At 44.9% G+C, this 144,179-nt stretch overlaps 1 protein-coding gene and 3 long non-coding RNA genes across 11 annotated transcripts; 3 read left to right on the forward strand and 1 right to left on the reverse strand.

Moving 5' to 3' along the window:
• Positions 1-11,735: 11,735 nt before the first annotated feature.
• LOC147359062 (uncharacterized) lies at positions 11,736-14,053 on the forward strand. Its single transcript, XR_015140500.1, has 2 exons — positions 11,736-12,318; positions 13,591-14,053. It is a non-coding gene; the product is annotated as an uncharacterized LOC147359062 (long non-coding RNA).
• Positions 14,054-36,997: 22,944 nt separating this feature from the next.
• PLEKHF2 (pleckstrin homology and FYVE domain containing 2) lies at positions 36,998-57,501 on the forward strand. 2 transcript variants are annotated; one of them, XM_086335999.1, is made up of 3 exons: positions 36,998-37,265; positions 51,703-51,843; positions 54,945-57,501. In XM_086335999.1, the coding sequence occupies exon 3, from the start codon at positions 54,959-54,961 to the stop codon at positions 55,706-55,708; it is 750 nt and encodes a 249-aa protein (XP_086192125.1). In that variant the 5' UTR covers positions 36,998-37,265; positions 51,703-51,843; positions 54,945-54,958; the 3' UTR covers positions 55,709-57,501. The 2 variants fall into 2 exon arrangements, with proteins under 2 accessions (XP_086192125.1, XP_086192124.1); XM_086335998.1 differs by lacking the exon at positions 51,703-51,843.
• Positions 57,502-70,936: 13,435 nt separating this feature from the next.
• Positions 70,937-101,516, forward strand: LOC147359064 (uncharacterized). 6 transcript variants are annotated; one of them, XR_015140505.1, is made up of 5 exons: positions 70,937-73,990; positions 89,902-95,996; positions 96,885-97,072; positions 97,179-97,300; positions 100,191-101,516. It is a non-coding gene; the product is annotated as an uncharacterized LOC147359064 (long non-coding RNA). The 6 variants fall into 6 exon arrangements; XR_015140507.1 differs by lacking the exons at positions 70,937-73,990; positions 89,902-95,996 and having other exon boundaries at positions 96,006-97,085; XR_015140503.1 differs by lacking the exons at positions 70,937-73,990; positions 89,902-95,996 and having other exon boundaries at positions 96,006-97,072.
• Positions 101,517-111,300: 9,784 nt separating this feature from the next.
• On the reverse strand, positions 111,301-131,820 carry LOC147359065 (uncharacterized). 2 transcript variants are annotated; one of them, XR_015140502.1, is made up of 3 exons: positions 131,662-131,820; positions 131,328-131,423; positions 111,301-120,379 (listed from the first exon to the last, which is right to left on the reverse strand). It is a non-coding gene; the product is annotated as an uncharacterized LOC147359065 (long non-coding RNA). The 2 variants fall into 2 exon arrangements; XR_015140501.1 differs by having other exon boundaries at positions 111,301-131,423.
• Between the last annotated feature and the right edge of the window lie 12,359 nt (positions 131,821-144,179).

The raw sequence follows: 144,179 nt of genomic DNA on the forward strand, positions 1-144,179 counted from the left end.
CCACTGTCTCTAAATGGAGTTGTCTGGCATGTGGTTAACCCCAAGTTCCCCTTTGACATAATTTGATTCCATGCTAATCATCTGCAGGCCAGACCCCAAACTGGTCAGCATCTTTTACTAGGGTTATTTAATACCTCAGGAAGTCTTTTAAGTAAATAACAAAATCTCCTGTATCCATCCTTACATGTAGAAACAGTATCCAGAATTAAATCCATTTTCTCTGCTGATCTGCAATTTCGTGAGAACATTTGCTCCTAAAGCATCTGAATTATAGAAAACATATGTTGAGTTTACTGAGTTTGTTCTAACCAAATCCATGGCCACAGTGCCCACCTTGTGCTGCTCAGTGGGTAGCTTTCCTTTTCTCTGGAACCATCAAGTAGGAAGCCTAGGGAAGGGGGAAATAGGGAGGGCAGCTGATGCTTAGGTTCTAGGTAGCTACGGTAGGCTTGTGTCCTGGCCCCGCCCCAGCAGGGACCGTGAACAACTCACTTCATCTATGCCCCCATCAGCAACACTCTGCACCCCCCACCCCCACCGCCCACCAAAGAACCTACCTTTCGGGGTTGTCAGAAGGCTTAAACAAGATAAGATGCAATGTCCTTAAAACGAGTTCTTAACACAGAGGAAGTGTTCAGTAAATGTTAGCTAGAATTTTTAGTGCCAAGCATCTTCCCCTCAGAGTCCACTCATGGTTCTTCCCTCACTAAATTAGCTATTCTCTTTTGTTTTCCCTTTCTCAAATCTTTCTTTAAAAAAAAAAAGAAATGATTGGTTGATTGATTTTTGCTGGGTCTTCATCACTGAGCAGGCTCTCCCTAGTTGCCGTGAGTCGGGGCCATTCTTTGTCGCCGTGAGCGGACTTCTCACCGAGCTGGTTTCTGTGGGCTCCAGGGGTTGTGGCTGCCAGGTTCCACGGCTGTGGCAGACGGGCTTAGTTGCTTCTCGGCGTGTAGAATCTTCCTGGACTGGGGATTGAACCCATGTCTCCTGCATTGGCAGGCGGATTCTTTACCTCTGAGCCACCAGGGAAGCTCCCCCGCCAGGGTCTTCTTTAGACCTTAAAGAAATATCCCTTTTCTCCCTTTCCCCCTCCACTTCCTTCTGAGCACCCTGTCCCTACTTTTTCCACAACTTTCTATAACTCCTAAGTTTGTTTGTACCGGACAGGTGACAACTACCATCCAGTTAGAGTTGAGGGTGGGGAATAAACAAAAAAATATGTGGGACTTCCCTGGGGCTCCAGTGGTTAAGATGGCACTTACATTGCAGGGGGTCAGGGTTCGATCCCTCATCTCATAACTAAGAACCCACAAATCCCACAAGCCTCCCGCCGCCACCAGGTCGCTTCAGTCGTGTCCGACTCTGTGCGGCCCCATAGACGGCAGCCCAACAGGCTCCCCCGTCCCTGGGATTCTCCAGGCAAGAATACTGGAGTGGGTTGCCATTTCCTTCTCCAGTCACGAAAGTGAAAAGTAAAAGTGAAATCGCTCAGTCGTGTCTGACTCTTAGCGACCCCATGGACTGCAGCCCACCAGGCTCCTCCGTCCATGGGATTTTCCAGGCAAGAGTACAGGAGTGGGGTACCATTGCCTTCTCCGACAAGCCTCCCAGCATGGCAAAAAAAAAAAAAGTGACTTTACATGTCTAAGTTTGACCCATGATTGTAGAAGATACTGTCTGTCTTGCATGCAGGCATCTAGGCTTAATTTGCAAACTATGCCTCAGTGGGTGAAAGAGGAGAATCAGGTGATCTGGGCAAACCCAGCGACCCATGGGAAGACTGTCACCTTTGTGCTGTCAGAGGAAGAAGGATATTGGGATTGGGACATGGGACATCTTAATGGAGAAGGGGCAGAGGGTCAGTCACCCCCAGCCACTCCCTGTGGCCCCATTCTCTTAACAAAGTGACAATCTAAAGGCAATTGACCTTTGAGCTCCAGGGTGGGGTGCCAAGGCAGGCAGGGCATGGAAGGGCCAATCCATCAAGACTGTCCTAGGCTCCAGCCCAAGGCAGGTAATCCCTGGTGGCTGGCTGCTCCTCAGTGCCTCTCACTTTTCTTACAAGTCCTGTGTGATCCGTGCCCTCCTCCGCCCAGCTCAGTCAACGTCAGGGCTTCTTGAGTGTCTGTAAAAAGCCCATTTAGTCTTTAAATTTAAAATGGATATTCTGTTTATAACTTTTATTATAAATAACACCTTTTTGTATTATATTTTTGTATTTTTGTAACTTTTTGTATTTTTGTATTATAAAAAACAACTTAAAAAATTTTTTTAAATGTATTAATTTTTTAGTTGAAGGATAATTGCTTTACAGAATTTTGATGTTTTCTGTCAAACATCAACATGAGTCAGTCACAGGTATACACATGTCCCCTCCCTCCTGAACCTCCCTTCCATCTCCCTCTCCATCCCTCCTCTCTAGGTTGATACGGAGGCCCTGTTTGAGTTTCCTGAGTCATACAACAAATTCCCATCGGCTATCTATTTTACATATGGTAATGTAAGTTTCTGTGTTACTCTCTCCATACATCTCACCCTCTCCTCCCGCCTCCCTGTGTCCGTAAGTTTGTTCTCTATGTCTGTTTCTCCATTGCTGCCCTGCAAATAATTTGATCAGTACCATCCTTCTAGATCCTAGCTTCAACTTAAGTTTTTTAAGTTCAGCTTATGAATCTTTGTAAATGTAGCAGGTTTGAACAATTATTTTTAAGAGGTGTTTGATCAGCCAGTCAGTTCAGTCACTCAGTCGTGTCTGACTCTTTGCGACCCCATGGACTGCAGCACGCCAGGCCTCCCTGTCCATCAACTCCTGGAGCCTACACAAACTCATGTCCATCGTGTTGGTGATGCCATCCAGCCATCTCATCCTCTGTCATCCCCTTCTCCTCCTGCCTTCGATCTTTCCCAGCATCAGGGTCTTTTCCAATGAGTTGGCTCTTTGCATCAGGTAGCCAAAGTATTGGAGTTTCAGCTTCAACATCAGTCCTTCCAATGAACACCCAGGACTGATCTCCTTTAGGATGGACTGGTTGGATCTCCTTGCAGTCCAAGGGACTCTCAGGAGTCCTTTCCAACACCACAGTTCAAAAGCATCAATTCTTCGGCACTCAGCTTTCTTTATAGTCCAACTCTCACATCCATACACGACCACTGGAAAAACCATAGCTTTGACTAGACAGACCTTTGTTGGCAAAGTAATGTCTCTGCCTTTTAATATGCTGTCTAGGTTGGTCATAACTTTTCTTCCAAGGAGCAAGGATCTTTTATTTTCATGGCTGCAGTCACCATCTACAGTGACCATATGCCATGATCTTAGTTTTCTGAATGTTGAGTTTTAAGCCAGCTTTTTCACTCTCCTCTTTCACTTTCATCAAGAGGCTCTTTAGTTCTTCTTCACTTTCTGCCATAAGGGTGTTGTCATCTGCATATCTGAGGTTATTGACATTTCTCCCGGCAATCTTGATTCCAACTTGTTCTTCATCCAGCCCAGCATTTCTCAAGATATACTCTGCATATAAGTTAAATAAGCAGGGTGACAATATACAGCCTTGACATACTCCTTTCCCGATTTGGAACCAGTCTGTTTTTCCATGTCCAGTTGTAACTGTTGCTTCTTGACCTGCATACAGATTTCTCAGGAGACAGGTCAAGTGGTCTAGTATTCCCATCTCTTGAAGAATTTTCCAGTTTGCTGTGACCCATACAGTCAAAGGATTTAGCATAGTCAATGAAGCATAAGTAGATATTTTTCTGGAACTCTCTTGCTTTTTTGATGATCCAACGGATGGTGGCAATTTGATCTCTGGTTCCTCTGCCTTTTCTAAATTCAGCTGGAACATCTGGAATTTCATGGGTCATAAACTGTGGCTTGGAGAATTTTGAGCATTACTTTGCTAGTGTGTGAGAAGAGTGCAATTGTGTGGTAGTTTGAACATTCTTTGACATTGCCTTTCTTTAGGATCAGAATGAAAACTGACCTTTTTCAGTCCTGTGGCCACTGCTGAGTTTTCCAAATTTGTGGCATGTTGAGTGCAGCACTTTCACAGCATCATCTTTTAGGATTTGAAATAGCTCAACTGGAATTCCATCACCTCCACTAGCTTTGTTTGTAGTGATGTTTCCTAAGGCCCACTTGACTTCACATGTCTGGCTCTAGGTGAGTGATCACACCATCGTGGTTATCTGGGTCATGAAGATCTTTTTTGTATAGTTCTTCTGTGTATTGTTGCCACTTCTTAATATCTTCTGCTTCCGTTAGGTCCACACAGTTTCTGTCATTTATTGTGCTCATTTTTGTATGAAATGTTCCCTTGGTATCTCTAATATTCTTGAAGAGATATCTAGTCTTTCCCATTCTATTGTTTCCCTCTATTTCTTTGCATTGATCGCTGAGGAAGACTTTCTTACGTCTCCTTGCTATTCTTTGGAGTTCTGCTTTCAAATGGGTATATCTTTCCTTTTCTCTTTTGCTTTTAGCTTCTCTTCTTTTCTCAGCTATTTATAAGGCCTCCTCAGACAACCATTTTGCCTTTTTTGCATTTCTTTTTCTTGGGATGGTCTTGATCTCTGCCTCCGTCCATAGTTCTTCAGGTACTCTGTCTATCAGATCTAATCGCTTGAATCTATTTGTAACTTCCACTGCCAGGGACCAGCCCCGGCTGATCCAGGGTATTCGAAGCGGGGACGGCGTCGGTGACCTATTTATTTAAATATTTTATCAAAGATATAAAGAGTAATAGGATGAGGATAGCTCAGTAGGAAAATTCAGTGGAGAAAAGAGGCTGAGTAGCTTGGTTTACGCGGGAGACCAATAAAACTTCAAGACAAGAAGTTTGCACCACTTACATAGGCTGCAGGCGTCCTTCTGTTCTCCCGAAGGAGAGGAGACTCTGAGGCCTCCCCGGTCGGATCTTAGAAGCCCAGGCGTAATTAGCAAGCATGGCGGGTTCCACGCTCCAGATGGAGACTCAGCCAGAATTTGGGAGAGAGAGCGACATGGGGAGACCAAGTTTCGGTGAACAAGGCCCGCACTTTATTTTCCAAAGTAGTTTTTATACCTTAAGTTATGCATAGAGGATAATGGGGGAAGGGGTAGAGTCAGGCGGCAAGCCAGGCTTTCTTCCTGCAAACTTATCATATGCAAAAGCTTAGGTGATTTGCATCATCTTCTGGCCCGGAGGCCTGTTAACATTTTAAGACCCTTTCTTCAGAAAACTTATTTTTCTCTAAAGGTGATTGGTCAGGAGCCACCCTCCAAAAGCATTAGTTAAAGTTGCATTCCTACAGAGCAAAGGTGTGGTGGGCTATAACAAGAAAAAGAATTAACTCAAGGGTCCCAGGTTACAAACATTAAAGCTACTACTTACACCAATTATATTAATCAATACACTGCCAGGGACACAGCAGGTAAGGGATATGGAAACTTAGCAGCAAACATTGGCCCAACAAGTGAAAATCCCTTCACCAATACAATTTCTAATCAATCTTTTAACTACTCAAAAGAATCTGTGTTTAGACAGTTTAGAACATCTCCTGCCTCTCACAGTTGGGAGGCTCTGAACAATCACATGTGGCCAGAAAAACCTATTCAGGCAGGACTTCCAAAGGAGTTTGTAGGTTGAAACACTGTCACACCCAGGAATTATTAACTGGAGCTGTAAGCTAACTCTTTTTTTCAGAGAGAGGTAGTGGGGGACAGCCCCCTGTAAAGTCAGAGGTGTAGGTGAAAGCACAAAGCAGAAAGTAGGCAGACTCTGGTTTTGGGGGTAGATGCTCGAGAATTTCCAGGGAGACCCCTGAGGCTTGATCCCGCCTTTGCAAACGCCGAGCCTCCTTCCTCATGACCTTTGTCATGGGCGGAGTTCCTCACGCTGGCTCCCGGCAGTGATAGAATTCCAGTTGAGCTATTCCAGATCCTGAAAGATGATGCTGTGGAAAGTGCTGCACTCAATATGCACTCAATATGCAATATGCCGGCTCCCGGCATTCCACTGTATAATCATAAGGGATTTGATTTAGGTCATACCTGAATGACCTAGTGGTTTTCCCTACTTTCTTCAATTTAAGTCTGAATTTGGCAATAAGGAGTTCATGATCTGAGCCACAGTCAGCTCCTGGTCTTGTTTTTGCTGACTGTAGGTGTTTGATACTTCACCCAATGTACCGATAGTTTAATCACCGATTTGGGTCAAACCAAGAGGCAAGTGCTCCTATTTAGAAGTGTGTGCACATTTGGGAGCTGTGGGCAGTGGGGACAGAAACTTGGGGTGGGAGAGGGTCAGAAGGTGAAGAATGCGAAGGGGAGGGACATCACAGCCGGGACTTAGAAGAAATTACTGGGCCTTGCAGGAGGTCAGGCTGACAAGGTGTGTTTCTCTGCAAATTTATGAACAATTTAAGTAATCAAAATGAATAGGGATGAAAAGGGGTCCTTGGTTAATAGACTAAGAACAACAGCTGATAAAAGAAAGAATTAATATTATTAAGCAGACATTACTCATTAGGCTTCTCTATAACCTTAAGAGGCCAGCATTATTCTTCCCATTTTATGGATGTGGAAACTGCAGAGCTAGTAAGTAGTGGAGACTATAGTCATCCAGTAAATTTTAAGATACATGTCTTAATAATAACTATAAGTATAAACATCTTGCCAAAGTATTGGAACTATCTAACCCAAACTGGATCATGTTGTGACCTTTTCACCTTTATCATCTTCTCTGAGCCCCTGGTCCACATTGATCTTTTTGTTTTTCCCCAAAGCTTCCATCTCAGTCAGTATCTGAGACTCCACGGACCAAAAGCAGGCAACTCTAATTCTGAGGATTTCATGTGAGGAAAGCTGCAGGACGGAGCTGGTTCTGCTATTACTGTTATTGCAGTTGCCAAAGTGGAAGCCGAGATATTGCACACTTGGAGATGGAGTAGTCTCTGGCGGCATTGTTCATCAGTAGCAATGCTGGTGGGATCCCATCTAAAAAGGCCTGACAGGGAGGTAGAGTGAGTGAGTGAGTGGAGTCGCTCAGTCGTGTCTGACTCTTTGTGACCCCGTGGACTGTAGCCTACCAGGCTTCTCCGTCCATGGGATTCTCCAGGCAAGAATACTGGAGTGGGTTACCATTTCCTTCTCCAGACAGGGAGGTAAGAGTCACCTAAACTTTGCAGATCGTAGAGCCCTTGGGTCCAGGAACAAACTCATTTTCCCATTTTTACATGTGGCTGGATATGTTTTCCCTTTTCAAAGCACCTTATAGACTCAGAGAGAATCTTCTTTACAAGGATTCATGGGAAATGACCAAAATATATGATGCATTATTTCCCAAATTTCCAAATGGAAAATTGCCTCTGCCACAGTCCTTGACTGCATATGAAATGAAGTTAAGAACGCATAACAAAGATTAAATCACGACATCTCGATTTGAGAATTTGAAAGTACTTCCCTTATTAGTAATGGCATAATTACCATTACCATAAAAGGAAAAAGTTAGGAACAATGGAAATGTTCAACAATAGATGTAGAATGCTATGCAGTTGTTAAAATAATGTTTCATATTTTTATCTTTTAATAGTTTTACGACAATAATGTTTATATTATTGATGCTGAGATGAAAATTAAACTTTTGGAAGTTGATGTGCTCACAAAAGAACTTCCTTCCAAGATTCATTTATTGAAATGGTAGTCCTTTATTTCCGACAACTCCTTGCTTGCAAAGAGTTTCAGGTGAGAGCAGTTTGTGCTTTAGCAATGATATGCTGATCAGGACTGTTCTGCTTTCCCAAAGTAAATTTTCTTAACAGATTAAAAAAGGAAAAAAAGAATGTCTATTATTACAGCTTGAGTGCTCAGAATTGAGGAGAGATGTGTAGAGCACAGTATAATGACTCAGTGAACTGACGGCAGTCATGGCGAAAGGTGTGAAACCTCATCTGTCGCCGTGATTCTTAAACCACAGAGGGAGGAGATGGGAGAAAATGCAGAGAAAATTAGGTGGGCAAAGGCCATGGAGAAGCTGGAAAACTTTATGGGTATAGTGACCACACCCTCTGAATTAAAAATTGACATGATGACTATAAGGATGGAACTGAAATCTCTTGGACTATTTGGGAGATCGGTTTTTCTAATTCTATGAAATCTGAATGGGAAATTCTACAGATTGTGTCCCAAGAAGAAGAAGGCCTAGTAGCTGTGCTTGGGGAAATCTTGAAGAAGTTGCTAAGTAGACTGATGATTTGAGAAATCTAAGAAAGCTGGAGTTTGAAGAGAGGTGTTTTAAATTATGTTTTTATTAAAACATATTTGCTGTGGAAAATCATAAAGAAAATGAACCATCTATAATTCCACCACTCTGAAATAATGACTTCTGGAGTTTTATTGTATTTTTGTCTAGACTTTTAATTTGGATATATAATTTTTAAAATTATAGTAAAATGTACATAACATAAAATTTAGGGACTTTGCTGGTGGTCCAGTGGCTAAGACTCTGTGTTCCCAGTACAAGGGGCCTGGGTTCAATCCCTGGTCAGAAAATTAGATCCCACTAAAAGTTTGCATGCCACGACTAAAGGTCCACATTTCACCATGAAGATTAAAGATCCTGTGTGCCCCACCTAAGACCTAGCACAGCCAAAAAAAAAAAAAATATATATATATATATAAAATTATAATTTTACCCACTGTTAAGTGTCCAGTTCAGGGCATTAGGTAGTTTCACATCCTTGTGCAGACCTCGCCACCAATCATCTCTAAAACTCTTTCATTTTGTGCAACTGAAACAAACTCTATACCTGTTCATCACTAACACCTCATTCTCCCCTCCCCCCAGCCGCTGACAACTACCATTCTATTTTCCACCCTTATGATTTTTAATTAAGCACATAATATTTATTTAAAATTAAAATCACACTGCATATTATAGAGGTTTGTGCACCGCTCTCTTTAATTAATATTAGATCTCTCATATCAATACATAGTCTCACCAGCATCATTTTGCAATATGTTCTGTATGTTTTTTCATTTTTTTTAATTTTAAAATTGTCCATAAACATACTTACATATAAAGTCTTATGAGTAAGCAACATTCTGTAGAATATTTTAAATAACCCCATAAAATTAACAATTGTTGAAACTTGTTTGACAAAATAAGGTGAATACGATCATATGGTTTCTCACTTTTCTATTTTGGTAGAGAAGCTACACTTGTTAGAATAGAAACAAAAGAAAAATGGTTGACTACTCTATTGTTTAGCCAATTTTCTGAGAGCACCTAATAATGATAAACGTGTGCACCATCAGTCTACATTTTTTCCAAGTGTGATAAAACACAAAAGAACCTACCACCGTTAATGCATGTTTGTTGCTCAGACTCTTTGCAACCACATGGACTGTAGCCTACAGGCTTCCCTTTCATGGAATTCTCCAGACAAGAATACTGGAGCGGGTAGCCTTTCCCTTCTCCAGGGGATCTCCCCAACCCAGGGATTGAACCCGGGTTTCCCGCATTGCAGGCAGATGCTTTACCATCTGAGCTACCAGGGAAACCAAAAGAACCCACAGGTATGAAAAATACTATCTTTCCTAAGAGAGTTATAAGATTTCTGGCTTCACTGTCACCATTTCTTGTTTGGGCCAATTTAGACTGAGTGAGTGAGCAGAGTGAAAGTCGTTCAGTCGTATCCAACTGTGTGCGACCCTGTGGACTACACAGTCCCTGGAATTTTCCAGGCCACAATGCTGAAGTGGGTAGACTTTTCCTTCTTCAGGGGATCTTCCCAACCCAGGGATCAAACCCAGGTCTCCCGCATTGCAGGCTCATTCTTTACCAGCTGAGCCAATTTAGACTAAATGTAAGGAAACCTGGGTGTGGGTTGCTTTTAACCTGAAAGCACCCACTGAGAGGAATACTTTTCACTTTGTGACTTGAGAACAGAAGCCGGCCGATCTTCCTTCAGAGGCTCTGGTAACAAGGCAGAGACCTGGTTTTGTCTCCTCCCATCCCCTTCAACTCTTGACTCATCTGTTCAGGGGTTAACATGACTTCTGTGTGCTGTGATCTCTGCAGCAGGCACTGAACTACGTGGTACCTGGACCTGGTCATGCTCTTCTTTGGGACTGGAGTGCACCCCCATCCTCGCCCACTAGAAGGAAAGAGCCAAACTTCTAGTTGTGGTGAAGGGGGGCGGGGAGGGGTTGTTGTTGTTGTTCAGTCACTCAGTCACATCCAGTGTTTTTGCAACCCCATGGACCATAGCCCTCCAGGCTCCTCTGTCCATGGAATTCTCCAGGCAAGAATACTGGAGTGGGTTGCCATTTCCTTCTCCAGGGGATCTTCCCCACCCAGGGATGGAACCTGCAGCTCCTGCATTGGCGGGTGGATTCTTTACCACTGAGAAGGTGGGGTAGAATCCCTGAATCCTAAAATCCTATTTCCTCCCAGGGCCTCATTTTCCAGTAAGCCCTTCCTTAGGACTGTGTGCTAAGAAAGGAGCAACGTGTCTCTGTCCTCGAAACCTTTGAAGATACATGCTCATGTTTAATGTCTTGTTCTGAGCATGTGACAAGAGGCCAGTGCTGATGTTAAACTGCAGCGTGAGCCATCCCCAATGCGGTGACCTCAAACCTTGAGGCCTCTCTTCATGTCTATGCCACAATACTGCCAACGTTGTGAGGGCAACTCTCTAATCCAGAGAGACCCATTTCCCCTGAAAGTGGCTTCCCTCTCAAGGCGTGTTCCTATGGGACCCCGCCAGCCCGACCAGTTCTCCTGGGTTTCTGTGTTGGCCGACAAAGATGGCCGTGCTCGTGGTGATTGCCGTTACATTCTCTGCACGCCTTCCCTTCCACTGCCTGGCCAAAACTTCCATGGTTTATGCAAGGTGTGGCCTAGGAAGGCTTCCTAGTACTTTCCCTGCACTAACCAGAGAGGAGAGCTCCTCTTAGGTGTTCTGCCCCTCCTGTCTCTTCACCTCAGGTTACAGAGCCCAAGCCTTCTCACTGGGATTTGCTAGAGGCACACCCCACCTGTTCTCTTCATTCCTAGCCACTTGCTCTGTCTCCTTGCCTCTAAAGCATTACCTATACTAGAGCGTCTGCAAGTGCCTATTAAATAAACTATTAGTGGAAGTTTGGCCTCTAATGCTTCCTCTGGTACCTCTTTCATTGCTCCAGGCTTCAGGAGAATCTCTGCAACTGTGCTGTCCCAGACCGTTTTCCTCTAGGACAGAGGGTGTTGAGGCTCTGCTGTGTTGGTCTGGGCTGCAGATAACAATCCCTAAGTCATACACGGGGCTTTGGAGTGAACTAAATATGGGTGGGTCCACCTGACCTAGAAATTGATTTTAATTGATCAGGGAAGTCAATTGTAAAGGTTCAATCCAGGGGCAGTCCCTACCTTTCCTGGCTCCTAATCAATTCCTGCCTTCCCTCAGTCTGTGTAAATAAATCAAATGTCCTTGAAATGGGGATATCTGTAAGAATTAGGTTTTAAAATGATTTCCTGCTCAGGATGCGGTCTGCATGCAAAGAATAAATAGAAGAAACAATAGTAAATCGAAGGACAAATTAAGTAATTAAACTTGAAAGCAAGTTTTGCTCCATAAAACCTGTGATGGAGCTGTGGTTGGAATTCTTTTTTTCCTCTTAAAGAAAAGGGAAAAAAAAAAAGGTCGATAGTGAAAAGGAAATGATCTGATTTGCTGAAATGTTTGGTCTAGGGGACTATTCCGTATATAGTCAGATGCAACATTGCCTCTGACTTCCTGAATATATTATGTCTTTGAGTACACTGTGTTTCTGATTTTTTTTTAATATGCTTTAGTTTCACTTTCTTTCTTTCTTTTTTTAGGTATATGTTAAACCAACTTGTCCTACATGCTAGAACTGGCTAGTTTTGATTGAGATAACTTTAGAAGTTATATTAATTCAGAAGGTGTTGGGAAATATTGGCTGAATAATGCAGCTTTCAGTGTAATTTATTCCCAGAAACCTCTGCATTGAAAGATTCTGACTCAAAATATCTATTATGTTCATAGACAAATACATTGTTTTCTATTTTTGCAGGCATTTCCTGTTTAACTTTCACATACTCTGCGATGTAGGTGTGACTACTGTTTTGTTGATTCTTGTACTTAGACAAGCCAAACCTCAGCAAAATCAAGTTCTTTTCCTTCTTTCTCTTCCCTTCCCCCTTGCCCCAAGCTCACTATAAAAAGCAGGAATAGAGTCAATGTTGGCTGCCTCCCAGCTTAATGTTCCATACCTTGGGTGAAGCCGGATCTTGGAGTACTTTTCATTTACCTTCTCATTCAAGCAATCTGAATCAGGTAAATATGCTTGAACCAAATTAAAACCAAGGTTTTAATATGTTTATTTTTAGAATGATTTTATTTACAGTAATTGCTTTCCTGTTTTTCATGCAAGACATTGTGTTCTCAGCAGGGCAAAGAAATCTATTTAAACACCCCTATCTGGTGACTTAGTCCCTTTTCTTTGCATCTGATGATAACATCTGGCAGTACTGAAGTTCCAATCCCAAGTGGTTCACATAACGCACAATGTTGCCCTTGTCTGGTTTTTCTCTTAACTGGGACTGACTAATAGGATTTGGGCTAAGGAATTTCCACAATCTCACAGTAGAATCTTAGACTTGGGAAAGACTTTACAGGTCATTTAGTTGCATATCTTACCCAATGCAAGCATCCTTTCCATAGCATACTTGAGAGTGACTCACCCACCTCTTATACCCCAACCCCTCCAGGGACAGAGCCCTCCCAAAGGACAAGGCAGTTCATTCCACTTTTGAATACTGAATTGCTGAAAAGTTTCCCTTATGCTGTCATGGTGAACTGAGATTTTGTCTCTCTGTAACTACTACCCATTGGTTCTAATTTGGTCATCGGATGACAAATTATGTTAGTTAGTGTTAGTCGCTCCGTCGTGTGGTCATCAGGTGACAAATTATATTATGGTCATATAATTCAAACTGATCATAATATGCAAATTGTTTCACACAATGGAAATGGAAATGATTCTCATACTGCCTTCTAGGAAGGTGACTTTTTTCCCAGGTAAAAATTTCTTGTTCCTTTAATTGTTCCTTCTCCTTTTGTGGCTTATGTAATCGAGATTCTTTAATTTGCCAGAAGCAGAAAACCTAGTTCAACAGGGATCCATTAAGGAAAAAAAATGTATTGGCCTACAAAACTGAAAAGTCCAGAGGAAGAGCAGGCTCTAGCCCAGCCAGTGTCGTCAGGGCCTAATCCCCGCCAACCCGCCCTCCGCACCCCCCAGCCCAAACTGTGTCATTCAGGGTCCCACCAGGAGAGAGAAGTCACAAGATCATTTGAACAGGTTAAAGTTCAGTCTACAGAATTCTTCACTTTGCTGTCCATCTAAAACCAACTGCATCTCAATAAGAATTTTAAAAAAGTGAAAAAAAAATTATTAACTATAGCAGGGTATGTTAAACATCAGATTGGCTAGGGAAAAGTAGAGTCCTAAAGAATGCAGGGAGAGTGGGTATATGGAGCAATCCTGCCCCAGGGCTGACAGAGCATCTGAGAAAGACCGAAGCATTTCCATCTCCTTACCTACAGCTGGATCCAGACCTTGTTGGAAAGGGCACAGCTGTGTCTCTCTGATGGAGGAACAAGTCATTGTCATGCTATTTCAATGGAACTTGCTGGAAATCTTGCCCTGCAACTTACTGGAAATTTATTCCGATGGTGCTGGGGAAAGCTGTTCATGAGGAAGTGTACCTGATTGATGCCTACCCTGTCATTCCAGGTAGCCTGGTTCAACCACACTTATCTGTACTCTTTTAGGTGGAGCTGGTAAATACTTACCAAGTACAGCCTAGAAAGGTCCAGGCAAAGACTGGTCTATTTCTAAAACTCTCAAAAGAATAAAATGACAATAGGTGTCTTACCTTTGCATTTAAGCATTGCTGCAGTGGTCCATTATAATCACCATGCAAAAAGATTTTAGAATGTCCACTTTTATGTTTATGAACATCAGATTATAGCACACACAATAAAGCCCTATGGTCCTCATAGTTCAGTTCAGTCTCTCAGTCGTGTCCAACTCCTTGCGACCCCACGGATTGCAGCCCACCAGGCCTCCCTGTCCATCACCAACTCCCGGAGTTTACTTGAACTCATGTCCATTGAGCTGGGGATGCCATCCAACCATCTCACCCTCTGTTGTCCCCTTCTCCTCCCGCCTTCAATCTTTCCCAGCATCAGGGTATTTATACAAAAAGGTTAGAAAGTGGAATTTGCTAGTAATTTTTGTGTGTGTGCTCAGTCACTCAGTCGTGTCTGACTTTTTGAGACTCCATAGCTTGCCAAGCTCCTCTGTCTATGGAATTTTCCAGGCAAGAATATTGGAGTGGGTTGCCATTTCCTACTCCAGGGGATCTTCCTGACCCAAGGATGGAACCTGTGTCTCCTGCATTGGCAGGCAGATTCTTTACCACTCGGCCCCCATGGAGTAAGTGTCTTTTAATTTCATGGCTGCAATCACCATCTGCAGTGATTTTGGAGACCAAGAAAATAAAGTCTGACACTGTTTCCCCATCTGTTTGCCATGAAGTGATGGCACCAGATGCCATGATCTTAGTTTTCTGAATGTTGAGCTTTAAGCCAACTTTTTCACTCTCCTCTTTCACTTTCATCAAGAGGCTTTTTAGTTCCTCTTCACTTTCTGCCATAAGGGTGGTGTCATCTGCATATCTGAGGTTATTGATATTTCTCCTGGCAATCTTGATTCCAGCTTGTGCTTCATCCAGCCAGGCATTTTGCATGATATATTCTGCATACAAGTTATATAAGCAGGGTGACAATACACAGCCTTGACGAATTCCTTTCCCAATTTTGAACCAGCTCGTTGTTCCGTGTCTGGTTCTTACTGTTGCTTCTTACCTGCATACAGTTCGAAAGCATCAATTCTTCAGCGCTCAGCTTTCTTCACAGTCAAACTCTCACATCCATACATGACCACTGGAAAAACCATAGCCTTGTGAACACTAGCAAAAAATTTTGTGAAATTTGAAAAAAATCTGTACTTTAGTTAATAATACTGTATCACATGTTAATTTCTTATGGTTGTTTTTTTTCTCTACAGCATAGTATTTCTTTATATTCTCAGAATTGGATTAGAAGTTTCAGGGGGCAGAGTAAATGGGATACTTCTTATTACAGATCTTCTAAGATAGTCTTTCTAATAATGTGCTATGTGAGATTCTGGGTGTTTCACATAAGAAAGCATTTGGTCTTCCAGTAGGCTGATCTAGGTCACCATCTACACCTCCACCTCTTGGTTAGTAAGGAAACCGAAACTGGTAAAATGAAAAGTGACTTATCCAAGATTATGCATGTTTGTCTGTCTCTGCCTCTTTTTATGTGATATTTTGTCTCAGTTCCAAGCAATTCAAAGTTGTGTATCAACATGTTCTTATATGGATTCTTTTCCTATTTTCTTTGAATTATCCTTATCCAATCCCCTGGGTGGTGGTAAAATGCATTCTTATGTGTTCAGGAATGGGATCCTAAAGACCTAACATGTTGACTATGGCTGTGTAATTTCCCCAATAAGGAGATCAATAGTCCAATAATACTCAGTAATGGTCACCAGATGTGCTTCGGGCCAGTGGCTTATGCTTGAGAGATGGTTGGAGACTTCACTCTTCTGCCCTGTGATCTCATTAGCATCTTGCTGCACCAACAAACCATGCGCCAGACAGAGCATGCTTCAGTCCAGCTACCGTCAAGATGCCTTCGTGGAGCTTATATCAGGAGATAAAACTGCAGTGCTCTGTGAGCTTTGGTTCATGGGCGCCACTTATTTGAGAAGCCAGATAGGTTATCTAAGCAGTTTTCCATGTCAGTGATGTACAGTGTTGGATGTATTTCAGTAAAAATAATAATGGCTAACACACATTGAGTTCTTGCTACATTCCAGGTACTGTTCTGAGTGCTTTTATATATTTACTCATTTAATCTTCAAAACAACCCAATAAAGTAAGGTACTATTATTATCCAGACTGAGAAGGTATAGAAACTAAGATAAAGAGTGGTTAAATCACTTGTGCAAAAGCATCAGTGGCAGAGCTGGAGCTGGAGCTCAGAAAATCTGAGTTCAGGATGCTTGCGTTTTTGAATCTTTACCCTATTCTGCCCTGCCCCCCAGTGCCAGGCTGTATGGTGTGATGCAATGGACAACTGTACATCACAACCATATTGTTGTCCTGTCTCCTGAAGGACATTTTGGGCTTCTTGATGTTTGTTTCATTTTCCTCATCAAGGTGTCATCGGATAATATCCTTTCGGGATCCCAATATTCAGTGTCAGCTCTAAGATTTGTGTTGCTATGAAAAATTTCTCACTGAGCACAATTTTTCTTATACTAGTTGGTAAATAACTTGTAACTTTTCCAGGCAATGTGTTTCTGGAAAGGAATTATTATCTTGTCTCTCTGATCCCTACTTGGAGTTGAAACCTGCTGGCTGGCCTGGCTGGTCTGACTTTGAGTGACACAGGCAGGGAGCCTGCTCACCTGTATCTGTGAAGGGCGAGCCAGGATTCCTGGACCAGACAGTGGGCTCAGGAGCTTTATTCTAACAGATCATCTAAATGAGGTAGTAGGGAGGCTGTAAAGAGAGTGGAAGCAGGGAGAAATGGGATCAGAAACCAATGAAGAGAGGAGCAGGGAAAGCCGACCCTAAAGGAGTCTCTGGAAGGCATTCTGAGCAATTCTGAGCAAGATCAGAGACAGGAAGCTGTTGCCAGAAGCCCAGGTGTGTTGGAATGAACTTCCCAAACTTTAGAGAGAAGTTAAACCTTTATTAAAATTTTTAGTGATTTACATATTCTTTAAACACACATGTAATCCATACAAACAGTTCTGTGTACTCTTTGTACTTAGTGTTAATAAAGCATTTCTGGCAATCAACGTGATCCACACTTCTGGATTTCTGAAAGTTTCACAGCATTCCTTGCAATGGCTGTTTGACCATTTCCTTGTTCCTGAATTGGTTTCCGTATCTTTCTCTCCGGGACAACACTTGGACAGGAACTGTGTCTACTAAAACAGCATTACCCCCAGGCACACATACACCTGGCCTCCTCATCATGGGCGTAGAATCTTGACCCGAATAGTCATCTGGTCCACCTGTAATAATAACCAAAGGCATCCTGGGACTCGGGGCTTCACAAAAACTTCCAAGGACCCAAACCAGTTTTTCTACACATGGCCAGCTAGCTTATAAGTTTAAATGTGTTGTATAAGTTGCTTTTAAACTTTAAAACCCTCTGGTCATGGCTAGTCCTTTTGTCTCTGCTATTTAGTATGATTCTTCTGCTTGTATCATAGACTAGTTCTGCTGGTTTCAATCCCTTCCTTGAAACCCATTGGGTCCTGTTGCTCTTAGAATGAAACCCAAGTTCCCAACTCTGGTCAACAGAACAATAACCCCTCAAAATGTTCACATTCTAATCCCTGGAACCCAACTGTACAGAAAAGAAGCTTTGCAAATAAGATTAAATGAAGGATCTTGTGGTAGGATGATTATCCTGGACTATCTGGGTGAGAATCCTTATCAAAGGGAGGCAGGAAGGTCAGAGTGAGAGAGAGAAGATGTGATGGTAAGTGGAGGAGGGAGTGATGTGAGGCCAAGAGCCAAGGAATGTGGGTGGCTTCCAGAAGCTGGAAAAGATGAGGAGACAGATTCCCTGCTACAGCAGAGCAGCAGAATGCTTCTGGGGAGCATTTCTGGGTAGGCACCAAGGCTTCCACCTCACATTCTTCCATGTCATAGAATTACAGTCTTCTGAAAATTATCAACCACAATGAAGATATGTATCAGCTACAGTGTTTATTAAGTGCCATCTATGTGCAAAGGCTTCTGCTTTTGTGTATAATTGCAGTGGGGTGATAGTAGAGAATAGTGCCCCCCCCAAAGATATGTCCAAGTTTTCACCCCCAGAACCTGTGAATTGAACTTATCTTGATAAAAGGTCTTTGCAGATATAATTAAGGCTCTCAAAATGAGATCATCCTGGTTTAACTCCAGTGACAGATGTCCTTCCAAGAGAAAGGCCAAGGGAGATTTGAGACATAGAAACTCACTGAGCAAAGCCATGTGAAGAGGAAGGCAGAGATTGGTGTGATGCTGCCACAAGCCAATGAATACTTGCAGCCACCGGAGGTTGGAAGAGGCAAGAAAGGATGCTCTTCTAGAATCTTCAGAGGGAGCATGGCCCTGCCAAGACTTGCAGAGGCAGTTTGGACTTCTGGCTTCCTAAACTGTAAGAGAATAAATTTCTTTTGTTTTTAAGCCCAGTTCATGGTCATTCATTATGGGTAGCCACAGATACAACAGTCTTCCTGAGCTTCTGTATTAGGCTGCAAGCCATTAAATCCTGTTTGCCTATCATGGTACAGACAAAAGCCACATTACCATCTGCTCCCTCCCATCCCATCCCATCCCTTCTGCTTGCGATTCCTGTCTCACCTTGCCCACACTTTAAAGACCCATTAGCACATACTTCTCTAGGTGACTAAGCTTTCAGTACTTACAGTACAACCAGCATGAAGACTGAAAATGTTTGGCAACCATGGATGGTTGCCAACTGGTGGATGGTTGCCAAGGTGCCAACTGGTCAGAACAGTCACCAGCTGCAATGATGGAGCAAAATCCAGGAGGCTCCTGCCATGCCAGGCATTATTCCTCTACGTGTGGGAGTGTGGCTACCAGATATTGGCAAGAGTTCTGGTGTTAATTCTTTTTTTTTTTTTAATTTTTACTGAAGTATGGTTTCTTTACAATGTTGCGTTAGTTTCCGCTGTGCAGCAAAGTGAATCAGTTGTTCATACACATATACCTCCCCCCACCCCTCTTTTAAAAGATGTCCTTCCCATTTAGGTCATCACAGAGCACTGAGTAGAGCTCTTTGCTGGTGTTAATTCTTCAGTTCAGTTCAGTCGCTCAGTCGTGTCTGACTCTTTGCAACCCCATGAACCACAGCATGCCAGGCCTCCTGGCATGTCCATCACCAACTCCTGGAGTCCACCCAGATTCATGTCTATTGAGTTGGTGATGCCATCCAGCCATCTCATCCTCTGTTGCCCCTTTCTCCTCCTGGCCTCAATCCTTCCCAGCATCAGGGTCTTTTCAAATGAGTCAGCTCTTCACATCAGGTGGCCACAGTATTGGAGTTTCAGCTTCAGCGTCAATTCCAATGAACACCCAGGACTGATCTCCTTTAGGATGGACTGGTCGGATCTCCTTGCAGTCCAAGGGACTTTCAAGAGTCTTCTCCAACACCACAGTTCAAAAGCATCAATTCTTCGGCGCTCAGCTTTCTTTATAATCGTGTTCCAAAATGAGTGCTATGTGGACTATCTCTTTGAGACCTTACCACAGTTCCATGGGCGAGGAAACCGAGGCTTAAAGGGGTTCCATGGTGTGCCCGAGAGCACGCAGGGAGCAAACCAGTGACGGAGTAAGGTCTGAAGACAGACCGCCCGACTGTGCTCTACTGTGAGCTGTGTGAGGAAAGGCCTGCAGAGAGTTGTTTTTCTATGGAGTAGGGAGTACATAGGAAGATGTGTCCTTGGTCTGAGGACACCTCGGAAAAGTGAATTTTCAACTTCAGAAAATGATGTCAGAGGGGATACCAGTTGATTCCGTCATTCGGTCCTGACTGGAACTGCAGGCCCAGGAATGCATCGGCCTTGGGGGAGAGGAGGCAGGAATGTGGGGCTCTCAGCCGTCCCCCGCCCCACACCAGAGAGAGGTGAGCCCTGTCCTCCTGGCACTGGTCAGTGCCAAGGACTCAGGGTGTGCAGAGGCCGAGGGATGTCTGGGGGAGCCAGGACTCCAGAGATGGGGCCCTGGGAAGTTTTCCTGAGCCCTGAGGCGTCCCCACACTTGCTGTTCTTTCCCCGTGTGCTCTCTTGAACCAGTCCTCCGTGAAGCCTTGACTTGGAAAGGACGCATGTGCTTCTGTGAGTGAGGAGCAGAGACCGGGTGAAACAAGCGGATGTGGATCCTCAGCCTCAACGGAGCCAAATGGAGCCAGAGATGAAACACGCGGGGCTGGCTGGAAAGAGGAAAGGGCCGGGCATGCAGGAGAGGGAAGGAGAGCCCAGGGGGCCACCCTCAGCCTCAGCAGGGGCCCTGGGGCTCCGCCTCTGAACGCCTGGTGCTCGCCAGACGGGTAGGTGGAAGGCAAAGTGAGGGGGACCTCATTAAAGCAAGGGCAGCTGGTGCCCTGGCATTGACCAGTGGGTGACCGCCCTGCCGCTCCCCCACCCTCCCACCCCCTCAGACTGATAGCCATTTTTGCTGAAAGTCAGAGGCAGGAACTACATACGTAGGTGCACTGGACAGGAGCTGCTAAACAAATCTAGGCCCAAGTGATTCAGTATTCTGTGACATTAGTTAGTTGTTGGCGGACGTGTCACACCACATACAAAAGCTGAGCTATTTCAGTGCCTGTACTTATGAGTCATCTTGCCCACTTTCTGTGTATATTTTCCTCCACTGTTCTAGAATCGCCTTCTTTCATTCTGTGTATACAGGTGAGGATTATGCTCTTACCTTCACCTACATTCTTTTCTTGCTGTGAGATCAAAATAGCAACGACAACAAAAAAGGCAGATACGGCTTTCTTTGATAGTTCATGGAGATTTATAAAACTAACCTTGAGACTAGGGCTTCTGACATTACCCAAAAGTTAACATAAAGGCCCTTCTGAGATTTGCAGTAAGCAAAAGTGTATATCAAGATAGGCCTGCATTTGAAGGACCTATCAAATCATGTGCCCATCTTGCAAACTGCTAAGTCTTTAAAAATTCTTTTTTTGCATTTAATGGATCTCCTTAACCCATCATTACCACAGAAGCCTAGAAAGTTCTTCTTTTAATGTCTTAGTATTTGTTAACACCAAGTAGAGAGGAAAAAAGAAAATATGGTGACCCAAGAGAAGATGGGTTTGTATGATAGAGAAGACCACAAACCACGTGTTTCATTCACTCCATAATCTCTGGAAGTTCTCCCTTGACATTTTATGTTGTTACATCATCCTATCTTGGAGGCTTCTCCAGTTGCTCAAATGTGGTAAGAGGACAGGAGAATTAGAAATATGAATGAAAGGGAGAATATGACTCCCTGGATTTAAAAATGTTCCTCCATTTCCCCTTTTTATGTTACCTTGAAGCCTCTAGGTTGACTCAGTCACGCTGTTTGGAGCTGCATAGCACATACTCGGACTTCCCCATTCAAACCACACGGCAAGAAGTTAGAAGCCTCTGACTCCACACGAGTTTTTCTGTCTGCCTGCTCTCCATTCAGGGGTGGTCAGGCCTTGGATGAGGTTTTCACAAGACACCAAGGTTTCTTTTCAGTGGCGTCCAACCCGATTGCTTGGCAGATGGTTTTGAGAAAAGCTTGGAGTGCAGAGAGCTGCCCATGGTCATTTGTCCTGGCAGATGCCAACCAGTCAACACTTGAGGAATGACACTCCTCAGCAGCTGGAAATCTGGAGTGTTCTCAATTGTGAAAATGTTTTCTAGATGCTGCAGATGTTGATTTTGCTCAACTGCCAGCTGGGTTGTTCTTTTTATGGTGATTATGCTCTATACATTTTGAATTCAGTTTAACTATATTTTGAAGTAAAAAATGTGTGTATTTTTCACTCGAGGTGGCTGGGTCATTGTGTTCGTATTATTAATTAGGAGTCTTTTGGTTGAATGCAACAGAAAACCCAGCTTCACTGACCTAAACACTGAAGGGAATTCATTAACTCACCTAAAGAGGCCAGAGGTGGTTCAGGCTGTAGATGAGGCTTGTCAGTATCAAGGTCTCATTTCTTTTCCTCTCTCTGGCTTCCACTATGTGATCTGCGTCCCAGGGAGACATCCTTCATGGTCCTTCGATAGATACCAAAAGTCCTGAGGTTATGTGATTCCTTGTTCATGTTCCCAGGAGAAAGTACATCACTTTTTCAATTATCAAATAAAATTCCTGGGCTTCATTCTTTTGTTGTTGTTCAGTTGCTAAGTCTTGTCTGACTCTTGGCAACTCCAGGGACTGCAGCATGCCAGGCTTCCCTGTCCTTCACTATCTCCCAGAGTTTGCTTAAACTCATGTCCACTGAGTTGGTGATACCATCCAACCATCTCATCCTCTGTTGTCCCCTTCTTCTGCCCTCAGTCTTTCCCAATATCAGGGTCTTTTCCAAAGAGTCGGCTCTCTGCATCAGTTAGCCAAAGTACTGGAGCTACAGCTTCAATACCAGTCCTTCCAATGAATATTCAGGGTTCATTTCCTTTAGGACTGACTGGTTTGATGTCCTTGTTGTCCAAGGGACTCAAGAATCTTCTCCAGCACCACAGTTTGAAAGCATCAGTTCTTCAGTGCTCAACTTTCTTTAGGGTCCAACTCTTACATCCACACATGACTACTGGAAAAACTATGAAAGTTGAAAATGTTAGTTGCTCAGTCCTGTCTGACTCTTTGTGACCCCTTAGACTGTAGCCTGCCAGGCTCTTTTGTCCATGGAATTCTCCAGGCAAGGAAACTAGAGTAGGTTAGGCAAGGATACTAGAGTGGGTTGCCACTTCCTTCTTCAGAGGATCTTCCCAACCCAGGGATTGAACCCGGGTCTCCCGCATTGCGGGCAGATTCTTTACCATCTGATCCACCAGGGAAGCTTTGACTATGTCACCTTTGTTGACAAAGTGATGTCTCTGCTTTTTAACACACTGCTGTCTAGGTTTGTCATAGCTTTCTTTCCAAGAAACAAGTTTTTTTAATTTCATGGCTGCAGTTGCTGTCTGCAGTGATTTTGGAGCCCAAGAAAATAAAATCTTCTACTGTTTCCACTGTTTCCCCATCTGTATGCAGGTCAAGAAGCAACAGTTAGAACCGGATGTAGAACAATGGATTGGTTCCAAATTGGGAAAGGAGTGTGTTAAGGCTGTATATTGTCACCCTAATTATTTAACTTCCATGCAGAGTACATCCTGCAAAATGCTGGATTGGATGAATCACAAGCTGGAATCAAGATTGCCAGGAGAAATATCAATAACCTTAGATATGCAGATGTCACTGTTCTAATGGCAGAAAGCAAAGAGGAACTAAAGAGCCTCCTGATGAAGGTGAAAGAGGAGAGTGCAAGTTCAGTTCAGTTGAGTTTAGTTGCTCAGTCATGTCTGACTCTTTGCGACCCCATGGACTGCAGCACTCCAGGCCTCTCCATCCATCACCAACTCCTGGAGTTTACTCACACTCATGTCCATTGAGTCAGTGATGCCATCCAACATCTCATCCTCTGTCGTCCCCTTCTCCTCCTGCCTTCAATCCTTCCCAACCTCAGGGTCTTTTCAAATGAGTCAGCTTTTCGCATCAGGTGGCCAAAGTATTGGAGCTTCAGTTTCAGCATCAGTCCTTCCAATGAATATTCAGGATTGATTTCCTTTAGGATGGACTGGTTGGATCTCCTTGCAGTTCAAGGGACTCTCAAGAGTCTTTTCCAACATCACAGTTGAAAAGCATCAATTCTTTGTTGCTCAGCCTTCTTTCTAGTCCAACTCTCACATCCATACATGACTACTGGAAAAACCGTATCTTTGACTAGACAGACCTTTGTTGGCAAAGTAATGTCTCTGCCTTTTAATATGCTATCTAGGTTGGTCATAACTTTTCTTCCAAGGAGTAAGTGTCTTTTAATTTCATGACTGCAGTCACCATCTGCAGTGACTATGGAGCCACCCAAAATAAAGTCTCTCACTGTTTCTACTGTTCCCTCATCTATTTGCCATGAAGTGATGGGACCAGATGCCATGATCTTCGTTTCTGAATGTTGAGCTTTAAGCCAACTTTTTCACTCTCCTCTTTCACTTTCATCAAGAGGTTCTTTAATTCTTCTTCACTTTCTGCCATAAGGGGTGTCATCTGTATATCTGAGGTTATTGATATTTCTCCTGGCAATCTTGATTCCAGCTTGTGCTTCATCCACCCCAGCGTTTCTCATAATACACTCTGCATATAAGTTAAATAAGCAGAGTGACAATATACAGCCTTGACGTGCTCCTTTCCCATTTTGGAACCAGTCTGTGGTTCCATGTCCAGTTCTACTGTTGCTTCTTGACCTGCATACAGATTTCTCAAGAGGCAGGTCAGGTGGTCTGTTTTTTCCATCTCTTTAAGAATTTTCCAGTTTGTTGTGATCCACACAGTCAAAGGTTTTGGCATAGTCAATAAAGCAGAAATAGATGTTTTTCTGGAAAATGCAAAAGCTAGTTTAAAACTCAGCATTAAAAAAACCAAGATCATGGCACCCTGTCCCATCACTTCCTGGCAAATAGATGGGAAAAAAATGGAAACTGGCAGATTTTCTTTTCCTGGGCTCCAAAATGACTGTGGATGTTGAGTGCAGCAATGAAATTAAAAGAAATTTGCTCCATAGGAGGAAAGCTATGACGAACCTAGACAATGTATTAAAAAGCAGAGATAATGGGACTTCCCTGGTGGTCTGGTGGATAAGATGCCAAACTCCCAGGAAGGGGACCTGGGTTTGATCCCTGGTCAGGGAACTAGATCCCACATGCTGCAAAGAAAGCCCATTTAATAAATAAAAAGCAGCCAAATAAATAAATATTAAAAAAATAAAAAGAAAAAAGCAGAGACCCCACTTTGCTGACAAAGGTGCATATTGTCAAAGCTATGGTTTTTACAGTACTCAAGTACATATGTGAGAGTTTGACAATAAAGAAGGCTGAGCGCCGAACAATTGATGCTTTCCAACTGTGGTGCTGAAAAAGACTCTTGAGAGTCCCTTTGATAGCAAGAAGATCAAACCAGTTCAATCCTAAAGGAAATCAACCCTGAGTATTCATTGCAAGGACTGGTGCTGAAGCTGAAGTTCCAAAACTGTCCACTTGATATGAAGAGCCAACTCTTTGGAGAAGAGCCTGATGCTGGGAAAGGAGAAGAAGAGGATGGCAGAGAATGAGATGGTTGGATGGCATCACTGACTCAATGGACATGAGTTTGAGCAAACTCTGGGACATAGTGAAGGACAGGGAAGCCTGGTGTGCTGCAGTCCATGGGGTTTCAAAGAGTTGTACATGACTTAGTGACTAAACAACAGCAATAAAGCTAATTAAAAGAATAGGAATTGCAGGAAGTATTAGAAAGATTAAAGTAGAACAACAATTAACCTTTCATAAATTTCCTTATTGTCTTCTGTTCCTGATTTTATATAGTTATCATGCCATATAAACAAATTTAGTGTCTTCCTCACATTGTAATAGATAGCTACAGTCCATGGGGTACCAAAAGAGTCAGATGTGATGTAGCAACTAAACAACAACAACACACTCTTCTGCTTTTCACCTTCAGTTCGAGCCCTTCTGGTTCAGGTAAGAACTCTTAGGGCCTTTGTCTACCTCACTAAGCTTGATACGTCTGCTTCTCCCTGAGCTATACTGGGCTTCCCAGGTGGCGCTAGTGGTAAAGAACCTGTCTGCCAATGCAGGAGACTCGAGAGACAGGTTCTATCCCTGGGTTGGGAAGATCCCCTGGAGGAGGAAATGGCAACCCGCTCCAGTAGTCTTGCCTGGGAAATCCCATAGACAGAGGAGCCTGGCAGGCTACCGTCCTTGGGGTTGCAAAGAGTTGGACATGACTGAGCACACACATGTATTTGCCACACTGATCTTTTTTCTAGCTCTTTCAAGAGCTACCTCTTTCTCATCCTTCAGTGCAATTGTCATCTCCTTAGCAAGGCTGAATGAATCATCCTTTCTAAAATAGCCAATTATTTTCCATTGAAAACTCTGTAGATGGCTCCAAAATTTTTATAGAAGATTAGTTTAGGGGCAGTAATCTGGTTGAGAGTATGCGATGGTGGGAGGAGTTGGTGGTGGCTTTCATCTAAGAAACTCGTTTTAAAGATGTTTGCACAGTGACTTACATAATATTGAGAAGCTACCAACTGTCCTTTGCAAGGAAGAGTAATGGTGGTGGGGTTGATGAATATTATGACGTTAAAGTATCCCTCACTGGGTTTCCCTGGTGGCTCAGTGGTAAAGAATGTCTGCCAATGGAGGAGACATGGGTTCAATCCCTAGGTTGGGAAGATCCCTTGGAGGAGGAAATGGTAACCCAATCTGGTATTCCTGCCTTAGAAATCCCATGGACAGAGGAACCTGGCGGGCTACAGTTCATGGGGTTGCAAAAGAGTTAGACACAACTTAGTGACTTAACAACAAGAACAACACTGTAAATAGTCCTGGGTGATGTCATGGTACTTCCCATGTGTATTTCTTTTACTGCGTTCTATCCCTGTCTGCAATTGTCATGTTTATTACCTGTCTTTTCTCCCCTTGCTGGAATGTACATGGTCCTTGTTTGTCTTCCCTATATACCCTATGCCATCTTCCACCCTAAGAACAATTCCTCGCTTATAGCAGTCAAGAGTAGTTTTTGAGTAAACGAGTGAATTGCCGTTTAAGTAAATAAGGCTAATTCACTTCCCACCTGGACCATTTCCTCAAGTGGAAGATGTCTGTGGATTATTTTGGTCTTCAAATCCATGATGATGTACATATTTGTATTTCTATACATAGACATGACTTCCCACATAGCTCAGTTGGTAAAGCATCTGCCTGCAGTGCAGGAGACCTGAGTTCACTTCCTGGGTAGAGAAGTTCCCCTGGAGAAGGAAATGGCAACCCATCTCAGTATTCTTTTCTGGAGAATCCCATGGACAGAGGAGCCGAGAAGGCTACCGTTCATGGGATCGCAAGAGTCAGACATGACGTAGGGCTTCCCTGGTGGCTTAGAGGGTAAAGCGTCTGCCTGCAATGCAGGAGACCGGGGTTCAATCCCTGGGTCGGGAAGATCCCCTGGAGAAGGAAATGGCAACCCACTCCAGTACTCTTGCCTGGAAAATCCCATTGACGGAAGAGCCTTGTAGGCTACAGTCCATGGGGTCACAAAGAGTCAGACACGACTGAGCGACGACACATGCATAGACACAGGTGGCGCTAGTGGTACAGAATCTGCCTGCCCAGGCAGGAGACCTAAGAGATGAGGGTTCTATCCCTAGGTTGGGAAGATCCCTTGGAGGAGGGCATGGCAACCCACTCCAGTATTCTTGCCTGGAGAATCCCATGGCTAGAGAAGCCTGGCGATCTACAATCCATGGGGTCACAAACAGTCGGACACTACTGTAGTGATTAAGCACGCATGTGTACATAGACAGTACTCCATTTCTAGGAAAGGAGACTGTGTATCAGGATCCTCCTACAGAAAAGTAGAGGCTGGGAGAAAATAAAAAGATATGCTGGAGATGCTATGGAGGAAAAGTAAGCGGAAAAAAGTTCAGCACTTGGAGGAAGGTACTGCGTGATGGGATGAGGCCATTCATAACTTTGCATTACCATCAAAAAGCTCTGCAGTGTTTTCCAGATCAAAACATCCTTTCCAAGCCTTAGGAGTTCTGACCTCTGCACCAAGTCCTGCTGTGAGCCTGTATCTCTTGCTCTGTTCCCTGCTCCTTGGAAGCCTTGGCTCCCTTGCCACTCAGTTTCACTGCCAAATTTGGACTCCTTATGCGTGAGTCATAACGAAATGGGCACTGACTGTGTGTGCTGAGGCCCGGTTGCAGTGGAGCAAGGCAACTGTGCTGCAAGGAGTTTGGACCTTTTCTCTTGGTCCAGCCACCTTGCCTCTCTTCTAGAACCTGTTCTATCTGTCCTGCCTGTCCTGGTGCCTACCAGGCCTGGTGGCTGGAAGTAAAGAAAGAAAGATAAAAAGTAAGAAGTAAAGAAACCTGTGGGTGGCGTGGGCAGTAGAGGCTGCAGAAGAGTGTTGGGGGTGACTTCACACAGAGTCCGAGGGAGACCAGGTGAGAAGCATAGTCTGGTGACTGCAGCTGAAGGACCACTTGTCACTTAAGATGTATGCTGCTTGTGAGCTTTCCTTGTTTGTTCTCAGTTGTAAGTGTACAGAGAAGCACAAATATGGAGGAGGTCTCTTTGCATGTATTGGCCAGGGATCTGTGAATCAGGCACAACAAGGTTTAATATACTACTTCCTGCCTTTTCATGTAAGTGGTAAAATTTTGACTTTGTTAATAATTTCAATAACAACAACTTGGAAGTTCCCTTGCTGTCCTCGGTGCTCTCACTGCCAAGGGCCTGGGTTCCATCCCTGGTTGGGGAACTAAAATCCAACAAGCCACGTGGTAAGGTCCAAAAAAAAAAGGGAAAACATTTACTATTACAACTATTAACACCACATCCACTGTGTACTGAGCACCTGTTATTTGCTAAGTGCTTTACTCACATTACCCCTAATCTTTATAGTCCTAGGGAGCAGGGATTATTGTTCATATTTTACAAATTTTACTAATAAGAAAATTGAGGTGCAGAATAGTTAACCCATTTACACAAGGTTATTTAGTCAATATGTTGCAGTATCAGAATCTGAACCCAGGTCTGTCTGGCTCCAAATTGTAAAAGTTTTAATTTTTATTTGAAAATGAATTTTTAACGAATCATGCTTAAATTTTTTCTCTTTATATAAACTTATTGTAAACTATGTTCATGTAAACTATGAGCCATCTATTTATATAAGTATTCTAGAAAAAATATGTTGCTCTTTAAAGTAGATTCCCTTGATAATACATGGATTTAAAGTTTCGGATGAATTTTTTGTTCCAACTTTGCACATTCTATACTTATTTTGAGCTAGTTCTATAAATGGTAAGCTTACTTGATAACTGTGTGTTGAAATTAATGTTTTATTTGCCATTTACAGATGTTAATGTTGAGAAATAAGGCATTTGTTATATAATTTCCTACCACTGGCAGAGAAGGTAATATGTAAATCATTTAGGAATTTTTCTATCAAAGAAAGCAGCCATTGTGTCTTTTTGTGTACAAGTATTTGAATATGATTCATACTTCATTCAAATACTTATCCACGACTATGCCGTGAGTGTTTTTTACAAAAATAAAACAATATGTACTTATTATAGAAGATTGGTAAATTACAGAGAAGGAAGAGAATCATGCATAATCCTGCCAAGGACAGTTAAGCATTTTATATGGCTTTTTTTTTTTTATATGGCTTTGTAATTAAAAAGTTTCAGTGTTTTACATTGTAAGCCACCTTGTACATGATAGGTCATTTCCCATAGCCAAGGAGCTATGTCTTTTTCTTTCCTTGTCTTCTTCAAGGAAAGTAAATTTACTTTTTGTTCACTGGTGAATTACTAATAGAAAAAAAAAGTATAAAATGCATTGTTTTTTAATTGTAGCTGTCAGTCTGGGCCTATTTTGAGATCTGATATTTAAGACAATTATTCTAGTTTGTCTTGCATTAATCAGTTTCAGTTTGGTTCAGTTCAGTTCAGTCTCAGGCGTGTCCGACTCTTTGCGACCCCATGAATCGCAGCACGCCAGGCCTTCCTGTCCATCACCAACACCAGGAGTTCACTCAGACTCACATCCATCGAGTCAGTGATGCCATCCAGCCATCTCATCCTCTGTCGTCCCCTTCTCCTACTGCCCACAATCCCTCCCAACATCAGAGTCTTTTCCAATGAGTCAACTCTTCGCATCAGATGGCCAAAGTACTGGAGTTTCAGCTTTAGCATCATTCCTTCCAAAGAATACCCAGGACTGATCTCCTTTAGAATGGACTGGTTTAGTTTATTTAATACTTCATCATATAGATATTTTAACTATTGTTTTTTTGGGGAATAACTTCAAATTTACATTTTGCAAGAATAGAAATCATACCTATATATGCATATACTCTACACAAATTCACCTGCTAATATTTTACTCCATTTACTTTATCACTTACATAGGTGATTTCTCTTATATTTAACCTCTAAGTTATATATATTAAATTTTTTTCTGAATTATTTGCAGATAAGTTATACATATCATAGTCCTTTACCCCTAAATATTTCAGCATGTATATCCTAAAAGTAGGGATATTCTCTGGTTATTATTCTTAGCCCAGAACAATAAATTTAACTCTGATATAACACTTTTTACCTAGTTTTCTGTTCACATTCCAATTTTGTCAGTTGACCCAATGATATCCTCTGTAGCATTCTCCCCTTTCAGTATCAGTTCAGGACCCAGCACATGGTCAGATACAGTCATATCTCCTTATCCGCAGGGGGCATTGGTTCCAGGAAGCCCTCCCTCCCCGACCATGCCGTGTGCAGATACTGAAATCCGCAGGTGCTCAAGTCCCTTGTATAAAATGGCATAATAGTCAGACCCCTGTATCCTCAGACTTGGCATCTGCAGATCTAGAGGGCTGACTGTATTGCATTTAGTTATTTAGTTATGTCTCTTTTGCCTCTTTTAATCTGGAACATTTCTACTGCCCTTTTTCAGAATTTGGCCCCCTCCCCCGCCTTTAGAAAATAGAATGGCCTTTTTTTTCAGGTTTGTCTCATATTTTTCCACGAGTCTAGGAAAACAGTCTCCTGTTATCTGAGCTGCCTGAAGCTATACTGGAGAGAAATGATTTCTCCTTTTCTTCTGCCTTTCAGATCTCACATATGTGTCTCCAATGGCAGAATTCAACCTGGAACCATTCAGGGAAAAGTCCTCGGGGAAAACAGAGTTCTAGGTTTTCTCCCCATCTGCAGAGCAGAGTGTAGAAAGGGGTGGCAACGATGCTAAAATGAACAATCGCTGACCTCCTGTCCTGTTAGGACCTGGGGACAGAAGGAGAACAAGACAGTGAGCGCCCTGCCTTTAGGAGCTTACAGTTTCCAGACAGACCTCCGGGTACTGAGAGGGAAACACATACAGGGCGCTCTCTCAGGGCTCAGAGGCCTGACAGAAAACAGAGGGCTGCAGCTCTGTGAAGGGTAGGGTGGGGTGGACTTGGGATTGTCTAGGTAGAGAAATGTTCATTGGAAGGACCGATGCTGAAGCTAAAACTCCAATACTTTGGCCATCTCATGCAAAGAGTTGACTCATTTGAAGAGACCCTGATGCTGGGAGGGATTGGAGGCAGGAGGAGAAGGGGACGACAGAGGATGAGATGGCTGGATGGCATCACCGACTCAATGGACATGAGTTTGAGTAAACTTGGGGAGTTGGTGATGGACAGGGAGGCCTGGAGTGCTGCAGTCCACGGGGTTGCAGAGAGTCGGACATGACTGAGTGACTGAACTGAACTGAGACTGAACTGAGGTAGAGAAATGGCTCAGGCAGTGGACCCCACAGAACAAGATCTATTTTCAAAACAACAGAAGGTCAACATCACTGGAATTTGGTGGAGAGGGGCATTGTTTTAAGAGAGACAGACTAGTAGAGGCTGGGTTGTGCTAGGCTTTGTAGGACCTGGTGATGAGCTGGCATTTTGTCCTAAGTGAAAGAGAAATGTTATACCCCATATGGCACCTTTGGGCAAATTAGAAGAGGCATCTACTTCTCAAGACATTTTCATCTTGTTGAAAAACTGTGGTAAAATACTTTTATTAGAAGAAGACACTTTACTGCCAGCTGCCAGAGGACATCGGTGACGAATATAAAATTTACACTGCCTCAGAGGGAAAGGTGCTCTTCCACAAGGCTGTTCTACTACTATAACCTATACCCAGTACATGGCCACCCGGGCCAGGCTTGATACAGCCTGTATGGTCTCTGTGCGGAGGGGACGCAAAGAGAGGGGAAGAGATCAGATAAAGTGTTTTGGAAGCAGATCCTACAATATTTTGGAGGCAAAAGGATTGGCTAGAGAAGATGGGAAAGGGAATGGTGTAGTGACGACTCATCAGGTTTGTGGGTGGCGGTGCCATTAGTGAAATGGGTACCACTGGGAAAAGACCAGGAACAAAGAAATCCAGGAGTGGGCTTCCCGGGTGGCTCAGTGGTAAAGAACCCACCTGCCAACGCAGGGGGCATGGGTTTAATCCCCGGTCTGGGAGGATCCCACACATGCTGCGGAGAAACGAGGCCCGTGTGCCACAACTACTGAGCTGAAATGCTGCAACTACTGAAGCCCATGTGCCTGGAGCCCGCGCTCCAAAACAAGAGAAGACATTGCAATGAGAAGCCCGTGCACCGCAACGAAGAGTAGCCCCTGCGCGCCACAGCTGGAGAAAAGCCCTCACAGCAGTGAAGACCCAATGCAGCCAAAAGTTTTTTAAAAAGTAAAAAAGAAAGAAGTGAAAGTCGCTCAGTCGTGTCCGACTGTCTGCGACCCCATGAACTATACAGTCCATGGAATTCTCCAGGCCAGAATACTAGAGTGGGTAGCCTTTCCCTTCTCCAGGGGATCTTCCCAACCCAGGGATCGAACCCAGGTCTCCCACATTGCAGGTGGATTCTTTACCAAAAAAAAAAGAAATCCAATAGTAATTAAAATCCAGGTATTTGTCATCGTCCTCTGAATGTTCTGTTTTCAACTAAAAGTTAACCAAACTCTTGTCTTTTCCAAAATACATATCCTTGAAAAACTTAGGAGTCAAGGATAATATCTTTGCCCTTCAGGCTTGTAGAATTGGGTTAAACTCAAATTTTACTAGCATTTCCAAGTTCCTCCTAGGTACTCTGCCAGACTTTACACACCCTATCTCATTTTCTCTGTGTGGCAATCCATGAGGTAGTTCCTATTTTTATTTTCATTTTATAGAGATGTGAGGCTCAGAGAGAGATCTTATCACTCGATTTGAACAGGGTGCCCCAGTTACAAGTTCAAATCAAGAGTTGATCATACTGCCTGAGTCGCTTGCTTTTTTCAGTGTTATCCAATAGGAGTCTCTGCAGTGATGGAAATATATCTGCACTGTTCAGTAGTTATGTGATCTTTAAGCACTTGAAGGCTGATATGATGGAGGAACTAATTTTTTAATGAAGTGATTTTATTTACTTATTTATTTATTTTTCGGCCAAGTTGTGCAGCATGCAGATCTTAGTTCCCCAATTAGGGACTGAACCCAAGCTTCCTGCATTGGAAGACGGAGTCGCAACCACTGGACTGCCAGGAAAGTCCCAGGCACTAAATTTTTTATTTCTTTTTCGTTCGCTGGGTTCTTCTGTCGCTGCACTCGGGCTTTCTTTAGCTATGGTGAGCAGAGGCTACTGTTGGTTGTGGTGCCAGGACTTCTCCTTGCAGTGGCTTCTCTTTTTGCAGAGCACAGACTCCAGGGGCATGGGCTTCAGTAGTTGACGTTACATGGCTCTAGAGTGTGGGCTTGGTAGTTGCCATGCATGGGCTTGAGTTACTTCGAGGCAAGGGGTATCTTCCCAGATCAGGGATCCAACCTGTGTCCCCTGCACTGTATCACCAGGGAAATCCCCCCAGGAACGAACATTTTAATTTAAATAACTACACTTGGCTAAAGCGTGAGTCACTCAGTCGTGTCAGACTCTTTTCAACCCCATAGACTGTAGCCCGCCAGGCTCCTCCATGGAATTCTCTAGGCAAGAAAACTGGAGTCGGTAGCCATTCCCTTCTCCAGGAAATCTACTTGACCCAGGGATTGAACTCAGGTCTCCTGCATTGCAGGCAAATTCTTTACTGTCTGAGCCACCAGAGAAGCCCCCTGTCCATGTGTGCATGTATTATATATATTATTTTATACATAATTAATTATATATATAAATTTACATTTATAGCCCTTCCCATGTACCAGGCACTATGCTTTACAAATGTTAACTCAATATCTTCATATGACGCTGTGAGGTAGATAATTTAAATATCCTAATGTTACAAGTGAAGAAACTAAGGCAAAATTTGGGTGTGGCCAAGGACATGGGTTGTTGTTCAGTTGCTGTTCGTGTCTGACTCTGCGACTCCATGGACTGCAGCATGCCAGGATTCCCTGTCCTTCACCATCTCCCGGAGCTTGCTCAAACTCATGTCCATTGAGTTGGTGATATCATCCAAACATCTCATCCTCTGCCATCCCCTTCTCCTTCTGCCCTCAATCTTTCCCAGCATCAGGATCTTCTCCAATGAGTTGGCTCTTCGAATCAAGTGGCCAAAGTATTGGAGCTTCAGCTTTAGCATCAGTCCTTCCAGTGAATATTCAGGACTGATTTCCTTTAAGATGGACTGGTTGGATCTCCTTGCAGTCCGAGGGATTCTCAAGAGTTCTCCAGCACCACAGTTTGAAAGCATCAATTCTTTGGTGCTCAGCCTTCTTTATGGTACAACTCTCACATCCATACATGACTACTGGAAAAACCATCACTTTGACTAGACGGAACTTTGTGGGTAAAGTGATGTCTCTGCTTTTTAATATGCTGTCTAGGTTTGTCATAGATTTTCTTCCAAAGAGCAAGGGTCTTAATTTCATTAAGCTTCAGTCACTATCTGCAGTGATTTTGGAGTCCAAGAGAATAGCATCTGTCACTGTTTCCATTTTTTTTCCTATTTGCTGTGAAGTGATGGGACTGGATGCCCTGATCTTGGTTTTTTGAATGTTGAGTTTTAAATCAGCTTTTCCACTCTCCTCTTTCACCCTCATCAAGAGGCTCTTTAGTTCCTCTTTGCTTTCTGGCATTAGAATGGTGACATCTGCATATCTGAGGTTGTTGGTATTTCTCCTGGCTATCTTGATTCCAACCTGTGAGTCATCCAGCTTGGCATTTCACATGATGTACTCTCTGCATGTAAGTTAAATAAGCAGGGTGACAATATACAACCTTGACATACTCCTTTCCCAATTTGGAACCAGTTCATTCCATGTCCGGTTCTAACTGTTGCTTCTTGAAGTACTGCATTTTGAACTCTTTTTGTTAACTATAAGGGCTATTCCATTTCTTCTAAGGGATTCCTGCCCACAGTTGTAGATATAATGCTCATCTGAATTAAATCTGCTCATTCCCATCTATTTTAATTCACTGATTCCTAAAATATTGATGTTCACTCTTGCCCTCTCCTGCTTGACCACATCCAACTTACCTTGATTCATGGATTTAACATTCCAGGTTCCTATGCAATAGTGTTTTCTACAACATTGGACCTTACTTTAACCATCAGACACATCCACATCTGAGTGTCATTTCTGCTTTGGCCCAGCCTCTTCATTCTTTCTGGAGCTATTTCTCCGCTCTTCCCCAGTAGCATATTGAGCACCTACCAATCTGGGAGGCGGTGGGGTGGGGGTGGGGGGGTGGTGCTCATCTTCCTATGTCATATCTTTTTACCTTTTCATATTGTGTAGCTGGTGGTAAAGCCAAACTTTGAGTAGTCCTTTTGGCTGCTAAGTCCATGCCTTTTGTTGTTGTTTACTCACAAAGTCATGTGACTTTTGCAACTCCATGGACTGTAGCCCACCAGACTCCCCTGTCCATGGAATTTCCCAGGCAAGAATACTGGAGTGGATTGCCATTTCCTTCTCCAGGGAATATTTCTGACCCAGTGATTAAACCCATGTCTCCTATATTGACAGACAGAGTCTACCACTTAGCCAGGAGGGAAGTCCCCATGACATTTATGGTAAGATAAATAAATATAATGGGAGGTGAGAGAGGGCAAACATTTTTACTAATAGGTGAGTGATTAACAATGTTTCCTATCACTTTAGACTAGACCTTAGACAACTGATCTGACATAGCAATTCCTAATCTCAAACTTTAAAGGAATTTTGGAGGTAAATCCATCCTTCTGTCCACTGACAGAGGCTATTCTGTATGCAGAGGGGGAATGAGGCAAAATGAAGTTGGGGTATGGTGATGGTTGAGAGGAAAGTTCTAGGAACATTTGTACTTGTCTACAGATAACTACATCTAACACTTGTAAAGGTTTCTGTGATGGTGATTTCTTGTTTTCCTATTTAAAAAATTCACCATTGCCATTTGCTTTAGTTTAGTTTTTTTTTTTGGTTTCTGATATATTCAAACAGAAGAGGATGGGAGGTGGAAGATCTGGAGAGGACAAATCCCAGACCAAAAGAAAGTTGGTTGGAACCAAGACCTGCTTTATGTTCCCTAGGTGGGTGCTCTTTTATGTGGCCTGGGTTCTGGTGGCTACAAAGGCTAAAAAAAAAAAAAGTTACTATTTCAAAGAAAAGAAAAAACATAAATGAAGAAAACAAAAATATAAAAGAAAAAGAGAGGTATTTTTTCAAAATCTTGATATAATAGATCAACAGAAGAGGTAAACTTTACTCAAATCTAATTTCTGCCTATTCACTTTTTGTTTGAAGTGAATATGCAGTCTTCCCCCCCTCACCAGGCCCGCAGTCCTTGTCTATCTTAGGCATATTTTACGTCTCCACGGACCCACCAGCACACTTAGCTGTGGTATAAATGAAGGGCACGTTCAACCTTATATACCATCATCACTGTTTCCAGGTGTGTGAAGTACGTTTGTGGTATCACAGAAAATTTTGGGAAAGACCAGAATTCTAAGTCAGGGAATAAAGGCATCATTTAAAAGGCTGTGCGGAGTATGTGGGGTATGTTTTGCCGCCGTCGTTTCCTGTGTTTCCAGCGGTAGGATTTTTAGGGCAAGCAAGTGGAACACGTGAGGGGGCAGGAACGGGCGCGCTAGGGGGATGTAGCAAACAGATATCTAGCCGGACGCCTTGGGCAGCTAAATCCAAAGCTTTCATTTCCCGGTTGCGGAAAGTTCCTGAATTCCCCGCAGAGGCCCGCTCAGGGTGACAGAAAAGGGGCCCAGCCCTCCTTCCATTTTTATAGCGTCGTTAAGCACTTCGCGAGGAGGTGAACCGTCTTTTCCGAGGGCTCGCCTGCGCCCGGCAGCCCAGGTAAAAGACGTCGCACGTGCAGCCAATCCGCGTCAGGGCGCGCGCCCTCGACTCCGAGCAGAGGAGCCAATCCCGAGCCCCAGCCGCCCAGGCGGGTGTGGCCTCCGCGCTGGCTCCGCCCCCTCGGCCCCGGCGCGCGGGACTGCCAGGGCGGGGCGGAGGAGCAGGCCAGAAAGGGCGGGGAGCGAGCGCTGGGGGTGTGATCGTGCCCGCGCCCGCGCCCGGCGTGTGGGTGGCGGCGCGCTTGTGCGCGCGCGCGCAGGGGAGAGGCCAGCCCCGCCGGCCGTTGTGGGCTTCGACTGGAGGGGCGGGAGGGTCACCTGCGAGCGTCTGCGACGCCCGCCCGCCCGCCGCGTCCGGAGCGCGCCGGCTGCGCAGGGCCGCTGGCTGCACACCCTGCGAAGCTGGGGCGGGAGGCAAGGAGAGTCCGCGCGCGGCGCCCGGGACGAGGAGAAGTCGGACCTTCGCCTCTGCGGCCGTCCGCGCCCGGCTGGGTAGGTGAAGCCTGGGCTTGGTCGTCGGGCGGCCCCCCGGAGGGCCGGGAGAAGAGAAGCGAAACTTTCCGGGCGCTTCCCCCCCGCGGTCCCTGGACCGTCGGCGGCGCGGGGAGGTGTCTCGGGCGGCGGCGGCGGCGGCGGCCGACGCCATGTTGGGGTCTGTGAGAAACGGGGCGCTCCCAGGCGGCTCCCCGCGCCCTAAGGGGGCCGCGGCCGCCCGCCGGAGGGCTCGCGGGCCGCAGGGAGGGCCGCGCCGGTGCTCGTCCGGCCCGCGGGGAGGGGGACCCCGAGGTCCGGCGAGAAGTTGTGAGGGCGTGAAGACGGGTGTCCGTCGTGGCCACTGGCGTCTTGGGGTGCCAGCGTCTTTCTGTCCAGAAAGTTTGCAGGGTCTGGGCGTCAGGGACCTTGCAACTTGAACAGCGTCTTTTTACGGAATTTGAGAACTTAAACAGCGTCTTTTTATGTGATTTGAGGCCAAAAAAAAAAAAAAAAAAAAAAATGGCACCGCATAATTTGCCCTGATAGAAGTGCTGGCTCCGACGCCTTTCTTATTTGGAGTCTTTTAAAGTCGTATGCCAAAGTTTTTCTTTAAAATTTTTGTTGGGAGGCCGACAGCTTGCTGTTCATGCGGCTTGAATACCCCGTGCGCTCTTACTACGTTGTAATAGTAACTTGCGTGTGCGGTGAAAAGAACGAGTAGTATGAAGGTTACAGCTAACCAAGCCCTTCTCTGTAATTCATAGACTCAAGGTTGGTTGTTTTTTTAGTGCGTTACTGAAGAAATTCAGCAAAGAAAGCCAGGACCGTTCACTGAAAGAAAGGCGTGTGTTGTTCCCTTAAGAGTAAGGTGAAGTGATCTTGACATTGTGAAGTTTTCCCCCTCCGTTTGGTTCTATAAAGGTGCATGCCTACCGTGTTCTGAGTATTTACATTTTTCTGTACTCTGGTAGCTCGTGGGATCTTCAGGTTAATTCAGTATTAAGGAAGGCTTCTGTTTTTAATCTCTTCGGGTCGTCACAGCATTGGAGGTGAATGGTATTAAGTTACTTATTTGGAAAGCACATGTAATCGCCTCAAAAAATAAAACTGGTGCACTGACCAAGGCATCAGAAAAGATTCAGCTTGAATCAGCCCAGTAAATGAATGTCAATTACTAGTTTTAATAAAGGCATCTGGGCTTCCAGATTTTTGTTGATTGTGTTGAGAGCATTCTTAATCACAAATAAGATAAATCCTTCGACATGTCTTGGAGAATTTCTCTTCTTAATCTGTAGGTTAAAATAGAACTTCTGCTCAGGTTTGATGTTAATATTCCTAGTTTTTGTTTTGTTTTTTCATTGTCAGGTGATTGCCATTATACATATGTGTTTTTCTGGCTGAAAAGGTACCTGGAATTGAGGTGATTTAACTGTCACAGATCTAGCGGACAACTTGGTATTTAACTGAGGTCTTATAACTGAAGCCTTCTCAGTTTTCTTACAGCGTAACTTTGCAGGATACTTAACTCATTCCCTTGGAGCAGTTTCTGTCCATTTTGTGTTCTCTGTCCTAGCTGCTCTTTCTGATTTTAATTTAGTTCCTTAGTGTGTGTGTATTTCCTAGGAATTTCCCTCATTTCCAAGGTTTTATGTATTGAAATTTTTCCTCTTAAAAATACTCAGCCTATGCTCTTTAAAACTTTTTTGCACAGTTCTCCTTATCCCACCCCCTCTTCTCCCCAAGAATAAGTCACTTATCTATTCAGATGCATCCCAGTAAATATTACATTTTTTCTGCCATGGCACTTCCTTAACAGCAAGGGTTACATGAGCTTTGACTTGCCTCTTCATCCTCAGGGTACTGAGAACATGATGCTCAGAAAAGGTTTGAATGGATGAATACACATACACTTTTTGTAAATATACTTCATGAATTTCTTGTTAAGTTGCACTTTCCAAGAGTGAAAGTAGTTAGATCTTTTCTAATTGCCCCCCCCCTTTTTTTTTTTGAGATTTTATCTTAGTAACTCAACTAATTTTGGACTGGGGGTACAGAACTTGAATGTTTATGAAATTTCCAAGTAGATAATGTACTGAAGTATAATCAAAGAAGTAGCAACAGTGGATCAGCAAAAAGATAGTAATCATACTTTTAAAGTGCAACTGTATTTAGTGTTTGCACTGGGTAGAAATAGTTAATGCCTTAAAATTTTGAAGATCATGTTTATACATTTAAGTTATTTGATAGAACACCCTCATTTCTCTTGTCACTTATTGTTTTTTTAGAATTGTCTTAGAATTTTGTTTTAGAACATCTTGCTTATTGGAAAACATAAACATTGCTTTTCTGTTTATGAATTTATTTTTGGAACCAGCTTTGTACACCAGCTGTGTGCTTAATAGCAAGGTGTATGTTGGCTTAAGTGAATAAAATGTGCTCCGTGGATACACTGTCACAGTGCTGTTTTAAATTGCAAACCCTCCTTAGGTGGTGTTCTGTAATTCTGTAATAAAATTACTGTAAAATTTGGGGTTAATTCCTTGTTTCCATAATTTTCTCTCCAGTCAACCCGTAAATCACAAAGTTTGTGCTTCGCTTAGGGGTGGGAGGAGGGGGGGTCCTGGGAAGAGAACAGAAGGCATTCAAGTAGTTGCTGTGAGTGCTAGAGAAAGCAAGGCTCCATTCTAGCTTGTGACTCTTGAATCTTGAACAGGTCACTTCATTTCTTTAACCTTCATTGAACTTGTTTGTAAAATGGACACAGAAACTTTGCCTTCCAGTGTTTACTAAGATGTTTGTGGAAGTGCTTGGTGCAGGATGTTCAGTAGGTTAATCAGCAAATGAGCACAGTGGCAGTGAGTTATAAAGTTTTAAAAGGGAAGGAACCTGTAGAAATACCTAGTTCAGTTCTCAACTTTGGCTGCACATTAGCATTCCCCGAGTAGCTTCTTAAAAATACTTGATGCCTGAACCCCACCCTTCAACAAATTAATTACAGTTACTGGCTTTGGAATCAAAGTATAGGTAGCTTTGCCAGTTTTTTTTTTTCTTTGTTTTAATATGCAGTCAGGGTTAAGAACCATTCATTTAATTCAGTCTCTTATGTCCTTATTCTGTTCATTTTGTGGTTGAATAAAGTGCAGAGAGAGGTTAAGTACCAGCCAAATTTCTGTCAGGTTAGAAAGAATGAATTTGGAAGAAAGTGAAGTGCACAGAGATTAAAGTAATAGTTACCTTTATTTCAGGCCAGAAACGCCACATTCAGAGCTACACTTCACTAGAAAAGTCCAGTGACCTTCATCTCCATTTTACATTAATGACCTACATGAGTGACTGTGTTCTTTAACCTTGTCATCATTTAGACCTCAGGTCTCAAACTGTGGCCAGAGATTGGCATTCCAGGGCCTGTCTTTGTATTTTTCCATCCTAACCAGTGAACCAACTTTTTGTCCTCATGGTCACCTGCAATCCTTCCTAGGCTGTTAGTTTTCTTCCTTTTTCCCAATCTTGAATTGTGTAGTTCATATACTATGAACCCACTAGTCCCACACAGTCCTCCTCTCCTCGACCTTATATTACTGGTCAGTTCTCAACTTGTAAATATCACCTTTTACTTTTTCTTTTGTCCCTGCCTGCTGCTGCTGCTGCTAAGTCGCTTCAGTCGTGTCTGACTCTGTGCGACCCCAGAGACGGCAGCCCACCAGGCTTCCCTGTCCCTGGGATTCTCCAGGCGAGAACACTGAAGTGGGTTGCCATTTCCTTCTCCATTGTCCCTGCCTAGCACCCCTGAAAAAAGCACATCTATCATGACTTAAATATTTGTGTTCCAGCTGACTGTGTGTTAGTTCATTTCTAATCTTTTTTCATCCCAAAGTTGATTCATTTTCTTTATTGCCTTTTCACTCCTAACTCAGGTTGCTAAACCCAGTTTTGAAACACTTGACTCTTAACAGATGACCTTGCTTCCTTCTGTGGATTTTATGATGTGAATTTTCTGTTTTCTTCTTTGCATCAACTCTTTCATCTTTTTTTCTTTACATTTACATTTAATTCTTTATACTTTGTTTCGTTTAAACAGTAATTGAAGAAAAAAAACTTCTTGTATTCTTCTTCTGCATTGGCAGGTGGATTCTTTACCTACTGAGCCACCTGGGAAGCCCCTAATTATACCCATAATTTTGTGTTCATTTTTCTAAATATTCTTTGTATTTTGTTAATTTAAAACCCATTTCTTTGTTTATGAGAATATGTTCAATATAAAATAATTAGGCAGTATCAAAATATTTCACCCTAGTATCAATACTTAGAGATAACCAGTAGTACTGAATTTTTGGTGGGTGTCTTTCCAGACTTTAAAGAAAAAGAGTTATATTGTATGTGCTGTTTAGAAGCTTTTATTTCATAAACTGCCATATTTAACAATTTTCCACATTAAATATTAATCTGTATTCTCTGAAGAGCTATCTAAAAATCTGTTGTATGGATTTGCCATAATTTTTTTTGTTGAATGTTTAGGTTGTTTCTGACTTTTCAGCATTATAGACAAAGCTACAGTGAATATCTTCATGTGAACAGCTTTGTACACTGGTCTAATTATTTTTTGCATTTTTCTTGGAAGTAGAATTGTGAAACTTTTTAAAGTGCTTACATTGCCAAAAATGGCATTTTGAAAAGCTTTTCCAGTACACTCTGAAGACTATGCATGTTCATTTTCTCCACATCTTAGGTGAGTAATACATCATTTAAATTTTTAATTCATTGATTAGCACTGAGAGCCAATGTTTTTTCCATTTACTGGTTGTTTTCATTTGTTCCCTGATAGCTCATTTGGTAAAGAATCTGCCTGCAATGCGGGAGACCTGGGTTCAGTCCCTAAGTTGGGAAGATCCCCTGGAGAAGGGAAAGACTACCCACTCCAGTATTCTGGCCTGGAGAATTCCGTGCTCTCTATAGTCCATGGGGTCCCAAAGAGTTGGACACGACTGAGTGACTTTCACTTTTCACTTCATTTGTTCCTTTGGAAATTGCCATTTGTATCTTACCCATTTTGGGGGGGAATATTTTCCTTTTATCTCATTGATTTATGGGAGCCCTTTATATATTAAAAATGATCCTTTGCCACATTGTGCAACAGTTTTTCTTTAACTTTAATTCTTGCCTCCCCCAGTGTTGAAGTTTAAAATGTTTATGTAGTAAAATGTTTTCTGATATTTGGCTTTTTTAAAAAAATTGGCTGCATCAAGTCTCAGTTGCGGCATGCAGGGAACTTCGTTGTGGTGGCGCAGGCTCCATAGTTACAGTGGCCAGGCTTTATTGCTCCATGCGGTATCTTAGTTTGGATTCTTAGCCACTGGACCGCCAGGGAAGTCCTGATATTTGGCTTTTGAAATGTTATATTTAGCCATTCCTTTCTAGGGCTAGAAATTTAGGTTCTGTTTATCGCTATTAGAGTTGATGCCACTGGGAAGACTTGTGTTTTACAGCCCCCTACTACCACCCCCAAGAGTTTTATTTTTCAGGATAAACTGTGGTTAAAAATTGCAGGGTCAAAGAACTCTGCTTTCTGAAATATTACTATATCTTACCTTTAGTTCTTGATTTCTTCCCACCGCGTTTCAGTGCCTACTGTGGCCTTCCGGCACAACGAGTTTATTTAGTCTCTGAGACTTGGAGGACATGTGAGAGCGTGTTGAAAAGGTGCTTTGTGCTCTCTTGTCTCCTTCTTTCTTCTCTTGCTTCTTCTCCTCCTTTTTAAACTAGGCATTCCCCAAAGGTTAGTCCCCTGTTCTCTCCTCTCATTCACAGCAGCAACAGTCATCTCTTCACAGATGACTCCTAAATCCCTTTATGTCCTGGAGCTTCCTGCTTTTCTTGGTGTTTCTATTGTCTGATAGATGTTTGTCTGATGGATACCCTGAAGGTACTTCAAGATAAGTATGTCCCAGAATGATTTCTTCTCCCTCCTGGAACAGAGCTAGCATCTGATCTGCCCAATGCTTAAACCTTTGAAGTTATCTTACATTCAGTTTCAAACACATTCACTTGGTAGCTAAATCCTTTCTGCCTTACCTTAGTAATAGAGGAAGCAATCTCTCTCACTTCCATCTTCCCTTTTTTATTTCTGGTGTCAAATTTGTGGCTTAGACTTGGTACCTTTCGTTTAGAGAATATTGTAATATACCCTTGCTTTTTTTTTTTTTTTTTGCCTTCATTATTGCATCTTTGGTAGTCTTGTCATGTGTTCTGCCTGTGTGTACTTATTAATATTTTCCTAGTTAAAAACCTTAGTCTTCCCATTGCCTATATAGTAAAGTCAGATTTCTGCTTTACCGCTATACATTCCCCAGACCCTGCTTCCTCCAGCCTGGGCTCAGTTATTTCCTTATTGTATTTGAACACCATCATCATCTTTATCTCTTTCTCTCCCATAAATAGTTTGACTTTTGCTCTAAGGCCTAGCTTGAATTTCTAGTCATTTAAGAGTTGTTTCTAAATATTCCCTCTGATCAAAGTTACTCCCAACCATAATCTTTGGCCTGAGGTTTCATCACTCTTTTTATATTTCTAATAAAAAAAAATTTATCTTTTGGTTTGTTTTTCCTCTGCTCCTTTAGACTTTGAGTGCACAGATTTGAGGTAATCATATTCCTCTGTTCATAGCACATTATATGCGTACCAAACACTTTCTTGTTTTGTTTCCTTCCTTATCAGTTTCTCCCATCATCCTCTTTCTTTTGGAAACATATCCTAATGTATAACACATGAATTACATATATCTGTATATAAGCTTGGTGACTACTTTGCTTCACAAAAAGTGTGAGTTTTGAGTACTTCAACCTTTGTACAAAGTGATCAGTAAATTTTTTTTTTACTTGAAATTAACTGAAAATTGCTGATTTTTCTAGCTTCCATATTGCTTACACTAAGAACCCAGGGATTTAATTTCAGTTTTGCTCTTCCACATCTAATTAGTTATGGCAGTCCTGAACCTTACCAGTTTTTTCTTTTCCTGTTGCAAACTTCAGACTTGCCTCAACTTTCCCCTTTTGTAGTAATTTTTCAGCTGGGTCCTGCTTTCAGTCTCACCCTTGTGAAATCTTTCATTGTTTCCACAGTTATCTTAAAAGAATCCAGATCAAATCAGGCCACTCATTCCTAAGGCTTTGAAAAGAACCCTCAGGAATCAACAAGATCTCTCCCCTGTTTTTCTCCATTTTTCCACTAAATAGCTTCTTCTGCTAAATAATTCTTATACTGCCTCTTCTGCAGCTGTATATGTAACTTTTTTTTTTCTGGGGGAGAGGTGGAAACACTTTATTTTAAAAATTAGGAGTCCTTACAGTTCTGATTTTAAAAGCAAGGGAGTGGAGTACATGTAACTTTTTTACAACACATTTTTACTTGTAGGGCTTTATGCCGTATCATTTTTTTGTCTTTTGAAGTTCAACTTTTTTTTTCACAACCTGTTTCAAGTGTTCACCTGCTACATTCTTCCTTACCACTTTTTTTAATTATAGTATTTATTTCACTGTGTTTTTCGTTAAAACTTTTTGGAAACACGTCTTAATTCCCAGTGTCTGGTTCATTCTTTTTTTCCCTTTAACACAAAGCATAAAGTCTTGAATGTAATGAGATTGTAACTACTCTTAGGGCTATGATGGGTACCGGCTTTATTTTTCAAATATTGTACAATGATTTAACAGCTGTCAGCACTGTACAGCTGCCCCTGTACAAATACTTTCTGAAATGATGCAGTTTTTTAATCTGAAATTTGTTGATGAAAATACGCATACATCATCATTTTTTATTTGCTAACTAAACAGCTGTGCTTTTTGGCAAGAGAAGAAATCATTTTTACATATTATCATAAGATTAAGACTTTAAAAACAGGATCTGCTATGCTCAACACTTAGAATTCATAATTAGATACTACAGTTAAATAGACCAGAACATTTGCTGTAAATTTAAAATCTGTGGGCCTAGTGAAGCATTTGATGTGTGGGGTGTGGTTCCTGTTTTGTGTGAAAATTAGTACTATGAATGTCAAAAGTGATGTCTTTGATTTTTATAAAACCCAAGATTGAGAAGTTGCTGCCACTTTTAACTGCTCAGTGCACATTGCTGGTATGTATATGCAAGCAATTTTGTAGGCACTGTTGGGCATACAAAGTTGTAGGAAATGATGTTCTTTTTTTTCAGGAACCTCCAAGTCTGTTGATAATAAGCAGACATAGACATTTTTATAAAATTTAGTAGAATTGTAAGTGCCATAAAATGGTACAGGTGAAACACCACGTGGCAGTGAGGTACTGAACTGACTGATAAGATTTCAGAGTAGCAGGTGGAGGGGAGGAAGCCCAGAGCATATCCTGGGAATAACTGGTAGTCTGATTTGATTGTAAGAGAACATACAGAAAGGCAAAACTGAATAGATAGGCAGGCTGGGGCTTAACTGAAGGGCTTTACATACTAGATTAAGGATTTTGGATTTGATTTAGTTGGCCAGGGAACCTTTGGTTGTTGAATAGAGAGTTACCTGGTCATAGCTGTAGTTAAAGAATATTAATGTTGTCTTGTGTGATGTGGTTTAAATGCAAGTTAAAGACTAGAAGACTTGTTTCAGCTTGAGGTCATATTCTTCCCCTCTCTAAAGACCGTTTTTTAAAATTCATAATGTGACCCTTCTGGTTTTCTAAATTAATTTTAGAAAATCTTCAACTGTGGCTTAGTTGTTCTTTATATACCATGGTGAGTTTTTCTATCATGCCTAACCTATTTGAAACTGCCTTTACTGAGATGCTGAATTAGTCATAGCTTTACTTTTCACTTCCTGTTAGTGTTTGAATAATTATTTTGAGCATATTTAATACTTATTACCATATATTTTAGCTTTATTGTGTCTTCAGTGGCTTTTCCCAAGTGCATAGTAAAGTCAAATGAATGGAATAAATATTTCTGAAGGTAGCAAAGTATAATGGAAAACCATGCATTAAAAAAAAATGGCGTCCTAGTGGAAAGGGGAGGGAAAAACTTTGTCTTTTCTTATTGATAGAATAAATACATTTTATTAAAATCCCAAATTTAATTTGCCACATGTTCAACTGTTTCTTGCTTTATTATCCTAGTTTTTTATTGATCATCTTACCTAGAATTTCCTGATAATAATAATCAGGAAATTCTAGGTAAGAATTTATATATAGGTAAATTGATACAGGTAAGAATTGATATAACTAGGTAAGAATTGATATAACTTTCGAAAGTAAAACCTTTTGTCCTCTGTTTAGGTGTGTAGAATTATTGTTCATTAGACTTAGGTGTATTAGGAGAGGGATAGTCTGCTGTAACACTTACACATTTGCCCAAGGAGGATGTACCTCTGATAGTTGCTGCTTTTTAAAAATATCTTTTTCCTCCCTGCTTTCCTGTTTGTGTCTTCTTTTCCTTCTACATTTGCTGTAGTCTGAATTCAGCAGTAACACAGATTTTAAAATGTTGATTGATGTTAAGACACAGTCAAAAATTTGATTGAAAATTAATTTGTAGGCAAGTAAGGCTTGTAGTGAGCTTCCCTGGTGGCTCAGTGGTAAAGAATCTGCCTGCCAATGCAGGAGTTGCGGGTTCAGTCCCTGGGTTGGGAAGATCTCCTGGAGAAGGAAATGGCGACCCACTCCAGTATTCTTGCCTGGGAAATCCCATGGACAGAGAGCCTGGTGGGCAACAGTTCATAGGGTCGCAGAAGAGTTGGGCACGACTTAGTGACTAAAAACAAAAAAACAAAAACAACAAAGTCTTGTAGTAAACAAGAAGTATGACTTATTTATTATCAGAGTTCATTATTTTAAAGACAGAAAGGGCTTTGCAGATTATTTTATCCAAGGTGGTGGCTGCTGTGGGTGGGTGTAGAGCGGTTAGGTAGTTTGTATGAAATCTCTTACTTAGTGCCTGAGCTGAGATGAGAATCCAGGTCTTTTGGTTCATAGTTTATTGTTTTTTCTGGTACAGTGCACAGTTGAATGAATACTCATTCTCACTGATATCAGATGTCTTGGATTCAAGTAAGAAATTAGATGATTTTTTGTTTTAAAGTCACCTGCAAGGATGAGATAACGAAGTATTGGTTTTCAGTAAGAAGAACTGGGCCATAGTATTCTGTGACAGTTGGACTGCTTCTCAATTGTAACTAGTATTCTTCTTTTTAAGAGAGTTTTGCCGCCTCATCTAGTATTACATTTTTAACAGATGGTAGACACTCCATTGAAGAACATATTAACTTTAGAAACAAGGCTAGCAAAAGACTAGAGTGGAACTTGGACAATTCAAATACAGTTCTTGTCTACAGGAAAACTTTTTTTCAAACTTTGGATGGTTTAATTTTTTACAATTGGTTTATAAAGCTGACTCCTTAAAGGTTAAGAGGATTTCTTTGTTTTATTTTCGGTATGCTTTTGCTGTTTTAAACTATGAATTAAGGCTGCCAGACACCATTTGCTGAAAAAGAAGACAAGGGAAGTCATGTGGAGAACTGTTAGAATGTGTGCTGTGCCGCGCTCAGGCGTGTCCTCCTCTGCGGCCCGGGGACTGCAGCCCGCCAGGCTCCTCTGTCCATTGGATTCTCCAGGCCAGGATACCGGAGTGGGCTAGAATGTAGAGGTCCCTGAAGTGGCTGGATATGGGAAGAAACTAACAGAAATATTAGTACTTTTCATATAATGAATTAGAAAATATAATGTGGAAAAGAGATTCAAAATAGCAACCAAAGTATGAAGTACCTGGGAATCTATGTAAGTAACGTAATAATCCTGTGATACAAAACCTACAGAGTTACTGGGCCCATTAACCCAACGGTTAAAACCTTGAGAAGAGATAGTATCAACCTGTTAGGAACATCTGAAATTATAAAGATGTTAATTTAATCCAAGTTAATTTATGACTATAATATGAATTCATCAAAATTTCAGTGGATTTGGTCTGTTTATTTTTTTTCATTTATTTATTGTAATTTAACATGGTTCTAAACCTGAGCTGCGCAGTAGAATTACCTGGGGAATTTTAAAGGATATCAGTGTAGGCCACGGAGAAGGCAATGGCACCCCACTCCAGTATTCTTGCCTGGAGAGTCCCATGGACGGAGGAGCTTGGTAGGCTCCAGTCCATGGGGTCGCTAAGAGTCGCACGACTGAGCGACTTCACTTTCACTTTTCATTTTCATTTTCATGCATTGGAGAAGGAAATGGCAACCCACTCCAGTGTTCTTGCCTGGAGAATCCCAGGGACGGGGGAGCCTGGTGGGCTGCCGTCTATGGGGTCGCACAGAGTCGGACACGACTGAAGCGACTTAGCAGCAGCAGCAGCAGCAGTGTAGGCCATACCCCACATACCTCAGACTAATAAAATCAGAACATATTGGGGAGAGATCTAGATAACCATGTTTCTTAACCTTTTATATTCATCATCACAGTCTGTTGGTTTCAATTTTGGTTTTTGAATTTCTGTTTTAATCGGTTCTAAATATTTGTAATGAATGATATTTATATATTTTATTATTTCTTAGAGATTTTCAAAACAAAAAGGAAATTTTACTTACTAAATAACATAGCTTGTGGTTACCATATGCGCTTATTAGACATGTATAAATCTAAGATACAGTACAGGATTTTAGTGATCTTATTTTTCCTATATCTTGAAGCATTTTACTATTAGGAATTATTAACAGCCCCCCCCCACCCACACACACACCCCAAAAAAAAGAACATAGAAGTAATTGCCTAGAAGGATGATACAGTGATAAAATACCACCATTGCACCATTTTTCAGTTTTATTATTGCATTAACCAAAGGATTGCATCATTTTTCAAAAAGATACAAGAGCAGTTTGGAGATACCCTTCTTAGTCTTTTCTGTTTATTTTAAGCTTTCTTTTAACATATTTGCTAATATAGATTTTTTTAATTTTATCTTTTCCATATAATGACGATAAAAGGGCAAAACTATACATTTCAGAGCGATTAGACAAGTCAGAAGTGGAAAGAAAAGGCTACACTTAGACTTAATGATGATGGTAAAGCATTATTAGTGAAATCTCAGCCTGCAAGTCTTCAACTGATGATTTTCTTGATGATTTCTCAAGACTCAGAATTGATTAGTAAACAATGTTCCTAAAAGCAAATGGAAATATTATAGATTCATGCTTAATAACTTACGAGCAGTTAGTTGGATATAAGGGATACATCTTTTATCATTTGCAAACATACAGATTGTTTTGCATCTGTATGCATTCAATAACAGAAACATGGAATAAGAAATTTGCTATGTTTAAATTGTTACAAAGATTGTTCTTGAAGTTACTTTTTACTATCCCTTTATTCGTATTGCTGTAAGTTGGTTGTAAAATGACTTAATGTAATAAAAGTAAATGAAAAGAATATTTTGGATCCAGATGGTACATTGAGATGACTGTTCTTTCTGGTGTTCTAAAGGTTAGAGCTCCCCTGTGGTTTCAGGTAGCTAAGTTGGGAACCACTGTTCTGAGAAGATGTCATCTGGACGAATAAACAGAGGAGATTAGCTAAAACATGTAAAATGTTAAATAATGGGAACTACTCTAGGCTGGTTTTACCAGGTGCATGTTACTGACAAAAGAATTAAAAACAGAGTAAAGGATTAGACCAGACAGCCCAGAAGTAGTGTTACAATACTGCATAAAAGTTTAATATGAGAGAACATCATAAATCAGTAGATTAGATTATTAATACCAATAAATAATAGCTACCACATGTTGACTACTTGCTTTGAACATTATTTATACATTATCTCCTTTAATCCTCTCCTGACGTAGCTATTATTATTTCCATTTATAAGTATGGAAACCTGAGGTCACACAGTATTTGATGATTCTAGAGCAGTTAACATCTTTAGAGTGTGAATATTTGAAAAGAAAAAAGGGTTTTTCACCTATGCCAGAATAAATTTCAGGTGTATAAAAGCATTAAATGTAAAATTCATCTAATAAGACAATACTAAATAGGAACACCTGATATCTGGATAAGAAAAGTTTAGCAGTCATGGGAAGAAAATCACAAAGGAAAATATATATAAGTATAACTACTTACGAAAAACTCCCTCTGTGTCAAACACCATAAACAAAATTGCAGAATAATATACTAGGAAAATCACTGAGGTAAATGGGTTAATAGCCTTTTTATATAATATACAGATTAATAATTAAATAGATGAACATAGGAATACAGATTAGTAAACATATTAGAAAATGGCTGGCCTCACTAGGTAGCTATAAAATAAAACATTCAGTTAAATTGAAAGTACTCTTCTTTCCTGTTTTAGGACCTTTGTTCATAGTATTAGTTCCTTTGTAAAGCTGACTCCTCATCCTTTAAGACCCATTGTGTAGCACCACCTCAGTGAAGTCTTTGAATTATTGAATAAATGAGTTTTTTCCCTATATCTTGGCACACTGCTGATTTCCTTCATTGCACTTCACCTTTTAGAATCACCTGTTCATTTACTTACTTACTGTCTTTATTCTCTACTAGACTCTGAGCTCTGAGAGGAAAAGGATAATATCCAGCATTTAGAAAGTATTCAGTAAACAGTTTTTGAATGGATAGACATAATAAATAGAAGTAAAAGAAATGAATAAAAAATCTGCATTTAAAAAAATCTACGCTGCTGAAATTTTTAAAGGAAAATATTCAGTGTGAGACAAGATGGGTCGGTACAGTCATTGTGCTGCGTGGTAAGTTGGTATTGCCTTTCAGAATGGAAACCCTGTAAAAGGCAGCCTGTGCTCTGAGCGTTGGTGCCTTTTGACCCAGTAATTTTTCTTCTTGGAATCTATCCTAAATAAGCCTTCTCTGCCAGAAGATTTATTCTTCCTAGCTCTTACTGTATTCACTGGTATTCCTGCCTAAGAAAAGTAGACAGAAATTCAGTTGGGCCACATTTTATATTAATAGTTGTCTTCTTTTCCTGCAGGTATGCAAGGGGCTCGCTCTTTGGCTAGCCTCAGTATTCTTGCATTCTGATACCCTCACAAAACTCTTTGAGAGTTCTTACTGTTTGGGGCACCTCAGGTGGTAGACTTGAATTTGAACTCTGCGAGAAGGTAGAGGTCCTCTTTCAGCCTAGGCCAAAGGGTAATGCCTTATAAATCCAGTTTATTGAGAACCTGCTTTGGGGTATCTAGCAATTATCCAGTTAAAGGTGGTATTTTGATTTCCCGTTTGATAGTCTCTCATCCTCTCAGTCCCTCCCTGTTGTGCCCGGCCAACCTTCTTTTCTCTGTGTGTGTGTGTGTGTGTGGCATTTGTATATTCCGGGGTTTTCAAGCTCAGTGCTTCCCCTTGTCAGAAAATATTTCAGGACTGACAGGGATAAGGGAAGGGAGGCCAAAGGTCTTAAGTTCTTTGTGCTCATTGTTTTTCAAATATATTAATAGGTTATGGTCCATTACGGAAGTCAATCAAATGGGCTACAGCTGTCATTGAAATAAATGAAGATGCTAGAATACATCCGAAGAAAGCATTGGCACCCCACTCCAGTACTCTTGCCTGGAAAATCCCATGGACAAAGGAGCCTGGTAGGCTGCAGTCCATGGGGTCGCAAAGAGTTGCACACGACTGAGCGACTTCACTTTCACTTTTCACTTTCATGCATTGGAGAAAGAAATGGCGACCCACTCCAGTGTTCTTGCCTGGAGAATCCCAGGGAGGGCGGAGCCTGGTGGGCTGCCGTCTATGGGGTCGCACAGAGTCGGACACGACTGAAGCGACTTAGCAGCAGCAGCAGAATGCATCATACATAGTTGAATTATATATGTTTGTAACACTGCAATATGAAATACATTTCATATCAGTGTCACTGTCAAACTTTGAAAGCTATTTGTTCTAGCCAAGTAACAGTTAATGCCCTAAACTGCACTTTCATTGCATAATTTTTAAACAGGGGAAGAGGTTTATGAACAGAGATTCAGGCTTCATACATTGCAGAATCAGAAGACTGGCCAAATAAATAATGATGACCTATCCTTTCAGGTTATTTTCTCAAATTAGTATTCTTTTATCCTCAGTAGGTTTAGGGTTTACTGTGAGGATCCAGAGGCTAGCAGTAACTTTTTTAGTTCTTGTAGAGTCAGTGGAGCCTTAAGGAATAATTAGTGTGCCGTAATATATTAGTTACAGCACGGGGGAATCAGCTTTGAGCCCCGGTTCTGTGACACCCATGAGCATGGTACTTAACTCCTTTGTGTCCATTTGCTCATCTGTAAAATGGAGCTAATAGTGCATATTCTATTATAAAGTTGTTCTGGGTAGGAAGTATAGCAACGCATGTGAAGTGCTTAGCTCTTGCTTGGGCTCCCAGTGAGTAGTTTATTCCAGACTGTTTGCCTGAATCTCTCTCTTCATGCCTTCAGCTCACATTTCAGCTAATATTACTAGATGCTTCTTTGGGAGAGAAAAACTTCTCTAGTTATTTCACAGGAGTTTGAGACAGTTAAAATAGGAAAATAATAAATGTGAAAACCACTGCACAAATTTTCTTGATTTTTGTTTTTTTTTTTTCCTGTTTACCTCCTCCCCAACTAGGAGGTAAGCCTTGAAAAGTGGGGACCTTGCCTGTGTTCTTTAGATTTTTTTTTTTCCTGTACCTAACGCCGTGCCTAACAAACACTTGTTGAGTGTTTGACTATAATGTAAATTATGAAAAATTATCCATAATTATACTTCCCAGAGCTAAATAACCATTGTGGATATTATAGTATATAGTTTTCTAATTTTACATACTTAACTAGTGTCTATGATTATGCGCTTATATCATATTTCATTGAGTCTAAAGATGAACAGGTTTTACTATATTTTGTGTCTTTAAAATTGGGATTCTTATAATCAGGAGTTTACTGTGATTTAATTGGCAGCATTTTTCATTCTCAATAGCACATAAAATGAGACTGTTATCTTAAAAATCAATAGGATCTTAGATTTGATGAAATTTGGTATATATTTGAAACAAAAATGAGATCATTATGTTCAGCTTTCCCCACCTAAATGTCTTGAACATTTTCCCATATCACTGTATTTAGATCTGTCATATTCTTAACAGATATTTAGCATATTAATTGTTCAACCAGTTCCTTTTTTAAAACATTGGAGCTTTTCCTTTTTTCTGTTACAGTGCTGCATTGAATACCCTTGTACATATCTTTATGCCCTCAAGTCAGTTTTCTTTTAAGCGCCTGGACCTACAGGTGCACATGTTTTCTGTAGTATATGAGGGTAACTGTCCCTATATCCGTAATAGAACTGCTTCCTAAGAAATTTAAATAATTGTGTTAATCTGCTGAATGAAAATATATCCTAATGTTTTATTTGCTGACTTAATTATAAATGGAATCAAGCCTCTTTGTATGTTTACTGTTTTTTATTTATGTGATGCACTTGTGTTAATTGGCTGGCAGATTTGCCCTAATTAGAAAGAGAGGCCATCACAATTTGGAGCCATGCATTGTCATTAATTCTTGGGAATAACTTTCGGGGGCAGAGTCCATTCTTGTGGAAGGCAAGAAGTCTTTTATAAGGACCCAAGATTGGGGGAAAAATTAGATCTAGAGCTTAAATCTATGCTCATTTAAAATTAAATTAATATGGGTTTTGCATATTGCTAAGATGTTCTTGTCAACATTTTTAAGCACTTTTGCTGTGACAGGTGATGTGAGTTTCAAAGGTAGATATCGGATGATCTGTGCCCTTTAGTTTCCATTGCAGCCTGTGGAGAAGACAGATTTCAGTCCTTCCACAAGAGTGAGTCCAGAAGGTACAGGGAATATGAAGAGCACAGAGGCAGGTGTTCAGTCTAACTGAGTTTAAGGAAGGCTTCCTGGAGTAGGTATGAAACCTAACCTGAGTTTGGAAGGACAGTAAGAGTTAGCTGGGGGTAGTGAATGGTAAAGGATGCAACAGCGTGAGAGAAGATATGGGTGGTTGAAGTGGACTGCCATTGATAGGGTTTTCTTAGAACATAGGATTTGAGGTAAAGAGTGACTTAGGATGAGTCTGGGAAGATAACCAAGAACCAGATAATGAAGGGCTTTAAATGCCATACTAAAGATCTGCATTTTATAGGGTAAGGGAAGTAATTTTGAGTAATGGCATGATCAGATTTGCACTTGTGAAATTATTGCCTGAAGATTGATTAAGGGGCAAGACCTCAGGCAGTGAGATGTGTTGGGAAACCATTCTAGTAATCCAGGTGAGAGAACTGAGGCTTCAGCTCAGTGGTAAGAGCTTACTGGAAAAATTAGTCATTTCTCTTAGTTTATATTAATATAATATTTGACCCTCTTGTTCAGAATACCTCTGAGATTAAATTTTATGGAACTGATGACTTACTAATTTTCTAATTATTTGTTGTTTTACATCTGTAAGAAGTTTATTCTTTCATAAATATCCTCTTAACTAGTATGGTACTATATAGAGATGGTTAATAAGTGCTTTTGATGATTATGAAAATTGAGAGAGATTACCTCTTTTGGTGTGCTTAGTGATTATTTTAGAAACAATTGGAGAACTTTGCTTTGGGGTAAAAGCAATGATTTGTAAGATTAAATTTAGATGGTGTCACTTTTAAAAACTTACATGCATTTATAATTTGTATGTGCTGATTCCTCTCTCTCTCTTTTTTAAGGCTATTAGCAAAAGATGGTGGATCGCTTGGCAAACAGTGAAGCAAATACTAGACGTATAAATATAGTAGAAAACTGTTTTGGAGCAGCTGGCCAACCCTTAACTATACCTGGACGTGTTCTTATTGGCGAAGGCGTATTGACTAAGTTGTGCAGAAAAAAGCCCAAAGCAAGGCAGTTTTTCTTATTTAATGATATTCTTGTATATGGCAATATTGTCATCCAGAAGAAAAAATATAACAAACAACATATTATTCCCCTGGAAAATGTCACAATTGATTCCATCAAAGATGAGGGAGACTTGAGGAATGGATGGCTGATCAAGACACCAACGAAATCATTTGCAGTTTATGCTGCCACTGCCACTGAGAAGTCAGAATGGATGAATCATATAAATAAGTGTGTCACTGATTTACTCTCCAAAAGTGGGAAGACACCCAGTAATGAACATGCTGCCGTCTGGGTTCCTGACTCTGAGGCAACTGTATGTATGCGTTGTCAGAAAGCAAAATTCACACCTGTTAATCGTCGTCACCATTGCCGCAAATGTGGTTTTGTTGTCTGTGGGCCCTGCTCTGAAAAGAGATTTCTTCTTCCCAGCCAGTCCTCTAAGCCTGTGCGGATTTGTGACTTCTGCTATGACCTGCTTTCTACTGGGGACATGGCCACGTGCCAGCCTGCTAGATCGGACTCTTACAGTCAGTCGTTGAAGCCTCCTTTAAATGATGTATCTGATGATGACGATGATGATGATAGCAGTGACTAAGGCCATATATAAATATTTAATTGGGTGTGACTATCTGAGAAATCAGCTCTGGGGGAATGTAAAATTCTGAGCTTTCTCTCAGTTTTGCTCTTGCCATGAATTTGCCTGAGAAACTTTCAACCTATGTGCCTCAGTATACTCTATAGAAAATAGGTCCTGTTATCATCCCCCTCCCCCCGCCACCTCCCCTCACCTCCCCCAGCTCCCTATTCTTCTACAGGGACAGACTATTGCAAATGTATCAGACAAATGTTTGGTTTCTTGTTTTAATCCTAGACTACTATCTTGGATGGTTGGGAAGAGATATTTAACATATCATGTGCTGCATTGTTGTTTATTATATGTTCTGTTATATGGAAAAACTAAAAGCAAAGGATGGAGAAAGGAGTAAGATATGGTTAGTGAATTATGTTATTAGCTTTTTTCTAACCATCCTATCTAAAGGTTAAGATATCAGTAACAGAAATACATGTTTTGGAAATACTTTTTCATATACCAGGTGGTGCCTTATCATAATAGCACTGTTGCATGAAATAAGCCCCTACCTTCTCACTTTCTAGTTTGTTTTAAAACTACACTGGTGCTTTCTGAGGTAATAAAGTGAATGTTATAGATGGGTGTAATTAGGAAATACTTCTCATTTGACAGCTACAGGTAACTAAATTTTGAGGTCCTTCATTCTGTATGAATATTTTTTCATAAAACATTATTGTGATTATATTTTTACTTTTTATAGGTACCAAATTATAATTGTCATTCTTAGGAGTTTGGTTTGAAATTTACCAAGGACAAATGGTTATTGCATTTTATCCACTGACATATTTTTAAGGTATAACTTCATCTGCTTTAACATTGTTTCTAGAATGAAAAATCTTATACAATTTCTCAAAATATAAACAATCTCTTTAAAAAAATCTCATGCTAGAGCACAGATAAAGATTTGGAAGAAATAATGTAGGAGGATGGTCAGTACAGACCAGTTAAGTTTGATAGACTTCATATCTGTGGAAGTATTTTCTATTTCAGTGTGAAACTATCTCGAATTTACAAATATAGTGTTATATTTTATAAAATTTTGTAAAGTCCCAAACAATATTTCTATTTTTGTAAAACAATTGTATGTTTTAATATGTTTCTGAAATCATTTTGCAATCTATGGGAGTAGAGCAGCAGTTGATCTTTCTAAATTGTGAACTTTATTGAGTCCGTCTAGATTGCTTTTGAGAAGGGGTAATTTTTCACTCTTTGCTTTTGAGGCAGCCATTAGGTTGAAAGTATATTTATCATATAAAACTTGATGCATTTTGCACTACTCTCTCCATTTGTATGCTGCAAATAATCTTTCAAATACGAAAAATCAGCCTGAAGTTTGTTTTAAATTCTAAATTCTTTTGTTTTAAAATCTTTAAATCTGGATGTATGGCAAATGTCATGAGAGGTTTGATTTAATAATTTGTGACAGGGGATTCTTTGGTTTGGTTAAGGCACTAACTTAACTTTTAAATTGTGAAAGTGCCTGAGATAGGTCTCCCTGTAGGAAATGTGAAAGAAAGGCACAGCAGGCATTTTGTTTGTTTTAATATCATATGGACTTTTGTTTCTAAGCAATATTTACACATAATCAATAAACGTATCTGAAAAGAACCATAAAACCTGACATGTGCTGATGGAGAGTTGGTGGTACCTAGAAACCTAGCAAATTCAAGAACCAAGGGGAAATGTTCTGAGATAACATTTATGTTGGCAACCTCTATTGACTCTGTTTTTACAATAAAAAGTATTTTACAACTTTATCTTCTGTTCTGTGCATGTTGTAACTTGAAGATTTTTTATCCCTTGCTAAGGTTAACGGAGACATTATGCATATTTTACCTCATTTCAAGAGCTGTGAGTGTCTTCAATGTCAGGGGTCTCCAGCCTCCGGGATCTAATACCTGATGATCTAAGGTGCAACTGATGTAATAGAAATAAAGTGCACAGTCAGTGTAATACTTTTGAATCATACAGAAACCATGTCCCCACCCCACCCTGTACCCTGATCTGTGGAAAAATGGTCTTCCATGACACTGGTCCGTCCCTGGTGCCGGAAAGGGTTGGGCCCGCTGTTCTGTGGTTCAGGCATTATTCTAGGCACTAGGAGTAAAGCAGTAAACAGAAATTGCCTCTTTTTCATGGAATTTACCTGCAAGTAGAATCCAGACTGTTTTCTTCCAGACTTTTTTCTGTGTTTTTTGTAAAACTTAAGAATTTTACTTATAAACCTGAAATCATTTTGGTCCCAATTTCTCATCCTATTCTTTTTAATGAAACTTACTTGGACTGTACTGGATCCCCAGTACATTAATGAAATTGATAACTGTTGGCATAAAGGAAACAAAATCCCATAGATGCCAAAGAAAAACGTTAAATTGAATACACCTTAATACAGGAGTTCATGCCTTTGGGTCAGGTACATAAAATGGCCATTTTGTACAAAATCAAATGTTTATGTCTTTTATGCTGAAATTCTTATAAATAGGTAGTTTTGAACTATACCATTATTCCTGAACGATTCCAGTAGTTGAGCTGCAGTCTTCTTTCTCTAACTTGTTCTTAAATACATGTTTTTGCCTTATACAGTAAAGTATTAGTTATCTACAAATACACTAGATTGCTGTACATTGTAGAAGATAAATTGAATAGTAATGACTAGGATGAAAGTACATGAAATTGTGTTTATTGGTAGTGACCAAAGTTTTTATTTAAAAGCTAAATTAGAATCATTCAACATGTATTAAATGTTAAATAAATACCACTGAGATACGAGCTAAATCAAATCCCTTATGGTTATACAGTGGAGGTGATGAATAGATTCAAGGGATTAGATCTGGTAGGGTACCTGAAGAACTATGGATACAAGTTTGTAACATTGTACAGGAGGCAGTGGCCAAAACCATCTCAAAAAAAAAAAAAAAAAAATGAGGAAAGAAGAGATGCGAAAGGCAAAGGAGAAAGGAAATACCCAACTGAATGCAGAATTCCAGAAAATAGCAAGAAGAGATAAAGTCTTAAGTGAACAATGCAAAGAAATAGAGGAAAAATAATAGAATGGGAAAGACTAGATATCTCTTCAAAAGAGCTGGAGATACTAAGGGAACATTTCATGCAAAGATGGGTACAATAAAAGACAAAACCAGCAAGGACCTAATAGAAGCAGAAGAGATTAAGAAGAGGTGCCTAAAATGCACAGAACTACACAAAAAAAGATCTTAATGACCCAGGTGACCACGAAGGTGTGGTCACTCACCTAGAGCCAAACATCCTGGAGTGTGAAATCAAGTGGGCCTTAAGAAGCATTACTATGAACAAAACTAGTGGAGGTAATGGAATTCAACTGAGCTATTTCAAATCCTAACAGGTGACATTGTTAAAGTGCTGCACTCGATATGCCGGCAAATTTGGAAAACTCAACAGTGGCCACTGGACTGTAAAAGTTCAGTTTTCATTCCAATCCAAGGAAGGGCAATGCCAAACAGTTGTACTCATTTCACATGCTAGCAAGGTAATGCTCAAAGTCCTTCAAGCTAGGCCTAGGCAGTACGTGAACCTAGAACTTCCAGATGTACCAGCTGGATTTAGAAAAGGCAGTAGAACCAGGGATCGAGTTTCCAACATCTGTGGGATCATAGAAAAAGGGAATTCGAGAAAAATGTCTACTTCTGCTTCATTGACTACGCTGAAGCCTTTGACTCTGTGGGTCACAACCAAATTGTGGGAAATTCTTAAAGAGATGGGAATACCAGACCACCTTACCTGCCTCCTGAGAAATCTGTGTGCAGGTCAAGAAGCAACAGTTAGAACTGGACCTGGAACAACGGACTGGTTCAAAATTGGGAAAAGAGTATGTCAAGACTATATTGTCACTCTGCTTATTTAACTTATATACAGAGTACATCATGTGAAATGCTGGGCTGGATGAAGCTCAAGGTTGAATCAAGATTGTTGGGAGAAATACCAACAACCTCAGATAAGCAGATGTCACCACTCTAATAGAAAGTGAAGAGCTTCTTGATGAGGGTGAAAAAAGAGTGAAAACTCTGACTTGAAACTCAGCATTCAAAAAACTAAGATCACAGCATCCGGTCTCATCACTTCGTGGCAAGTAGATGGGGAAACAGTGGAAACAGTGATAGATTTTATTTTCTGGGGCTCCAAAATGACTGCAGGTGGTGACTGCAGTCATGAAATTAAAAGATACTTGCTCCTTGGAAGAAAAGCTATGACAAACCTAAACAGCATTTAAAAAGCAGAGACATCACTTTACCAACAAAGGTGCATATAGTCAAAGCTGTGGTTTTTCCAGCAGTCATGTATGGATGTGAGTTGGATCATAAAGAAGGCTGAGCACCCAAGAATTGATGCTTTTGAACTGTGATGCTGGAGAAGACTCTTGAGAGTCCCTTGGACTGCAAGGAGATCAAACCAGTCAATCTTAAAGGAAATCAACCCTGACTATTCATTGGAACGACTGATGTTGAAGCTGAAGCTCCAGTACTTTGGCCACCTGATGCAAAGAACCAATTCATTGGAAAAGACCCTGATGCTGGGAAAGATTGAAGGCAGGAGGAGAAGGGGACTGCAGAGGATGAGATGGTTGGATGGCATCACCGACTCAATGGGCATGAGTTTGAGCAAACTCCTAAAAATGGTGAAGGACAGAGAAGCCTGGTGTGCTGCAGTCCATGGAGCTGTAGAGTCTGATGTGACTTTGTGACTGAACAACAATATTTATTAAGTATCTGTTATACTTTAAACTTAAGGGTCATTTCTATAATGGTTATTTTTAATGGCATTCTCTTAAAAATATAAAATTTCTTAAAAATTACTTTGGCATCTGAAGTAAGAAAATTTTTTTGCAACAATATCCTTCTACCAAATTTCAACCCTAGAAAGTAGAATTTTTAAGCCTTTTAACCAACAGTATTGCACTTTGCATCCACTCTAAATGTAGTGTTTGTCAAAAATAAGTTGGCAACAGAATTGCTTGGCTTGATAATGTTATCCTTTTAATTGAGTAGTAATAGAAAAGGTAGTGGAAGTTGGTTGATGACATTGCTAATGCTATGTTGTCTTCACCATCCAAACCATTGTTACATTTGATTATTCACATTAGTTGAAATGATTGCTGTAAAGCTTTGATGGTATTAGCTAACAGTTTACCAAGGAAAAATGAGTACTGTAGTCAGTATCGCTTTAATCAGACTCACTCCAGTCAGCTTAATGTTTTGAGGAAATAATGTGCTTTACTCTAATTTTAGCTTTATTGAGATATAATTCACTTACCATAGAGTTCATCCATTTAAAGCATACAATTAAAAAATTAAGCTGAAGTTATACTGTTCAGTGGTTTTTGTTATAATCTTAAAACCATCACCACCATTTCCAGAACATTTTCATCACTTCAAAAGTTGCCCTGCACACATTAGCGATCACTCCCCTTTTACTCCTCAATCTCCCCAGCCCGAGACAACCACTAACCTACTTTTCTGTGTATAGATTTGCCTTGTGTGGGCATTTCACAAATCAGGTCATACATTATGTGGTCTTTGGTGACCTGCTTTTTTTCAGGGGACCTGTGAGGATGCCCTCTTCACCCTGCCTAGCCATCCCATTCTTAGCCATCCACACACAGGGACACTTGACTCTGCGTGGGCTCTGATTCCCTCCCTGGGTCACTCCCACTCCCGACCGAGCGCCCTCCATCCTGCTTTGACACCAGGCCTGAAGCCTTAACCTTGTGTGAACGCCCTTCCTTCTCAGTGTGCTTGGGTTAGGAACTCCGGCTCCAACTGACGCACCCATGCCAGGCTCCAGCTCCCCGCATGTGGACATCTTGCCCGCTCTGGGCTTCGACTCACCGCACCAGGCTGCCTACCCTCCTCACCCCATCACCACCCTCCCCAGTGCACTCTCCTCTCTGGCTCTGACTCCTTACCCCCACCAGGCTCCTCTGTACAGACCCCTCCCTGTCTGTGGTCCACCCAGTGGCTTAAGACTGAATGCTCAGAAGGAGAAGGGGAGGACCTATGCACACGATACCCCTCCTAGAAAAAGAAGAAAGGCGGGGTGGTGGTGAAAGCAAGCAAGCAGGCGAGCAGGGGGATATCTGAAACAACTCACCCGATGGGATGTACAGATAAGAACTCTGAGCTGCTCTGGCTGACGGAGGTGTGGAGCCAAGAAGCAGTCCAGCCCTTGGCTTGCCCTCCCGCCACCTTGCTAAGACCCCTGGGGATTTGCAAACCCTGGCTTTAAACCAAGTCAGCTGACATTTGTATGTTGCCCAAGATAACCCACATGGTTTCCAGTTCTTATTTAATGATGATTGGAAAATTGTAAAGTTACGTTCAGGGTTGAAGCTGAAGTTCCAATACTTTGGCCACCTGATGCGAAGAGCTGACTCATTAAAAAAGACCCTGATGCTGGAAAAGATTGAAGGTGGGAGGAGAAGGGGATGACAGAGGATAAGATGGTTGGATGGCATCACCGACCTGATGGACATGAGTTTGAGGAAGCTCCGATAGATGGTGAAGGGCAGGGAAGCCTGGTGTGCTGCAGTCCACGGGGTTGCAAGGAGTCAGACATGACTGAATGACTGAACAACAGATGTTCAGGGCTTTAGTTTAACTTATAAATAATCAACTTGTTTTAACAGTGCTGTGACCCTAAACCTAGAATAAGCTTGAGGGAGACCTAACACCTCAATTTCAATGAAGAATCTATGAATGGAATATATTGAATTTTAAGAGAGCTTTAGTGAAAGGAACCAGAGGAATGGGTTTGAAGCACACAATTCTCCAGAAATTATTTGAAAATTATTTCTTTGATATAAAAAAGTGGCTACTATTATACACAATTCTATATTTATATGTGAGCCAGGATGGTAAACCATGATATAATTTAAGAAAATTACATGAGTCACATGTATAAAGGTAATGTTGCTAATTAAATGAAAATAATTAGCAATATGTCATCAAGAAATAGGAAAAACATGCAAACTGCCAGGGGCAAGGACAATGAGTTTAAAAGAGATTATATTTTTAGAATATCTGGATTTTTTAAAAGACCAGCTTACTTTTAATTTGGTATAGTAAAGCATATTTGGGGATATAATGACTCAGTTTCACAGGTTTCTAGCTTTTAAAAGCTCTCTTCGTGAATTCAAGGAGAATGGTATTTTTCAGGGTCAAATTTACACACATCTTTTAATTATTGATTTTGTTAATATTTCACTTTGGGGTCTACGGAAGAACAGTTTATCTTGCTGTGGGATGACAAAGAGAAGAAAGCTCTTCTGAGTGAATAAATCGGGCATGCCAGCAGCGGTGATAATTGGAATGCTAGCAAAATGTAGCTCAGCCAGGGCTTATTCTCATTTCAAGTCATTCTGTGGCCTGATCTGTCATCAGATGAGTGGCTTTGAAGTCTGCTCCCAGGCTGCTTTGTTTGGCCTTGGAGGATAGCCACTAATTAGGACATTATGTATCTAAAGAATGCAGCTCTTTCCAAGCCTTTGCCAGTTCTTAGAACAGCGAGCTTTGGAAGGAAAGATTGGGGTTTGCTCCCTGGCTCTGGAGGTTTGGAGGAAACCCAGCTCAATTGTGACTCAACTGCCTGTTTCTTGGGCTCGTTTGGGACTGGCTAAGGGCAGAAGGCGGCCTTATTCAGCCTTTCATGTCTCACACCGTGCCTGATACATAGTAAGCGCTCAACATCACTGCCTGTTGAAAGTGCGGTATGTCTCCCCTGGAGCATCCTCTCCTGGGAGGATGTTTCCTGAGTGTGCCCAGGAACACCAGGCCGCCTGCTCCAGCCCAACTGACTGGCTCTGAGGGTGCGCCGGCAGCGGGGCGGCCTGGCTTGTGCTCCAGCGCCAGGACGAGCCCATGTGGGGCTGCCCTGGGAAAGGAGTCTGTGCCCCTTCACCGTCTATGCCCCTCCTTTGCTGAGCAAGAGCCTTTCTTGGTTTTCACGTTTCTGCAAAAGAAAGTCACATAAGTTTTTCCTTTTGCAAGTGAGCTTTGGAAATTGAATCTGCTTTAGTAAAGGTGAAGAACTTGTCTACTTATCTTTGCTGTTGTTTAGTCGCTAAGTCATGGCCCAATTTGTTGCCGCCCCATGGACTGTAGCCCACCAGGCTCCTCTGTCCATGGAATTTTCCAGGCAAGAGTACTGGAGTGGGTTGCCATTTCCTTCTCCAGGGGATCGAACCTGAGCCACTGAGCCACCTGGGAAGCCCCTACTCATTATGACCTCTTTGCTAATCTCTTAGGTTACTCAAATCCTTTCTCAAACCAGTCTAAGGATAAATATTAAGCTTCAGGCAGACTTCCGGTGGACTTCCACTGCCTCTCAGCAGGAAAAACTTTCCTAGTAACTTTTCTTTGGGAACAATTTGAATATGTATTTAAAGTTAGAGGACGTACTGCTGTATTTTCCTATGAAATGAGAGGCCAAGAGCTGTCTCTTTATTGAAGCCGATGGCTGGATTTAGATCAGCAGAGGCCAAGACTGTGATCAATTGATATCTTCAAACTATGGCATATTATAGGGATGTATTGGGGATTACCAGGTGGCACAATGGTAAAGAATCCGCTTGCCAGTGCAGGAGATGCAAGAGATTCGGGTTTTGGTCCCTGAGTTGGGAAGATCCCCTGGGGTAGGAAATGGCAACCCATTCCATGGACAGAGGGGCCTGGTGGGTTACAGTCCATGGGGTTCCAAAGAGTTGGACATGAATGAGTGACTGAGCATGCACGCATAGGGATGTATGGTAAAAAATACCATCTTTTCCCAGGTTTTAAAGTTTTAGTTTCCATTGAAGGCTCTATGGCTGAAAAAAATTCAAGATCTTATAGATTTTTCACAAAATATTGCAGTGATCTGAATTTGAAAAATAGGAGTTTTAAAACTTGGTGTCACTCTTGTTTCTAAAAGCAAAAAAGAAAGTTGAGAACTGACTCAATAGGATTGAATTCCTTACAAGTAAACTTCATAAACAAAATCTGGATATAATATATTTCAATAAAAGAAACTATAATATTTTAAAATGTTTGGCACAAGCACGGAATAATCTCTGGATTATTGGAAAAACCATGTGACTACTGGAAAAACCATAGCTTTGACTATATGGACCTTTGTCAGCAAAGTAATGTCTCTGCTTTTTAATATGCTTTCTAGGTTTGTCATTGCTTTTCTTTCAAGGAGCAATTAATTTCATGTGACCGTCAGCAGTGATTTTGGAGCCCAAGAAAATAAAGTCTGTCACTGTTTTCATTGTTTCCCCATCTATTTGCCATGAAGTGATGAGACCAGATGCCATGATCTTTGTTTTTTGAATGTTGAGTTTTAAGTCAGCTTTTCACTCTCCTCTTTCACCTTCATCAAGAAGCTCTTTAGTTCCTTTTCACTTTCTGCCATAGGATGGTGTCATCTGCATATCTGAGGTTATTGATATTTCTCCTGGAAATCTTAATTCCAGCTTGTACTTCATTCAGCCTGGCATTTCACATGATGTACTCTGCACGTAAGTTAAATAATCAGGGTGACAATATACAGCCTTGATGTACTCCTTTCCCAGTTTGGAACCAGTCTGTTGTTCCATGTCCGGTTCTAACTGTTGCTTCTTGACCTGCATACAGGCCAATTTTGTGTAGTCTCCTTGTGAAAAGAAACTGCAAAGCAAATGACTTGGAATCTTAGACAAAAAAATTAATTGCCAGAAATAGGCAAGCAGTGTACATGAGATTATCAGGGGAGAGTGGGAAGAATCCAATAGGCATTCAAGAAAACTGACACTTAAGGGAAAGGAGAAAGACATATTGAAAAGGGGATTTAGGGGAGGGAAATTAAGAGTGTTCCTGAAGCCAAGAGAGGAGAGCGAGGATATCTGTAAGACAGTGACGTGATGTGTTATGGAGTCTCGGTTTGCTAGGGAAACCCAGGAAGGGAGGGATTTGACAGGGAGGAAGTGAAACCAGGCTTGGGTTGACAGAGAAGGAAAAAGCAGAGGAGTTGAGATACAGAAGGTTTTGCTGAAATAAAATACAGATGATGATGGCTGGAGTGAAAAATGGTGTCTTTTGATCACAGTAAGCTATCAGATTTAAGATGTCATAGGTAGAACAATTCAGGGTGATGGCAAGGTCCAGGGGTGGCCAAGGGAAGGGCAGCCTAAATGCCGTGGAGCGGATTCTCTTTTGAGAGCAAAGAACTAAGACTGAAGCTACTCAGGACAATGGCAGGACTAGGGGTGGACAGGAAGATTGAGCAAGGTGCCAAAGGCTTCTTGAATGAGGACGAAGAATGATGCGGGTTGGCATCTGACATTGACAGAGGACAGTATACAGGCTAGTTCCACATCAGCATGAATGGGTAAGCTGTCACTGGGAGCCGACAGTGTGGTTCTCCTCCCGCTCTTGGGTCCAGTCTGCATGAATGGCATCTCCTTGGGAAGGTGACAGGGGAGGAGTGGTGGCCTTGCAGTGATGAGCTGGGGCTTGTTTAGCCCGAAGAGGTGAAGGGGAGACCCACTGTGACATGGTTGTGGGCAAGACAGAGTTTATCATGGAATGAAGTTCCAGAGGGCTCGTGGGGAAAGGTTATGGACAGAAGGGAGCAGGCGGAGGAGGTGATCAAGGACAAGGAAACTGAGAGCTCTTTGGAGGTTAGAGTGTGTCTAAGAGATCCAGTGGTCATGTATGGATGTGAGAGTTGGACTATAAAGAAAGCTGAGCGCCGAAGAATTGATGCTTTTGAACTGTGGTGTTGGAGAAGACTCTTGAGAGTCCCTTGGACTGCAAGGAGATCCAACCAGTCCATCCTAAAGGAAATCAGTCATGAATATTCATTGGAAGAACTGATACTGAAGCTGAAACTCCAATACTTTGGCCACCTGATGCAAAGAACTGACTCATTTGAAAAGACCCTGATGCTGGGGAAGATTGAAGGCGGGAGGAAAAGGGGATGACAGAGGATGAGATGGTTGGATGGCATCATGAACAGGATGGACATGAGTTGGAGCAAACTCTGGGAGTTGGTGATGGACAGGGAGGCCTGGCATGCTGCAGTCCATGCCATCGCAAAGAGTTGGACACTACTGAGCAACTGAACTGACTGAAGAGGTGACAAAGGGACTCCCATTTTGTCTGTTGACCAAAGATGATGAAAACCTGGTGCTTGGAGGAAGTGGCAGACTGCAAGTGATCCAAAGGATGAACCCAGAAGCCCCCTAGGAGATGGCAGGGGGCCTTAGGTCTTTCTGGAAGGAGACAACCTTCCTTGGACAGGAAAGGAAGAGTTTTCGCCAGAGGGAAGGGCATGTTCAGAGATACAGAGAAGAGGACACTTCATGCTTCAGGGGCCATGATTAAGTAGCTCAGTGGGAATGGGACATAATGAGGAGAGAGGAGGAGAGAGAAGGCAGGGAGAGAGAGGAGACTTTCAGAACATGAGGTTCTGACCCTTGTTGCACTGACCCCAGCCTGCAAGAGGAAGAGGTAAATATTAACATGGACACTAAGGAACAGATCTTTTTGTTCATTTTGCTTTTTTAGGACCTAACGTAAGCAAGTAGATGTAGTCGCTGTTTGTTATCTTTCCTTTTTATAAATGGTGATTATCAACTGTGGTGTTGGAAAAGACTCTTGAGACTCACTTGGACAGCAAGGAGATCTAACCAGTCCATCCTAAAGGAAATTGGTCCTGAATAGTCATTGGAAGAAGTGAGGTTGAAGCTGAAACTCCAACACTTAGGCCACCTGATGTGAAGAGCTGACTCATTTGAAAAGACCCTCATACTGGGAAAGACTGAAGGCTGGAGAAGGGAACAACAGAGGATGAGATGGTTGGATGGCATCACTGACTCAGTGGACACAAGTCTGAGTAAACTCCAGGACTTGATGATGGACAGGGAGGCCTGGTGTGCTGCAGTCCATGGAGTCACAAAGAGTAGGACACAACTGAGCCACTGAACTGACTGAACTGATCAACTGTGATAAATCTCTTGTATTAACAATTGAATCTAAGATCCTGTACTCACTTAGACACCAAATATATGCACATCGTTGGTGTTGCTGTGGCTTCATCACCTGACAGTCCTCAAAGGAGACACTGATATTATTAATTAATAAATTTATTCATGCCTGGGCTTCTTTAATTAAAAATCCTGGGAATAAGTAATTCAGAAACACAAGGACAGACTAGAGAAAAGGAAGAGAGTATGGACCCAAGGTAGGATTTGAGGCTCTGAAGTGCAACAGAGATTGATGCATTCAGTTCAGTTCAGTTCAGTTCAGTCACTCAGTCGTGTCCGACTCTTTGCAACCCCATGAATTGCAGCACGCTAGGCCTCCCTGTCCATCACCAACTCCTGGAGTTCACCCAAACTCATGTCCATCTAGTTTGTGATGCCATCCAGCCATCCCATCCTCTGTCATCCCCTTCTCCTCCTGCCCCCAATCCCTCCCAGCATCAGGGTCTTTTCCAATGAGTCAACTCTTTGCATGAGGTGGCCAAAGTATTGGAGTTTCAGCTTCAGCATCAGTCCTTCCAAAGAACACCCAGGGCTGATTTCCTTTAGGATGGACTGGTTGGATCTCCTTGCAGTCCAAGGGACTCTCAAGAGTCTTCTCCAACACCACAGTTCAAAAGCATCAATTCTTCAGCACTCAGATTTCTTCACAGTCCAACTCTCACATCCATACATGACCACAGGAAAAACCATAGTCTTGACTAGACAGACCTTTGCTGGCAAAGTAATGTCTCTGGTTTTCAATATGCTGTCTAGGTTGGTCATAACTTTCCTTCCAAGGAGTAAGTATCTTTTAAAATCATTTAATTTCACTGCAATCACTATCTGCAGTGATTTTGGAGCCCAGAAAAATAGTCTGACACTGTTTCCACACTTTGCCCATCTATTTCCCATGAAGTGATGGGACCAGATGCCATGATCTTCATTTTCTGAATGTTGAGCTTCAAGCCAACTTTTCACTCTCCTCTTTCACTTCTATCGGGAGGCTTTTTAGTTCCTCTTCACTTTCTGCCATAAGGGTGGTGTCATCTGCATATGTCAGGTTATTGATATTTCTCCCGGCAATCTTGATTCCAGCTTGTGTTTCTTCCAGCCCAGCGTTTCTCATGATGTACTCTGCATGTAAGTTAAATAAGCAGGGTGATGATATACAGCCTTAACATACTCCTTCCCCGATTTGGAACCAGTCTGTTGTTCCATGTCCAGTTCTAACTATTGCTTCCTGACCTGCATATAGGTTTCTCAAGAGGCAGGTCAGGTGGTCTGGTATTCCTATCTCTTTCAGAATTTTCCACAATTTATTGTGATCTACACAGTCAAAGACTTTGGCATAGTCAATAAAGCAGAAATAGATATTTTTCTGGAACTCTCTTGCTTTTTTGATGATCCAACAGATGTTGACAAGCTGATCTCTGGTTCCTCTGCCTTTTCTAAAACCAGCTTGAACATCTGGAAGTTCATGGTTCACGTATTGCTGGAGCCTGGCTTGGAGAATTTTAAGCATCACTTTAGTAGCGTGTGAGATGAGTGCAATTGTGCAGTAGTTTGAGCATTCTTTGGCATTGGCTTTCTTTTCGATTGGAATGAAAACACCTTTTCCAGTCCTGTGGCCACTGCTGAGTTTTCCAAATTTGCTGGCATATTGAGTGCAGCACTTTCACAGCATCATCTTTCAGGATTTGAAATAGCTCAACTGGAATTCCATCACCTCCACTAGCTTTGTTCATACTGATGCTTTCTAAGGCCCACTTGACTTCACATTCCAGGATATCTGGCTCTAGGTGAGTGATCACACCATCATGATTATCTGGGTCATGAAGTTTTTTTTTGTACAATTCTTCTGTGTATTTTTGCCACCTCTTCTTAATATCTTCTGCTTCTGTTAGGTCCATACAATTTCTGTCCTTTATCGAGCCCATCTTTGCATGAAATGTTCCCTTTGTATCTTCTAATTTTCTTGAAGAGATCTCTAGTCTTTCCCATTCTGTTGTTTTCCTCTATTTCTTTGCATTCATAGCTGAGGAAGACTTTCTTATCTCTCCTTGCTATTCTTTGGAACTCTGCATTCAAATGGGTATATCTTTCCTTTTCTCCTTTGCTTTTTGCTTCTCTTCTTTTCACAGCTATTTGTAAGGCTTTCTCAGACAGCCATTTTGCTTTTTTGCATTTCGTCTCCATGGGGATGGTCTTGATCCCTGTCTCCTGTACAATGTCATGAACCTCCATCCATAGTTCATCAGGCACTCTGTCTATCAGATCTAGTCCCTTAAATCTATTTCTCACTTCCACTGTATAATTATAAGGAATTTGATTTAGGTCATACCTGAATGGTCTAGTGGTTTTCCCTACTTTCTTCAATTTAAGTTTGAATTTGGCAATAAGGAGTTCATGATCTGAGCCACAGTCAGCTCCCGGTCTTGTTTTTGCTGACTGTATAGAGCTTCTCCATCTTTGGCTGCAAAGAATATAATCAGTCTAATTTCGGTCTTGACCGTCTGGTGATGTCCATGTGTAGAGTCTTCTCTTGTGTTGTTGTTATGACCAGTGCATTCTCTTGGCAAAACTCTATTAGCCTTTGCCCTGCTTCATTTCGTACTCCAAGACCAAATTTGCCTGTTACTCCAGGTGTTTCCTGAGTTCCTACTTTTGCATTCCAGTTCCCTATAATGAAAAGGACATCTTTTTTGGGTGTTAGTTCTAGAAGGTCTTGTAGGTCTTCATAGAACAGTTCAACTTCAGCTTCTTCAGTGTTACTGGTTGGGGCATAGAGTTGGATTACCATGATATTGAATGGTTTGCCTTGGAAACGAACAGAGATCATTCTGTCGTTTTTGAGATTGCATCCAAGTACTGCATTTCGGACTCTTTTGTTGACCATGATGGCTACTCCATTTCTTCTAAGGGATTCCTGCCCACAGTAGTAGATATAATGATCATCTGAGTTAAATTCACCCGTTCCAGTCCATTTTAGTTCACTGATTCCTAGAATGTCAACGTTTACTCTTGCCATTTCCTGTTTTACCACTTCCAATTTGCCTTGATTCATGGACCTGACATTCCAGGTTCCTATGCAATATTGCTCTTTACAGCATCGGACCTTGTTTCTATCACCAGTCACATCCACAGCTGGGTATTGTTTTTACTTTGGCTCCATCCCTTCATTCTTTCTGGAGTTATTTCTCCACTGATCTCCAGTAGCATATTGGGCACCTACCGACCTGGGGAATTTCTCTTTCAATATCCTATCATTTTGCCTTTTCATACTGTTCATGGGGTTCTCAAGGCAAGAATGCTGAAGTGGTTTGCCATTCCCTTCTCCAGTGGACCACATTCTGTCAGATGCATTACGAGTTGGTTATTAGATGTGACAGTTTCAGAGTGGTCCACCATTTGGATGTTTAATCATTCTCAATATTCCCTGGGTTTCTTTGTGATTGCTCAACAATTGAATATTAACTCATCAGTTCAATTTTTTTTTTTTGCCCTTTTAAAAATAATAACAGAGTCTATAGATATTGAGCAGTTCGGTCATATTTTAGGTAAAGGATGGATTATTCTACCTCCTTATCATCAACTTGTCCTTGGATGTTCCCTGGGAGTCCCATGCAGTGATAAAAACTGTTTATCTCGCTCTCTCCTGTTTGTGAGATATGCCTTCCTTAGCCTGCATATGGGATGTGAGATAAGGCACATGGAAATGTGCATTCTGACGCGTAAGTGTGAACTGGTCAATCTTGGGTGGGCTCATGCGTTGGTCAGAATCCAGGATCGATTCTTTTAAACTCCAGTTTTGCCCCTGCTGTGAGGCGGCAGGTGAGCAGGATAATGGAAGTTTGTGGCTGGAAGGGTCAGGTCACCTGACTTACTCTGTAAAGTTGAGGAATTTGGGCCCTGGTGGGACTTGCCCAAGGTCGCCTAGAGCAGTGAGCTGGAGGCCAACGGAGAACTCAGCTTCCTAGTTTCGTGATAGCCATTTACCAGGCAGGATCAATCATTTAGGCACCAATGTAACCTTGATATAAAAAATGCTGACTTGAGGATGCGTCATTCATTTACAATGAATGTTTTAATGAAAAGGACAGAGCGCAGGAGGAGGACTCATCATTAATACTGGGGAGCGGCCTCTCCTAACGGCTCACCTCCCCCACCTGGATGGTTCTGGGGTTTGGGTGCAGGTGGGCAGGGTGTAGAGAGACAGCAGCCCCTCGAGTGTGTCTGTGCATGGGGTTAATTTTTACACTAGCACATGAGGCAAATGTCCAGCAAACTTAAGGCTTCTTCTGAAAATCCTTTAGGAAGAGACTGGCTCACAGGCTCTCAGTCAAGACAAACAGGCTCGAGTTTCCCCCGCTATTGGCTGCTTCTTCCTTTAAGCACAAAATGAAGTCCCTGGGTTGCACTCTGGGGGCCATGGTGTACCCCAAACACATATTTCAGATAGTGAATCATGAGATGTTCCCCCATGAGAGGCCTCAGGGGTCTGAGCCTGAGGAACAAGGAACAGCAGCCTCAGGTCCTAGAGAGGCAGCAGCATCTCTACGCAACAAAGATGGAAAACTATTTAAAGGTCTTTAACTGAGTCACAATTGACTCTGACTCATTTGAAAGCATATTTGCCTATGTCATGCCACCACAGACTATCATTTTGTTGAAACCAATACATTCCAATATGACAGTCACATAAATTACATTGTCCCACTCTTTAATATTTCTTCCTCCCTTCTCTCACGTTCTCCCTTTCCCCTCTTCACTTTTTGTCTCCAAACTTAGCTTCCCTCCTCAACCCTCTGCACCCCCTGCCCCAGCAGAATTCTTTTAACTCTCTCTCCTCTGAAAATTAGAAAAGACCCTGAGGCTGGGAAAGATTGAAGGCAGGAGGAGAAGGGGACAACAGAGGATGAAATGGTTGGACGGCATCACTGACTTGATCGACATGAGTTTGAGCAAGTTCCAGGAGTTGGTGATGGACAGGGAAGCCTGGCGTGCTGCAGTCCATGGGGTTGCAAAGAGTCAGACATGACTGAGCGACTGAACAACAAAACCCCTAAAAATGGTATCCATTTTCTATATCACTCTTTTTTTCCTTATCACTCTGCTCCTCCAAACTTATTAATTGCAGCTTATCTCTTAGATGTAAGGATAAGGTTCTTTTTTTTTTTTTAACTTAAATTTTTTTAATGTGCTTAATTTGTGTCTTTTTAGGCAAAAGAATATTGGGTGAATGCCCTCTCCTTTATTTTTTCCTCTTTTCAGTGGATGCTAATTCCCAGCTGCTCATTTATTGGCTGTGTGACTGGACACAATTTTCTTAACCTGCTTCAACCTGTTTCCTCTTGTGGGAAGAAGGGATAATAGTAGCACTTTCCGGACAGAGTTGTTTTTAAGGAGTTCATCGTTCAGCAGATGTTTAATGAATAGTTAAGCATGAGATGATCAGTGTTTTAATTTACTGCTTGTATTTTAAATAACATGCAAATATCTGCTGCCTAATGATAAAGAATATTTTTATTCATTTAAATTTCACTTTGTTTCATTCCCACAGAATATGTGAATAAGGTTTGCTTAAGAAAACTATTTTAAATAAATAGATCTCCTCATGGCTTTTAGTTTTTAATGCATTTTATGTTTTGGAGTGTTTCAGGTTCAGAGAAACATTTGAGAGAAAGTACAGTGCGTTCCTATATGCCCCCTTCTCCCCGCCATACACATTCTCTCCCACCTTCAACACCCAGCTCCAAGGTGGTATCTTTGTTACAGCTGATGGACCCACATTGGCCTTTTATTTTTTTAACTAGGTTACTTGTAAGGATAGATTGTTTCTTAAGGTAGTCATTTCTGTATTCCATGAGGCATCCTAAAGCCTCCCTTATCCGGCATTTAAGGGAAGGGTAGCGGGTCAATGGGGCCCAGCTGCACACCAACCTTTTATTATCTATTCAAGATGCAGGAGCTTCTTGGAACTGGATGGATGGTAAGAATAGTACAACCAGTGTATCCTGTCTGACTGCCCCCTTTCTTTTCTCTTCTACTTCGTGAGGTTCTTTAAGGGCCTTGAAATGCAGAAACGCAGCCCAAACCCAACAATGGGTGGGAGACAAAGCCAGCTTCAGAGATGCCAGCGTGTAATGCCGAGGGGACGTGGGCAGAATCCGCCAACAAATAATAACACCAGAGGCCATTCAGACTGAGTTCCGCGTGGGAGTGGCGAATGGGTAAGGAGCGTCCCCACCAGCCCTCTTCATTCTGCCTGGGAGTCCAAAGCCAACCAGGCCAGGCTGGGGAGCATCCTGGCCTCCCGTTACTGTTTCCTCAACCAGGCTACCCACTCTGCTCCCCTTGCCAGCCTGTGCGGACATGCTTGGAAAACCAGGCAGGAAGATCTGGCTAGACATTAACTTTCACATTAAACTCTGCCCAAATTAAAAAGGGGACATGTGGCCCTGTGTCTGGACGGTTAGCATATTTGATGCTGACTTTTTCTTTGCACGGTCACCATGTTTTAGTTATAGAAGTGATAATATAAGTTCTTCTTCCCAAACCAATGGACATCTTAAAAATTAATAGAAGTGGAATTTGAACCTGGGACGTGAAAATGACTCAAGAACAAGGTCCGGAGAGCCTCCTGATTATCTTTGTTGTTTTACTAAAAGAGGGAGACAAACATCACACAAGCGAGGGATAAAGAGAATATCTTCATTTTTTCCTAAACCTTTCCATCTTAATGTCTGAAGTGAAAGTTGTTCAGTCGTCTCTGACCCTTTGTGACCCCCATAGACTGTCCATGGAATTCTCCAGGCCAGAATACTGGAGTGGGTAGCCTTTCCCTTATCTGGGGGATCTTCCCAACTGAGGGATCGAACCCAGGTCTCCCGCATTGCAGGCAGGTTTTTTACCAGCTGAGCCACAAGGGAAGCCCAAGAACACTGAAGTGGGTAGCCTATCCCTTCTCCAGTGGATCTTCCCAACCCAGGAATCAAACTGGGGTCTCCTACATTGCAGACTCTTTACCAACTGAGCTATCAGGGAAGCCCTCTTAATACCTATTGTCAAATATTATAGTTGTCAGGAAATGCATTACAAATTCATTTAAAAAGTGATCAGAAGTTAGGAAGCAATTCTCTTGGAGAGGAAACTGAATGGTTTCTGGAGATGTTCAAAAAGATAGGCTGACAAGTACAGTGTTGTGGAAGGCCTGGTGTTGGTCTGGGTTCAGCTGCATAGTAAAACCCTGGGGGAATATGCTTCACCCTCTCGCTTTCACTTAGGCAAGTTGGGCGTCTGATTTACGGGCTAGGGGTGGGGAATCCCCTCCACTTTTGGCCTAAGTTGTGGCGCCTAATCAACCGGCTCATTTAACCATAAATGTGAAAGCTTTGACTGAAAAGCTGATTTAAATGTGGGCTACTAAACTTTCTTGAGGCTATAAGAGCTCATCCTCTGCCCAGCCGTTGCATTCAGGGAAACAGTCCTTTAATGAACCTCATTTCACACTTGCACAGACTAGACCAGCTCGGCTGGAGGTGGCAGGAAGCTCCCTGTGCAGGTTCCCTGCCCAAGGCTGGGTGGAGCGGGATGGGGGTTGGGGGTGGGGTCTGCGTGAGCACAACCCAGCCCCTCCTCAGAAAACCTTTCCTGTCTCTGACTGCCAGCACCTGCCAATTCCCCATCAGCTTTCTCCTGTAATATTTTCTCTGCTCTTCACTACCGCAGTAAACGGCTGTAAAATGTTAAGTATCCACACCCTCAATCCCATCCTTCCTGCCCCTTCCCTGGTTTATTTTTCCCTTCCTTAGCCCTTAGCTACCATCCGACACACTATTTGACTTTGTTTACACATTTTGTTTGTTGTCTCTCCCGCTGGAAGTCAGCTTCTTGAGGTCAGGGCTTTTCCTTTGTGTTTACTGTCTTATCTCCATCACCTAAAACAGTTCCTGGCACATAATAGCTGCTGAGTAAACATCTGCCAACAAAGGTCCGTCTAGTCAAGGCTATGGTTTTTCCAGTGGTCATGTATGGATGCGAGAGTTGGACTGTGAAGAAAGCTGAGCGCCGAAGAATTGATGCTTTTGAACTGTGGTGTTGGAGAAGACTCTTGAGAGTCCCTTGGACTGCAAGGAGATCCAACCAGTCCATTCTAAAGGAGATCGGTCCTGGGTGTTCATTGGAAGGACTGATGCTGAAGCTGAAACTCCAGTACTTTGGCCACCTCATGTGAAGAGTTGACTCATTGGAAAAGACTCTGATGCTGGGAGGGGTTGGGGGCAGGAGGAGAAGGGGACGACATCTGGCTGGATGGTGTCACTGACTCAATGGACATGAGTCTGAGTGAACTCCGGCAGATGGTGATGGACAGGGAGGCCTTGCGTGCTGCGAAGGAAAATTAAGATTAGCTGAGTGAGTGACCTGCAGCATTGCCACGGTTCTGTCAAGAACACAAGACATAGGCCAGTACCGATTCTGAAATGGGAGTTTTGTCCAGGGCGCATTTAAAACAGGCTTGTGTTTGCATTTAAAACAGGCTTGTGTTTGCATTTAAAACAGGCTTTGCACACTGTAAACTGTAAAATTCATGCTGATACTTTAAAATTTTACCTTACCTTTTTTGAGAACATTAACTAGCAAATAAAACATCCAGGGAAGAAAGGAAAAAGCTTTACATTTAGTACATTTAATGGTACTTTCTCTTGCTTTTTGAACAAGTACAGTTCGGTTCAGTTCAGTCGCTCAGTCATGTCCGACTTTTTGTGACCCCATGAACTGCAGCCAGGCCTCTCTGTCCATCACCAAGTCCCCGAGTTTACCTAAACTCAAGTCCATTGAGTCGGTGATGCCATCCAACCATCTCATCCTCTATCGTCCCCTTCTCCTCCTGCCCTCAATCTTTCCCAGCATCAGGGTCTTTTCAAATGAGTCAGTTCTTCGCATCAGGTGGCCAAAGTACTGGAGTTTCAGCTTCAACATCAGTCCTTCCAATGAACACCCAGGACTTATCTCCTTTAGGATGGACTGGTTGGATCTCTTTGCAGTCTAAGGGACTCTCAAGAGTCTTCTCCAACACCACAGTTCAAAAGCATCAATTCTTCGGTGCTGAACATGGGAACCCACAAGTGGGCCCACAAATGAATTAGCTGGCCCTGTTTGTCACGGCTATGGTTGAGTAATCCAGTCCTGTCTATCAAATTCTGGGGTCTTGTTTCTTAAATAATTATGTAAGTATTGTTTCCACTGCTGTTTAATTGCTGTGCTGTGCTGTGCGTAGTCGCTTAGTGTGTTAGACTCTTTGTATCACCATGGTCTGTAGCCTGCCAGGCTCCTCTGTCCATGGGATTTCCCAAGCAAGAATGCCAGAGTGGGTTGCCATTTCCTTCTCCAGGGTATCTTCCTGACCCAGGGATTGAACCCACTTTAGTGCTGAGCAACCTGAGAAGCAGAAAGCTAAACTTACCAGCAGATTGTGTTCCGCCTTTTGTTGTTGTTGTTGGTTAGTGGCTAAGATGTGTTTGACTCTTTGGGGACTCCATAGACTGCAGTCTGCCAGGCCTCTCTGTCCATGGGATTTCCCAGTCAAGAATCCACCTTCTTTTACAAGTCAACTACGTAGAACTTGGCACCTAATTTCTCATGGGAACATTGTTTTGAATCATGGTCGGCTCTCCAAGCTAGACCTGAAAAATGTACTGAAACAATAATTTGGCAGATTGTCTTCAGTATATTTGAGCTGTTGGATTAGAGGAGCTAAAGACCATTAGTGCTGTTTGCACTGTGGGATTCTACTTAGTTGTTGGGTGGAGCCGTGGGAATTCTGATTGGTTCTGGCCAATAAACCGTGAGCCCTGGCACATGTCACCCAAGGCCAGTGTCTAATAGACAGCGTGAGATCCTCTGAGGGAAACTCTGCCATAGTGACTGGCAGTATTCCAGGAATGGCTCCCCATCAGCCTGGGTACCAGGGAGGGGGTGACACAGCAGGGTCCCTGTGGACTGGGATGGCATGGAGCTTTATCAGAGCATAACCTCACCTGCTCTGATCAATGAAATTGTCAATTAGAGTTCTTTGATTGTGAGCAATAGAAGCCAGTTCTGGCTCACTAAAGCAAATAGGCACTTGTTAGATTCTGGGGGCAGCTCACAGTCTTGAAGAAAAGTCTGGGTCTTAGGCAGCAGGACAACACCAGGACACTCTTAGTTATTCCTAGGCTGATACCAGCACAACTCAGCTCCAGCCGTTTTCTGCTCCTTTGTTACCCCACCCAAGAGCCAGATTTTGGGGAGAGAGAGCTGGATCATCTTAGTTTGGGTAATCTGCCCCCTCGCTTGGGGCTTCCCAGGGGGTGCAATTGTCGCACCTGGACCCTTTCCAGGGCCTGAAACTGGGCTCTCGTCTAACACTCAGAAATGAATTGTCCGAGGAGACACATGTGCTGACAAAGCAAGAGATTTTATTGGGAAAGGGCACCCGGGTGGAGAGCAGTAGGGTAAGGGAACCCAGGAGAACTGCTCTGGGGCGTGGCTCGCAGTCTCAGGTTTTATGGTGATGGGATTAGTTCCGGGTGGTCTTTGGCCAATCATTCTAATTCAGAGTCTTTCCTGGTGGCCCACGCATCGCTCAGCCAAGATGGATGCTAGTGAGAGGGATTCTGGGAAGTAGACGGACATGCGGTGTCTTTTGACCTTTCCGGAACTCTTCCAGTTGGTGGTGGCTTATTGGTTCCGTGTTCCTTATCAGGATCTCCTGTCATAACTCATGCAAATAGTTACTATGGTGCCTGGCCAGGGTGGGCGGTTCCAATGAGTGTGCTTCCGCTAACACAAAAGAACCTGCCTGCCAGTTCAGGGGACGCAAGAGCCGTGAGTTTGATTTCTGGGTTGGGAAGATCCCCTGGAGAGCATGGCAACCCACTCCAGTATTCTTGCCTGGAGAATCCCATGGACAGAGGAGCCTGGTGAGTTACAGTCCATGGGATCTCAAAGAGTCAGACACAACTGGGTGACTGAGCACACATGCATGCCGCTTCCTCAGCCAGGAGCTGAGGACCTTGATGGACAGTAGCACTGCCCACAAAGAGACATGGAGATGTTTGTTTCCAAAGCAACAGACATCTACCAGCACTGCTTGTGCACTCTTGGAGTAGCCTAAAGGGGTGGATGGAGAGGAAAGCAACATGAAACTAACCACACCCCTAGGCATGATTTCATAAGTTGGGGTCTGTAGCTTGGGGATGCTGCTGACGTATTTTGTGTCTGAACATTATAGTGGCTGCTGCAGGCACTCCAGGTTGCTGAGGCCTCTTCCTTCTTAGCCTTCAGGCCAGCAGTTCTGCACACAACTGGCTGCACACAAGGGGTGAGGATGGGGAAGGGAGGCTTCTCTAAAAATAACCAATGCTGAGACCTTACCCCTGAGATTGAGGTTTAATAGTCACTATCCAATAGTGAGCTTGGATATCAGAATTTATTGGGGGCAGGAGGAGAAGGGGCCGACAGAGGATGAGATGGCTGGATGGCATCACCGACTCGATGGATGTGAGTTTGAGTGAACTCCGGGGGATGGTGAGATGGTGATGGACAGGGAGGCCTAGCGTGCTGCGTTTCATGGGGTTGCAAAGAGTCGGACATGAGTGAGTGACTGAACTGAACTGAACTGAACTGGTAAAGTTAACACATAGCCAAGGTTGAAGGGATCTGTTTTGGGATCTTAACCTGGCCATGGCCCCACCGTTACTCTTGGGTGAGAGGACTGAGTGTGGAGAGTTTCTCTCCTGTAGGTTTACTGCCAGAAACAAGTTCAAACTTCTTTTTCTTTCTAGAAAAGCTTGAGATATTTTTTCCCCTGCAGTAGCTTGCTGCTGCTGCTGCTGCTAAGTCGCTTCAGTCGTGTCCGACTCTGTGCGACCCCATAGACAGCAGCCCACCAGGCTCCCCCGTCCCTGGGATTCTCCAGGCAAGAACACTGGAGTGGGTTGCCATTTCCTTCTCCAATGCATGAAAGTGAAAAGTGAAAGTGAAGTCGCTCAGTCGTGTCCGACTCCTAGCGACCCCATGGACTGCAGCTTACCAGGCTCCTCCGTCCGTGGGATTTTCCAGGCAAGAGTACTGGAGTCAGTTGCCATTTCCTTCTCCAACTGCAGTAGCTTGGTCCCACTTTATTTATGCGAATGTAGCTTTAGGCCTGTTGCTGAAACAAATATACTGACTTAGCTCTCAGAGGAGGAGATGAAATACCAGAAAGACTTGGGGCTGGACCGTGTTCATCTGTTGTGTCTTCCTCTGCCCTGGGTGCCCAGGTGACCCCTCTAAGGTCCCTCTACCCTCAGTTCTTGCCTGGGAAGAAAAAGGGATGATCAAAGTCTTTCAGATACAGATCCACCTGCCCCAACAGAGTGGTGAAGTTGTGTCTCAGGTCCCCCGTCCCAAAGCCTGGCCAACCAAGCGTGCACGTGCTCTTCCAGGGGCTCCGGCCCACCTCCCTTTCCACGCGGTCACAGCCGGAGCGGGAGTGGCGGACCCCTGGGGGTGGGGCTCGTTTTTATCCTTGAGTTGCCATTATCAGGAGATCTGTCCCTGCTGAGCTGCTTCCTGTCTTTCATCCCAGCTTAGCGTGTTCCACGTTGGTGTCACTGTCTGTCATCCGTTTGAGCCTGCGGAATAAATAAATGCTGACTCCGGCTTTGGGAGGCCTTCCAGAACATCTGGCCCAGGGTTCTTTGCAAGCTGTAGGTGGAGGCGTTTCTGGACACCTCTGAGGGGGGAACGTGGTAAGCCCGGGCCACTGAGTCCCTTCCGTGTGACTCAGGCGGCTGGCCCCCACCAGCCAGCTGGAAGGACTGCAAGCAAAGCCTCCCCGTTCGGGGGGTGAGGCCAGGGCACAGCTCCCCTCTGCTGCGGCCTTGTTCTGGGGCTTACTGGCCACAGCGTGGACTGGGTTGCTCCCGCCGGTTCTCTCAGCCACATGCCCGCACCCCTGGCGCTTTGTGCCGCTGGTTTGGCCTCTGGGGGCGCCGTTCTTAAATCCACTCAGGAAGTCAGGCAGCCTCACAGAGGAAGCAGCAACGGGCCCCTTAGAGTCAGACCGTTTCGGCGGAGGAAGGTGATAGCGTCTGACTTTTCCCAAGGGAAACTTTTCACAGGAAAAAATGTAAAAACTCTTCCCCAGAGTCTCAGAATCGACAGTGATGGTTCTCACTGGGAAGCGGCATGGTGTGTACACAGGAATGGTGAGGCTTCTTCTGCCACGCTGACTGCTGACCCGAGGCTTCCCATCCCCGTGGTTACTTAACGATGACCCCAGGAGAGTGGACAGCCAAACGGTTAAGATTGTGGTCTTTGGAATCAGGTGGACCTGTGGTTAAGAATCAGTTTGCACTGTTACGAACCTTGTGAATTTGCAGAGTCACTCGACTTTGCTAAGGCCTCGATTCCTTCCTTCAGAAATTGGGGACATAAGTGTTTAACTGAATTTGCATTTCCTTAACTTCTTCAAGTCCTTTGTTCTTTTAGCTGTAAACTGGGGATAACAACTGTTCCTGGGACTTCCCTGGTGGGCCCGTGGTTAATAATCTGACTTGCCAATGCAGGGGACGTGGGTTGGAACCCTAGGAATCTGGGAAGATTCCACACGCCACAGGGCTGCTGAGCCCCTGCTCAAAGACCGCTGAGCCTGCATGCCAAGAGCCTGTGCTCTGCATGGAGAAGCCACCACGACGAGAAGCCCGAGCATTGCGACTAGAAGGTAGCCCCCGATCTCTGCAACTAGGAAAAGCCCGTGGGCAGCAACGAAGACCCAGCACAGCCAAAAATAAATAAATAAATAAAACCCCCAAAGCAAAAAAACAAACCCATAAAACAAAAACCAATTGTTCTAACCTCAGAGGGTTGTTGTGAGGGTAAATGAAACAAGGTTTTTGAAGTTCTTAGGCCAGTACTGGGCACATAGTAGTCACGCATAAAATGGAAGCTGTTTTTATTAGGAATGATGATATCTGTCATCTCTGTTGTAAGCAGTTCTTCGGATCAAATGAAGCAAGGTTTACAAAAGCACTTGGAAAGCTGGAGACGGGCACACATACAAGCTAATTGTTTGGAAACTGAATTCAGCTGTTGATTGAATGATTACTTTTTCTCCTTTAACAGTCAGTGTAGCCAATGGCTGGCTGATGAAGTGTCCTCAGGGGCCAGAGCCCCCACTGGTCCAGGCCCTGCTCTTGCCTTCAGTCGAGGGCTAACCTATCACTGCATGAAGACAATATGAAACTTTTCCAAGACTCACAACTCTGATCATTTTTTTTTTTGGCAGGATGATGTAAATCTTTTATTTTATTTTTTGAAAACCCTCACCAGATTTGTCCCTTCGCCACTAATCTCTGAGAAACCCGATGATTAATGGGAACTCATTGTTGGGCTCTTACGTAAGGAGTCAGAGCTGAACCCCTGCTTCCCGGGGTGGGCTGTTTAGCAGGATGTGCGTGGCCTTGCGGCCTATCTGGCTCTCGTGATTCCTGTGGAAGTTCCGCAGTGCTGTGGGGAATCCTTTATCCTGAGCAGTTGCAAGGTAGCTTGTTTTCCAATAAACCTAGAGTAAGCATCTAGTTATCTCTTGCTGTGTAACCACTGTCCCCTGCTTCGTGACTCAGAGGGCCGTCGGGGTTCTGTCTGTCTGTCTGTGCCGCCCTGTCTGTCCTGCAGCGTTGGGACCTCGGCTGGGAAGGCGCAACAGCCCGAGGCGGCCACAGGGCAGACGGAGTGAGGCATCTTCCCTCATAAATTCCAGCGGTGTTTTATGTGGACCATGTTTTTAAAAATCTTTATTTAATTTGTAACAATATTGTTTATGTTTTGTGGGTGGTTTTTTTTTTTTTTTTTTTTGGCTGTGAGCATGTGGAAATCTTAGCTTCCCCACCAGGGATCGACCCACACCCCCTGCATTGGAAGGTCCAGTCTTAACCACTGGACCACCAGGGATGTCCCCAGCCATTTTTTAAAAGGCAGTTTAAGAACACTAGTCAAAGTGGGTGGAGTGCTTAGGCTTATTTGGAAGAAGGATGCCAGTATCCATGCACTGGTGCCTTGTGTGAGACTGAAGGTTTCGTTTGTGAGGCTGTAGGCTGTTTAAAGTCCCTCTTGTACCACTCAAGCTAAGATGCTAACTTCCTAAAGGAGCAAAACTTCCTCGTTTTGCTGAAATCCCAATCATCTGCTTTCATATAAGCAGAGACGTAGCTCATACCTGACTCCAGTTACCAAAATAAGATAGTCACAGCTGAGAGCCTTCTCTAATTAGACCCTACTTAATAGCCATGTAATTTCCTATTCATTTTATCCTGAGGAGAGTTTACATCTATTTGCACTGGTTTACTATAATTTGAGAAGTCTTAAGTTCATTGTAGTTTCTTAAAAAAGAAAGTAACAATGTAAATATGTATATTTGTATTTTTTAATCGGCAGGGTCAAGGCATGGACAGAAAGGGGAAATACTGATGGATAGACAGATTCATAGCAGGACAGAGAAGATAAAAATCATGTTTCACTCCCCCTTCCAGAGATAACTGCTAATACACTTTCACCCACTTTTTTAGTGGCATATATTTAAAACATCTTGTTATAAATATGGTGCTCAATTGTTATAGAAAATTGAAGGAAAAAACTTTATAATTCCCCCTTAAGGTAACCAGTGTTACCGTTATTACCTTACCATGTTGTTACCTTTGCTTTCTGCCCTGTACATATAGGCAAATAATGAATATGCGTTTTCCCAAACAAAAATCATAGCACAAACTTTAATTGTACTAGATAGAAATGACAGCACACGGGAAACACACATATTTCGCATTTCAGTCTTATTTATAAACACTGACGGAAAATATCACAAAATATTGGGTATAAGATCCATCAGTCTGCTTGAAGAAACGTAGCATGAGCAAGTGAATTTCATTTCAGAAATGCAGAGATAAAGAATATTAGGAAATCTGTCACTCAGTCTTATGTGAGCACTTTATGTGATCATTTTGATACTGAAAAGTCATATGAAAATTCACATGATTTTTAAAAATCTGAAATTAATAGTAATACCTTGATTGGACACAGTTCTGTTAGAGTCAAAGAAAAATAAATGGCACCCTTTTCTCCTTGTTTAAAAGTGCATGTCAATATAGTGAGCAAGACAATGAAACAAGTCTAAATATTGGAGAGAAGAAGGCAAAATTGTCTTCATTTGAAGATATGATTGTTTACCAAGAGAATCATTATAAAGCTTTGGAAGTAATAGAATTCCCTGTAGTTTACAAGTTAAATATATATAAAATGAATGGTTTCTTATATCTCAGCATCAACCATTTAGAAAATGTAATGGAAAAGATATTCTACTTACAAAAGTATCAAGAAAATGAAATACCTAGGAATACATGTAACTAAACCCCAAACAAAATAGAATAAAATCTGTATGAAACTCTGCTGAGAGAAATAAGGTTGGGACACATGGAAAGATGCACATTCTTAAGCCAATCTGTAAATCCTATGTAATCTCTATAAAAATCCCAAGTGATTCCAAATGAATTCTGAGACTCACAGGGGGAGAGGAACAATAAGAAAATGGCCAGGATAATTCTGGAAAAGGCAAGTCACAAGGAGGTACTTGCCCACTTAGTACTAAAAGGTGTTGTGCTGTGCTGTGCTTAGTCACTCAGCCATGTCTGACTCTTTGTGAACCCATGGAATGTAGCCCACCAGGATATTCTGTCCATGGGGATTCTCCAGGCAAGAATACTGGAGTGGGTTAGAAGGTATTACAAGGCTATAGCAACTACGTGTATGATATCAATACTGGAACAAACAGATCAATGAAACAAGATAGTGCAGACGGGAGTGTGTGTGTGCTGTGGACTGAGTTATGTCCCCCCAGCATTCATAAGTAAAAGTCCTAACCCCCAGTATCTCAGGATGTGATGGATTTGAGATACTGGAGTGTCTTTAAAGAGGTCATTGAGTTAATATGAAGCTGTTAGGTTGACCTTAATCCGATATGATTGGTGTCAGTGTAAGAGCAGATTGGGACATGACCTTGTGCACAGAGGGGAGACCGTGTAAAAACGCAGGAAGACCGCTGTCTAAAACAAAGGGGAGAGGACTCAGAAGAGTCAGCGCTGCTGACACCTCGGTCTCAGACTTCTAGCTTTAGAACGATAAGAAAATGAACTTCTTATGTGCCATCCTGAATGGGATGGGGGCTTGGGGAGAATGGACACATGTATATGTACGGCTGTGTCCCTCCGCTGTTCACTAGAAACAACCACAACATTGTTAATCGGCTACACTCCAATACAAGATGTTTTTGGTGTTAAAAAAAAAAGAAAAGAAATTTCTGTTGTTTAAACCATTCAGTCTGCTGCTTGTTATGGCGGCCCTAATAAACTAGGACAATGTTTATATGTATGAGATAAAGGTGGGGTTTCAAACCCTTGACAGCTACCTAGCAGAAACACCGTAAAGCTTGATCCTTACTTCAATTTTTATACCAAAATAAGTTGTAAATACTAAAAATTCAAAGATTAAAAATCAACTGTAAAATACTAAAATATGGGTAGCTATTTTTATTGTCCTGAAATGCAGAAGGTAAGATACCAAAGGGAAATGATAGAGGAATATTTTATAGATTCAGGTACATGCAATTAAATAAAACAGCTTGAAGACTAAGAATAATAAAGTTGAAATACAAATGACAAATGAAGGAAATAGGTTTGCAGCAATTATGACAATGAGTTAATATCTCAAAGATACAAAGGACATTTACAAATTCATATTAATAAGGCAAGGCCTTTAAAAATGAGCAAAGGACATAAACAGCAGTTCACAAAAGATTAAAAGCAAATGAGAAGTAAATATATGAAAATGTGTTCATTCTCACTCATAATTAAAAGAATACCAATTAAAGCAATAAAGATAGTCCTTGTTTGTGGTAACTGGTGGCAACTGCAAAGAGGGACAGTATCAGGTCGTGGGGCAATGGGCTTTTGAAACTTTCTGGGGGTGTAAGTGGTTCAGACTTTCTGGAGGGGAGTTTGACAGTATGTGTTATTATTAGGACAGGCATATTCTTTGAGGCTGGTTTCTGATTGTGTCTAAGGAGATAATTGGACATACGTGTAAAGGTGATTGCATGAGTGTGCTCCTTGTGATATTTCCTACATTTTTGTAATAGCAAAAAATGTAGGAAATGTCCACCAGTAGGAAATTAGTTGTATTCTGGAAGACAATATGGCCATTCAGATTAATGGCCCAAAGATATGTCTATTTATTATTATGTAAAAATGTCTATTAGAGACTCAGTGGAATAAGCATTTGAAAAAAATGGATTTCATGATTCCATTTTGTAAAATTATATGCCCAGAAAGATGTCTGTAAGATAATTTGTTAGAATATTAGTAGTGATTGCCTGTTGATGATAGAATTTGGCATAGTTGTCATTTTTTTGCTTATCATTTTTAGTGTTTGGAATTATGATGAACACAGACTATTTTTATCATCAAAATAACAGTTTTCCTTGGGGGAAAACTATTCACAAATATTTTTAATCATTGTAAAATAATAACAGTTCCTCTATTGTTAGGCATTTACATTTTTCTAAATTTTCAGTATTATGAATAGTGCTGTGATGAACTTTTTTGTGCACAATGTTTGTTCATATTTATGATTATTTTCTTGGAGTGAAACTACTAGATCAAAGGTATGAACATTTTAAAAGCCCTAGATACGTATTGTTAAATCATTTCTGAGAAATGATTTGAATAGCTTTGTTCATCACACCTTTATCAATATTGAGTATTATTACTCTGGATAATATTTGCTAAATTAATGGGAGTAAATGATATTCCATTGCTATTTTTATTTGAATTTCATTTTTTACAGATTAGTCACTCAAGAAGATACTTCTGTAAATTCTTTAGTCATATCATATGCATTTGTCTGTTAAAGTATTGCTGCTTAACTTTTAATTAACTTACAGATATAGTAATATTTTGTCATAGTAATATTTTTAAAATTTGAGTTAATAGTGAGATTTTTGAGTTTTGTTTGGACTTCCCTGGTGGCTCAGACATTAAAGAATCTGCCTGAAATGCAAGAGACCTGGATTCAATGCCTGAGTCAGGAAGATCCCCTGGAGAAGGCAATGGCAACCCATTCAGTATTCTTGTCTGGAGAATTCCATGGACAGAGGAGCCTGGAGGGCTACAGTCCATGGGATCGCAGAGAGTTGGACATAACTGAGCGACTAACACTTTCACTTTCTTTCGCTTTAAGTTGTTTAATTGTTGTTGTTCAGTTTCTCAGTCGTGTCTGACTCTTTCCAACCCTGTGGACTGCAGCACACCAGGCCTCTCTGTCCATCACCATCTCCCAGAGCTTCCTCAAACTCATGTCCATTGAGTCGGTGATGCCATCCAACCATCTCATCCTCTGTTGTCCCCTTCTCCTTCTGCCTTCAATCTTTCCCAGCATCAGGGTCTTTTCCAGTGAGTCAGTTCTTTGCATCAGGTGGCTAAAATATTGGAGTTTCAGCTTCAGCATCAGTCCTTCCAATGAATATTCAGGATTGATTTCCTTTAGGATTGACTGGCTTGGTCTCCTTACTGTCCAAGGGACTCTCAAGAGTCTTCTCCAACACCACAGTTCAAAAGCATCAATTCTTGGGTGCTCAGCCTTCTTAGTAGTTTAATTGATTGATCATTTCCTTTATAATTTATTTTATTGATGTTATGCTTTATGTAGTCTTTCCCTATCCAGGTATAAGATGAAGTAACCATATTTTCTTATATTTGGTGTCAATTTTTTTTTTACATTTTAACTTAAAAATTTTTTGAGTGTGAAATGACATGGTGTTCTAAATATTTTTCCAAGTTTCCATTTCCCCATGACTTTAAATTAAGAAAAAAATTGACTTTATATTTTAGAGCAGTTTTAGATTTACAGCAAAATTGAGCAGAAAACACAGAGTTCCCTTATTTCCCCCTCACCCCCTACCCCCAGCCTCCTTCACTATCAAAATCCCCCACCAGAGGTGTACATTTGTTACAATCAATGAACCTACATTGACACAACATTATAATCCAAAGTCCATAGTTTATATTGGGGTTCATTTTTGGTGTTGTAGGTTCTACAGGTTTTGACAAATGTGTAATGACACATGTCCACCTTTATAGCATCCTGCAGAGTGGTTTCACTGCTCTGAAAATCCTCTGTGCTCCACCTATTCATCCCTCCCCATCCCCAGCCACTGATCTTTCTATTGTCTCCATAGTTTTTCCTTTTCCAAGGTGTCATACAGCTGGAATCCTATATTGAGGTTGGAATCATCCCGTTTGTAGCCTTTTCATATTGGCTTCTTTCACTTAGTAATGTGCATTTAACTTTCCTGTATATTTTTTTCAGGTCTTGGTAGCTTGTTTTTTTTGTTGTTGTTGTTGTTTTTTAGTGTTGAATAATATTTCATTGTATTGACCATTATGTACCAGTTTGTTTATCCATTCTCCTGCAGAAAAATCTTGGTTGCTTCCAAGTTTTGGCAATTATAAAAAAGCTGCTATAATATCCACGTGCAGATTTTTGTAGTGACATAAGTTTTTATCTCATTCGGGTAAATACCAAGCAGCAGAACTGCTGGATCTTAAGGTGAGAGTATGTGTGTCTAGTTTTGTAAGAAACCATCAAACGGCCTCCCAAAAGGACTGTAGTAATTTGCAGTCCCATCAAAAGGGAAGAGCCTTCTCAGCCCTACATCCTCGTGAGCCTTTGGTGCTGTCAGTGTTCTGCTTTTCAGTCATTCTTATAGGTGTATAGTGGCATCTCGTTGCTGTTTTCATTTGCATTTCCCTAATGACATAGGGTGTTGAGCATCTTTCGTACATATGTATACATATATTTGGCTGTGCTGGGTCTTTGTTGCAGCATGTGAGATCTAGTTCTTTGACCAGGGATCAACTCTGGGCCCCCTGCGTTGGGAATGTGGAGTCTTAGCCCCTGGACCACAAGGGAAATCCCCCCATCCTTTTGTTTTTGTTGAGCATCTTTTAATATACTTACTTGCCATCTGTATATCTTCTGTCTTCTTTGATAAAGTGTCTGTTCAGAGCTTTAGCCAGCTTTTAAATCAAGTTGCTCATTTTTCCATTGTTGAGGTTTAAGGGTTCTTTGTGCATTTTAGATTCCCAATCCTTCATTAAATATGTCTTTTGCAAGCATTTTGTTCAAGGCTGTGGCTTGTCTTTTCACTATCTTGACAGTGTCGTTTTCACCGTGTGATTTTTAATTTTCGTAAAGTTCAACTTATCATCAGATATTTCATGAGCTGTGCCTTTGGTGTTGTGTCTAAAAAATCATTGCCGTGCCCAAGGTCACCTAGATTTTCTCCTGTTGTAGGAATTTTATAGTTTTGCATTTTTGATTTGTTTTGAATTGTGAAGAATGTAAGATCTTTGTCTAGATTTTTTCCTTTCCAGGTGGATGTCTGGTTATTCCAACACTATCTGTTGAAAAGACTCCTTTCTCCACTGTATTGTTTCTCAGAATCTTTTTAAAGTAATCTATCCATTATCCTTATATTTGAAGTGTGTCCTTTGTCAGGTTATTTGTATAAAGTTTGTTTCTGGATTCTTAATTTTTCCCTGCTAATATGTTTGCTTATAACTTGCATATACTTGGTATTTTAATAAGAAGTGCTAAAATGAAGATGAACCAGTCCCCAATTATTACTATTTTTCCCTTTAAATTTTTTTTTTTGGTTTTCCCTAAGAGAACAAAGTGAAAGTCACTCAGTCATGTCTGACTCTATGGGACCCCACGGACTATAGCCCTCCAGGCTCCTCTGTCCATGGGGATTCTCCAGGCAAGAATACTGGTGTGGTTAGCTGTTCCCTCCTCCAGGGGATCTTCCCAACCCAGGGATTGAACCCAGGTCTCCCACATTGCAGGCAGATTCTTTACCATCTGAGCCACCAGGGAAGCCCTGGTTTTCCCTGGTCATTTGTTTTTTCAAATTTGTGAGGTTTTACCAAGAAGTCCTGTTTGATTTTTGAATGGGATTAATGAAGCCATAAATTAACTTGGGAAGACTGAAACTTTGGCTTCTCATTTTTAGGAACCTGATCATCAAAAAAGCAAGAGAGTTCCAGAAAAACATCTATTTCTGCTTTATTGACTATGCCAAGGCCTTTGTGTGGATCACAATAAACTGTGGAAAATTCTGAAAGAGATAGGAATACCAGACCACCTGACCTGCCTCTTGAGAAACCTATGTGCAGGTCAGGAAACAACAGTTAGAACTGGACATGGAACCACAGACTGGTTCCAAATAGGAAAAGGAGTACGTCAAGGCTGTATATTGTCACTCTGCTTATTTAACTTATATGCAGAGTACATCATGAGAAACGCTGGGCTGGAAGAAGCACAAGCTGGAATCAAGACTGCCGGGAGAAATATCAATCACCTCAGATATGCAGATGACACCACCCTTCTGGCAGAAAGTGAAGAGGAACTATAAAGCCTCCTGATGAAGGTGAAAGTTGGCTTAAAGCTCAACATTCAGAAAACGAAGATCATGGCATCTGGTCCCATCACTTCATGGGAAATAGATGGGGAAACAGTGGAAGCAGTGTCAGACTTTTATTTTTCTGGGCTCCAAAATCACTGCAGATGGTGATTGCAGTCATGAAATTAAAAGACGCTTACTCTTTGGAAGAAAAGTTATGACCAACCTAGATAGCATATTGAAAACCAGAGACATTACTTTGCCAACAAAGGTCCATCTAGTCAAGGCTATGGTTTTTCCAGTGGTCATGTATGGATGTGAGAGGTGGACTGTGAAGAAAGCTGAGCGCCGAAGAATTGATGCTTTTGAACTGTGGTGTTGGGGAAGACTCTTGAGAGTCCCTTGGACTTCAAAGAGATTCAACCAGTCCATTCTAAAGGAGATCAGCCCTGGGTGTTCTTTGGAAGGAATGATGCTAAAGCTGAAACTCCAGTACTTTGGCCACCTCATGCGAAGAGCTGACTCATTGGAAAAGACTCAGATGCTGGGAGGGATTGGGGGCAGGAGGAGAAGGGGACGACAGAGGATGAGATGGCTGGATGGCATCACTGACTCAATGGACATGAGTTTGAGTGAACTCTGGGAGTTGGTGATGGACAGGGAGGCCTGGCGTGCTGCGATTGATGGGGTTGCAAAGAGTCGGATATGACTGAGCGACTGAACTGAACTGAACTGAACTGATGGGTTTCTCAGTCATAATGTTTAGTTCATTAATTGAATTAGGTCAAAGGGCTTGGAGCTGAAATTGATCTCAACAGAAAGGTACAAACCAGACCACAATAGGCACTCTCTAAGGCTGGTTTATGGATGAAGAGGCTAGAAACTGTGGGGATCACAGAGGCACTCCCAAGGATATTGATCTGCCAGAGGAATTATAGGGCCCAGACTTTGTTTTGAAGTTTTTGAAGTTTTTATTCCAGGACGATTGCCCCTGAAGGGAAGTGAGGCTGTGTTTTGATATGGATTCCTTTATCTGGGTGGAGGAGGAGTGTGGAAGAGCTGGCTGCAACTAGCATTGTGTTCTGTCTGGGGACCTTCCACACGGACAAGCTCCCTTGGTAAGAGGGCCCGTGTCAGGCAGTGGAAAGTACACGGGCTTCAGGTTAAATCTGGGTTTGAATTCTGACAGCTGTGTGTGTGATCTTGGCCCTTAACTTCTCTGATCCTCACCTGAAATGTGGATAACTATAGGGTTGTTATTTGTATTAAATGAGGTGATAACACAAAGTCCCTGTATGGCCCGGCACGCAGTAACACGAAACAGTTGGTGGTTGTAGGTAATAGTAATACCATTATTGTTTCTTTGGTGGTGGGAGGATTAAAGGGAGTGATGGATGTAAAGAGTTATCACAGTGCCTGGTGCATACTGAAAATGTTAGTCGCTCAGTCGTGTCCGATTCTCTGTGACCCCATGGGCTGTAGCCCACCAGGCTCCTCTGTCCTTGGAATTCTCCAGGCAAGCATACTGGAGTGGGTTGCCATTCCCTTCTCCAGGGGATCTTCCTGACCCAGGGAACAAACCCAGGTCTCCTGCACTGTAGGCAGATTCTTTACCATCTGAGCTACCAGGGAATTCCCTGGTGCATATTACTACAGTTATTGTTGTCTGTATTGTTATTATTGGGTTGTTACTCATGTAGCATGCAGGCATTCCACACATGACCCTAAAAGACTTGGGTGCAAAGGCACTAATTGTGAACTGCGCTGGCAGGTGCCACGGGCCCATCCCTGCCCACCTGCGTGGTGTTGCCCCCAGGAGCCCTGGTGGACTCGGCCCAGGTGCCTGGACTCTGCTCTAAGAATTGAGTCTCCTCCAGAATCCATTGTCTCTGACCATAATGATGTGGAACCCCCCAGGCCTTCTCCGCTCTGCAACCCCCGCCTCCTCTCCTAGGGTAGAGGAGCAGCCTTGCCCTGGCAGGTCAGGGACGCAAGGCGCTAGTCTTCACCCACTTTTTCTGGACTGAGGTATATTAAGCAAATCAGGTTATCTCCCTAAGTATCCTTTTTGTTGTCTGTACAGTGAGGTCAATATAACTTACTATTTGCTCCTTCCCAGGACTGTATGAGGCTCAAATGAGAGAAGGTAGAGACAATATCTGGTGTATACCAGGTCTCCAGCTAGGGTTATTCAACAAAATACAGGATGCTGGGTAAATCTGAATTTGAGATATACACAAGAATTTGTTTAGGGTAAAGTGAAGTCGCTCAGTCATGTCGGACTCTTTGCGACCCCATGGACTATAGCCTACCAGGTTCCACTGTCCATGGGATTTTCCAGGCAAGAATACTGGAGTGGGTTGCCCTTAGGGTAGGTATATCCCAAATACACATAAGACACACTTATACTGAAAAACTTACTTGCTGTTTAGCTGAAGTTCAAATTTAATTGGGAACCCTATGCTTTCATTTGTTAAGCCTAGCACCCTATCCCTAACGAATGTCAGTTCCCTTCCTACCATCTAGAAGCCTAGATTTGTAACCCTGACTACCTCCCAGGCCCCTGGGAGGCTCTCATGAATTCCCACAAAGGGATTCAATCAACAAAGGCTTGCTGGGCTGGTAGGGAAGATGCATAAAGACGGAGGGGTAGCGGTTGGTTAATCAAAACCGTGGACTTGTATCATGAAATGGCCTAAAAAAAGGTCACTGGCTGCTCAAACACGAGCTGTTGGTGTGAGGGTGGCCACTGAATCTCTGGAGCCTCCTTTTGGACTGGGAGCTCCAGAAGAACGGCATCTGATCTCTTTCTGGAGCTGAAGATGGTGTCTGTCCCCTCCCGCTGGTTCTGCAGAGGAGGAGCTGGGTCATGGGCAGGGCAGGTCAGGGGAGAAGCCAAGACTGGCTGCTCCACGCTCACCAGCCTCCCATCCTCACACCTGCCCAGGCTCTGCTCACACCTGCTCACACCTGTCCATGAATCAGCTCTGCTCTGGCTCCCCTGATGGCAGAAGCCCTCTGGCCTGCCCTGCAGCAGAGATTCTTTTCTGGGCTCTTCAGAAAGTCAGAGGAGGGATGGCCGGCCCGTCAGAGTTGGGAGATGGTGGATGTGAGCAGATCAGTGCGGCGGGCTTTCCTCCTGCCTTTGGGGGGTACTTGGGGTGGAGGGAAGGCGAGGCTGCCAGTGCCCTTGGAGGGGGAAGCTTCTCTGACACTTGTATGGGGTCTGATGACTTGCAGGGGGCGGGCGGAGTGGGTCTCACCTGCGGGGAGAGCGGAGGCCCTGCTGTGTAGACCGGGGTCAGCTCTGGTGCAGATGCTGTCAGCTCATGTTAGAGCTTCTTTGTGTCCTGCTCCTTCTCTGCGAGTTAGGTGTAGTAAACCGCCAGTCTCACGGGCTTGCTGTGAGACATGACAAGATGCAGTTAAAGTGCTTAGTCCAGCGCCTCATGTTGATACGGGGAGGGAAGGGCCACTCTGAACTTGGGTTGAGATGGTTTCTCTGGAGTAAACGGGAAAGATTTCCATGACACCTTGCTTTATGCAGCTGTCCTGGGTGGGAGGTGGGGCAGTGGCAGGGTTCTGCTCTGCTCCTCTCTCCCTGACCTCCAATAAGGGGTGTGTGTGTGTGTGTGTGTGTGTGTGTGTGTGTGTGTAGTGTGGAGGGGGTGAAATCAGCTCACGGGCTCAGAGCAAAACCACTTGATCTTTATAAACTGAAAACCCGTCCCTGCAGAATTCCACCCAGACTCACACCTGAAAGTCAATGCCAGAGAAATTGTGTCACACCCAGGATGTGTCACTGCTGAAGGATGCTTCTGTCCTTAGTCCCAGACAGATTTGCATCTGCATGAAGGAGGGACTGAATGGTAAATACATCCACTGATATAGACACAAAGAAAAGGTGTCTGACATGAGGATACCTTAGAAGGTGAGAAGAGGAGAGACATAGTATACGTTGGGTCCCAGGTGCTCTGCAAACATTGCTTCGTTTACTCTTCATAAGAATCCTAGATCATAGATAGCTTTCCATCAGTTTATAGAGATGAGGGTTCACAGGTTAAGCAAGAACCCTGATGTCACACAACAGTCAGTTGCCTGCAACCGACTCTGCAGGCACCTTCCGGCTCTCAGAGCGTTCCAAGGCTCGGAGCCTGTGTCCACAGCAGAGGTGGAAGCTGGCTGAGATCCCTTTTCTCACCAAATCCAGGGCAGCCCCAGGGCCCTTCCACAGACAGCTAGCCACTCCAGACTCCTTCCAAGGAGCCTTTCTGTGCACATGTAGTCAAGGAGGTTTCCTTGACTTCAAGAATGAGGAATATGTAGTCTTTTATCTCTTATCTGGGCAGGGCTCAGCTGTCTCCTGCTCCTGCTATTTTGGAGTATCTGTCCACAGAGGGGAACTCCAGCTGCTCAGCCTGGGGCCCATCTATCTCCTGCCTGAAGGTGTGTCTTAGGCCCCGCCCCCCCTGCAGAATGCGGATGCTGGACTCAGGTAGGCACACCGGGTGCGGGACAGGCTTCCTGGGCAGGTGTATCACTGATGTGAGGCAGTTTTCCATCAGTGATGCATACTTTTGAGTCAATCAGTGCTCTCTCCTCTGTTAAATGTTTAGTACTTCTGAGACAGGTGACTCCACACTTCACTGCAAATTTATTTTCGGGATCATCTTTTTCTTTGTCCAGAAGGATGGGCTAGACTTTTCCAGTGGTCTGGGGATATTGGCTAAAATCGAAAGCCTAGAATAATAGACCCTCCCCCCTTGCCTCCTGCTCCCTACTCCCCACTTCTACCAACACACACATTTTAAAGAGAGATGCTAGACCATTCGTGAAGAATTTGCTAGAAGTATCCAAGCTGGTTTGGCAACTTCTGGTCTTGGGACATCACCCACCTCCAGCCTAGATCTAAGAAAATCTAAAGATTGCTCAGAGATCTGGGGATTTCTTTAATGAGAGGGAGGAGGGTTCAGGATGGGGAACACATGTATACCTGTGGCGGATTCATTTTGATATTTGGCAAAACTAATACAATTATGTAAAGTTTAAAAATAAAATTAAATTAAAAAAAAAGAGAATAACATGCCACCTCAGGTGGCTTTATTAAACTATTTCTTGAATATGGCATTCACTTCCAGAATTTGTTGGGCCATGGCTGGAATGTTTCCTTGGGGTCCAAGGTGACCTGACTGATACCCTGGGAGATACCTAGACTCATGGGTCTTGAAAGCTTCCCACCCAAGATTTCCACCTGCTCAGGAAGGGACACACCAGTAAAAAAAAGTGCCTCTGTGGGCTGAACTTTGAAGCAGGAGCTAAGGGATGTTTGTAGAAAGTTAGCTGGAGGGGGCATCACCCACGTCTCCTGGGTCAGAGAACAGGGCAGTGCTGGGGATCCCCAGCAAGGGGTCTTTAAGAACCCACCAATGGCCCCCTTGAACAATAGGGGGAAAGCCCGCCTGTAGACGATTGGCAAAGATATACCCTAATCTCCAGAACCTGTGGTTATATTGCCTTAATTACAAAAAGGACTTTGCAGATGTGATTAAGTTAAGGATCTTGAAATGGGAAAATTATCCTGATTAGCCAGGCAGGCCTGATACAATCACAAGAGTCATTTTAAGAGAAGGATGAGGACAGAAGTCAGAGAGAAGATGGTGCTGGCTTGGAAGATGGTGGACAGGGCCACACACCAAGAAATGCAGGTAGGTCCTAAAAGCTGAGAGAGGCCAGGAAAGGGATTCTCCCTTGGAGCCTCCAGAAGGAAGGCAGTCCATTCAGACTTCAGATCTCAAGAACTGTGAGAGAATCAATGTCTGTTACTTTAAGCCTCTAAGTTGGTAGCAGTTTGTTAGGGCAGCGATGGGGAACAAATTCACCTTCTATGACTTGGAGGCATTCGGCAGCCAGTGTATCTCTGCCAGAGGAAACACAGGCTGCCCAAATATGGCAGGCCACATTCTTATGCCACGAAGTTATGCATTGTTTATTTGACAGTCAAGTTTAACTGGGCGTCCTGTTTTTTTATTTGCTAATTCTGGCCAGAGAGGAGTAGAAAATCCATTAGCTAGAAGGACACTTGCCCCCTCTGCTTCTCATCTCTCTTCAGGGCTCCACACCTGCAGATGCAAAGCAGGTGGTGAATATGGAGGGAGTAGAAAGTGAGGCGGAAGAGCCACTGACCCTCCCCAGGGTGGGTGTCTGCATCAGGTGTGGGGCCAAAGGAGAAGAGGGAATGATCCTTGAGTTAGCTGAGGTGAAGGTTTTCACTTAGATTGGCCTGGAATATTTAATGTCTGAAAATCAGAATCATTGGTTAATATCTGAAAGTGACCAGAGCATTTGGGGACCTTCCCAAGATATTGTCCCAGGATGGGAAGAGAAAACCAAGAGCAAGAAGGTTTGAAAGGCAAGAGGGAGAAAAAAGGAAAGGTGACGTCCAGTTACACAATCAGTCCAGGCAGTAAACCAGCACCCTCTTTTACCCAATCATCACGCTCTCTGCCGAGCTGCTCTCACCTCTCTTGGGAAACATGACACCCGCATCTTAGCCTGCCATCATTTTACTAAATTGCTTTTTTTTTCTGGGCCAGGAAGGATGCCTCGGCACCACAGTGAAGGGAGAGGGTGAGGAAAAGGGCAGAAATTCCAGAGGGGACCTCAGGAATTAGGAGGACCGTGTGTGAACTGAACAACCTTTCATGGCCTGCATCTCTCGGGACTGGGCCTGAGCCGCTTTGGGGAACCAGGCCCAAACTCCACCACCAAAAAGGAAAATACGGTGAGACTGAAAGGTGTGTGGCTGGAGTTTTCTGGACAGGCCCTGTGAAAATCCCCCCAAGCAGGCCACTTACCCGAATTCCACGTGATGACTGTGTTGTCTGCAGGGAACAGCTTAGAACATTCTCTCCACCTGGGTTTTCTTGACCTAAGCAGATGGGATGGCTTCTGTCTGACTCACCCTAAGCCTGACCTACTTGTGAAATGCTTTCTGTACAAAAAGCTGGAGGTAAGTGCAGAGGATTATACATTTATGATCCCTGTGTAGACAGGATTGTCTAACCCCCTCATTTCAGCTGCTCCCTGCCCTACCCATGGTTGGTGAAGGCTGACCGCATGTTGGGGAGTGTCTAATGGTCTAACCTGTTGGCTCCAGCAGTGCTTGCCAGGGAGGTGGGGGTGGGAGATGGGGCCTGGGGGAGGGCTTGCAAAGTGCAGGAGCAGCAGGCTGGGGGAGGCTGTGAGCACCCAGAGATCCTTGTCTAATGCTGCCTTTGCTTGAGGTACCCCAGGAACCTCGTCAGGATGAAGGGCTGCAGGTGTGGTATCAGCTCAGCGGGAGCCAGTGTGATATAGTGGAAGGAGCTGGGGCTTCCCACTCAGATCTGGGGTTTTTTTCTGCCATTTTATTTACTGTGTGGTGGTGGCTTTTCACACGCTGGTGGCTCAGATGGTAAAGTGTCTGCCTACAATGTGGAAGACTCAGGTTCAATCCCTGGGTTGGGAAGATCTCTTGAATAAGGAAATGGCAACCCACTCCAGTACTCTTGCCTAGAAAATTCCATGGACAGAGGAGCCTGGTAGACTGCACTCTCCATGGGGTCGCAGAGTTGGACGCGACTGAGCAACTTCACTTCTAGAACCTCTTGCCTCTTTTACCAAATGGCTATATGATCTGCCCTTTACGGCTCTCAGACCTCATACAAGAGTAAAAGAAACGTTACCTGTGTGAGGTTATTACATACTGTGACATGCTCCACACAAAATATTTGAAAGTGCTGGGAGAGGCTGACATGAGGTTTCTGAAAATTTGCCTTTCCCATGGGTAGAAGTAGGGAGGGCGGCTGTTTATGTCAAGTGACAGGTGATGCTAACGTGGTTTGGGTGAGCTGAGCCCACCACGGGCCCGCCCTCCAGTCTGCCCAGACTCTCCCACCTGACTGCCCACAGGGCTTGGGCAGGGAGCCCAGTGGACCCGGCCGGGCTCCCTCCGGGTGAGAAGAACGGCAGCCGCTACCGACACTGCAGATTTGCTGGTGCCCGAGAAGGTCTCCATCCCCCCTCTGAGCCCCGCCAAGCAGGAGGCAGCGCTCCGGGGCTTGGTAGCCCCTTGCTGGACTCTGCCATGGGCTTTCCTGCCGGAAGCTGCTCTGTAGATGCGGAGTTCCCACCACATAGGAACTGCGAGATTTTTCCCTTGGGAGAAAGCGGTGCCCACAGGACCTGGTGCAGAGGGTGCTGCTGCTCCGTGGGGCACCTGTGGGTTTCTCTGGGTGCAGAGCAAGGGCATTCTCAGGGAAACCAGGGAGGCCCTTCGCCAGGCAGCTGTCTTCGGTGATCCCCGTGGTTCTGGAATCTAGATGCTAATGATTATCACAGGAACTGCCTCACAGCCTCGGCAATCACTGGCTTGTTAATCCATGCAGGACTTGGCGCCGAGTTGTCTCTATTTCCCCTCAGTGGTCCGTCTTTCTGCCCAGCACAAGTGGACGTTGTGGGCACGTCACCTGGTGGCACCTTGCAGCCCTCTCTGCAGAGTGTCATTCTGCCGATTTGGGGGAGCTGTGCTTTGTCCTAAGTCAAAGAGATCTGGGTTTGAACTCCTTGTTCTACTAATTACTGGCACCATGATTTGAGTAAGTTGATTAAACCGAGACATACTCACCTTGTCCGTAAATGGGAAGAAGAGCAGACTCACCTCACGAGGTTGTAGGGAGGCCTAAGTGAAGAATCCACTGGAAGCACATGGCATGAGCCTGGCCATGCCGAACTCACCAAAAGCAGTACCTATTGTTTTCTTAAAATGAAGGTGAAGTTGCTCACTTGTGTCCCACTCTTTGCGACCCCGTGGACTGTAGCCTACCAGGCTCCTCCGTCCAGGGGATTCTCCAGGCAAGAATACTGGAGTGGGTTGCCATTTCCTTCTGAATCAACCATTAAATTCATTAATATAATATAAAAATAATGGTTCAGATTTGTGTGACACTTTCACCTTTCTTATGCCTACCACAGAGCAAGCACTGAATATTAGCTATTATAGTTGATAATAATATTGAGAGCAGCAGCCCTTACACAGCTGTGAAGGGTGATATTATCTCCCAAGCCCTTGATTGGGCCTCTTAATCCAGGGCCCTTGGACCCCTTGATGGTCTGTGGGTCAAATTCATGGGGTTTGTGACCTTGGATAGGAAAAAAAAATTAGACCGTTTATTCTTACTAACCTCTAACTGAAATGAAGAATCTCCTTCAATGATGAATCTAGGCAACAACATACACTAGAAGTAACAACACCTGTGATTTTGACACCAACAGCAGTCCACATAAAACATTGGCTATGCTTGATACTACAAAACTAGACAGCAAATCTGCTGTTAGAACTTGATATTTTATGTGTTAATAAAGAAGCACATATTTTGATATTTACATTTCAGTGTAAGTGGGTTTTTAAAAAAACTACTTTATATTTTATTTTATGCTGTTAAGAACATTATCCTGGATAAAGTCAACAGGCTTCACCAGACTGACTGCTGAAGGCGTCCAGGGTATGAAAATGTTAAGAACTTACAGAGTGCAGAGGCAGTCCCCAAGACCACCCTCACTTCTGATGCCAACTGCAAGAGGTGGGGTCCCCAAGACCACCCTCAGTTTTTTTTTGTTTTTCAATTGAAGTATAGTTAATTTATAATGTTCAGGTGCATAGCAAAGTGATTCAGTTATACATATATATGTGTATTCATTTTCCTATTCCTTTATGTTATGCAAAATATTAATATAGTTTTTGCACTATGCAATAGGCCCTTGTGGTTTATTTTATAGAGTAGTGTGTATCTGTTAATCCCAAATTCCAAATTTATCTCTTCCCCTACTTTCCCTTTGGTAACCATACGTTTGTGTTGTAGGTCTGGGCTTCCCAGGTGGCTTGGTGGTAAAGAATCCAGCTGCTAATATAGGAGGCAGCTGCCATGCAGGAGATGCGTGTTTGATCCCTAGGTTGAGAAGATCCCTTGGAGAAGGAAATGTCCAGTATCCTTGCCAGGATAATCTCATGGACACAGAAGCCTGGAAGGCTACGGTCCATGAGGTCGCAAAGAGTCAGACAGCTGAGCCGACTAGGCACTCACGCCTGAGTTTGTTTGTCTTGTAAACAAGTTGATTCGTATGATTTAGATTCCACATGGAAGTGCCATCATATGATACTTGTCTCTCTCTGTCTGACTTACTTCCCTGAGTATGATAATCTCTGTGGTCCATCGTTGGTGCTGAGGCCACCTGCAATTTTGATAAATTACTAGAAGAACTTACCAAATTCAACTGAGCTGTTATAGCTATGGTTTACTACCAATACTCATCCAAGGGAGGAAACACCTGTGCAGAAATTTCCAAGAGGGGAACTCCCAGCTGTCCTCTCCCCGTGGAGTCCTGGACAGCACTGACTTCTCCTGGCAATGATGTGTGACAATGCACCTGGGATATTGCCAACCAGGGAAGCCCACCTGAGCCTTGTTCTCCAGAACTTTCGTTTAGGTTCAGTCAGGTAGCCAGAGTGGACCACCTGCTTGGCTGACCTTTCATCTCCAGCCCTCTGGAGTTTGAGTATCTCCATGTGGCCCAGTTCAGTTCAGCCACTCAGTCGTGTCCGATTCTTTGCAACCCCGTGAATCACAGCACGCCAGGCCTCCCTGTCCATCACCAACTCCCGGAGTTCACTCAGACTCACGTCCATTGTGTCAGTGATGCCATCCAGCCATCTCATCCTCTGTCGTCCCCTTCTCCTCCTGCCCCCAATCCCTCCCAGCATCAGAGTCTTTTCCAATGAGTCAACTCTTCACATGAGGTGGCCAAAGTACTGGAGTTTCAGCTTTAGCATCATTCCTTCCAAAGAAATCCCAGGGCTGATCTCCTTCAGAATGGACTGGTTGGATGTCCTTGCAGTCCAAGGGAGTCTCAAGAGTCTTCTCCAACACCACAGTTCAAAAAGCATCAATTCTTCAGTGCTCAGCCTTCTTCACAGTCCAACTCTCACATCCATACATGACCACTGGAAAAACCATAGCCTTGACTAGATGGACCTTTGTTGGCAAAGTAGTGTCTCTGCTTTCCAATATGCTATCTAGGTTGGTCATAACTTTCCTTCCAAGGAGTGTCTTTTAATTTCATGGCTGCAGTCACCATCTGCTGTGATTTTGGAGCTCAAAAAAATAAAGTCTGACACTGTTTCCACTGTTTCCCCGTCTATTTGCCATGAAGCGATGGGACCAGATGCCATGATCTTCGTTTTCTGAATGTTGAGCTTTAAGCCAACTTTTTCACTCTCCACTTTCACTTTCATCAAGAGGCTTTTTAGTTCCTCTTCTCTCTGCCATAAGGGTGGTGTCATCTGCATACCTGAGGTTACATGTGGCCCAAGTCCCCATGTGGCCCAAGTCCCCACCATAAATCTCGGTATTAGACTATCCAGTGTGGTCCAAGGCCCCAGGGAAATGCTTATCGGTCAGGATAGTTTAAGAATTTTAGCAATACCTTGCAGGAGCTGAGGACACAGGTCAGACCTGCCTTTGCTGAAGGTTCTACTCTGGAAACAGCCTTGCAGCAGCCATCTTGGAGGCAAATGAGTGTGGGGGTGGGGTGGGAATCAGCCAACACACACAGTTGTAGCTACTGAAACCTGGTTTAGAGGAAGAGTTTTGTTCTTTTGCACCCAACAAAGACAATGTAGAGTTCATTGTTTCCAGAGGCAACTGAATAATGACAATGATTAAAAACATCATTTAGACTTGGCTCCACACCTACCACTTTCCAAAGTATATTTGCAAACGTTGAACGTGTTAATTCTCAAAAGAGGTGGAAAGAAGGATTACTGTTAAACCCCAGAAGTGGGGGGCCTGGTGGTGGGGCAGACTGCGGACCGGCCTGGCCTCCTCCCTGCCCTGGACGGTCCCTGCTTCCTTCCAGGTTGTTCAGACAGAGTGGATCCTGTGGCCAAGATGATCAGCAGGTATTTTGCAGAATCAGGTTACCCGGTCATGCTTGGGTGGTGCTAGGAGCTTAGCCAGCTTTGGAGATGGGGTTCACAGGCCAGGTGGTTACATGAGGTCACCAGTTGCGGATGTGACCAGCTTACATGTGGGAAAGCCTGGAGTCTTCTGGGCCCAGTGTGTTTTGACTCATCCAAAGTGAGCCCGGAGTCATGACCTTATCCTCAGGTTTGGTGTAAATTACACGCTGCCAGTCTCTACGTTAACATTGAAAAGCCACTCTTTCAGGACCCTATTGCCGGGTTAGGTCATTTCTACAGGCCTGTGAGGGCTGAGGCCCCACCCTCTCTGCTGGAACCTGTGATCCCTGAAGGGCAGAGGTGCAGGGGCCAACCAGAGCTGGCCTGCAGGCGGGCACAGAAGGCATTCTGGGATGTGGCTTGGATCCAGAGACCTTTGTTTCCCTGAAGAGCACATTTATGGTCAAAGTCTACTTGCATATAATTTGTGCAGTAGGTGCAACTATTTTATGGTGGTCTATGTGGTTTTTTAAAAGCTGCCTTTATAAGGGATCTATTCAAATGACTGTTCTCTCCTTCTCCTCCTCTGTGATGCCAGCGTCAATTATTTGGAACAAGCCCTTTAAGATACTCATCTCCACACCTTTGGGCCCTCATCACGCAGCTGGACTGCAGTTCCATGGGGCAAGGCCCGCTCTGTCCCGTGCATCTCAGCACTAACAGCAGTGCCTGGCATAGCGTGGGCACGTGGCAGATGCTTCTCCAATGAATAAGAGGAATGAATTCTATGAGGTCACTCACTGTATTTATTTCCTGTGGCTCCTGTAAAAGTTGCTAGACACTAGGAGGCTTAAAACCACAGAAACAACAGAAGTTTGTTCTCTTACAGTTCTGGTGCTGTTAAGGGCACAGTCAGTGTCCCTGGGCTGAATTTGCTGCAGGGAGGAAGACAGCTCTGACTCCACGCTGGGACTGTTCCTTTGACTTGCTCTTCATCTCTTTTGTTGTTGTAATCACACTTAATGTGGCTCAGAGGACGCTGCCCCTCTGCTTGACTGTAAACAAGAACTTTTGTGCACCTCAGAGAGAGAGAATCTGTCACTGCCCACCTGTTGTTCAGTTGCTCAGTCGTATCCGACCCTTTGCGACCCCATGGACTGCAGCACGCCAGGCCTCCCTGTCCATCACCAACTCCCAGAGTTTACTCAAACTCATGTCCATCGAGTTCATTGGTGTTGCCATCCAACCATCTCATCCTCTGTCGTCCCCTTCTCCTCCCACCTTCTGTCTTTCCCAGCATCAGGATCTTTTCAAATGAGTCAGTTCTTCACATCAGGTGGCCAAAGGATTGGAGTTTCAGCTTTAGCATCAGTCCTTCCAAAGAATATTCAGGATTGATTTCCTTTAGGACTGGTTTGATCTCCTTGCAGTCCAGGGGACTCTCAAGAGTCTTCCAACACCACAGTTCAAAAGCATCAATTCTTGGGCACTCAGCTTTCTTTATGGTCCAATTCTCACATCCATACATGGCTACTGGAAAAACCATAGCCTTGACTAGACAGACCTTTGTTGGCAAAGTAATGTCTCTGCTTTTTAATATGCTGTCTAGGTTGGTCATAGCTTTTTTTCCAAGGAGCAAGAGTCTTTTAATTTCATGGCTGCAGTCACCATCTGCAGTGATTTTGGAGCCAAAGAAAATACGAGCCCGTCTATGAATGGCTACAAAAAAAGAAGAGAGTAACACACCCCTTTCCAAAGGCTGGCTCTTCCTGAAGATGTTTTGCAAGACTGAAGACCCTCTTTACTTCCTCACTGCCTCTCCCTCTCTAGTCTGCCCTTTGACTTGAATTCCTCATTCTTCCCTTTCTTTGGCTCTATAAAAGGACCTGGTGTCCAGATCCCAACAAGATGGTAACTTTGAGGTGCTAGCCTGCCACCTTCTTGGTCAGCTGGTTTTCTGAATGAAGTCATTTTCCTGGCCTCAACACCCATATGTTGGATTCATTGGCCTGTTGTGCAGCGAGCAGAGTGAGCTTGGACTTGGTAACAAAACCAAGGTGTCAGCAGAGATAAGATGCTCTGGGGGGTCTAGGGGAGAATCTGTTCCTGTTTCTTCTGACCTCTGCAGACTTCTTGGGTTGTGGTTGCATCACTCCAATGCCCTGCGGTCACATCGCCTTGTTTTCTGTGTTCGTCAAGTCTCCCTCTTATAAGGACTCATTGATTGCATGTGGGGCCCACCAGGACAACCACCTCAAGACCCTTAATGACACCTACAAAATTCTCCTGCCTCCTTTTTTCTCTGTATAAGGTAGCACTCACAAGTTCTAGGTGTAGGAAGTGGAAATCTTCTGGGGGCCATAGTTCAGCCTGCCATGCTCACAAGGGGATAGAAACCCACCCAAGGCTGGGCAGGCCCTCACCGAGCAGTGTGGTTGGGGCGCGGGGAAGGTTGCATATGTCCCTGAACACTACGAATTCACGGAACCTGTCACAGAGGTCTCTGGCTCATGGGGGAGCCCTCATGCCCACATTTGGGGACTATATTACTGTGAACAGGTGAGAACCAGGTGTAACCACCACCTGTCACCCTCAGAGTCTGTGCTTTCAGCAGACCCACACTCGCCTCCCCAGAGCAGGTTCTCGACCTGAGTCTCGGGTGGCATGACAGGTTCAGGAAAGGCATCCCTTCCCCAGGAGGACCCTGGTCCTGGGGTGTCTTTGTGGGGAACTCTGTCTCCTTCTGATTGAGAAGATCAGTCATCCTTCCCTTGCACGCCCACAGCCTGGTGAGTGAGGGGTGGGGGAAGTGGCAGACAAGGGTGTAGTGATAACTTGGAAAGGTCAGATGCCAGATAAAGAAAGGTCAGATAAGGAAGAAACCGCACCAAGGTGTCAGGCTCAAACTTTCGGCAAGTTTTGCTTTTTCTGATCCCCAGGACCTGAGATTCTGCTGCTACCCTCTGTCCCCAAAGAGATGATGAAAAAGAAAGGCTGTAAGAAAATAGTGCTGAAGAATTGATACTTTTGAACTGTGGTGTTGGAGAAGACTCTTGAGAGTTCCTTGGACTGCAAGGAGATCCAACCAGTCCATCCAAAAGGAAATCAGTCCTTAATATTCATTGGAAGGACTGATGTTGAGGTTGAAACTCCAATACTTTGGCCACCTGATGTGAAGAATTGACTCATGGAAAAGACCCTGACGCTGGGAAGGATTGAAGGCAGGAGGAGAAGGGGACGACAGAGGATGAGATGGTTGGATGGCATCACTGACTTGATGGACGTGAGTTTGAGTAAGCTCAGGGAGTTGGTGAAGGACAGGGAAGCCTGGCGTGCTGCAGTCCATGGGATCAACAAAGAGTCACACACGACTGAGTGAACTGAGCTGAAGATAATAGACGGGGGCTGGTTGTCTGGATTTAGCGGGTTTATCTACGCTCACTGGCCTTCCAGTTGCCTTCCTACTGGATGCCCTGCCCCTCAATGCTTCTGAATAGTGTTTCAACCTATGGCTTAGGGACCTGTGTCACTGAAGTCTTTTATTCTCTACTCTGTGGATTTTCTGTAAATGTTCACTGATCTTACTGTTGCTATCACTGGACTTCCCATGCTGAGTCCCCAGAGAAAAGTGAGACTCAAGCAGAGTGTGATTCCAGGATGGCTCTGCCCAGGTCTGTCCTAGCATCCAGCTGGGGAGGAGCTGGGTGAGGGGTGGGGTGGGCACGAGGCACATCTTCCTCCCAGCAGGCAAGTGTCCTCCTAGACGGGCTGTCCTCCCAGACGGAGCATTGCCTCTGATGCTGCTGCTACTGCTGCTAAGTCGCTTCAGTTGTGTCCGACTCTCTGCGACCCCATAGACTGCAGCCCACCAGCCTCCCCCGTCCCTGGGATCTTCCAGGCAAGAACACTGGAGTGAGTTGCCATTTCCTTCTCCAATGTATGAAAGTGAAAAGTGAAAGTGAAGCCGCTCAGTCGTGTCCGACTCCTAGCGACCCCATGGACTTCAGCCTACCAGGCTCCTCTGTCCATGGGATTTGCCAGGCAAGAGTACTGGAGTGGGGTGCCATTGCCTTCTCCGTGCCTCTGATGAGTCCCAGCAAAGTCTCCCTCCATTTGTGCATAGTTCCCTTTGACCTGATTCAGCCCCAGAAAACACTGAGAGCCGTTGTAGGGTGCCTGGCCAAATCTTGAGTGGAGAATCAGGTGGCCTTAGGTGGCCTTTTGCTCTGGATCACTGAGTTTTCACAGACAGGACAGCATCCCTGGGCCTCCCTCTGCTGTTCTAAAGTGGGATGGGGTGAAAAAGGCTGAAAAATAAGGATCTTTCTAGTGCTGCTCCCCAGGCCTCTGCGGGGTTAGAACTGGCTCGAGGACCCAGTCTGGGTCTGGAAGCCCAGGTTTATTCTGTCTGTATCTGTAGCCCTCTTAAAAGAGCACGTGGCACACAGCTCTACATCTGTCTGAACTGTGTCCCCCGTGTTTTATTTATTCCAGGACCAGCGAAGGACCGGCTTAGGCCATGCAGAGAGTGGGGACCAGGTTCCAGGTGCACTCAAGTATGGGGGCCACAGTGGAGCTGAGGAAGGGGGTGAGGTTGGAAAGGTGTCTGCATCTTCCCCTTCTGCCCTGTCGTCGCTGGGGGTGGGAGGGGGCGGCGGGGGCCGGGGAAATCTCACCTTCTTTTGCTGAGAAGAGCCTCAATGGATATGCCAGGAGGTGGCTGCTCTAACAAAATACACGAAACAGGTGATTTAAACAATAGAAATGCAGTGGTCACAGTTCTGGAGTCCAGGTTGCCTGCATGGTCAGGTTCTGGTGAGGGCTCTCTTCTTGGTGGAAACAAAAAGAACAGTGTTGCTCATCACCCCCTTATACAAAGGGTTAAATTACAGCCCACTGCAGTCACTCAGGACAGTGCGCCCGGAGGGGAACTCAGGATGGAAAAAAACAGGGTGAGGCGCTCTGTGCTTTGGATCAACAGGCCCCTAGATAGATAAGATGCATTTCTAGGGAAGAATTTAAAAGGCCGTGGATTCTCGAGTCTTGCCATACTAGAAAGGCACTAAAATCATTAACTTCACGTATGTGTTCTTTGTGATCAGCAGTCACAAAGATGTATGCTTGACTACCTGTCTTTCCTAGTCCCCAAATTCATTTATATACTGGCTCCTTTTTTACCAAGATGTATGTTTGACTACCTGTCTTTCCTAGTCCCCAAATTCATTTATATACTGGCTCCTTTTTTACCAAGATGTATGCTTGACTACCTGTCTTTCCTAGTCCCCAAATTCATTTATATACTGGCTCCTTTTTTACCAAGATGTATGCTTGACTACCTGTCTTTCCTAGTCCCAAAATTCATTTATATACTGGCTCCTCTCCTACCTCCTGGGAGTAGTTCCTCAGAGCTATCTGAGAGGCTGATTCCTGGGCTACAGTGCTCAGCGTGTGTGTGCTTAGTCGCTCAGTCATGTCCGACTTTTTGCAACTGCACGGAGTGTAGCCTGCCAGGCTCCTCTGTCCATGGGGATTACTCAGGCAAGAATATCAGAGTGGGTTGCCATGCCCTTCTCCATGGGGTCTTTCCAACCCAGGGACCAAACCCAGGTCTCGCACACTGCAGCCACCAAGGAAGCCCATAGTGCTCAGTAAGATCCCTGAAAACACCTAACTCACAGCTTTTATGTTTTTTTTTTTTCCTTTCAGTGGACACTGGTTTGCAGACTATCTCCTTGCTGTGTCTTCACATGGTGGAGAGAGATCCTCTCTGGTGTCTCTATAAGGGCACTAATCCCATTCATGAAGGCTTCACTCTCATGACCTCATCTCAACCTAGTCACCTCTCAAAGGGCCATCTCCAAAGGCATTGCCTTGTGGATATCGCGTTGGGGATCAGGTGTCCACTGTGAATTTTGAGGGGACACAAACAGCACTGTTCCCGAGGGGCAATGGGGCAGCATCTCTCCTGCTGCCTGCAGGGCCAGGTGTCTCCTGGCAAGTGTGGGTGTGGACATGAGAGTGGGTACAAAGAGGGCTTCCACTCCTGGCCTCTTCCCTGGGAATAAGCTTGTCTGTGCAGAATGGCGGCCAGTGTACATGTGACACCTGGGTCAATTCATCCTTGTCTCTCCGTTCTCCCCAAACACCCTGAGCTCCTCCTGGGTGCCATGTCCACAGCAGAGAGAGGAGGGGGTGAGTCCATCCTGGAGCCTGCCCTCTAGGGACTCTTCCTGGCAGGGAAGACCCTCAGGTGAGCCTGGTGTGGGAGATCCAGCAAGAGAAGCCAGTAGAAGGTTTAGACTTGAGGTGTTTCTTACCGCTCTTAGGACTTCCCTGATGGCTCAGAGGGTAAAGCGTCTGTCTGCAATGCAGGGGTCCTGGGTTCGATCCCTGGGTTGGGAAGATCCCCTGGAGAAGGAAATGGCAACCCACTCCAGTACTCTTGCCTGGAAAATCCCATGGACGGAGGAGCCTGGTAGGCTACAGTCTATGGGGTCACAAAGAGTCGGACAAAACTGAGTGACTTCACTCTACCACTAGGCCTTGCCACGTGCTAATCCCTCTGCCCAAACCTCATTCTCCCCTTTATCTCGGGTGCTCCTACTTATCTTTCAGGTGCCCATGGAATTCTTCCCTGAGGCCCTCCCATTCATGCTTCTAATTCCTGTTGACATCTCTTCGCTTTGTTTCCTTTTCCTCTTCTTCCCACAGGGCAGAGGCTGTGTCTGTCTCATTTCACCCCAGTGCCTGGCACAGTAAGCTGGCAGCCCACGCTTATTGGATCACTGAAAGAAACTGTTACACAGAGGAGGCACTGGTTAACTTTATCAGGGCTGAATCAGGGAGGGCTTTCTGGAGGAGGTGATGACTGAAGGAAGAACAGAAGATTGCTGGGTGTTCTAGGCAGTGGGGACAGAAAGTGCAAAGGCCCAGAGTGGTGGCATCAGATGGAAGGATGGTGTTGTCGGGATGCAGAAGAAAGAGCAGCAGGGGCAGGATGTGCCCTTGGAAGGCCCAGCAGGTGTGTTCAGAAGCTGGGGGTAGGGATTGGAAGGGGCACAATGGCATTGCTCTGTAGGCAGTGCTAAGTGGGTTGAGGGCCGCCAGGCTGGAGCAAGGAGGCCAGTCAGGAGACTACCGTGATGCGCCAGGAAAGAAACATGAATCCTGAACCCAGGCAGCAGCTGTGAGGATGGGGAAGGGGAATGGATCTGTGGTTTCAGGCTGGAGACCTGGGGTTTGAGGATTAATCCAATGTGGCGGAAGGAGCAGTGGAGAGTGGAAGGTGATGCAACCAACTTGAACCTTAGACCCAAGAAGAGCAACTTTGAGGAAGTTGGGATGAGAAGGTCTAGATCAGTTCTGTTTTAGACACAATGAGTTTGAGGATCCTTGTGTAACAATCGGTTTTATATTTGAGTCCAGAGCTCAAGGGAGGGTTCAGAGCAGGAGGTTAGATTTGGACTCCTGGAGATATATATATATATATATATATACACACATATGGAAATTTAAACAGTAGGGATGAATGAGACTGCTAGGGAAAGGCTGTGGAGTAGGACCAGAAGAATCTGGGCATAAACCCTCAGGGAAGTAGAAACCCAAGATACCTTCAGAGGAAGAGGATCCAGGAGAAGCCACTAAGAAAGGTCTGTCCCTCTGTCCTCTTTGACATAAGTATGTGGGCCCTTCCATTCTGGAGGGTGGATCTAGACAGTGGAAGCCAGTGGTGGTAACTCTAATTCCCCTTGTCAGTGATTGGTTTAGGAACAGACATGTGACCCATCGTGACCAATGAAACATGAGAGGAAGAGTTCTAAAGGGTTTCTGGGAAAGGTTTCCTATTTTAAAGACAGAGGCAAGGAGGAGATTCTGTTTGAGCTCTGGATTTTGTCCAGTCTGTATGGGACACCAGGAACAATTTGCAACTATCTTGTGATCTCAAGGAAACCCAGCCCAAGGAGCAAGTCCACATGCCAAAGCTGGTGGAGAGGAGAAAAGGAAAGAACTGGAATCTTTGGTGACACTGGTAATCTACTCTGACAGTCATCTCTGGAATCCACTCTTCCACTGAGCCTTCTCCTATGTGATGTAATGAATTGTATTTGTTTTAGCCAGCTTGGATTAGGTTTTCTGTTACTTTCTATTAGAGTAACCAAGGGAGGAAAATATTTCAGCTGAGTCATACTCCTCAGAAATTTGTTATTAAAAAAAAAAAAAAAGAATACTGTCTTTTGGCTTTGACAGTCTGGTGGTCACAGGGCAAATTCAGTAGACAGATGGGCAGAGGCTGACCAGAGGGTAAAAAGTAAGCGGCAGGTGTGGAAGTAAAGACTATTAGTGTGGACAACCCCTTTTAGAAGCTTGGTTGAGAAAGGATGGTGGAGAAACACCCTGTCAGAAGACCTGGATTTCTAGTAAGTCAGGGACAGGCTATGCTGCGATCACAAACATCAAGCCTCAGCGGCTCAACACACACAAGTTCTGTATTTTGTTTTTGTTCTTTCACTTGCCATGTGAAGTCCTCTGTGGACCAGCCAGCTGCCCAGCAGTGCCTCGGGGGTCTGTGTTGTTTCACCATTATGGTTATACTGTCTTGGCATGAGAACTCTGTGGGAACCGCGGCAGGCGAAGGGAGGGCTGAGGGGATGTTCGGCGGCACGTTCTCTGCTTTATCCTGCTAATGACGCTTGTCACTTTTGTTCTCAGTCCACTGGACAGAAGTGGTCACGTGGCCGGTCTAGCTACAGGGGAGCTGGGGAATTGGGGGATATACATGGATATGTGGTGAGCATCAACTGTATGTGCTGGATTTCAACTTTCTGAGCTTTACTTTTTCCTCGGTGAATAAATGATCACCCAACTCACACAGAATTGTGAAAATCAAACAAGGTATGGAGGAACTCTTTTTTTTCTGTTGTCCTCCACAATTCTCTTTTGTCCTGGTTTTTCCATGCCTATGTGAGCTGGGTGTTAAAAATAAATCCCACCTACTGAATACCTACTACAGAAAATAGTAATAGCTAGAATTTATTTATTTTTAAGTTAATTTTTGTTGTAGTATAGTTGCTTTACAATATTGTGTTAGTTTCTGCTGTACAGCAAAGTGAATCAGCTACGGATACACATGTATCCTCTCTTGTTTTGGATTTCCTTCCCATGTAGGTCACCACAGAGCATTCTAGAGTTTATTGAGTGCTTACCATGAATTCCAGACACTGTCCATACATCTGCTGCTGCTAAGTCGCTTCAGTCATGTCCGACTTTGTGCGACCCCATGGACTGCAGCCTACCAGGCTTCTCCGTCCCTGGGATTCTCCAGGCAAGAACACTGGAGTGGGTTGCCATTTCCTTCTCCAATGCATGAAAGTGAAAAGTGAAAGTGAAGTTGCTCAGGCGTGTCCAACCCTCAGCGACCCAATGGACTGCAGCCCTCCAGGCTCCTCCATCCATGGGATTTTCCAGGCAAGAGTACTGGAATGGGGTGCCATTGCCTTCAGCATAGTGCTGAACACACCATTTCCTCCATTTTGAAGGGAACTCAGGCCTATCACAGTGCCTGGCACACAGAAGACATTCCTACATGTTTGGATCAATGAAGCAACTTGTTCAAGTCACAGCTCTAGCAAGGGGCAAAGGGACACTCCAGGCCAGGACTCTCAGCCCAGTGCTGCTTCTTCTATGTCACCATCTCTATCTTCAGTCACTCAAGTGAGGCTGATTCTCCAAGGAGGCTGGAGTGGGTGTGGGAGGAGCGTGTGGATTTACGGATGGGGAAGTGTTAGATCTTCCTGCATCCAGAGTTCTTGCATTGCCAGGTATGTTCAAATAAATAATGCCCCCCTCCTCCAATATATGTAGGTCTTCATCCTCACAACTTGTGAATGTCACCTTCCTTATATTCACCTTTGAATGTCACTTCCCAGGTGGCACCAGTGGTAAAGAATCCACCTGTCAATGCAGGAGATGCAGGTTCCATCCCTGTGTTGGGAAGATCCCCTGGAGAAGGAAATGGCAACCTACTCCAGTATTCTTGCCGGGAAAGTCCCATAGGCAGAGGAGCCTGGTGGGCTACAGTCCATGGGGTCGCAAAGAGTTGAACATGACAGCACACACAGACACACTGTCATAATCCAGATGCGATTAAGTTAAATTTAGCCCAGATGTGGTTAAGGATCTCAAGGCAGGAGGATTATCTTGGATTATCCAGGTGGGCTCCAAACACAATCACATGTGTCCTTTGAAGAGGGAGGCAGAGGGAGATTTGACACACAGAGAAGAGGAGGCGATGTGATTGCGGAGGTGAGAGATTGGATTGGTGCAGCCACAAGCCCGTGATTGCCACTGGAAGCTGGAAGAGGCAAGGAATGGATTCTTTCCTTCCTCAGAGTCCCTGGAGGGAGAGCCACTCTCCCCATTCCTTGATTTCAGCCCAAGGATACTGAGTTCAGAATTCTGGTTTCCAGAACCACGAGAGAATAAATTTCCATTGTTTGAAGAGACCCAGTTTATGGCGACTTAATACGGCGGCCACAGGAAACTGATACACCTGCTTTGGGGGATGGCTCAGAAACACCTCCGGGTCTTCAGTCCTCTGACCTCTGCCGTCTGGGGGACCAAGAAGGGGTTCCTGTGGCCCCTGTGCCTGAAGCAGAAACAGAGGAGGCCGAGCTGCACCTGTGTCGGTCAGAAAGTTATTTTGATGTGGACCGTTTTTAATATATTTATTGAATTTGTTACAATATGGCTTCTGTATTATATTTTGGTGTTTTGGCTGTGAGGCATGTGGGATCTTAGTTCCCCGACCAAGCGTTGAACCCGTACCCCCTACACTGGAAGGCAAAGTCTTAACCACTGGACTGCCAGGGCAGTTCCTGAAAGAGGTTCCAGGAATCAGACATTGAAAGGCATACGTCCAGAAATCCTCACTGGGCACCTGCTATGTGGCAGACCAGCTGGGACCACAGATCTAACATGACTTGGAATTGGGTCTGGGTTGCCCTGAGACCAGGCTGCAGGCTGAGCTGCTGGGGTGCAGGAAACCCCAGGCCCATCCTACTGACCTTGCTCCGGGGTCAGGTGTGGGGGCAGGAAGGGCCTGGAACCTGAAATCTGAATCTGAAAGCAGATGTCAGGAGTTTTCCTCCCAAGGAGGGTGTTTGGCTCAGGTTTCTTGGGAAGTGGAGACAACGGAGGTGGAGGAACGTGGCCTGGAGTCTTGCCGGACCTGGAAGGAAGTGTACACGGTCAAGCGTGGAGGTGCCAAGCCCCAGGAGGCCTGGTGGGCTCGCAGCCGAGGTGTGGGGCATGGGCGCTGGACAACCACAGGCAGGGGCTGCCGGCGTGGAGCGCACCCGCCGCCTCTCCAGGGACAGATGGGGCTCCCTGGAGCTGTGGTCTGTGGTCACTTCTGTGCCTGCTCTGTCCACGGGGCGGGAGGGCTGTCCCTGGAGACGGAGGGGCCTCTGGGCCTCTCCACCACTGCCGGGCCTTGACCCTGGGCCTGCGAGTTTCTGGACCTTGGCTGTCACACGACACTCCAAGCTGGGGCGGGGAATGTGCGTGACCTCTCCTCAGAGGCTGTCCGCGGGCCACGCCAGACACCGGCCTCCCCCTGCCCGGTGCACAGAGTTGGACGAGAGGGCGGCCGTGATGGGGTCCTCGGCTTTCTGGGGAGAAACAGACCTCGGGGAAGAGGGGGGTTCAGTTCAGTTCAGTTGCTCAGTCGTGTCCGACTCTTTGCGACCCCATGAATCGCAGCACGCCAGGCCTCCCTGTCCATCACCAACTCCAGGAGTTCACTCAGACTCACGTCCATTGTGTCAGTGATGCCATCCAGCCATCTCATCCTCTGTCGTCCCCTTCTCCTCCCGCCCCCAATCCCTCCCAGCATCAGAGTCTTTTCCAATGAGTCAACTCTTCACATGAGGTGGCCAAAGTACTGGAGTTTCAGCTTTAGCATCATTCCTTCCAAAGAACACCCAGGGCTGATCTCCTTTAGAATGGACTGGTTGGATCTCCTTGCAGTCCAAGGGACTCTCAAGAGTCTTCTCCAACACCACAGTTCAAAAGCATCAATTCTTTGGCACTCAGCTTTCTTCACAGTCCAACTCTCACATCCATACATGACCACTGGAAAAACCATAGCCTTGACTGGATGGACCTTTGTTGGCAAAATAATGTCTCTGCTTTTCAATATGCTATCTAGGTTGGTCATAACTTTTCTTGGTGGGTCTTAGCAAGTCAGGAAGAGACAACGGGGAGGAGGTTAGCCAGGAAGCGGGGCTGGAGTACTGGTCAGCGCCCAGCAACTGGAACCTTCCAGCACGTTCCTGAAAGAGCGAGCCCTCTCGGGGAGAAGTCTCCTTCTGTTCAGGTGCTGAGGGACGCGCTCCGAGAGTGAGCCACGGTGTGGCTCTAGGCCCTCTTTTCTCCTGTCTCAGCCTCTTTTGTGATGCCCGTCTCCTCTCCCCTCTCCTCCTGTCCTTTCTTGTCCCCGTGCGCGGCTCCTTGACCCTTCCTCTCTCTCTCTCTGTAGCCTGCTGTGTCCGCATCGATGCCACCTGTCCGCTCCCCCCCGCACACTGGGTCTGGCTTTATTTGGGTCACCTTAGCTAAGAGGCTCAGCCAGGACTTCACAGGAAGCACCTGTGCTCTGACACGGCCCGAGCATATATATTTTTTTTTTCTGTTTTCTCATTTTGTACTTCCTCATTCACCCTTTCCTTTCTACAGATTCGCTCACAGTGTCATCTGAGACTTTCTGGTCCTCTCAGATATCTCCATCTATTTTTATCAGCAAATACCCAAACTTCTTCCTGGGGCCTCCCCACCCCCATGCAGCCTGCAGAGAAGGCTCAGGTCCCTGGGGCCCCTGGGTGGGTCAGGAGGCTGCTGTGGGGTAAGCAGCGGGCAGAGAGGTCTGGTTCCTCACCCGGACTCCCAAGAGGCCCCTCAGACAGGAGGGAGTGACCGTCTCCCCTCAGCTCGTAGCCCCCGAGGCTGCTCCCTCCTGAGGCCCAGGAACCCTTCTGGAGGCAGCAGGAGTCCCCACGTGGAGGCTGCAGAGTTGCCTGTTAGCACATGATTTAGAGTTGGGCGGCCAGAGGGGCAGTTGGGGTCCTGCTTCTATGCCTAGTGACCCCTGGCAGGTTACGTAATCCCCTCAGTGCTTTTAGTCTGGAAATCAGGCTTTCTGTGTTGCTCTGCCTGCTGCACAAAGGGTCCTGTGCTGTGAGCTCCCTCTGAGGGTGACGGCCAGAGGCAAGGCGATGCTGATGACAGCATCTGCCATGGCCGGTGTGGCAGGCCCTGTCCTGGGTGCCTTCATGTGTGAGCTCACTCAGTCCTGCAGCAACCTGGGAAGGAGGTGCTGTTACCGTCTCTGTTTCACAGGTGAGGAAAAATGGAGGCGCAGAGAGGTTAGGCTACCTGTCCAAGGTTGCACAGCTGGTAAGTGGCTGATTTGGGATTCACATTCAGCAGTCTGGCCCCCCAGACCTCATACCCTCACGACTGTTTTCCTGATGGCCTGGAAACCCTCTCCCCTTCCTACACTGCCATGGTCCGGGAGGACAGTGTTGGTGCCTCTCTCACTCGGTACCGCATCCGGTGCCCGGCGGGAGGGGCCCGGTTTGCAGAAGTGGTTGTCCAGGTCTGTGGCACACGGGGCCAGGCCCACCTCAGTCTCCAGAGGGCGGCGCGGTCACTGGACGGAAGGGAGGGGCTGCCCCAGGGCTGCGGTGACCATCTGTGTTTTTGCAGTGCGGTCTCTTCAGGCTTTGTTACCACAATACGTTTATTTTTGGAGAATTACTATTCCCAGCTTGGCACCGCAGACCTCTTATTTGTCAGCCGAGTTCTTTCTGGTTTCTTCTGAAGTGTGTTGTGTGCCAACTCCACCGCTGCTATCTTTGCGTCTTTTCTAAAATCAGCACCCGAGCGGGCAGCCCTGTGTATTCACTCGCTTCTTCAACAAACACAGCTTCCGTGTAAGGACACTGTGCTGATTGCTCTGGGGACATCAAAGATGAAGTCGGTGTGGCCTTTGCCCTCCAGAATCTTCCAGTCTACAAGTGACAAATAACATGCATGGAGGTGGCCGTGATGGCACATGGATGATGCTGCATGCGTGTTCCCACCAAAGTCATGGCAGGACTTCAGAGGGCTCTCAGGGAGGCCTTTCTAGAGGAGATGGTGGATAAATCAGCTACAGCGCAGAGATCCCGAAACAGTAGTCTGTCTCAGGTCCATCTTCAGATACAATTTCGTTTCCCTGTCCCATAGCAGTGCAGATGCAGGTGGTACTAGGCTGGTGGGATGGCTCAACCTTGCAGGGTCATTCAGGGACCCTTTTCATTTCTTTGCTCCGCCGTCATCTACTGTCTTTAGCTGCAGGGTTGACGCTTGGTCATGGCCGCATCGATTTCCCTCCTCGTGGCAAGGGCAGAGAGACGGTGGAGGAAGGCAGAGATGCTTTGAGACACAGATCCAGAGTGGCTCACCTATCCTGTTGGCCAGAACTTGGCCATTGGCCTCATCTACTTACAAAGGAGGCTGGGAAATGTAGTCTATAGCCAAGTGGCCAAGTGTCCAGCCTAAAGTTCAATGTGGAAGAAAGGGCTAACAGGGGGATTGTTATCTCTATTTCAATGACTTGGGCCTGGGCATATGGACAGGGTATTGTTGGGACGGAATAGAGGGGGAGGGCATTCCAAGTGGAGAAAACGGCAGAGGTGTGGGAAGTGCACGGTGGATCTGGAGAAAGGAGAGCTGCGGCCTCCCTGGGGTGTAGGATTTATGTAGAGGAGGCTGTGCCCCGTGTTTGCAGAGAGATGGAGCAGGCTTCATGTCTTTAATAGGCTGCTCAGCCTTCACGTAGACTGTGATCCTTGTCACCTGCTATCCAAAAACAAATCTTCTCTAATCAACCACACAGGATGTGCGCATCATCGGCCTTACTCAGGAAATTTAATCTTGAACCGATAGTGATCTAGATTTTATCACAAGCTTGGCTCCCCTGGGGTATGCTGCTTTCAACAGTGGTTCTTGTGTCAAATGCTGGCCACCACTTGATACAAGTTCTGTAGAGGACTCTGTTAGCCCCGTCGCCTAGCAAAAGGCCTTCACTGTGTTGGAGCTTGTGTTAAACCCTTGGAAGAAATGGCCACATGAAGAACACTTTGGTGTATTTCAATAAAACATTAAGGCTGTTGCTTATTATTTTGTTCATTGAATAATATGGTATTTTACTTTATATAAGAATCAAACAATTACATGTCAATTATATATCAGTAAAGCTGAGGAAGAAGCTTTAAAAATTTCGGATGCATTTATAGAGATGCTATGTGTGTATCACAGACCCTGTTTAGGATTTTTCATTAAGCTCTCACATTGATTTTTGGATTCAGAATACACATTTTGTAATAGTTATGTTACTGCCTTAGCTCGTACTTTGTTTATCTTTTTGTCTTTTCCAAAACGACCATGTTGTCTTTCAGAATTTTCACAATTTCTGTTGGATTTTTGTGTGATTTACTAAACAAAGGAATTTTCTCATGCATAGGAATTTCCTTCTGCAATATGGAGTGCTAAAAACAAACAAACAAAAAAACATGAATAAAAAAAGAGTCAACCAGATACACCTCTTATTATCAAGCTGCTCTGTCCTCGCCATTCAACAAATGTTGATTGAGGCACTGTTGGCAGGCACTGTGGAAGGTGCTGGAAAAACAGAGAGAAAAGACGCCGACCCAGACTTCACGGAGCTCACAGTCTGGGCAGGGCGTTGGGCGTGGAGTGTGGGGTGGGTAGGAAAGTAACAGGCGTTTATGATGTAGGTGCACGAGAGACATAGGGCGAGATGCTATGGGGGCCGGAAGGGGGAAGACTGAAGGAAGCTTTCTGAAGGACCTGCGTCTTGAAGGTTGAGAAGGGGTTAATTATGTGAGGAAGGAAAGCGAGCAGGATGTGCAAAGGCATGGAGAAATGAGAGGGGCTGGGCCCACGTGGTTGGGGAACTCCAGCAGCTGCACAGGGCTCTGGTTTAGGGGCCGTGGGAACGCGGCTGGAGGGTAGTTGGTCACACGGTGGACCTCGTGGCCACCCTGGGGAGGGTGGTTTTTGGCCTAAAAGACCTGTGCAGCCCCGGCACGTGATTAGATATGCATTTAAAACATATCAGCCTTGGCACTTCCCTGGCAGTCCAGTGGTTCGGACTCCGCTTCCACAGCAGGGGGCATGCATGGCTTTGATTCGTGGTGGGGAGCTAAGATTCCACATGCTTTGCATCACAGCCAAAAAAAAAAAAAATCAGCCTTGTGAACATACACTGCACAGGGAAGGGACCAAAACGGGAAGCAGTTTCATTGTTTCAGCTGAGAAATGATGTGACTTTATGTGAGGACACGGTGGACACAGAGGTGGAGAGAGATTCGAGGCACATGAAGGGGAAGGACCCGTGACACTTGCTGGCTGACTCGGGGATAAAGGAGAGACGCCTGTTAGGTGTTGAGTTGGCTGGCTACTCACGCAGTTGAGGACCCAGGATGAGGAGCAGGTGAGGTATGGGGCAGGCAGAGTCTGACCATGGAAACACTGAGATACGAGTCAGTGGGCCAGATGTGCGGGAGGAGGCGAGATTTAGGCATCACCAACGTGCAGGCACTGGTTAAAAACAGGAGTGTGTACAAACCTGGTGACCTGCAATGGTGCAGCTGTGTGCTGTCAGCTACTTTCACTCAGCTTAAAAAATAATAAAAACGTTGACGGAAGCCCTCCTGCAGGCCTGGGACCTTCACACTTACTCATTCAGCCCATCTGGCCTGTGAAGGAGGAGATGACACCTGGTCTGACTGGAGAAAGGAGTTAAGTGGCTCAGCTGGTGAAGAATCCACCTGCCATGTGGGAGACCTGGGTTTGATCCCTGGGTTGGGACAGATGCCCTGGAAGGGAATGGCGACCCACTCCAGTATTCTGGCCTGGAGAATCCCATGGACTGTAGAGTCCACTGGGTCGCAAAGAGTCAGACACGACTGAGCGACTTTCTTTCGTTCACTCAGGTATCGTTATCAGCCTGGTTTTACAGTGAGGTTCAGGGGAGTGAAATGAGGTCAGCCTGCAAGCAGGGCGGTAGAGGGGGATTTGGAGCAGGTCTTCGGTGGCCTGATCTTCACCGCAACTGCCTTTCATGATGTGGGTGACCTTTGAGCCGGAGATGCTTAGATGGGGTGGGGCATGATGGTCATGGGGGTGGCATGAGTCAGGGGCATGAGGGCAACCTGCCCCCGGCCTCGACCCACACTCATATACTGGGTTCTGCATCTGGTACACCTGGGGGAGACCCGGCTTCGTGATCTCCTGCGGACATCTGGAGCGGGCCTGGCACGCAGTCTACCATCCTTGTTGGAGCGGCAGGCTCCCTGCCCCTCTCGGTCCTCCGCATCCCCTACTGGATGGGCACATGAGTCCCTAGGGAGAGGAGAGGCTCAGCAGCATCAGGTTTTGAAAGGTGTGAGCAAGGACGTGGGAGGTGGGGCACAAAGGCAGGAGGCGGTACTTCCTTACCGACATTGATTTAGTACAAGTCTGGGGGAGTGGGCTGAAGGCATGCTCCTTCCCGCTTCCAAATAGGTCCAGGTCTCAACCACCAGTAAAGGGGTCCCAACCACTGGGTTTTGGCAAATGGAATTGTTAAGAAGCTTGAGATAAGGTCATCTTGGATTCGGGATGGGTTCAGTTCAGTTCAGTTGGTCAGTCATGTCTGACCCTTTGCGACCCCATGAACTGCAGCATGCCAGGCCTTGCTGTCCATCACCAACTCCCAGAGTTTGCTCAAACTCATGTCCATCGAGTCGGTGATGCCATCCAAGCATCTTGACTTCTGTCATCCCCTTCTCCTCCTGCCTTCAATCTTTCCCTGCATCAGGGTCTTTTCCAATGAGTCGGTTCTTCGCATCAGGTGGCCAAAGTATTGGAGTTTCAGCTTCAGCACCAGTCCTTCCAATGAATATTCAGGACTGAATTCCTTTAGGATGGACTGGTTGGATCTCCTTGCAGTCCATGGGGTGGGTACTCAATGCCATGACTTGTGTCCTTATCAAAGAAAAGAGAGGGTGGTCTGACGACCTGGAAGAAGGCAGTGAGAGGCTGGGAGCAGAGACTGAGTGATGCTGCCACGAGCCATGGGACACCTGGGCTCCCAGCAGCCAGAAGAGGCAGGAAGGATTCTCCCAAGAGCCTTTGGAGAGAGCACAGTCCTACCAACGTCTTGATTTTGACCCAATCAGTGAGACTGATTTCAGAGGTTTGGCCTCCAGAAGGCTGAGAGAATAAATTTCTGTAGTTGTAAGCCACCGAGGTTGTGCTGGTTGGTTGTGGGAGTCCTAGGAAGCTAACGCAGCTGGAGAACAGAGCCAGCTGGGCCCCAGGCAGACATTACTAATCATTCTCAGTGTTCTTTCCCAGGGAGACTGATACTGCCTCCAGGGTGACCTCAGGGCCCTCCAGGTAGCTGCTGCCCTCTGGCTGGGGCTTGACAAGCTAGATGAAACCCACTGGCATCATGGATCCTGAGCCTACACTGGGCACGACGCTGGCAGTTCAGGAAAGTGGCCCAGAGTTTTGGCTTATGTGTGAGGGCGGGGGGATGTGGGCATTTCACTTGTGGAGCACTTACAGCTCTTGTCAGTCTCTGAACATCCGGGAGATGGTGATGGACAGGGAAACCTGGCGTGCTGCAGTCCACGGGGTTGCAAAGAGTCAGACATGACTGAGCGACTGAACTGACTGAACATCTGTCTGCTCAAGCCCACCTGGACTCTGCTTGCCAGCTGGGTCTCCTCCAGCTTCCTGGCGGCCTCTCTGCAGACAGCAGCCCACAGCAGCCAGGAGCTGTGGCTTCACCCCCGCAGGGTGATTAATTCAGCCACAAAGCATTAAGCAGTGAAAACCACCACGTGAGCCAACGTGATAAGGAAAATGCATGAGTGCCTAACTTTAAAGGCTGCGCATTCCTAAGGGGGCCTCCTTAACTCTTCCTGGAGTCATGGAAAAAGACCGCACTGAGGAGGTGTGACCTGGGAACCCAAGCTTGAAGGAGTGGAGATTATCCAGGTGTGGAGGGAGAGAGAAGTCATTCAGGCTGCAGCCGCCCACCCTCCCCTCCACAGGACATTTCTTAGCCTTCTGCCAAGGCTGACTGCTCACCCGGAGCCCTGTTTTCTACTTTCCTTCCTTCCTTCTTCCCTTCCCCCATCTTTTTTCTTTTTTCATCCTCTCCCTCCAATTACTTGTATCAGAATCATTGCGTATACTCATAGACTCCCGGGCTGCACCCCAATCTGGAGTTAAAGCCTCTGAGGATGCAGGACCTAGGTACCTGCATGTTTAACACCTTCCCTAGGGCTTCCCTGGTGGCTCAGATGGTAAAGTGTCTGCCCGCAACGTGGGAGACCTGGGTTCGATCCCTGGGTCAGGAAGATCCCCTGGAGAAGGAAATGCAACTCAGTCCAGTATTCTTGCCTGGAAAATTCCATGGACAGAGGAGCCTTGTTGGCCACAGTCCATGGAATCGCAAAGAGTCGGACTCGACTTCACTTTCACTTTCACCAGGTGATTCTGAAGCACCATCACCTGGGAATGATGGACCTAAAGGAGCTCCCGACACAGCCCACCAAGGCTGGCCTGATGCAGAGCAGGTGTGTGTGCTTCAGGGCGGAGCCTTGTTCTCAACCTGAAAAACTGGTTTCCCCAAGGAGGCTGCTTGGCTCAGAACCATCCTGCGCTGTGGGCGGGTTCGGGCAAGCTGAGCCCAGGGGTGCGGCATCTGGGGATGGTCTTGGATTTGGTGAGAATGGCTTCACTACTCATTAGCAGCCCGACGGGCTTAAGCAAACTATTTTCTCATCTGTAAAGTGGGGCAACAATAGAACCAATTTTGGTGGGTTGTTGAAAGGGTCACATGAGGGCACAATACACACAGGACCGTTCCAAAAGCAGAGATTTTGTTTTTGTTATGTTTTGTTTTTAAATAATGGTGATAAAGAAAACAAACATATCATACCCAAAAGGGAGAAAGTCTGATTGAAATCATTATTACAAAGCCCAGTTGAAGCTTAGCTTTTTTCATCAAAGTGGTAAGAATAGGTCAAGTATGCTTGAAGGTCAGCAGTGATTCTCAGTAGATTAAGCATCAGAGCCACTGTGTTCAAAACATCAGTCCACCCTGGTTCCACCAGCTGCCACATCACCCCCACCCCCATTACAGTGAATCTCTAGGAGCTATCTGCATTAAAAAAAAAGGGGGGGGGGAAACCTGCTTTCCTATGATAAGAATGGCCTGGAGGTCCTTGTAGAAACATCTTCCCTGACTTCTGGAGATTCTGCTTTAGGGGGTTGGGGGTGGGTTCTGGAACTTGCATTTTTAAACAGGTGTTTCTTTTTTTTTTAATTGGAGTATATTTGGTTTCAGTTCAGTTCAGTCGCTCAGTCGTGTCCGACTCTTTGCGACCCCATGAACTGCAGCACGCCGGGCTTCCCTGTCCATCACCAACTTCCGGAGTCCACCCAAACCCATGTCCAGGGTCCCCGGGAAAGAGGCCGTTCACTCCTCACAGGCATCATGGCCATGGGTCTCGGCAGCTGTTGCTGGCAGCATGGCTAAATCCCTCCAGATGGGGTTAATAGAAGGAAGAGGGGTATGAGTTTCAGGACAGTGGCCATGGCTACCAGTTTCCACATAATCTGTCAGGCCCTGTCTGATCCTTGACCTCTGCTAGCTGCCCCTCCTCACAGCTGGAAGCCACAAAACCCATCCCACCTGAGTCCTCTGCCACGGCTCACCCTGGGCAGGGTTGGGGTGGGGAAGGCTTGAGGCAACATCAGCTCAAGCGTGTGTGTCAACAGCAAGCACAACAGCAAGCATTCCTGGCTGCAAATCCAGCCAAGCCTGTGCTAAATCCCTGAAACTGACTTCTGGACTTTGTCCTGGGTCTGCAAAGTGACTGGGTTAACGGACTGCACGAGTGCCCAGCTCCTGCGCGAAGTCTTCACCCAAAACGCAGCTCCCCCTCTCAGGTGCGGCCCTGCCTTTCACTCAGGCACAAGTCTCTCTTCAGGCTTTGACCCCGTGGCTGCCCCTTTATAATGAACAGTTCCAAGTTCTATCCCACTCCCAGGGTCTCCCTCACGTTAGTTTTGCGCTGGCCTTCTTCACACAAAAAAACTGAAGCCACCTGGATAAACTGCCTGAAGTCACACAGCCTTATGGCTGAACCAGAGGCCAACCACACGGTTCTAACTCTGGCTGCACACTGCGAGTGTGAAGAACTCTGCCTTCTTCAGAGGCCTGGCAGGCTTTGTTTTTTGTTGTTTAATCAGGCTGCCTCCTACCAAACGGCCCTCTTCAAGACCCACACGCTTGCCCAGCGTTTACATTTGCAACCCTGTTTGAGGGTCAGCCCTTCATAATAGCAGCATAGAGTCCTCTGAAGTTAATACGAAGCTGGGCTAGAAACACAGAGTGAGGGCACTGGCCTAAAGCAGTCGAGGAAAGAAAGTGGGAAACTGGGGCCCCACCCTAGTTCAGTTCAGTCGTGTCTGACTCTTTGTGACCGCATGGACTGCTGCACTCCAGGCCTCCCTGTCCATCACCAACTCCCAGAGTTTACTCAAACTCATGTCCATTGAGTCAATGATGCCATCCAACCATCTCATCCTCTGTTGTCCCCTTCTCCTCCCGCCTTCAATCTTTCCCAGCATCAGGGTCTTTTCCAATGAGTCGGTTCTTCACATGAGATGGCCAAAGTATTGGAGTTTCAGCTTCAGCATCAGTCCTTCCAATGAATATTCAGGACTGATCTCCTTTAGGATGGACTGGTTGGATCTCCTTGCAGTCCAAGGGACTCTCAAGGGTCTTCTCCAACACCACCCTCAGGACCTCTCAGCTGAGGGCTGTGCCCCCCTCCCTCCCATGGTGCTAGGCAACCCACCCCCCACACTGAGCCCTCTGCCCTCCCCACCCTGGCCTGGCTTCCTGCCCATCTCTCTACCAGCAGGAGGGCTGCAGGAAGGAAGCCCAGTCTCCCCCAACAAGTTCAGCAGGAGATGGGCTAAATGCTCCTGAAAAAATGGGAGCCTGGCTAGGCCCCTGGCTCCCACTGTTGACCTCTGCCGTCAGTACAGGCTGTCTTGAGATTCAGCCCACAAGCTCTGACCTGAGGCCTCCCAGTTCCTCACTGTGGGCTCCTTCTCAGACCTCTCAGCTTTGCCTTTTAGAAACCCTGTTCCATCCCACAAGGCTTGTAGCTCTTGTCTCACTTCAGCTGAGGAAGGACACAACTGCACCCCCCTGAGGGACGCTGTTTGCTCTCACACCTACAAGTCTCTAACTTGGCTTTGGCGCACCTCACTCTAGAAAAGAGCGCCTCTGGCCTTCTAAGGACATACTAGCCAACCATGCCTTGTTTCCGGCCCTCACTTCTAAGCTCTGTAAAGCTACGCTTGCCAGAATCCCTGGGGAGGAGGGCTCCTCTGCTGTGAGGCACTGCACTCTTCCTGCCCCGGACTGTTTCCCCTTGAACAGAGGACCTCACACTCATTACCAAATTGCTTTGTTACTGACGTTCAAAGGTGTCTTGGAGATGCCGGTTCTCCAGCCTTCCTCCCAGGCCCCTCTGCTCTCTCAGGGGCCATGTTCCCCACAGAGCTCCTTCACACTCAGGGGTTCACTGCACTGCTCCCTGCATTCCAGCAGGGCTGGGATGAAAGAAGTTTGAAGAAAGCTAAGTTCACCCAGTTCTCAGGCATGTTTGGGCCCATCCAGGAGTCCAGTAGACAGACTCGCCAGGTCTATTTATAAGGGAACCAGGGGGGGTCTCCTGCAAAGAATCCAGAAATTGTTTCATTCCCACATCACAATCGACCAACAGATCTACCTCAACACACAGTCGTGAGCATTCTTGTGGGCACTGGGGGAGGGGGGAGCGGTCAGAGGGAACCAAACTAAACAGATAAAATTTTGGTCTCTGTGGAAATACACATAAACAAGATCAACAAGTAAGCTATGATGTCAGAAACACTGAGGAGAAAAATTAAGCAGTTGTGGAGGAAAATGTGTGTGTGTGTGTGTGTGTGTACAGGTGCTGACATCTGAGATGGTGTAATCACTGAGACTGCGAGCAAAGACTGAAGAGGGGGTGGGTGGCCACGTGCAGGGAGAATATTCCAGGCTGAGGGAACAGCAAGTGCAAGGGGCCTGAGAGGACAGCAGATCCTTTGCCTGAGGACTGGAGGAGCAGCGGGAATAAGGACAAGCAGCCCAGAGTCAAGGTCAGAGCATCACCGGGGTTTGTGGGGGGTGGTGGTTATGTTAAGGCTGAGACCACAGGGCTTTGGGAGGACTTGGGTTTTCCTCTGAGGTGGGAAGACGAGGTTTCAGCAGAGCACTGCCTGGTGGATGGTTTACTCAGGCTACTGTGTTAAGACTGGACTGAAGGGTAGAAACAGGAGGATCAGTTGGGAGGCTGTCGCAATAACCCAGGCAAGAGATAGTGGTGGCTGGGTCTGAGCTGGGGGACACTGGAGGTGATGAGAAGTGGTAAGAATCTTCCTGGGAGTTGAGGCTCATGCCATCAGAACTATAATGCTTGGGCCCACAGGCTGGATGATCCAGTCTCTGGGTACCGATCCTTGTCTACTTGGATCGTGTCTTCAGATTGCCCAGTCTGGGTGGACTAGAGGTTTTGCTTTCCCCTTGAAACAAACTGATATTCTCCGAGTCAGTCATTATGGAAAGATGCTAATATGGGGTAGGATTGGAGGCAGGTTTGGACGGGGGCTCGGGTCCATGGGGCTTGCCTCTGCAGGTGTGGAGGTGCTCAGGACATTCCTGGTGATGGTGGGGTGGTGATGGTGGTGGTGGTGGTGATGGGGCTGAGTTAGCCCTGCTGTAGTCGGGGCCTGGCCTGCCGTGGGTCTTGTTGGTTTTCATCGTTACTGCTTGTGGAACATATATTCTTCCAATGCAGACATCGATGTAGTCGGGGCCTGGCCTGCTGTGGGTTTTGTTGGTTTCCATCTTTACTGCTTGTGGAACATGCACTCTTCCAATGCAGACGTCGATGCCGTGGCCAGTGGGCCTTGGCCCAGGTGGGTCAGAGCTGGAGCCACGACTCTTGGGTGGGCATCGGGACCCAGGCATGGCTCTGAGTCTGGGTGGTCGCTGATGGGCAGGAACGAGGAGGGGAGAGCCGTGGAAACCCTGGGGCCGCAGAGGTCTGGTTCAAGAAGTGAGTTCATATGAGTGAGCAAGCTCAAGCGTTCCTGGGCTGTGTCTGAGAGGAGCTGGGGTTCCCCAGGAGGCGGGGAGACGCAGGCCAAGCAGGCCGTCCTGGTGACTCACTGTCACGCTCCTTTTCACTCCAGACTCCTGTTGCCTGGGAAGCGTGCCTTCTAGTCAGCTGACTCCTGTGTCTCCCCAGGCCAGCCTGCTCTCCGGTGCCCACAGCTCTGGGCACCCTGGCTTCTGGCATCCGAGCTCTCAGACCTGGCGTGTCCTCTCTTGCTGCCCTGTCTCCCTCCCACTCTCAGTCTCCGGGGCGATGACCCCCTACCCCCCAGCCAGCCGCCCTGCCAGAGCCTGCAGGGCAGCCCAGTTCCCGCCACACCCAATTAATCATCGACTCCGAGTGTCACCTCCTAAACACCACTCAACCCCTGTGCCTTTCTTTCCGCCCTCGCAGCAGTCCTGGCCACAGTTCTGGAGGGGGCCCTGACAGGTCACTCTCCGGGTCATGTCCTCCTCACCCCAGGGTCCCCAGAGGGCCTCTGGAGTCGGGTGTCCGTCCTACTCTCCCTGGGTCTGTGGCTGCCCCTCACCCTGGGGACTGCAGGGCACACGAGGCCTGGCCACCTGTCCAGCCTCTGTGAGCACTGCGGGGGTGGGGAGGGTGGAGTCTGTGCCCAGCATCGTCTTCTCCTTGGGCTATGCCCAGCGTAGGAGGAATTTCTGCCTCCCTATAACCCTTGTAGCTCAATAGGTGAAGAACCCACCTGCAGTGCAGGACACCCGGGTTCGATTCCTGGGTTGAGAAGATCCCGAGGAGGGCATGGCGACCCACTCCAGTACTCTTGCCTGGAGAATCCCATGGACGGAGGAGCCTGGTGGCTACAGTCCATGGGGTTGCAAAGAGTCGGACATGACTGAACGATTACACTTTCACTTTTAAGGGAACTGTAAGGAAAGAAGAAGCAGCCCTCATCCCTCCCACTGCCACCCTGCCGACCCTGTTCTCCTGGGGCTGGAAGGGGCTCTTTGTGACCCAGGAGGAGGAATCTGGCACCCTCAGCTGGGTGTCTCCCTGTTTGTCCTGCAGAAACATGCATTCAGTGCGTTTGCCAGTGTTTATTGACTAGGTTCAGAGAAGGTAATGGCACCCCACTCCAGTATTCTTGCCTGGAAAATCCCAGGGACGGGGGAGCCTGGTGGGCTGCTGTCTATGGGGTCACACAGAGACGGACACGACTGAAGTGACTTAGCAGCAACAGCAGCAGCAGCATTGACTAGGCTGGGCTTCACTGTGGGAAGGGGGAAACCTGTGGTTTTAGGTAGTAAGAATCCAGTTTAGGGGGGAATCCTTAGAAGGCCCACTCCCTCTAGAGTACTATTTACTATTCCCCTAAGTGAAATGAAAGTCCATAAGTTGTGTCCGACTCTTTGCGACCCCACAGACTATAGCCCCCCAGACTCCTCTGTCCATGGGGATTCTCCAGGCAGGAATACTGGAGTGGGTTGCCGTTCCCTTCTCCAAGGGATCTTCCCAGCCCAGGGATTGAACCCAGATCTCCTGCACTGCAGGCAGATTCTTGACCATCTGAAACACCAGGGATGCCCGTTATTCTCCTAAAACCCTAGCCAAACCAGAGTCTTTCACACCTCCGTGCTTCAGCTTCTGCTCTTCCCTCCCTGAAATGGCTCATCCTTCTTGTGGCAAATTCCTCTCTTGTTCCCAGGCTCCCTCAGGCTCTGCATCAGCCATGGGGTCTCCGCAACCCGCTCCTGCCCTCCAGTGCTCCTTCCCCAGTTTCCCCCCTGCCCCCACGGGTGCCTTCTTCTAGTCTCTCAAGTACCTAATTCTACTGCAGTGTTTGTGCCTAATCCACTCCCTTGCTTCCTTTTCATTTTTGTATCCCTTGCTCCTAGCACAGAGTCTGGTCTACAGTATTTTGCTTGGTAAAATCTGCTGAAGGTAATTCAGTTCAACACAGTGTATTCCATGTATATGATGTTCTAGGCCCTATAAGGCAAGCATTGGGATACAAGATGAAGTTGGGGACCCTTTAAAGGTGTGCAGTCTATTGGAAAAGTGCACACTCTTGCCATTAAATCATTATCAAGTGATATGGTAAGTCTCACATTAAATCTATGAAGAATGCAGCTCCTGGGTAGAGAAGTACTGGATCTGGAGTAAAAATTGGATTTAAATCTGCCAACAGAAAATGGTTGCTTGCCATCTGCCTCTACAAAGATGAAGTCACTAGCCACTGTATTCTCTGACTTTTAACACAGCCACCCCACTCCAGTACTCTTGCCTGGAAAATCCCATGGACGGAGGAGCCTGGTGGGCTGCAGTCCATGGGGTCACTAAGAGTCAGGCCACGACTGATCGACTTCACTTTCACTTTTCACTTTCATGCATTGGAGAAGGAAATGGCAACCCACTCCAGTGTTCTTGCCTGGAGAATCCCAGGGACGGGGGAGCCTGGTGGGCTGCTGTCTATGGGGTCGCACAGAGTTGGACCCGACTGAAGCGACTTAGCAGCAGCAGCAAGAAGAGTTTAGGGTGGAGATTAGGAATGAGACGCTCTCTGCTTTGGGAAATACTGGCAGAGCAGGTTTTCAGGTAGATATTTTCAGAAGGTTTTATGAACCCTAAAACTTGCATCTTCTCATATCTAGAGAAGCACTAAAATCATTCTTAGAGACATCTGCTCCTCGTGACAGCAAGTTTCTGCCAAGATGAGTGCCTGATTGCATGTATAGTCCCTTCACCAAAATCGCATCTATACTGACCCACCACTGCCTCTTTGGAGCAGTTCCTCTGCATATCTGAGATGCCATCTCTCAGGCTGTAGTCCTCATTTTGCCCCAAATAAAATTTAACTCACAAATCTCACACGGTGCATAATTTTTTTCAGTCAACAAATTCTAGCCCCCTAATCCACTAGCCTCTGTTTTCATAGTTGTAAAATGGGAATAATAGTACCTGTCTCCATAGGTGAAGGATAAAATGAGATGATACAAGTCAAAGCATCCTGCATAGTTCTGAGTTTCCCCAGGTGGCTCAGAATCTGCCTGCTAATGTAGGAGACACAGGAGATGCAGGTTTGACCCCTGGGTTGGGAAGATCCCCCGGTGTAGGAAATGGCAAACCACTCCTGTATTCTAGCCTGGAAATTTCTATGGACAGAGGAACCTGATGGGCTGCAGTCCATGGGGTTGCAGAGAGTCAGACGCAACTGAACATGTGTGCACACACACAGAGTTACTGGGCACATGATACACATCCAGTCAACATTTGTAGAATTGTCCCTGCTTCTAGAAGCTTTAATTTTGTCTGGGGCTGTTGTGCAGACATTGCAGAGGGGTGACACTGGGACTAGATTCAGAGAAGTGAAGAGTGAAAGTCGCTCAGTTGCATCTGACTCTTTGCGACCTCATGGACTTTACAGTCCGTGGAATTCTCCAGGCCAGAATACTGGAGTGGGTAGCTGTTCCCTTCTCCAGGGGATCTTCCCAACCCAGGGATCGAACCCAGGTCTCCTGCACTGCAGGTGGATTCTTTACCAGCTGAGCTATCAAGAGGGAGGCTGTAAAATGCATTTCTGGACAGAGGTCTTGGAGCTTGGGGTTGTGACCTGGGGTTGCCGTGGCAAGGCAGCTTCTTGAGGAGCTGCAGGAACCAGGAGATCTGTGGGCATGTGTCCCCCGCCCGCCCCAGAGCTGCTAAGCTGGGCCCAGGCCCAAAGGGCTCTGTTTTGTCCTAGGCAGTGGGAGCTTGCTGCAGAAGGACAGGCCCAGACAGGCCCTGGGTGCTGGGGCTTGCACCCTGCTGTTTCCTGGGAGCAGCTCACAGCCCTGCCAGCCCCTCCTCGTCCTCCTCTCTGCAGCGAGGCCTAGGGACTCTCAGCCCAGGTTTCTAGAGTGACTGTCAGCTGGGAGTCAAGATGCTTCTTTCTTGGGGCTTTGGTTTAAGTGCAGCCCCTGAAGCAGAGAATTCCTGCTTCAAGTGGCAGATCTAGAGGTCGAGCAGCCTCCAGAAAAATCCTAGTCCTTGGAGTCCATCCTAAAAGAAATCAGTCCTGAATATTCATTGGAAGGACTGATGCTGAAGCTGAAACTCCAATACTTTGGCCACCTGATGCGAAGAACTGACTCACTGGAAAATACCCTGGTGCTGGGAAAGATTGAGGGCAGGAGAAGGGGGCGACAGAAGATGAGATGTTTGGATGGCACCACTGACTCGATGGACATGACTTTGAATGAACTCCGGGAGTTGGTGATGGACAGGGAGGCCTGGCGTGCTGCAGTCCATGGGGTTGCAAAGAGTCGGACATGACTGAGCAAGTGAACTGAACTGAACTGAGTTTATAATCTTGGGCCTGTGGTCTGACCTCTTTAAGCCTAGCTCCTTCCTCCTTGAAATGAGGATAACAATTCCAAGCCCCAGGGCTGCCATCAGGATTGAGTAAGGGAAGTTGTGCTTTCTTATTTTGTGCATTGAAGACTTTTGTACTTGGCATTAATTATGCCAGATGCTGTGGGGAAGGTTACAGAAAGGACCTGGAGACTCACTCGGATCCAATCAATCACAGGGTCCTAGAGAATCCACTGCTTCTCAAACTTTCCTGATCGAGTCACCCAGGGATCTATAAAAGGCAGATTTTGATCCAGTGGGCCTGGGGTGGCAGCTTCGAACCTGCCTTTCTAACAAGCTCTTGGGTGATCCCACACCATCCTCCAGGGCCAGGACAAGGCACATACCTTCCCCTCCGCAGGGCCCTGGCCGCTCTCCTGATGTTCCTGGCACCTCCAGCCTTTACCAGCTCCTTGCAGTCTGCTCACTCTGGTCGGATGAATCTTCCTGAAATAGAAGAGAAAATTTCTGATGTACAGCCAAGAACCATCCCAGGAGCTGCTGCTTTCGTGGGAGAGGGGAGGGAGGGCATAGTCGGCTCAAGAAAGGATGGCTTTTAAGTCAGCAAAATGTCCTAGAGGCTTTTTGGCATGTGGGTGGTAAGTCACCCAGGGCTTATTTCAAAGAGGACTGTGAGGGGGATGAGGCTTGGCAAGAAAGGAGGCTGCTCCAGAACACCACCTCCCTTGGGTGGGGGATGCTTGCTGTCAGGCTCCTCCCTGGACTCAGTTTCTCTGTTGCAAAGTGGTAGGTGCCTGGAAGCCCTGGCTGATGGCAGTGAGAAGCGCCTGCTTGGAAAGGAGACCAGATGAGGGGCCCAGAGCCATTGCCTCTGCACCATCTCTGTGCAGCTCCAGTGTCTGTGGGGAGGAGGAGGAGGAGGGCAAAGCCGTGGCTACACAGACATACAGATAGATCAAGTCCTGCTTCGAAGAGCTGGCAGCTGTCTCCACAGTGTGCCTGGGAGATGCTCTAGAGGAAAAGGGAAAATGGGCAGAATCACTGAGGCCTGGTGAGGGGCCCCTGGCATTGAGGGGGGCGGATGCCAGTGGGTCCTCTGAAGAGCCAAAACGGACTCCGAGTTAGATCTGTTTTTTTTTTTTCCCCTTACTTTAAGGTTTGCTTTTCCTTGCCCTTGTTGTTATAATCGTGTGTAATGGCCTGCCTCAGGGAACCCTGCCCTCCTGCCTGAATGTTAAACTAAAGAGCCTTTGTTCAGCTCTCAGGGAGACAATTTGAGCCTGCCCACCTGGGAATGGTTGCTGAAAAGAAGAAATTAATATTAATACGACCCCTCCCTGATGCTGGCCAAGCCACCTGATGCTGGCCAAGCCAGGCAAAATTAACGGTCTTTTTTTTTTTTTAACTTTACTTCCTTACCTCCTCCCTCTCTCTGTTTACTTCCTTACCTCCTCCCTCTCTCTGTTCTGGCATCCAGACCCCAAAAGATGGTTTGTTTTGGGGATACTAATCTGCCATCTTCTAAGTCTTCTGTCTTTCCAAATAAAGTCACTATTCCCTGCCTCAGGCCTTGTCCCCCCTGGCCTGTCGTGTGGCAAGCAGAGCCATCTTGGGCTCAGTAACAACTCAGGTGGGAGGACTTCCTGGGTTTTCTGATAGTCATAGCATCAGCCAACAAGTAGCTCTGCGCTGGTTTCACATGGTTCTAATGTCAAGAAAAATAAAGTTGAGATTACTAAATTGTGCTAAACTGAAGAAATGGTGCGCTGGCAGGATCTGGAGCTATGGGGTTTTGGCCACCAGGGGTTGTGTTAGGGGAGCCCTAAAGTCAGATACTAAGAGCAGATGGGGAGGAGTGTCATTTTCAAGCTGATGAATGAGAAAATGCAAACATTAATTTCTGCACATAAACCACCTTCAAGAAGACATTGGGCCCCCTGTGAGCTTTATCCACATTTGCATAAAGTATTGCATAAAAGAGATGATTGACGTGAGCCTTGCTGGTCTGTTAGCTAAACACAGATGTGTGTTTGCAGCTGTGGTTACCCTTGTTGGACTGTCAGGAGGAAACTGTATATTGTGCATTAACAAGCAACTGATTAAATAGAGGAAGCTGGCTGTCCGTTCGTGGTGGCTCTGATTCCACTTTGAGAGCATAGACCTGAGAGAAGGAAATGTTTTAAAACTTGAGAGGGCCCGAAATTTAAAAAAACAAAACAAAAAACAACTCTCATAATATTCTTCTTTCATTTGTTTATTAATCTACTTTCATAAAGTGAGGCAACTTATAATTAAAAACACCTATGTAAACTGGGCAGCTTTAAATATGTCAGAAACAGCAGCAACTAGAGAGGAAGTACAGAGAAAGTTCTGCCCAGAACCTAAGGCAAATAGCATTAGGCACTAAATGTAGATCTGATGCTCTCTTGTCTTGCTTTCTTCACTTTCCTATATAAGAGACTCTGAAGAAGTTGCATTTCCCATGACTCTCATCAAATAAGTTATGAAACTGTTACAGTGAAGAGCCCATGTTGACTCCATGTTGGACCTGTTCATTTGACTTTAAACTTTACTTTTCATTGCTTTTGTTGTTATAATCATACATAGTGGCCTGTCTCAGAGAACCCTGCCTCTCTGCCTGACTGTTAAACTAATGTGCTTTTGTTCAGCTCACAGGGAGATAATCTGACCCTGCCCACCCGTGAATGGTGACAAGAAAGAAGAAACTAACACATCCCTCCCTGGAGGCTGGTCATTCCAGGAGATGTTTTGCAAGACTGATTGCCCTTTTTACTTTACTTCATCACCATCTCTCCCTCTCTATTCTGCCTTTTTTACTTAACTTCCTCATCATTTCTCTTTCTGGTTCTATAAAAGAACCTGGCATCCAGACCCGAAGAAGATGGTTATTTTGAGACATTAGTCTGCCATCTTCTCGGTCAGCTGGCTTTCTGAATAAAGTCATACTCCTCGCCTCAGCACATTGTCTCCTATTTTACTGGCCTGTTGTGCAGCGAGAAGAGCAAGCTTGGACTTGTTAACAAAATATTTCCCCAGGAACTCAAAGCTGAAGCCTGGGTCAGCTTTCAGCAGCTTTCAGAGCCCAGAGAACACTCAGGACCATGTTTTTGGCCCTGTGGCCCCTGCTCTGCTGCCCTCTGCTCACTTTGGAAGGTTACTGCTCACTCCCCATGTTTGTCCTGGACCCCGGGCCTTGACATAGTGTATGTCTGGGCCTCAGTTCACAGGGTTGGTGGCCAGTGGAGAGGCAGCCTTGCTAAGTATGGTGAGGCTAGGACCTGAGGACTGGCTCTCAGCTTGTATGCCCACCTGGCCAGATTTCCCTCTAAACACCCTTCTGAATTGGGGGTGTGGGACCAGCAGGGTCAGGAGAAGTCAAGAGTGGGAGAAACAGGAGGTGGAGAGCAGACAGGGCCAGGAAGTGACCTGGTGAGAGTTGATCCTCACACTCATGCAGCACTGGGTCTCCAATTACTCCAATTAGCTGGTTGACAGGACTGAACACAAGGAATAAATCACGAGTGGGGCTTGGCATGGGGTCACGGCTTGGGTTAAAGGGGCAGGTCCACCCTATTGGCTCCTTTCCCATCTGGTCTTGGTCTCTCCCCACTCCTGCTTTCTGAGCTCCGGTTATATGGTAGATCTTTCAGTTCTGGGAAAGGGCTTCATGCGTTCCCATATCTGGGCTTTCCCAAGACAAGTCTTCCCTCCCATGAATATAAACCCACAACCCTCACTGGGTTGCTGCCCACTTCTTCTGCAGGGGCAGACTCTCCATGGCACCCTGCAGTTCCCCTTTGCACTATTCACTGCACTTGTAATTGCATGGATGGAGTGGACACTTCCTATATTTGTGCCCCAGCAGTCTATTCGTGTGTATGGCTACAGTACCCTTGTTTAATTTGGGGAGTACCACCTCTCCTTCACTCTGGACCTATGTGTTCTGGGAAAAATTGACCCTGGGCACAGAGAGTGGAACATGTGACCTAGACTAGACCAATCAGTATAGTCCATCCCTGTGGGCTTCAGTGATTGGTTTAGAAATGGGTAAGGACACTCAATTTCTGGATATTTGGATTTGCAGGAAGCACTGATTCACTTCCACTAACCTGAATCAATGATGAAATGAACCTGAGTGTTCCTGGACAACCATGAGTGAGAACTGAACCGAGAGGGAAAAGAGCCAAGAGATATCTCCTAGTGACACTGCTGAAGCTCTGAATTGAGCTGTATCTAAAGTCAACTCTATGTTTTCGTATTTCAGTTGTTGTTCAGTTGCTAAGTCATGTCCGACTCTCTGCGACCCCATGTCCTCCACTATCTCCCTGAGTTTTCTCAAACTCATGTCCATTGAGTCAGTGATGCCATCCAACCTTCTCATCCTCTGTTACCCCCTTCTTTCCTGCCCTCAACCTTCCCCAGCATCAGGGTCTTTTCCAATGAGTTGGCTTTTCACATCAGGTGACCAAAATATTGGAGCTTCAGCTTCAGCATCAGTTCTTTTAATGAATATTCAGGATTGACTTCCTTTAGGATGGACTGGTTGGATCTCCTTGCAGTCCAAGGGACTCTCAAGAGTCTTCTCCAGCACCATAGTTTGAAAGTGTTAATTCTTTGGCTCTCAGCCTTCTTTATGGTTCAACTCTCACATCCATACATGACTACTGGAAAAACCATAACTTTGACTACACAGATCTTTTAAAACAGAGACTCTTTGTGTTGGATATTCTGTCAGTTGCAATTGACACCATCTAAATAACAGCCTTGGTCTAAGTTGTCTTCCGTTTGCAGTGAGCACAGGTATTATATCTGTGTCCTGGGGCCTGGCTTAGTGCCTGGTGCATAGGAATGGTCAACAAATGAATCAACCAGTGAAGAGATGGGTCTCAAGAGCTCCCCTAATCTCACTCTTTCTTCCTTTCAGACCTAGAAATGAGGCAACAGTTGTAGTTCTTTCTGGGTGATGAACTTGTTACAGAGTCCCACAGGAACCAATTTTCTTTAGAGCTGAGAACTTCAACTACAAGAAAGTAGCCACAAGTCCTGACTAAAGGGTTGTTGGGAAAGACCTGCTGCTCAGATTTTCAGAGTGTCTACAGTTTTACTATTAGCAGGATTTCTTTGGCTTACAGTTCTGAGACCTCTTAGGAGTTCTTTGTAAATATATATCTATATCTGCTTATATGAGTATAAAGTATCTGAAAAGATACACAAGAAGCTAAAAAAAAAAAGTTACCTGCAGAGAGTTGAGATGAGAATTGGCACAATGGAAGGCAGGTGGGTCTAGGAATGGTAATTTTTATATTGTTTTAATTTGGGGCCATTTGAATGCGTTACCTTTAAAAAAATTAAGTTAGAGAATATCCACTTGAGTGCAGAACCACTAGAAGCCATTGTCAGCACTTAACAGCTGGGGAGGGGGGCATTTATTTATCAGCTCCTTTTGCAACTGGGGGAGCTGGTTTCCCTGGGGGAGTTGCTGATAGATTAGGCAGGAGTGGTTTGCCCTGGTTGAGGAAGGGGAGATAGAGGGACAAAGCATTCAGGGGACCCTGTGGTTGTGTCACACATCTGACAAGGTGAGGGGGAGGAGAATTAGGCAGGTCAAGGGAGGGGTAAGACATTAAAGACCCTCTTTCCCAGGGGCCCACCTGTCCCTGGATGGACTTGATGGTTTCCAAGACTCCTCTTGGTGGCTCAGATAGTAAAGAATCCGCCTGCACTGCGGGAGACCTGGGTTTGATCCCCGGGTTGGGAAGATCCCCTGGAGAAGGGCATGGCAACCCACTCCAGTATTCTTGCATGGAGAATCCCCATGGACAGAGGAGCCTGGTGGGCTACAGTCCATAGTGTCGCAAAAGAGTCAGACATGACTGAGCAATTAAGCCCAGAGCACACAAGACTCCTCTTATTTAAAAAAAGTTCCTGACACCCCTCATCTGTGTATACGCAGGCACAACCCTTCAACTTTCCAAGCCTGTTTGACTCATCTATAAAACAAAAGGCTGGATTAATGATATAGTCCCAAGTCCTTTCCAGTTCTGATGCTCTTTTACTAAGATGATGATGTCTTCTCTCCCTGAGACCCCTGTTCAGAAAAGACCCAGGGAACAATTTATGTACCTTCAGGACTTGCCAAGCTTAGACCCTGAAGAGAGCTTGGCTGTTAGAGAGCCTAGCAAGAGCAGTCACAGTTCCTTCCCGTGCTTAAATGTTGCTCAGTGGAGTTAAGTGGATGAGCAGGTGGTGTATCAGTTGACTGTGTAGTTGATGTGCTTCCTGCCCCATTTGCCTTGCACCCTGGGGGCTCCTTTGTGGCCCTCCTGATGCAGTGTGTGCCCCCCCCCCCCCCCCCCGGCCAGTGGGCTTCTGCAGAGCTGAAAACCTGCGCCAGTGACTGTGACCTTGGAAAGGCCGCTGGCTGTCACCTCTGAGAGAACCCCTGTGAGAACGGGAAGGCCCTCATCTTTGGAGCACAGTGGTGCAGCGGCTGTGGTCATCAGTGGTCAGGGGGCAGCAAGTTGGCGAGGGGGGTGGGCGATGGGCAGTGTTTGGTGATGACTGGAAGAACCCCGACCTGGTGGGGGGTGATGGTGGAGCACCCAGGCTAGTCTGTGGGGCTGGAGGAGGGGTGTCCCTCAGGAACAGGCTCTGCTGAGGGGCAGGAAGACAGGTGGCCCAGTGGGAATGTTCACAAGGGCTCAGCTTTAGATTTTGATACTACAGCAAATGAGACAGTCAATTCAGGGACCGAGTTAGAGTGACAGAACCGAAAGCTGCCTGTCACATCACATAAAACGGGCAGCTCCTGGCATCCAGCCCTTACGGTAAGAACAGCAGCAGCTGCTCACGGAGGGGCGAAGAGAGTGGAGTAACGATGGGGAGTATCGATGCTACTCAAGCCCTATAAACCCTACTGCCTATAATGAACTGTAAAAGAAAATAATACAGATATACAGTTTATATACTACCTATACATCATTTTTCTTTAATTTTTATTGGAGCGTAGTTTATACTCCAATAAACTATAACACCTGTCTTCCTGCCCTTCAGCAGAGCCTGTTCCTGAGGGACACCCCTCCTCCAGCCCCACAGACCAGCCTGGGTGCTCCACCATCACCCCCCACCAGGTCGGGGTTCTTCCAGTCATCACCAAACGCTGCCCATCGCCCACCCCCCTCCCCAACTTGCTGCCCCCTGACCACTGATGACCACAGCCACTGCTACCACTGTGCTCCATATATAGTTATATATATATAACTAAACTAATTGGGAGTTTACAATGTTATGTTAATTTTAACTGTACAGCAAAATGAACCAGCCATACATATACATGTGTCCCCTCCCTTTTGGATCTCCTTCCCCTTCGGGAGTTCCCTGTGCTACACAGTCTGTTCTCATTAGTTGCCTATTTCCTACATAGCATCAGTACTGTATATGTGTCAATCCCAGTCTCCCAATTCCTCCCATCCGCTCCCTTCCTCCTTGGTATCTATATATTTGTTCTCTATGTCTGTGTCTTTTTCTGCTTTGCCAATATATGTCATTAAGTTCTGTGATGATTACATGGCTTGGGCTTTTGTGATCAGTAATTTGTTCTATGTAATAATTAAAACAATATCAGTATTTCTGTGGCTTTCCTTTGAGGCTTCATTTTCTCCCTGGGAGTCACAGTGTATGGAGGGGGACCAGGCTCATCCTCCTGGAGGCCCCCTGGGTGATGGGCTCATGGTTGCCCAGGCAGCCAACAGGGAACTGGAACAGCAGCTGAAGGGCTGACTCAGCTGTCTTCTGGCATCCTGAGCACAGGGCTCTGCCCTCCGTCTCTGCTCCAGGCCTAAATGAGTATAGGCTTTGAAGTTAACCAAATTTGGGTCAAAATCTCAATTTAACATTCAGCTGAAGTGGGTAATTTTCTGGAGAAAAATAATTATTAAATTTAATGCAAAAAGTAATAAAAATGTGTATGAACCACTATTTTAGCCTATTCTGTATACTTTCCTGTATATTTGAAATATTTCATCATTAAATATATTTTAAAATGCTAATAATGATAAACAAATACACAGTCTTCATCCCATTCCTTTAGGGAAGATACTAGTCACTCTCATCAATAGTTCACACCACTACATAAATTGATGCAATCTTGTGAAAGGGTAATTTGAGAGTATCATCAAAATTTAAAATGTGCTAATTTGATCAAGCAATCGTTTTTTTTTTTTTTTTCCTTAAAGCCACCACCATTTAATCTCACAATTTTATGGACCATGAATTCAGACAGGGCTTGCCTAGGCAAATTATTTGTTCCACATCAACTGTGGTCATTTGCTAGTATTTAGATGGCAGAGGGGCTTATTAGGATGGTTTAAGATAACTTTCGGAGAAGGCAATGGCACCCCACTCCGGTACTCTTGCCTGGAAAATCCATGGACGGAGGAGCCTGGTAGGCTGCAGTCCATGGGGTTGCTAAGAGTTGAACACGACTGAGCGACTTCACTTTCACTTTTCACTTTCATGCACTGGAGAAGGAAATGGCAACCCACTCCAGTGTTCTTGCCTGGAGAATCCCAGGGATGGGGGAGCCTGTTGGGCTGCCGACTGAAGTGACTTAGCAGCAGCAGCAGCAGCAGCAAGATAACTTTACGGAGTAGGAAAGGCTTGGCTCCACCGGCGTCATCAACCAGAAGGTCTATACAGGGTCTCTTCGGCATATGGATAGATCTTAGATTAGCTGGACTTTTATTTGATGGACTGTTTACATGACCTGGCTGCTCAAACTACAGTCCATAGACCAGCACTACAGGTATCACCCGAAAGCTCCTTAGAGATGCAGAATCTGACTAGAATTTCCATTTTTAATAATCTGTAGGAAATATTATGTACTAATGAGTGTACAGATATCTCTACAAAGGTATTACCTGAAGCACTGTCTTTAACAGAAAAATTATGAAACAGAAATCTCCATAAACAGAAAAATAGTTAAATCTTAGAACATCCATAACCATGGAATATCACAGAGCCATTATAAAGGAGATAAATCTATGCATACTGGTCTGGAAAGATATCTATGATATACTCTTTGGTTAAGCTCCCTCCTCTCAAAGACTCAAACAAATAGCAGGGTAATTAATACATCTATGTATCAGTACTCCATTTTTGTTAAGAAAAAAAGTCAGGAAATATCTCTAGCATCCATCCATCCAAAAGTTCAGAAGGATGGACATCAAATGAACAATATTTACCTTTGGGGGTAGTGGAGAGATTTTTGCATTTTTATATGTTGTATGTTGATGCACAAAAAAAGTGAGTGTATAAAATAATTGTTTATTTTGTTTTGCTTTCTGTATATTTAAATGAAAAAAAAAAAAACAAAACCTTAAAATAAAACCAAATCACTGTATTCTGGGAACATCTGTGCTGAACAATCAGGCTTAAAGGTCATGAAGATAAGGTTTCCTGGTCTCAGAAGCCCCGTCAGCACAAACTGGCTCACCCTTGCAATTTCCTCCATCGCCTCTGCCAAGTCTGTCACCTTGCTTTCCCATCTTTTGTTGTGAGGAGTCACTTCATTGCTCCTCTTTAACTTTAGGTCCAATTATATTCCTTGAAGTGCTCAAGGAGTTGAATTTTGAAGGGAATCAGTTAAAGTGTTCCACTTTCCAGGTGGGTTCACAAGCTCGGATGACAAGTGCTTCCGGGTATGAAGGGCTGTGAAACTTCCTGGGCGAGACTGCTCTGCTGCTTGGTGCCTGGCCTTTTCTCCTAAGAACAAGGCAGGTGGTTTAGACTAGGGAGGGTTTCTATTCTCAGCCAGAGAAAAAACATTTAGCTCCACCACTACAAGGTATCTTTAAACACAGAAGGTGGATTTTGATCAAAAACTGAAACGCCTGATATTTAGGAATGCTCTTCTGGGTGCTTTTCCAGAGACCAAAGTCCAAGAAAAAAAATGAGATCCAGTCCTCAGTGCAGGTCTGCCCCCTATGGGCTAGATTCTCAATTTATTAGGGTCACTAAGTCAGCCTAAGAATTTTCCACAGCTTGTTGTGATCCACACAGTCAAAGGCTTTAGTCAATGAAGCAGATGCTTGTCTGGAATTCTCTTGCTTTTTCTATGATCCAACCGATGTTGGCAATTTGATCTCTGGTTCCTCTGCCTTTTCTAAATTCAGCTTGTACTGGTTCAATTTTTGGTTTCCCAAAATTGGGAAAGGAGTTCGTCAAGGTTGTATATTGTCTCCCTGTTTATTTAACTAATATACAGAGTACATCATATGAAATGTCGGGCTGGAATCAAGATTTACGGGAGAAATATCAATAACCTCAGACCTGCAGATGATACCACAGTAATGGCAGAAAGTGAAGAGGAACTAAAGAGATTCTTGATGAAAGTGAAAGAGGAGAGTGAAGAGCTGGCTTAAAACTCAACATTCAAAAAACAAATATCATGATATCCGGTCCTATCACTTCATGGCAAATAGATGGGGAAACAATGGGAATAGTGACAGACTTTATCTTCTCTCCAAAATCACTGTGGATGGTGACTGCAGCCATGAAATTAAGATGCTTGTTCTTTGGAAGAAAAACTATGACAAACCTAGACAGCATATTAAAAAGTAGAGACATCACTTTGCAGGCAAAGGTGTATATAGTTAAAGTTATGGTTTTTCCAGTAGTCATGTACAGATGTGAGAGTTGGATCATAAAGAAGGCGGAATGCTAAAGAATTGACACTTTCAAACTATGGTGCTGGAGAAGACTCTTGAGAGTCCCTTGGACAGCAAGGATATCAAACCAGTCAATCCTAAAGGAAGTCAATCCTGAATATTCACTGGAAGGACTGATGCTAAAGCTGAAGGTGCAATACTTTGGCCACCTGATGCAAAGAGCTGACTCACTGTAAGAGACCCTGATGCTGGGAAAGATTGAGGGCAGGAGGGGAAGGGGACGACAGAGGATGAGATGCCTGGATGGCATTACTGACTCAATGTACATGAATTTGAGCAAACTCAAGAGATGGTGATGAACAGGGAAGCCTGGAGTGCTGCAGTCCACAGGGTCACAAAGAGTTGGACACAACTGAGTGACTGAACAACAACAAAGCGATGTTTAGTTTCTAAGTCGTGTCTGACTCCTTTGAGACCCCACGGACTGTAGCCCACCAGGTTCCTCTGTCCATGTGATTTCACAGGCAAGAATACTGGAGTGGGTTGCTATTTACTTTTCCAGGGGACCTTCCCCACCCAGGGATGGAACCTGTGTCCCTGGCATTGGCAGGTGGATTCTTTACTATCAAGCCACTGGGGAATCCCTACTCAGAAGATGGGTCTTTTAAAATCCCCCAAGTTCCTGGAATAAAAATTGCCCCTTTCTTGTCCACTGTGATGAGCTGTAGCCATGTGAAGGTTTCTTCAGGACTTCCTTCCTTTGCTGGTCCAGGTCTTGGGGATGGCTGGTGCTGGGCTCAGATTGTGGGTTGATGACTGGACAGCTGACCCGAAGTTGCAGCAGGAATTTTAGACTATGAAAGGGGAAGTTTAACCGAGTGTTTTCCTTTCTCCCTCCTGGGGAGCAGGGCGTGTTTCTAGCACAAGTACCAACACATGGGTTAGCAGTTTCCATTTTCATCACGTTAGAATCAATGATGAGCAAACGGGGGGATGTCCAGCGGTGAATTTCACGCGATGGGGAAATCATCACCTTGCACCACCTCTGCCTGTAGATGTCCACACTTGGATGTCTGGTATTGGCCAGAAGGCAATGGCACCCCATGCCGGTACTCTTGCCTGGAAAATCCCATGGACGGAAGAGCCTGGTGGGCTGCAGTCCATGGGGTTGCTAAGAGTCAGACACGACTAAGCGACTTCACTTTCACTTTTCAGTTTCATGCATTGGAGAAGGAAATGGCAACCCACTCCAGTGTTCTTGCCTGGAGAATCCCAGGGTCGGTGGAGCCTGGTGGGCTGCCGTCTATGGGGTCGCACAGAGTTGGACACGACTGAAGCGACTTAGCAGCAGTAGCAGCAGAGTCCAAGACACGTAACGTAAAAGACCCGTTATCACGATTCCTTAGGAAGTGACCCATGTGCTACCAACTCGACTCCTGACTGAAAACTGGCACCTCTCTTACCACAAACCTGGCACGGTGCAGGAGGGCACTTTAGGTGAAAAGCGCCTGTGCTTTGATGCTCCCTTTACATGGGTTGCTTCGGGTCTCCTGCTATAAGGCAAGCTTGCGGGTACTAAGACATGTTTAAGGCAAAATGGAGAATGCTGGAGGGGGAGTTATCTTTAAGGTATGCATTCACATTTACTAAGCACTTACTAAGTGCCAGGCACCACATTAAATGTTTTACATGGATCATCTTATTCACCTCCTTCCAGCAATTCTGCGATGTCAGCATTCGTATCATCCTGCACAAGCTGGGGAGAAGGGACTCGGGGTGGATAAGTGACCTGCAGATGACCACATTCCCTGTGAGCTCAGAGCCAGGATTCCAAGCCAGGCCATCTGCCTCCAGGTCTGCGCTCCTCACCTCACCCACTCCAGCCACTCGTTTATGGCACTAAAGGCTGATGAACAGGGCCAAGGCAAGGAGGGGCACGGAGCCCCTTCGCTGAGGACACGGTGCTGAGCCACAGGCACACCTGCATCATCTACGCCTTTACAGGTGGGCCATACACACTTTTCCCGTCTCATTTCTTGGGTTTATTATTGCACCGTGGATCTTTCAGAATAAAAGTGCTGGCGATTAAATGTGTAAACGTCTGCCATAGAAGCTGAGTGGAAAGAAGCCCAAGTGGTCTTCAGGACATAGCCCGCTGTGGGATGAAACCAAGAGAAGGGACTGCTGAGGCTGAAGACACTTATAAGAGGATATGCCTCCGTCCGCTGGGAAAAGTCTTGTTCAAACCTCTACCCCTTAGAAAAATGTAAAAATAACACACGGTATTCTTTGAGAGCAAATCTTTCATAATTTCCCCTACACATGTCAATTTAAAAATAAAAATCTTGAATGTGTATATGAATCTTTTAAAGAAAATTTGTAACGTATATTTAAAAAAATTATTTTAATTGGACGATAATTACTTTACAATATTGTGATGGTTCTTGCCATACATCGACACGAACTGACCACAGGTATACATGTGCTTCCCCCTCCCACCTCCCCTCCCACCCCATCCCTCTGGGTTGTCCCGGAGCACTGGCTTTGGGT

This window comes from Bos grunniens, chromosome 14 (genome assembly GCF_055505025.1).
Source record: "Bos grunniens cultivar Pamir isolate PY7600 chromosome 14, Bosgru_T2T1.0, whole genome shotgun sequence".
Classification (NCBI taxonomy): Eukaryota; Metazoa; Chordata; class Mammalia; order Artiodactyla; family Bovidae; genus Bos; species Bos grunniens.

Coding starts and splice junctions, on each gene's coding strand:
- PLEKHF2 (XM_086335999.1), top strand. CDS start 54,959: ATGGTGGATCGCTTGGCAAACAGTGAAGCAAATACTAGACGTATAAAT.